We start from the raw sequence: 144,179 nt of genomic DNA, 5'->3' as shown, positions 1-144,179 counted from the left end.
GTCAATTACCCATATCCACTTTTAAATGTCCAAAGCATTAGTCCTGATTTACTGCTTTTATGGGACACAGCTGAAGTTTAACTGATACAATTTTAAGTCTTTCTGCAAAGACTGACCTCTTTTAATGACTCTCATTAATATTGCTTCATTTCCTATATGTTAACACCTTTTTTTATTTCAAAACTGATACATTCTTTTAAACTGCTTCTTAAAAGATTAATCATTATTGACAGTAACACCAGGATGTTTTTCCCAGTCTTTTTGGTCAGTCACATAGAAACTGAAAATTATTAAGGTGTGTGTAGGTGTAAGGAGTGAAATGTGACCTCCTGATCAGTATACAAAGATGTTAACCCAGCTGAATGTTGTCACTGTAAGGTGCCTTCTTTGTTAAATACCATACAAACTAGCACATGTCCAATGTTGCTGTGACAGCCTCCTCTGTTAAATGCCACCTTGCCTTGTACCTGTGCCCTTTTCTGGGCCTGCGTTGCCTCTGCTGCTCCCAGCACCCCAATGGCACTGATGACAGCACCCAGTGTGTGATGAGTCAACTCCCATGGGGGTAGCACCCAGGGGAAGTGGGATTAACATCTAAACACCCCTAGAATCAGTGAGCCATGGCTCAAACCAGACTCCAGACTACACTGAGGACAAGGGAGAACACTGAGTCACTTACTGATGTTCCAGGCCTTATCAACATAACCAAAGCAACTCTCACTATCCATGACTACCCCAGGTTTCCAACGAGCCAGTGTCTTCCCAGGGACTCTCATGAGGATGTGAGCCCCAGCTCTGCCCTGTGGCAGAACTGAACATCTCCTCCTTCTCCTCTGTGCTGTCCATCAGGAGCAGCAGTGGTGTGCACAACCCCTGGGCCCCCCCTACCTAGAGCTGACCTCAATAAAGGCATTAAAAAGTAATCCCAGTCTCCTTGCCTGTTCTTTCCATAGGGGATCCCACAGGATATAGGTTCTACATGAGAGCACAAGGACTGCAGTATCTAATGTAACAGCACCACAGGGCCACACAGTGCTCTAGAATACATGTATCAATGTGATGTCTAAATTAATCTGCCCTTTATGGCAAACTCCTATTGACATTGAAGATTTCTGAATACACAGAGTAGATAGAATATAATGTGAAAATAAAGTGGCAGCATCAACTGAAGTTCCTTGTTCTCCTGAGTTTGTCAAGGCTTTGTTACTTGGCAGCTTTTCATACAATATTTATTATGGCTGCAATTTTTCCCCATTAACATGTTTTAATCTGGGAAAAATGTCACATTTTTCTATATTAAATATACGAAGTCTGACATTTTTTGTGAGCTCATCTTTAGTAGATTTCTTTTTGTTCTAACCTCGGAGGATTGGAGAAAAGATGCTTCTCCTATCTTCTTACTTCTTTTTCCTTTGAAGTTTATACATTCCCTGTATTTTGGGTTTGTGTGGTATACAGATTCTCACAATAGAGTGGAAGTCACAGACAGTGTTCAGGCCTTAAGCTATTATCGCTCAAACTACAAGTGGATAGAAAACCTCTTTGCTAATATCAAAGACAGACCAAGTCATATATCAAAGAAATGGGTCAGAGCTGACTCCTCGGGCAGCCCAGATTCTCTCTGGTGGATCAGCATTTCAAATTAGCAGGTGCACATGTGCACAGTGTACAACAAACTGAATAATCTACTACTTGACAGCTCAAAAACATTAGCATTCAGTCAGATGGTACTTTATCACTTACCCCACCATAGATGATCATTTCAAGCAGCACAGGAAAAAAATCTAAACATGCCATAAGAATTCTTTTAGAAGTCACCAAATGGCACTTTCTCTGAGCTAGTATTTTTTTTATTTTTTTTTAAATAGTCAGCTCATACAAGCTGAAATTTGTATCTGCTCATCCAGAGTTTATGCCATGCATCAGAAGTGAAAGCATAATTTTCATCCTTCTACATGAACTGAATTGTTGTTATTCAGTTTACCAGATGTGAGAGTTGTCATCTCTGTCCATGTCTGTGTATCTAAATTTGTGTTTCAGCAGTCTGGCTTACAGGTCTGAAGCCATGCTGTGCAGCTAAAAGGAAAAGGTATTTCTTTCCCTCCTACAAGGAACACCCCAATATTATGATCCAATTTTCCTCTCAAATTTTGTCACTATTATTTTTTAATTAGAGGTGTAATGCATCTAATATATTTCATAGCCTTGATCTCCTTACCTAATCTGTTTTCCTAAAGTTCAGAAATACCAGTTTGCCCTTTAAATCTCTGTGGAGATCATTCCTGAGATAATTTTTTCTCTGTGCAGGCATAACACCTTTACCCAAATCACAAAGTGTCTTTTAAAGGTAACATTTATGTTCACAAATATTCCATATAAGAATCTTGTTCTGAATAAACAGATAATATTGCAAAATAAATGTGGCAAGATCTGATTTCACAGTCTTTAGACTTTGAAAGCTTTTTAACCTACATTTAATGGCTCGAGGAATTGATAAGACAGCACTATTTTACCATTAATAGATCAGATTCAACAGGATATTTTCTGTTTTCAGCATCTTTTCCTCTTCAAATGCTGTTTAATCACACTGTAAACTCATTCACTGAGCTGCTTATACATGGTATTTAGAAAGCAAATTCAACTGAATACACATTTTTGATTTTGATATAACTCTCCCAAGGCTTACCTGGAGAGGGGAAGCAGAGCAAAGCTTTGCCTGTCCTATGGACAGCAGGAGACAGCCCTGACAGAGCAGAGTGCCTCAGGGGAGAATGCCTGAGGACTTCCAAACACACATCCATAATCCAGCTCCAGATCCTGGTTCTGTTACCAGCCAAGTCATTTCCATGGAGCACAGCTCTCCCTGTTAGTGCCCATGGCCTTTTGCACAGCACTGTGTCAGCAGCTGCATGCAAAACTGAGAGACATCATTAAAAATACATGGGAGTCTCTCTGCTGATGGCACGCTGAGAACGAGTCAACAACTCTGGTAGTGGGAGCTCTGTCTCACCTTCAGCTGCCTAAACCACACTGAACAGGGACACTGTGGTCACTCTCACCACTTGGGCATCTCCACTTCCCCCATATTTTCTATCCTGATGAAGTTCAGTGTCAGCCTCCAGCTGGCAGAATAACCAATATTCACCACTGAGTGTTTCTGCCACAGCACCACAGGACAAACAAGAAGAGGTTCAGTGCCATGCCAACACCAGTTCCTGCTAAGAGAACATACTTCAAAATCAAATGCTGATTTTGAGCATTGTGTATCTTGAAGGATGAGGATAGGTGGAAATTACCATTACTGGGAGGTTTATATCTGGAGAATTTAACTAGCTACCTTTGAATCTCTGCTAAAGAAATTTTAAATGAAGCAATGTTAAATTTGTAATTACATGAAATCTCAGTTATCCACATTCTGGCACATCTAAAGCTCTTGGACCATTCCCTGTTGCCTTTCAGAAAAATGTGCCAATGGTGCTACCTAGAATTGTAGTAGCTGATATTTAGACATGTACCTGAGATCTCCTCCCCCATCCAGGGGCTACCATTTTACAAAGATCTACATGACAAAAATAAAGTATGAAAATTAAAGTATAAAATGAAGCTATAGAGCAGCATAGAGTCTAAAATTAAATCCTACTCTGCACAAGGAATTTGTTTGTTTTCTGCACCAGCCCAAATCAAACCTATTGGACAAGTACTGGAGTCAGCAGTTGTGGAAACTGCAGTGCCACTTGACACACAGTTTTCATTTAATACATTATAAATGTTATAAATATTTTACCTTGTAGGCAACACAAGGCAGCAAAAATTTTACCAACTGACTGCTAAAGAATTTTGCTCCAATTCATGAAGAAAAAAGAATGTTGATTTTTTTAAGAAATGCCACTGGTTTTGTTGTCCTGCTGTGACAGTTACCCTGGCTCCTATTCCAGCAGCCCCTTCTGCCAAAGTGGAGGGCACTACACAGCTTTTTGTAAATCTTCTTAGGTCAAGCACGTACAGGAGCTGTGCAGATCCTTGTGCAAGCAAAGAAGGAGCAGGATTTTGTTGATCAGGAAGGAACTGGAGGAATCTTTCCTCTTTCAGACCACCTTTCTTTGACCTTAGCTACTCCTCTCAGCAATGTTTTAGCCCCAGAAGTACCTGAGTCAACTTCAGATGACTTTCTTACAGTGCTAGGGTCTCCTTCATTCTATTTACAATTTTTCTCACACTTTCTACATCATCAGCTCCATTTAAAGAGCACCAGTGGAAGTCATTTCCCCAGTTGGGCTGTTACTGCTCTTATGGATTGGAGAAGTGAAGGCCACTTTACATCAATACTGGTGGGCTCCACCCTGGTCCCAAAGCATTCAAACAGCTCTCCTAGGGGCTCACAAGCTGTCAGTCAGATAAAATCTAATCCAAATTTCACTTCCCAGTTGCACCAATACAGACAGAAAAGCCCTTACATGAAGCACCAACACGTTTCTTTTTACAACTGCCAAATTCTTAGGAGTAGGTCTGTGCCATGCAGTGGGCAGAGAACTTCCCTGGGTTTTAAAGGAAACTTCCCAGAGTCCCACTGTGTGCTGAGAAGGTTTGATCTATGTCTTCCCTCTCCACAGCCTGTATTATTCTATTATATAAAGGATTCAGATAGAACAGGGCTGCCTTCAAGGCCACCTGTACACAGAATGGCTCCAGCAACTTGTTCTGGAGTTGGAAACAGAGATTAGCCTAATTTAACACATGCAGATCTAGCTCTTGATAATTCACAAATGGGAAGTTCCCAAACTTCAGAATCTCATGAAAGAATGAAGAGCTAAAATATATATATATATATATGTTTGTTGTTTTTTAGGGCACGATTTGTAAACATTTGCAACATGCAGTACTTGTGAATGGCTCCAAACAGGACCCAAAAGAGTGTGCAGAGTGTGTATCTTGCACAGGACCTGGCATGCAGGAACTCTGTGCCTGTGAAGAGCACAGACAGGGCCATGCATGAACCTGCAACAGGAGAACAGGTGATCCACAGTGCCCAAGGCATGGGGAAAAGACAACTGCAAGGAAACAGCCTTTACTGCTCTGCAAACATCGAGTTCTCTTTATTTGTACAGACCTGCTCTGTGTCAGTAATTGCTGAATTCTTCTTTGGCAGGAGAGGAGGCAGAAGATCAGGACATGAGCTCACCCTGTGCCTCACTAACTCCATCCTGGAGAAGGGCACACGACAGAACACGCTGAGTTCATGTGACAATAGCCAGTCTTTATTCATGGACACCCCCTTTAAATAGAGGGGGTTCAAAATTCTGCCCTTGAGAACCCGAGTGGTGTCAGGACCACCCAGCTCCCTGGCTGGTGTCTGCATTCAGGATGGAATGGGATTGCCAGGGATGCCCTGCTTGAGTTCAAATCCAACCTACTGTTGTGGTCTGCAAACACAGGATCACTTCCAGAGAAGCTGCAGTTACTGGGAACCAGCAAGGGACAGGAATGAGACTGGCTTTTGTTCATGAAACCATTTATTCAGCACGGGAACAAACTCAGATCCAGAGCCAGAGAGCTCTGAACAGAGGCAGGGTGAGGGGCTTTGAGGGACAGAACCAGGGAGGAGTTCAAGGTCAGGGAGTTCACTGGGAGCACAGCAAGGGAGAAACCCCAGGGGCTCAAATCCAACCAGAACTCCCTGGGCTGCCCCTCACAAGGGTCTGGGGTGGGGAAACTCTTCCAGGGCTCTCAGGGCCCATCCCTCAAAGCAGGAGGTCAAAATTCACACTGGCTGGGCATTTCAGCCCTGCCTCCACTTTAACAATGCTTATCTGAAATAAATCTTCACCTCCCTGGGACACCTCACAACAACCCCACCACTGCCTCTCATTGTTGACTTCTGCTCCTTAACCAGCCAGGCCAGCTGAATGTTATAGCCAAATTTATCTGTGCAGCTTCACACCTGTGGCTGTCACAGCAAACTACAAAATCTTGGGATTCAGTGCAAGCATTGGATTGGAACAGTGCAAAAATAAGGATTTATGGCTAAAAGACAAGGCCTCCTGTACTCTAGGAGACTCCTCACCATCCAGGATAAGCAGAAATCCCAACCCTCCTGGAATGCACTGAGGAGTAGATACAGCCACACCATCACATGCCTCACACATACAACTTTAAATAAATGCACAAACAGATGAAATCTGACTGTAACAACCTACATATATTCAGATACCACATAAATATCAGCTGTTATTTTCTTATAAATGCAACTGCCAACATGTAATAAATAAAAGAACAAACCAACACTCCACCCTGCCAGGCAAGAGGGAGCCAAGACAAGAACTCATCACTACAGTTTTATCCTGCTGCCACTGATGAGCTTCACTCAAAATTTGCCAGGCATAAGTTTCAGGTTTAAAGTAACAGTGACTGTGAGCTAGAATTAAAAGCAAAGCCAAGAACCTTTCATTCCTGCAATGTAACTGCACTGAGTTTGAAATACTCAAATGAGCAGAGTTTAGGTTTTTTGTTTGTTTTTTTAATAGATTTTTCATTTACAGTCTAAAAATGAAAGAAGTTTGTTTGGGTTTTTTTTTTAAGCTTTGTCTACATCTGTTTCTCAGCTTTTCTGCTCTCATGGTTACATATACATAACAAAATATTCTTCTTGTGTGTGAGAATATTTGTTTTCCTTGACAAGAAAAACCATACAATCATCCATATCACCATTTCTTACAGTCAAGTACCTAGCTGAAAACTCAGATCCTGCCTCCAAAACATAGCTGCAATTGGGAACAACCCCTAGAAAGAAGTTGCAGATGTCAAGCTAGCTTGGCTGCTGCTTGGAGGATTGCTAGAAGATGGAGTTATCCTGTGATTCACCCTTCTGCTGAACAGAGAGAAGCCTTGATCAGAGGGAAGTCTGTAAAAAACTTCTTGAGTTGTTCACTTTGGTTTTTTAAAAAAACAGAGTTGTTAAGCTATTAGTGGCTGATCACTCCAAGGAAGTGTGTAGTTGTTTTGATTGATGATTGAATTTTAAATATTTATGATGGATGAAGTGTGTGTCTGGAAATGTTTGGGGATACTGCTGTTTGTTGTATGCTTCTCACCAGGACTTTACTGAAAATGAGATAATATCACTGGGTTTAGTTCCAGGATAAAATATTGTAAGAAATTGTACAGACAGAAATACTATATGTGTGTGAAATCTAAGTAGTTAAAAGCTAATTCAAGACTATTTTCAGAATATTTTTAAATTAGCTTTTTTTTCCCTTAAAGAACATTTTCTGATAACTTGCTATTTGATGTACTCTTGAATCACAACTCCTCAAATGCTTTTAGCATTCAATGGGAATTTCCATCACCTGTGTTCCACCTGAACTGTTTAAAGCAAAGAAAACCAAAGAGCTGTGTAGCACCAGTAACCAGTCTGGTGCCTGAAGAGAAATGATGGCCACGTTGGCCCAGATCAAATTGCTAAAGCTGGTTGTTGCCTACTCTGATCCCACAGCTTTGGTAGAGGGCAGAGCTTGGGGTTTTGGTGTTTTCAGTCCTTCCTCAGCAAGGAGAACAGGGGAGAGGAAGCTTTCAAGCAGAGCAGCTCCACATTCTTCTTCTCTGTTTCCTTTTCCCCCATGGCAGGATGTAAAAAGTCTACTCACGTCTCCTTTTGAGCTGCCATAATAAAGAACATCCACTCAAATTCTTTTATCTTCCATGCAGCATTTTGGAGCATTCCATACTGCCCCAATGTGAGGATTTTTTAAGAATAATTGGCAGATTTAAGGAGGTGGCCAGGGAGGATCCACCAGCTGATAGATTTGGGTATGTGCAGAGGTCATAGCTTCCCCAGGGACTGTTCTGGAAAATGAGATAAACCCGGGTGCTCTGATGCAGCTCAGAGCTCAGCTCGTGCCTCCTGCTGGCAGAGAGGCACAGCACGACTCTGGTGCCAAACCACCAGAGAATTCATAAAAACAAACAAATCCCAAACCTGAAATCACACTGTAGCCACAGTTCTTACAAGTTTGATTAGACTGATGAATAGCTGAAAGTAAAAAATAGCAAAATCTGGCTATGTATGAGATAAAATTAATAAAGAATATAAAACACCTACACCTTGTATTGTTATTGTAATTCTTTTGGAAAAATGCTTGGAATGATTAAGAACTTCACAGAAAATTCTATATATTATCTACACACATGTGCCTCTAGTAGAATATGAGGACTTTTTTTAATAAAAAAATATAGGAGCCCAGGTTTTTCACAATCATTTGTGTTTTGATAAATTCTTACAGAGTCATCTGAAGAACTGAAGCTTTCTGCAGCAATGTTTTCACATAAAATGAGCACATTTTGATTCAGTCTCTTAAGACAGATCTCTAGCTGTATTGGTGAGAAAGTGTATTACAGATTATAGTAACATGTATTATTGATCCATTGAAAAAATTCTGTGAGTGGAATTTCAATTCTCAGATGGTTCTTTAGATCTTTTTTATTTCAGACATCTTCACCAGGGCTGAAATTGTTTATCATAAGCTTCAGCCCAAGGCAAAATTCTAGACCTGAGCTAGGATCCATTAAAATCCATGTTGGAAAGGCAGGTCTGGACACTCCACAGAACAATGTGCCACTGCAGCCAGAGTATTTCCCTGTGCCCAGTGACAACTGAAAAAATCCTTCAGATATTCATCATTTCCTGATGCTTACCTATTGGAAAGTCTCAATAATTACATCCTGTACTTGGTAATATTCAGAAATTATTTTCTGCTACTGTAGGAAATATTTAGGATGAAAATATTCTGCCATTGGCACCTTTCTGTGTGGTATTAATACTAAGAATGTATTTATATTTAGGTTTCATCCATGAGAAAAAGATTCTTGTATAATTCAGTACTACACTTAGAGACGAAAGAACCTCTAGGCCACAATATGTAGTTAATATTCAGAATTAAGTCAGTTTATTATGCATCAATTGGTAGGTCAAACTCTGCTTTGTGTGCTGTAATTTATAATACAGCTTTATGCCCAAAGCAATATGGAAGCCCTGAAGCAACACAGTGAATTATTACAACTGAATCTGAATACTACCTCCAAAAATGTACACAATTTCTTCTATTTCTGTTGCAGGCAGGCTATAAACATGGTGTCAGATAGCTCTGTGCTGCAAGGACATCCCCATAAAGCAGCAGCTCCATGAGCAGTGTCAGGATTTGGCAGTTCAGTTCCTGCAGTCTCAGTCAGGGCCAGTCCAACTGCTTCAGCTGATTGAGCTAATTCAGCAGAAGTGATACCAGGAGCTCCTAAACTGAGGACCTTTGGAATTCTCTGAGAACTTCATCTATCAGCTTTTGGTCTCCTCATGGGATAGCAAATGGCACATAACAAGTCTGCCCAAGCTCAGAGTTTCTATTTCATGACCTGATGACACAAAGCAACATGTGCTGTGGAAATGCTCAGGAGCTGGAGCAGCCCTGCTCCTGTGTGCTCACACATCAGGCAAGGGGACACTGCTCCTGCCTGCTCCAAGGGGACACACAGCCAGGGACAAAGCTGGGCTGCCCTTGCAGTGCCACCACAACGGTGGCTTGGCTTCTCAATGGTTATACCAGCCTGGAAACAGCAAAGAAAACTGGAAATGGACATTTGTGCCCAGTCAAATCAGTTACCACCTCTTCAAATGCTCGAGAAATGTGAGCTGCTTCCCTCACCTCTACCCACACAGCACTCTAGAGACAGGGTAGCTTTGCAAAACACACGGTGCCTTTGCCATCCCTGAAAAACAGACAGGCTTTTGTTCCTAAGATTTTAAAATATAGCTGAGCTTACAGCCTGGATCATTAGGCCAAAGGTGCATTGGAAGCATCACTCTGAAGGCAATTTCTATTCATGATGTTTTTATCTTGCCACCTCTCCTCCCATCACTGAGCTCTACACACAGCAGGTGCATTAGCACTAAGTTTGCCAGCTCAGGCTTGGTAGTCAATTTGTGCAGTCCTTCCAATACTTTTTGTGCTATTTCTAACTTTTAATGCTCTAGTACTTCAATTACTTTTTCAATACTCCAGTAATATCTAACCCTGTGAAGAAAAAAAACTTGAAAATAACCAAACTCTGTAATCAAACCCCATCAACATTGGCTAATTAATTCTGAGCATTTTGATGTTGCTTCTCACCACTGCATAGCATCTCTCTCTGAACTCACAAAGAGCCTTATTTATACATTCCTTGGAGCAGTTCTTCACTGCTGTATCCCTGTGACTGCATTAGAATGGATTTATACATCCTCCTGACTTACACCTCTTTGAGACATCACAACTAGTCCCAGGGGGTTTATGCCTCACCTAAATTAGTTCCCAATGTGAAAGAATCTGCAAATAAACTAATTAGAGATTAATTGGCTAATACATATAGATAAGTTAATTAGAGATTAATTAGTGTTTATATAGTATGGTCCTTAGAAGATGTAAATTGCTCTCAAAGTACTAAGTATCACATGTCAGTTTTTATGGCTGTCTCACAGCTCTTAGCTTTGTATCTACCAGCTCACACCTCTCCACACAACTCCTTCTGTATAGTTTGTCATTATGAATTTTATCTTCTCATCTTAAAAAAGAATTAACTGGAGAAAAGAAAAATAATCAAATCAAATCATGGTGCACTATTGAAACTCACACACCTCCAGAGAAGAAAAAGAAATGTCCCCTTCTGTTGTGCAGGAGGGATAAAGTAAACCTGGCAGCTTGTGCTGAGCTCTAATTGCATGGCTTCACAAACCCCTGGAGCAAACCAGGTCTCTCCAGAGTTTGGAGCCAGGTGTTCTTCATGAACCCTTCTCCTTTAACCCATCAAACTTCCTGAGATAAGGGCAGGAGCAAGAATGCACCAATATAATCTAAGAACATGAACAGCCTTCCTATTCTGCCTGCCTAGAATTTCCCAGCTGGTTTCAATTGCTACAAATTTTATTTTCCTGGATCAAACTCCATCCAAGAGTTGCTGTAATTTCTCAAACACTGTATTCTGTGGACTTTGGGAAACTTCTGTTGTTATATACTTCTATTGATGAAATGTATTGTGAATTATCTTTTATCAAGGCTTTCCATCTCAAGCCTTTATGCTCCTAGATAATGTTGCCAGTTCCAAGCTGGTTACTAGGATGAATTTTGAGGAATGGAGGGGCCATAACTGAGCTCAAGTCAGCCCTTGAGAGAGCAAAGGTTGAACTGCAAGCTTTCCATGCTATGGTTTCCAGGTCCTGTATGCTCATCTGGCTCTAAACCTGGGGCTGGTTTTACATAGATCAGCACAGGCTGAACACAAAGCTGGTGAATTTTAGCCAATTGATGCAAAACTCCAAACACCATGAGCATTTAGGATAACTGTTCAATTTTAGAGATCACTTTGCTGATGTGCACACAGGTAGAGCTTCAGTGACAGAGCCAAGCTACAGGTTTCAGGTGAGTGAAACTGAGCAGACTCCACACACACAAACCTATAGAAATACAATTTCCTATTGATCAAAGCTAATACCTGTAGACCACAAAAGACAGACTCATAACTAATCTGTTGAGAAAAAGGAAAAAAACCTTTTTGTAAATCTGTGTCCTAAGGAGAAAAATTTTACAATCTTGGCTCTCATAGATATTAATAGAGACAGTAATGCAAAGTTAACAACTCTTCAAAGTGAGCAGAATTATTGCAGGACTCAACATCAGCCAGGAAAGGCTTTCCTTGCACAAGAGCCCACATAGCACCAGCTAAATGAGATGTACATGAAATTCCCTGTTGTTTTCAGCTACATGCGCATATCGCACACACCAGCAAAGTAATCAGAAAGAACCTTTCATATAACTCACCTAAATTGAGCTCCTCAGTCAGGCTCCTGAACCTTCTTCTGGCTATAAACAGAGTTCCTGCCACAGCATGCTGCTTGTAATCACCTCTGGGAATGATGAATTGGACCAATAATTCCTTTCAGGTGCTTCAACAGCACCTGAAAGGAATCTTCAACAGATTTAAATAGAATCTTATACTGCTGGCAGAAAATGGGACTTGTTATGATACTGCCCACAAGACAGTCTGAGTAACTACCACAAGGATGCATTTTTTTCCTTCAGTTTTGACTGCACAAGCCAAACACTATCATTAGCAGGCAAATCCACTAACTGTGAAGAAACTGGTCAATGCAATACACAAAGTTCTCAAATTATCTTTGCCTTTGGTCTTTATGAGAAGAGTTCTGTGTTACCATTCTGGGACAGATGACAGACATTTGAAAACAGAACCTTCATAATAAAAGCATTTAAAGGCCTAGGCTAGAAAAATCCATATTCATCTAACAAGCCAGCACAATAAAACTAGTTAGCTAAACAAGTTTGTTGAATATTCAAATATGAAGTAAGAAAAACAGAAGAATCAAGAATTGTCCTGCATTGTTTTGGATATCAAGGATTAAAAACCCACACATGGTCTAAATAATGGAGGACTTCAAAACCAGAAAGTAACCACAAATGAACAGCAGGACAGGAACACCACCTCTAACACCCCTTACATACACAGTGGGTAACAGCATTTACCAGCTGTTTACAACTAAGCCTCAATTGTTCTCTATTGATATGCAGAATGTATCAGAGTTTTCAATTAGCTTAAATTCCAACTTTTTTTTTTTTAAAAAACAAACTTATAAGCATCTAATTTGCTTAATCATGAAACAGTTATGGTACGAAATTGGATGTGGAGTTGAAAATTCATTCCATTTACAAATGACTAGCTATGTAATTTGCCAGCTTTACACTTTCTCTGCTGTAGTGTTTCTCCCACATTTAACGAGGAGTTGACATAAATTCCAGGGCATTTGCATGTTTTTAACTACCTACAAAGCCCCAAATCTTGTCATTCACCCATAAGTCTTTTCTTTCTTTTCCACCCCCTGTGCCACTGTCCCTACACTTTGCTGACAGAGGATATTGGCCTGACTATGGAACACCATCAGCTCCAGACACAGGCAACAACAAATCACACATTGCACAGTTTCTGTAACTGGGGTTGCTCTCCAGCCCCAAAACCAACCCAACTGTGAGGTCAGGAACATTTGAGTTTGCCTATAAGCATGAAACCATGTTTGTGAGCCAGGATCACCTGCTAGAACAGTGAGAGTGATGGAAGGTGGCACGTGCAGAACTGGCAGGATGAGAATTTACCAGAGCAGGGACTGCTGGGGTTCACCACTCCTGAGTGCAATCAGGGCAGGCCTAACTTGGGCAGAAAGGGACAGATTTTCAGAAACACAGCAAAAGACTCACTGCCTGGGCACTGAGATTGAACCATTTTGCAAAGAGCAGCAATAACTTAAAGGCAGCAGCTGAATACAGAGATTTCAGAGTGCACACTTTAAAGGTCCTGATTTCCTCCTAGATTGCCTCTCCACCCTTCCCCCTTTCTCCTTCCACACAGAAAGCCCTGCAGATACATAAAATAAAGAGTCTGTGCTATTTCTAGTCGAGATTAGCAAAATCCGGGTTTGTATTTTTGTCTTTAAATAATAATTTTAAAAATCATTATTACCTATTACCCTTACATGGATGGTCTTTCTCAACACAAAGCCATGCTTGTAAATCACTGTCCTGTTTATAGGTGCAACTCTGGCAGCTGAAACAAAACCAAAACAACAACAACAAAGAACAAACAAACAAACAAACACCCAAAAAACACAGAAAAAAATAAACTGGAAAAAACCACCAAATATAATTTTTTTTTATGGAAGAATGCATTTCCCTGGCAAGGCCATGGCTGGTACATGTCCATTACTGTTACCTTGGCACATGGGAAAATTATTCCTGGATCACATTTCTGATTTGCCTTTTAAGTTCATTTAATTGTGAAATTCTTGAAATCGTGTTCCCCATCTGGACTGTTCCAGGCTTTTCCAGGACATTTGTAAAAGCTTTCATTTCCCCTCAGTGAGTACAGCCATCTTTTCCAAGTGTAGCCTTTTCCCTGCAAGCAGGCACCACTTGCTGAGCTTTCATACACAGAGATTGTAACATGCAGTAGAAAATGTGCAGAGCTAGTGCAGGATGAGTAAAAGCTCTTAAGTGTATGTTGCTCATTAATTAGTCAACACAGTCTCCAGCTGCCTCTCTCATTCAAGGCTGTTTTTCTTTGCTTTTCCTTTTTTCCCACCCCCACTCCCACTCCTGGGAAAACCAGTTCCATGTATGCAGCTTGCTTAAAAGAGATTTCTGCTGTGTCTCTGATATCACCTATGTCTAGTGCTCCATATAAAACCAGAGAGCACATGCTGACTCCTTTGACTTGGAATCATTTGGTTTGTTGTTGTTGTTTTGGTTGGTTTTGGTTTGTTGGTGTATTTTTTTGACTGTTAAATTTACTGGTATTGCACAGGGATGTATTTTATTATGGACAGAACGTGCCCATGAGTGGAAAACAGAATCAAGGCACTCTATAAAATAAAATCACGTTATCCACCCAGAAACACGAGGAATTGTTATTTGTTTTACAAGAGAGTTCAAAGGCATTAATGCTAATGATCAGCTTTAGCAGTTCTCAACACTAAGCAAAAAATATTAATAGCCTTTGACTCCCAAAACTCACTATATGTGCTACTGAATAAATAAAGTGTACAAATGTGGAAAGTGAGTTTTTCCAGGGCCAGGAAAATAATTGCACTGCAACCCAGAAAAGGAACTTGCATCCCCTGGAATCCACTCTAGGGCTGTAACCTGTCATCAGAGAACTGAAACAATTGCTAACATTTCTCCAATGCAAGCAAGAACTAAAATATTGCCATTTCTCTGAGCATACAGGCTCATGTATTGGCACCATACATCTAGGTGTATAAACATACACTGCACAGTGAAATTTCTCCTCATCTTAAATAAAAGCTGAGGTTATTTTAAAGGTAGCTGAAGGCTGAAACTTTCATTGTTTTTTTCCATTTATTTTGTTTCTCAGTTTAAAGAACATACCAGACAGAAAATAATTTCAATGTTCACACAGAAAATTTTGCTGGAATGTTAACACATGAGGGAAGTTTAATTGCTCTGCTTTTCAACCTAGTTCTGATAAAGGACCAGCCAGCCTCTAAGTGTCCCATTCAGAAATGCTTTTGGATTGTTTATGTCTTTTTTCACCAAATTTCTATGAAGGACAATCTTGAGCCATCTGGTGCCTATTTAATTTTTAACCACCTCTCACTTGGAATATTTCTTTCTTTATACTTATTTTGTCTTAACAAATTGGCCATAAGCTAAACTGCACCATCTGTGACTTCCAGTAAATACAACTGTTGCTAATGAAATTACCCAGCTTCATCATTTTGATTTAAATGCATTGCCTGCTTTTTCTATGACCTTTCATTGCTTGCCATCAAATCACAGCTTTCACACATTTAGATACACACTCATGTAGGTCAGGCTTCAGGAATAAATCTTATCTGAGAATCTCAAGAAGCCTGGCCAAGCTTGCTCAGCAGGTTGGCATGAGCTACCACAGCCAGGGCCATGCTAAGAAATCATTATGGCATTTGTGACCATGCAGCTCAGGGGCTGAACTCGGTGTGTTCCATGCTCCAGGGCAGATCCCCTGCCATGGGACCAATTGGTCACTGCTTCTCCTTCTCTTGCCTCCCATTTGTTTGACTGACTGAATTAATGATTCTGGATGCACTAGCCCAGTCTTTTGGCTAGCCTGTCTCTTACTCAATCACAGGACAAAACTGACCAGATTGAACTGGAGGAAGAGACTGGGACTATTACCTTAAAGAAAAATAGAAGGAAACTAAGGGAATCGATGGAAGAGTAGAGGTGGAGGAGGGCTATATCACCACACAAATTATTTATATAGCATTTTATGTATAAAAGTAACCTGGTGGGATTAATTTGAACCAACAGATTCCATTCCCTTACTCTCACATTAAACTGATGGTGCCAGGCTTTTAAAAACTGCACCACAAATTACAACAGAAGGAAAAGATACAGGTGAAATTTCTCTGGTCAGAAAGTGATTTACACAAGTAGGGATTCAACAAGCAAGACACAGATGATTCAATGGCTGTTTACATGGCTCCTGCAATAGTTTTTATTCATATATTTGATTCCAAGAAAACCTCAGTCCTTCAGAGAGATGTAGTCCCAGTGAGCTGGAAAAAGGAGAAGAATCTGGAACAAGAATGTACTTCAGAGGTCCCCAAGGTGCTCTGCTAAGGCTTTGGTTCACTACAGATGCCCAAGTACCACCCTGGAATTGCTGTCCCCATGAGACATCACTATGGTCAGACTTTCCAGCCCCACATCCAGAGGTACAGACAGAATTATGGTACCTGCTACTGCAAACACCTGTGGCTCAAATGTAGGAGCAGATCTGAGTACATCACACACTCTGTACCCCTCCCCAGTCTTCTCCTGAGAAAACCAGTAACACCTGTCATACAGAGGATGTCCCACCGTTCTACAGCGTGGCAAGGCCATCAAGAGGTGAAACATGAATGCTGGAAGAGTTAAGGAATGAGCAGCCAGGTTCCTGGGTCACATGAATTATCAGCTCACTGCTTATTTGCACCTGTTTGTGAACCCTCTGCCACAGGTGAGGAACTCATAACCCTGCTGCAATTTGCATTCTAAAACAAACCCTTATTTCCAGTTACTGTGGCAGAGAGCAAAGTAAATCAATGTAATACCTAAAAACCACGACAACAATATATGAAACTGAAGAGCTCAGACTAACTTCTCTTAAATAAGAGAGAGGAAAAGCCAACAGAAACTTTCAAAGCTCAAAATATAGTTCATATTTAATAATTTCTCAACAGTCTAACAACTAGTCAGCATTAGAAACATAAAGGCATAAAGACAAGCTCCTCTGTACACTTATGCTCCCCACAGCAGATGCTCAGGGTTATAATAGGCCAATGCAGGCACTGCAAGCAGCTTTAGCTATGGAAACCCATTTTACCAAACCATCCACTGCATCCTTTCTGAATGGACACATCTTCACTGGACTCCACTCAGTGCCTGCTCAGCACCTCCCTCCACTGGAGTCAATAAAGCAGCAGGGCCACAACCCACTCCTGATCCAACTCCTGGCAGGTCACATCATCTTGCAAGTGCTATCATAGCTGGGGTGGGCTGGAGGACCAAGGAGTTAGGAGTGGAGTTATGTTTATCCACAGAGGTATGTTTATATCCAGATGGAAAAGGCAGGCAGAATAAGAGCAGATGGCAATTGCACTGGCATTTATTGTAAGATTTCAAAAGTAAGTACATTTTGTTAGAAAAAGGGGTTTTGTAAGTATGCTAGATACTTTCTTCCTGTTAAGGAAGACAAACTACCTTTGCAAATACACTTACTAGTTTTATTTACACTTCCAAGAAGCCTGGTAGTATCAGCCAGTCTTTGCTGTTCGTATTTCCTATTTTCAGCACAAAATGCATTGTTCTATTGCTCCCAAAACAGCTGTCAGTACAAACTACAAGTGAACACACTTTATTTGCTTACTCCACTAGCACAGTCCTAGTAGCTGCTCATAAAAAATTAGAAAGCTTAATAATTCATTAACCAAAAAGCACTTTTTGCTGTAGATATGACACAGGACTTTAAGGAGACCAGCAAAAGAAAGGCATTCATACTTTATGCCTGGAATTAGATATTTAATATTGGGGTTGGACTGGATGATCTCCAGAAGTCCTTTCCAACCCCATCAATTCTGTTTTTCTGTGATATTGGCACTGCTATAATTTTCATGATGTCTGGCAACATCAAAGTTTCTGTAGCATCAAGCTGATACACAAAAGCAAGTCTGTTAAAGGAAGCAGGAAAAGAACAAAAAGAATATCTGTAAAAGAACAGCATTGTTCAGTGCTGAAGACTTCCAGAAGCTGGAAATACTTTTGTGTACATCCCACAGAAACTGTTAAAATCTCCCAAATACAAGATGTTATGGCTACCAGCTGATAAGTTGGCTTCCTGTATATTTAAAGTAAGAACTGAGCTGAAAAAAAAAAAAGAAAAATAGGAAAGTATAGACTCAAGCCAAAACCTCATATCATCATATAAATCAAACACACTCAGCAACCCCTTTCTGCATGGAGGTGCAATATTCAAGAGGTAATCACAAAAAGCCAAGCCAGGGTTATAAACCAGAACTTCATAAAGGGAAATGGTACATCTCCCATGGGAAGAAATAGAGCAACAGGAATATACTGCTGGAACTGACTTGTAATGAACAGACACTGAGACATCTGAAACCCTGAACAGTTTGGGTTACACAAGTTCTAATCTGTATCAGCATGTCAACAACTGATAACAGAAAATCATGATAGAATTCTATCTTTTTTGTTTGATGGGGCTGGGTTTACTGGAAGAGATAAGGTTCTACAAACCCCTTCCCACAGTCAAGGCAGGCACAGCTAAAGCTGCCTGATTCCAATTACCCCTCAGTCTGGATGTCTCTCAACACACCCCTCTTACAGGGCTGGAACATGATGACATTTAAACCCTCACAGCTCACGGCTATTACAGCTACATGGATTTCTTTGGAACTGTAAATTTATTTTTTTTTAATATTAGAATAAAAATAATAATCTTGTTTAGTAACTCACAAGAGATTCAAAGCTGTCTTGTCCTGCAGCCATGAGTGATATGTATCCAGCTGAACAACAAAACACTGTGTAATCAATTGTGTTTTATCTGCACATTTGAATATCAAACTGTTTATCATCGTGCCCAAAGGAAAAAAAAAACCCTCCAAAAAGTACCTCAAGTAATTAGAATGATCCAAGAAGAATCAGACACTCAAATATCCCAAAAGCAATTATCAACAGCTATTTTCATAGCAGAAGTTATTTTATGGGAGTTATTATGCAACTGTTATCACAGTTTATCAGCCTCTGATGTTCTGTGTGCCTTTGTATTTCCAGACAAGGAAAGAAGACAGGCTAACTGGAGAGAAGTGCATCTAGAAGAACAATATATAGTAGGAAATGTTTTGTGTGTTTTGTAACACCCATTTCTCCCTTGTCAACAGTATCAGCACAAGTCCATCAGGATAACAGGGTGACAGGGTTATCCAGCACAGCTTCTCAGAGCAGAATTAACTCCTTCCACAGATGCAGCCAAGATAGAGCTACAAACGTGTTTTATTGCAAGCAGGAGAAGGTAAGGCTGCACCTTGATTGAATTCAGGTCCAGCAAATTTTGGTATAATATTTCCAAGTGAAAAACTAGTTTAAGAAGGAAGCTGAGGGGAGGATTAGGCTATGTCTTGTTATTTGAGGTATTCTTTGGAAAAAAATTGTAGGCAGTTTATGTATGGTCTCTCATGGAAGAGTTTCTCCAGGACACAAGTTTATCTCTGAATTTAACAACATACACAAGACCAAATACTGGTTAGGAATGGCCAAGATGACAATTTTTAAACTTTTTGCATTTCATCCCCTGCCCTTTGCTATAACCTCCATGCTATGATTGTAACATTGTAACTGGCAGAATACATAATTACACCTAAAAACAGACCTGTTCAAGGCAACACAGATGCCAGGGTTAAGTTTCAAAAGTAACTTTGCTAGTACTTTTTCCCCTTTAACTTGTAAATTTCACTCCTGTGAGATTTAAAAGTTCTAAATTATGGAACTGGAAGTCTTCCTAAATACATTTTTACCAGTTAATGAAAGTTTGAAATGGTACAAGAGTACCAGAGCTGGCATTTTAAAGGGCAAGCACTCTGACCTTAAATTCAGAAGCAGAACTTTTCCCTCAAAAACCTGAGAATACACATTATTCCATTAACATCAACTATTTTTAATAGTTCACAACACTAATTTTAAAAGTTTGATGGTTTGTTTTATTATTCTTTCCCTAATTCCAATTTATATTCAATTGCATTTTACATTTTGTATTACTTCTAATATTTAAGTTTTCCTTCTTAATTCTTACCTCAACCTTATACCTCATGCTCTCTATTGATACAGTACAGATGCAATACAAGAGAGGTTTAAATTCACACTTTTAAACCACTGAGACAAATCCATTTGGATTCAAACATTAACTTGGGATTTTCCTATCAACTCAGTCCTCTGTTTTCTGCACCTTGAAAAGTCAAAGTTGGCTCAGTGTTTGTCAGGACAGACATGTAAAACACAGTGGTATCATTATATGTGAAGTCTAGATAGATCATGATTCTTTTAACACAAATTAGCAAAATTCTAGGGAGAACAATTTCACGAAAGCCCAGGTAAGAGGCATCTGATGAGCTCTGTTTCTGCAGACCTCAGTCAGTTCAGCAGTGTCTCAAGAGGACATTCCATGTGTAACCTTAATCAGGAGTTTCTCTTTTTCCTAGCTGCTGTCCAATAACAATGCAGTTTATTAAATAAAGCTGTAGGACGTGATTCTGCTGACAAAAAGGGCAGACTTTCTTCCTCTGGGAGTCACCAATACCTGATTGGCATTTTAGCCCAGCAGGTGAGCAGGAAATCCCTTTTTGTTAGTTCTGCCCATAAGGCTGACCTTAGGAAGAATGAATCCTGAACTGATTTTATTTAGGATAATCAATTTTTTCACACTGTGAAACCACTCCAGTTCTTTTGCTGCATGAAAAACCCATCACATGCTCTTCACCAAGTATATGGATCTATCCCTTCTCTTTGTAAAGGGTTATGAGTGAGATTTCACAATAAATTTTCCTTTCAAACAGGGGATTCCAGTCAGGAAGGGTTGCTCCACAGCTCATGGTATTCTGAGGAGGAGCAATACTTCTGACAACACAGAGTCAGGATCTAATAGAGCCAACTTTAGTTGTTATCCATGCTCTGGGACCTTCCCATCCATACACTTCCCCATCTGCTTTCAGAAGAAACACACTGATAAATACACATTTGACTCTTAGAAATACCAAAGGAGTTATATCAAATTATGCCAAATAAACAGCCCTAGTATCTGCTGAAGTGTTTGACTTCAGAAATATTAAGGAGCTGTGTTCAGGAATATCCTTCATGCTAAGGAATTCTCAAGTTTTGTCCCTGTAGTGGCTTAAGGACAGTTACCTCAAAACCTAAGATAACCAGGCTAAATTAGTGTTTTAGGAGGGATATCAGGCCCCCAGGATTTGCTCTTCTAATATTGTTACTTCCTAAGAAAAGCAAAAGCAGTTTTTGACCTGTGGTCCTAAAAAGAAAATTAATTATGGTCTGGATGAAACTTAATGTGAAAATTAATTGATAATGCTTGCTGATTAAGAGAAATTCTCTAAATATAGTTCTTATTCCCACTTTTAATGGTTTCTGTAACATTGCCATAGCTACTTCTACAAGTAAGAACTGTATTATCTGTCATCACCTCAAGGCAATAAGTTCAGGCAGTGTATTAAAACCTAACATGGCTTTTTCAGCCTTCTTTGTCCTTCCTGGGAAAAAAATAATCTGTGTTTATGTTAAAAAATATTTCTAATTGCAAATTGCTTCATGTGTGCTTATTAAAGATCTCTGTTGAATTGAATTTCAACAGGCACTTGAATTTCAACAGCTAAGCCTGGAAAAACAACTTTGTACATGCAGTGGAACATTAAAAGTTTAGTTCTGTTTTCCTAACATAGTTATTTTTAAAAGTTATAGGTGTTTTTAAGTATTTAATTTTAATATCTCTTCATCATTTATGGCTCTTTCACTTATGATTTCACAGTATAATAGTACAGAGAAAATTAACTTTGTCTTCTTAGAAAGAGTAGCAGAGCTCAAATAACATGTAAGATGTTCTCTCCTGTTCACAGGTCTGAATGCCTTTCACATTTAAATAATCTGTGAGGGTTTACAGGGTATTGCAGATAGAAGATGAGTACATTACTATACAGAAAATTAAATCCAGGTCATTACAAGAAACAACCTTTAATTTCTATCAATATAAACTCTTATTTGTATCTTCAGAAAGCTGAAAGGAATACACCATGCCCACAACTGTATTACTAAAATGGGTCTGTTGTCTTTGTGAATCATCTTTGACTTTTCAATTTACCATGTTTATCAAAAATAAGCAAATTTGATTCTGCTAACTTTCATATCTATATGTAATTAATCACCTTCTTCGCTATACATCTTACAGAGATTCTGAAGAACAGACACTGAATGATTTCTAGATCTTCTATTTAGAACCTAAAGGCAAATTCATCTGTTCTTCCCCAATTTTCTCTGCAAGAAGTGGGGTTTTCCTCCAGAGGAATGAATAAAACTGCATTTATGTAACAAATTTGCACAAACCCCCTCGGTTCTACAGTACTCCTGGTAAATATTTCTGCATTCAAAGAGCAGCAGACCTACAGGTAGAACATACCTACAAACTACAGCTAGATTTTAGATTAAGGTGGCTGGTCTACACACTTCTTCAGGAGCAACTTCTCCTTTTTTAAAGCTACTATCTCTTAGATCTTCAAACTGCCATGCAATATTCCTGTTTAGGGAATACATATTTTTACTCTCAACAGAGAATTAGCTCTAGTAAAACACTGTTTCTACTTTAAAAATAAAACCCACAGAGCATAATCAGCAGTGTGTCTGGTGATGCTTTTTCAGAGCATCACTTACTCATTATTTTGTGTAGAATGTGTGCAGGAAGACAGTTTGATGTTTAAGTGGGACTTGACTCAGCTTTCAGAAAAATAATCTTACAAGTACTTCATCAAGTCTTTTTAGGGATTAGTTTGTTTCAAATATATCCTTATTTGCATTTCAAGTTACCTAAAAGAAGCTGCTATCAGCGTTTCAAAGTGGATAAAGCCAGACACTTGGTTGTGAATCAAGACATTTGATTGAGGGGAAGAAATATCCATGTAAAAAAAGAAAGACACAGAGTCACAACAACAACAGAGATTTGTTATGCTACAAGTTACTCTGTTACACCATGGCATGAGTCTTCTTACCTTCCCAAGGAGGTGATAGCAGGGAAATTTCCATGGGACTGAAACCTATAAAAACTAGATCAAGAGAGGCTGGGATCCACTGTGCAACTTCAGCAAGTTTTCTTTGCCTGTGTGCATTCTGCAAGTCCTTAAATTTGTGATGGGAGCAGGGAACTAAATGATAACTCAGGGAATAAAATTATAGCGTCCAGGAAATACACTGGAGTGAAAAAGGAAGACAGCTGGTGCCTGCAGCATCCCCTTGCCCTCTGTTCCTTTCTGAGAGAATCTGGAAAGCTTGAGGAGAAAAAGATCATACACAAAAGAACAAACTTCCTGTCATATTTCCTACTCTGGTTGTTGCTGCTGGCTCTGTCCCCAGGAATCTGTGATGTTGTGCAAATTCCACAAGGCAGAAACTCTGTGGTTTCTGTTTATTTTTCATTTTGTGGGGGTTTGTCTTGAGTAATGCGACCCACAGAATCTGAGCACTACAAGAGTTGTCCCTGCAGTAAAAAACAACAAAAGATGGGTAACTGAGGTTCTGAAAATGTCATCATCCAATGAAGTACTTTTGTCTGCCCCAGCTGTCTATTCCTAAACTGAAAGGAATGCCTCCACCTTGTCTAAAAGTGGTACTCCAAAAATAAATTCTTAACTGTGAATGATGAATTTCCTCATGGAAATCATTATTTCCATATTCAGTGCAGTGTGAATACTGCATAGTAAATAGGACATGAGCCTATGCAATAAGGATGAAATGAAACACTGAAAAACTGCTCATTTGTTGAGTTCTGAGTATCCTGCATAGTAAATGAAATGAGGTCCTGCAGAAAAGCTATATAATTACAGAATTAAAAATCACTTTGTAAGTACCTTTTCTCATAAGAAGGTCAGCCAGAGGTTGTCTGAGAACATCTTAATTTTGACATATTCTAATTTGAACATTTGCCCTCACAAAATTAGAGGCAAAATTAATTTCACAGGTTTATATGAAGTGTTTTGTACAGCTAAAAACTTGCAAGTTTCAGAATGGCCCATTGCACTGGTTAGAACTCATGGCCTGATGCCACTCAATAACTGGGCTGAGTCCACTAAAACAGAGAAAGTGGACTAAATTCACACCCACTGTGCACTCCCAGGGTGAGTATCTAAGGAGTGAAGACTCTATCTATTCAGCACTGCTGAAAAAAAAAGTTTAGTTTCAAAAGAATTTATCTAGAAAAAGGGAAATGGATCTGGCAAGGGTTTGACATTGCTGAAGGCATGCACAGGTGGATGAAACTGCAGGCCAGGTCAAAGGAAAGAAGAGATTTATGTTGTGTGCAAAGAAAAGGGCAGAAGAAAAATAGCTGCTTGGGCTGGGCTGCACTGAAGTGAATGAAACAGCTGTTCATACAGGGAAGGAATGGTCAGGTAAGACAGGTTGGAAATAATAATCATAGGGCCATCTGCTGCCCTGGGACTTTGCACCCTCAAGGTATGAAACAAATTTTGTCTTCTAGGAGCTCAAGCAGTGTGGCTGTTACAAGCCTGTCAAGTAAACAATGCCTGAACAGGGCATTAAAGTTATCTGAGTTTCCTGCAAAAGTTGCTAAACTAGTTTAACTTCAAGTCAAAGCTAAACTGTGTCCTTTTAACCAGGTCTTCTGTTTTAACCAAATGCTCTGTGAATACAGAAGAAATAAGCTCCATAAAGTGACACTACCATTTCCTGCTTGGATGGAAGAATTAACAGCCATTTATTTTGTAACTTTTTAAGAAATATATGTTCTTATATTGATGGTAACTTCTCATTTTTACCAGGATTTTTTTCAATGATTTCAACAAAGAACTTTAGATAGCTGGAATCCCTGGTGCAGGTATTCTCTTGACCTTTTATCACTTGGTTTCAGACTTTAGAAAATAGTAGAAAAGCTGTTTTGAGATAAAAATGTCTTCTGAATTAATTATTGCTTTCATCCAAATCATACAGTTTGTTACTGTCTTGGGAAGAAAAAGAATGCATCATTCCCTCTCCAGAAGTTTGTGTAGCTCTGTAAGCTGTTTCTGAGATCACTGCTCATGACCATTTGACTGGTAAACCTGTACTGCACTGCAGGAAAAACACAGGGGAGGCTTCAGAGCTGCAGTGAGACCTTGGATGGATTACAACCTGGCCAACTGGTCTTCTGCAACAAAGCTGTCCCAGGCTGGAAGCAACACAAGTCACCTCTCTTGCCTAAATAGTGTATGGAAGCATCAGGAGGCTAAAAACCAGCTGGCATCCCCAGCACCCACAACTCCCAGTTTCACCTTTTCTCATTCTTTAGCCAGCTGGAGAGCTGAAAAGCACACAGCATCACAGAGTCATTTAGAGTCATGGAATGATAGTATTGTTTAGACTGGAAAAGCCCCCTAAGATCATGGAGTTCAGTCTTAACTCATTGCTGCTGAGCCCCCCACAGTGCCAGGTCCCAAAGCACCACATCTACCTATATGTCCTTTAAGTAGCTCCAAGGATGGTGACTCCAGCCCTTCCCTGGGCAGTCAATTCTAACACTCAACAATCCCTTTCCTGAACAAAGTGTTCAGAACATCCAATCTAAACTTCCTCTGGTGCAACTTGAGGTCGCTTCCTCTCATTCTGTCATTTGTTCCCCCCAGCCTCTTTTCTCCAGGCTAAACACCCCCAGCTCCTTATCAGACCTGTGCTCTGGACCCTTCCTAGCTCTGCTGCCCTTCTCTGGATTCACTCCAGCACCTCAGTGTCCACAGCTGGACACAGCACTCAAGGTGTGGCCTCAGCAGTGCCCAGCACAGAGGGATGGTCACTGCATGGATCCTGCTGGACACACCATGGCTGGTCCAGGCCAGGTGCCTTTGGCCTCCTTGGCCACCTGGGCACACCTGGGCTTATGTTTGCATGCTATTCCTATCATTACTAAAATGAGCCTGGTTCTGTATTCCTCAAAAAGAGCTGGAAGGATATTTTACCATGGTACACAACTGCTTGTAGTAGCTCAGGCACCAAATATATTTGCATTGGCTCAAAGGAAAGCACATTTGTCAGCCTGAAGAACAAACTGCAACAGGCACACCCCTTCTCCAGCTGCCCTGCAAAGGAGCCTCTGTGTGCCACTGTTACCCTAGAGAATTTTTATTTAAATTATCAAGGAAGAATTTTTATTTAAAATATCATAAAATAAGTATTTAACTGCACTTTTATACATATGTTATATATAAAATGGGAAAAAAAATTCCTACTAGGGACCTTACCTGAAAGCAGTGATATTTCAGAACTTCTGAAAAATTACCTTCTTGGTTAATTCTCATTTATTTCTTTTTATACCTGTTGATAGAGCATGAAGTCCTTACTGAACTGGATTTCTTTGCCCAAGGAAGTAGGCTCACACACATCAAAAAAGTGCCAGACAACATCACAAATTTATCTTGCACATCAGTAACACAGAGACTCTGCATTTTGCATTTTTCTCTCCTGTATGGGGAGAGGGGACAGGAAGAAGCCTCATGAAACCTCAAATCTGCACAAAGCAGCTTTCCCTTGTGTTCCATGTCCCTGTTTCTTTCTGGGAAAAGGAACATTTTCTAAAGCTACAAGGAGCACAAATGGAAGGACATGACTGTTCCTTCCCCTGATCTCTCCAGAGCCAAGTCTGCTTCCTTCATGCACATTCAGAGAAACAGAATCGACTTTAGGCTCCAAACCAGCCTCAGAAGATTACCTTGTGGAATGAGCACTAAGGCACCAGGAAAACTTTTTTTCAGCCTTCCTTGATGTTTTTTCTTAATTCCTATTAGCAGCAACAGTACATGCAGTATGTAGACAAGCTGCTAAAACACTGTGTGTTCTAGCACACTAAGATGTGTGCTAAACTAAGGTTTCATCTCAGTGTTTCTTCATTTATTCACAGTTAGAGGATAGTTACCAGCTCTGTGCTCAGGAATCTACTTGGTGTCACATTTTTAACACCACCAACATCTTGTAATCTTTAGGTTATCCTCATAACTAATCTCCAGCAAGCTTTGCATCACCTAATTTACAGGGTATTGGCTGTGAAACTAGTCAATCCCTTCTGTAAGTCAATAACTTCTGGGAAGGGATGGTTGCTCCTTGTTCTTGTTTCTAATTGTCTCTAGTCATCAGGACAAATTAATTCCCTTTCCTTGTGGGGTAATGACCAACACTGGGTGGAATAAGATGGGGTGACTGAAATGGCAGCTCTTCCACGGGTTCCTGTGTCAGCTACAGTAAAAAAATCAAGATTCATTTAGTAAAATAGCACTTAGCAAAATCTTCCTGCTGGACATGGAGAACAGCTTGTGTCACTTTGCCTGCTTTGCCACCAGCATCTACACCCCAGGCACCATCAGGACAGCTGAAAACAGCCCTTGTCAGCTTAACAGATACTTAGTATCTGACATATTACTATAAAATAGCTATCAATAAAATAGCTTTTAAACAGAGAGAGTAGGAGACTGCATCATATCTTCAGCAGCCTTTTTTGGTGTGCATGTTTGGAAGCAGAAAAAGAGAAGAGGACTGCAGAGCAGAGGGCTGATGACAGCAACTGTAGAGCCAACAGAGTTGGATTTGCTGCTGAATGTGAATAAAAGCTTCAGACTTGCTATTTCAGTAGAAAGCCAAGTATGAATTATGGCTCAGATACAACCACACTACAAGTCAGCAAGGCTGGAAGTCACTGGGATCATACACCTTCACTACCTGTATCAACTCTGCATAAACACAAAGAGCTGCTCAAGCAGATGGGATATGAGCTATAGAATAGATTACCACAGATACAAATTATACTATTTCCAAGATATTCACCAGATTGTCTTACCAGCCTAATTTATTTATCAAATATGTCTTTTGTTTTAATCAGAAATCAGACCTGCCCCTTGCCAGTTCCCACATCAAACCACTCCTATAAATCATCTTTGGCAAGTTTTCTAGAACAAAGGGTGTGCTGGACAGGCAGTTGGGTGTGCTATGGCCACAGCTGATTCATCTTCATCCTACTGTCCCCTCATGTTCCCCCAGCCCTGAAGCAGTGACATTATCTTTCAGCTTATCTTACAGAACAGTTAGGAGACAGCTTTGGTGCTCTTCAGCTTTGCCTTACAGTGGCTCTGAACGTACTGGAATTGTCAACACTACTAAATATGATATTTATGGCACACTTCAAACTTGTGCAAAAAAACCCAAAACAATTCATGGCAAGTTCTGCCTATCTTATTATTTACATTAATGCATATTCATCTCAACTTGTACAGGAATGCATCAATTTACAGGGGCAAAATTTGTATCTCTTCGCCACAAAAGGTATAGCCTATTGCAAATTTTCACACTGCAAAATGCAGTATTTTTTTTTTTTTTGTGGGTAGAATCATCATGTTTTAGCTACCCTGGTGTGTCTGTATCTACTAAAAAGCTTTTTTTTTTGCTGGCTGGATCCTTAATTTCCAGACATTTTTTAGCTCTGTTCTCCAGTTTCTTGCTTTAATTAATTTTGGGGTTCTTGCACTCTGTTTCCACCAGGAGAAAACAGGAAGGTAATCTGGTATTTCTCTGATACATGGCATCACTTACAAAGGTAACATATAGCTCCTGTATTCCTAATCATGGCTGATTAGGAAAAGAACTCATCACATACTAGAGAGAACTTTTGTTCACAAAGCAAACCATTTTAACTTGTCTTGCTTAGGATATGCTTCCAGACAGCACCTTCATATTCATGTTGGCCCCAGGAGGGATTCCACCTGGCTGCTTCCTGCTGCCCCCAGGCTGACCATTTGGTTGTGCCAGTACCACCGGCTGCAAGGCCAGACTGTGCCTTGGACAAGAAAACTGAACCAGGCTGAGAAGGATTTTTTTTAACACTTACTTTGTTCACAAGCTTAGCTGCATAAACAGTGGTGAGGCCACAGCAGGATTGTGGGCAAACATTCAGCTCCAGCAGCAGCAGGATGATCACTCAGTGAAAGCAGTGACTGGCACGTGGGGAATTGCCAGGTGTCTGCTGTCAACTCCAACTGCAGTGCAATGTTCTCACTGGTGGTTAGGATATCATAAAAATTGCTACTGGACACCTGTAACACCAAGAATGAGGCCATGTCCAAGGTGGACAGCTGGAAGGAGAGAAGAGGCAAAAACTAAGAGTAGAAAGCAGAACTGTGCAGCAAAAGCAGCTGTAAGGACTAATGAAAGGTAACTCCTTATAATCAAATAAGGTACAAGGGACCTGTTGACCCTGACTCATACTGAATATAACATAATACTAGTACAGCTGTTGTGAATTCTGAGATTCAGGTTCAGCAAGGCCTCAATGATGCAATCAGATCCCAACTCAAACATCATGCCTCACTTAGGTTCTTGCTCTTTACGATGAAAACAACGCTGGAAGTGCAGCGTCAGATCTCAGATTTGGATCAGTTTATGGTAGCTCAAATGTTGGGGGATGGTATGATGGAAAAAAAAAAGGAAGTTTACATTTAGTTCAACAACCTTCAAGGGCTCCAGCAGGACTGGGAGGTATTCAAGCTTAGTCAGCCATTTGAGCATATGGCTACACATCCCTTCATAATTAATGAGATAATTCTGAAAGCTTCATTGAAGCTATAGCACTCCTTTTTACTCCAATCAAAACCAAATAACATTTTTCACATCCAGCTGTAAACATACTGGGTGGGAGCCCAACATGTCACAAATGTGGAACCTGGAATTTCAATGTCTCCTCTACAGTAGTTTGGAGTTACTCAAAATCAATAAAAATTCTGACCATGCTTTTCTCAGATGCAATACAGCAGAAAATTCAAAGGTTCTTTCTGTAACAGATTAAGCATCAGCTAATGCTGAAACCTGTTGTGAAATTTGAGCAGTGTATTTGCTTTATTGTGACAGTGCCACAGCTCTGATATGCTTGGTGTGCATGTAGGACTTACTGTCCTCATAGAAAGATATTGCCCCCTTTTTTTTTTAACCTGTCAGTGTATCTTGATCACCAGAAACAGAGCAATTATTCACAACAAATGTGGTTTTGAATGACTCCATTTTGATTAATGAAATCTCTAAACCATGCACTGTCCCTGTTATACAAAATTCAGCTGCCATCGCTGTAACAAACGTTCTCTTGAAATAAGGAAATTCTCTCTAGGTTTTCAAAAGTTCATATTCCTACAAACCCAATCACTGTGTGCTCCTGTTTTCACAGATTTGATAGAAAATTAACCAAGATCAAATTGCCACAGTCTGCTAATTGAACTTCATTAAATAAACATGAACATTCAACAAAAACAAAGCAAACAAACCAGGGATTAATTCCTTAATCCCTTTAATGGCACCTTATTGCTAGTTTCTCTCCTGAGGCTAATGCAGGATCCAGCCTGGAAGATATTTTCTACAAACATTTTGCTCCATGTAGAACCATGTCTCCCTAAGACAGCTTCCACTCTTGCTGCCTATGTGCAATGGGAATGTGGACCTTGACAAAAATAACTACTCAGCAGTTGTTTCTCTACAGCACTTAAATTTCAAATAAATATGACCAGAAGAAAAGACAGCTTGGTTCTTTCTCAACATTTCTGGATCTCCTTAAATGAGCCACTGCCAAGAATTGTGATCTAACATTAACACAGATAGAGTACAAGGTTCTTGTGTGGGGGAATTTAATACCAAACCATGGAAAATATGTTTTTAAGGTAATTTTATCATTAGGTTTCATTAACAGCATCACCCCCTCTAGAGGCTTGTTTTGAGCAACGAAGTTTTTGCAAGGTAGTTACAATTTGCTTATCACAATTTCTTTCTTAGAACTGCCAGTGCTAACACTTCCTACTGAAAAGGAACATCACTGAAAAGCACTTTTCTAGGTGGTCAGGAGGAAAAATGCATATTGTGTACAAAACTAGTTTCAGCCCAGAACAGAACTGAACCCCAGACTGATTGTTCAGACTTTCCTGCAGGAATATTCTGTTTGGATAAACAATGGCAGCTGTCAGGTGCCATCGATCATTTACATTATGTTTAGAGCAAATCTTAAATCTTTGTCTCTTTGGAAAGAAAGACAATTGAGATAGATAAGGAACTATCACAAGCAGAAAGTTCTGTAATTGAGGGTTTTTCATGAAAACTTTTGAACTTAAGCAGTGGCCAGGCAAGCCATGGAGCTTTTACACATCATGATGGCTCACTAATGGACCCATACCTGTAAAAGCTCTACACAGGAGAATTTCTGTGAGCTTCACTGAGAACTAGAAATAGGTCTGGGAAAAAACTAATTATCATAATATGAGCATAAACAGAGCAGGAGCCAGTTTTCTTACAGCATATATGAAATAAATGCCTTAGAAAGTGAATTTCAGCATGTTGAGTCAGAAGGTATAATAGAAGTATAATAAATGGTGCTCACTGGTTTAGCACTGACAATAGTAAAGATAGAAACAAGTAAAATACATGTAGCTAATTTTTGGGTTTTAAAAGTTTTAGGCTTTTTTTTAAGCTTTGTGAAAAATCTTTGGAGGGATTTGCTTATTATCACAAAGCTATGATTCTAACTAACTCAGTGTAGACTTCCAAATGCACAAAATAAAGAGCTCTGATTTTAAATATAACCTAAAAATATTCACTGCTTCTATTTACTATGCTTCTAAAGTTCTTAGGAAAATTCTCAGATAAGCATTATATCTTTTCTAAAAAGGAACAGCTAGTCATCTCCATTTCCTCTGCAGATCAGAACCCTGTTTTAATTCTCAGACTGTTACAGAAATATCTCACAAAGAAGAAAACAAAGTTGAAGCAGTTTGCTGTCCCTACAGATGGCCAATTCAAATGCTCAAACACCCACACAGGAGAAATATAGCTCCAGCCTCTCTGGAATATTTGTATCTTGAGGAGAATTCAGCATTGCCTCACGTTCTCCATTCCACAGTAGCATGTAAAGACTGATATACTCAGCAGACAATTTTTTTCTGAAGGCTTAATAGGGAAATGTAAGAGGAGAAGGTTGAATCTAAAACCCAGCTTAGATTCACAACTTCAAAAAAAATCTAATTTCCTGTTTGAGTAATTCCTTTTTTGCTTTTTCCTTCAGCAACCATTATGACAAAATCACTAAGTTTTGAATGTTTCATGATACAATCAAAGAAAGAAAAGTTTCATCAGCATATGATTACCTGGGATGTGGGAGGCTGGTGTTCTGATCCACTTCATCGAGCGAAGAGGGAGAGATGTCTCTTGTTTTGATTTTACTTTTTAACTGAACCCAAGCAACTCTTCTTCAAATCAATGTGTCAACATATTTACCCTTTTAATTAATCTGCTTTCCCTCCCATTAACAAAATAATAGCACAAAATTTCATTTATGAAAACTGAACAAGAACACTCTTTCCTGAATTTTTTGCATACATTATTTGGAAGGCTAACAAGCCAGTGTGCTTAATTTTTGTGCCATCCCTGAGAGACTTGGCTCAAGACATTCAATCAACTTTGCAAAAAAAATCTTAAGTTTTAAACTTTTACTTTTACTAGAATTGAAAAAACACATTTCAAAAAACAACTATTCCAATTTTTGTGTGCTGCTGTAGTAGGGAACTAGATCTGATCAAGCAGTGGTAGAAGGTCTGGATAGCAAAGAATCAATGTAAAACCTATTTCTTAAAAAAAGTAATTCAAGTTTGACAGAATCCAGCTGCTAAGATTTCAGGGAATGTTTTTATTAAAATATTGTGCAGCAATTATTATTTTATTTTAAAGTGCCCCACAGGAACTCTAATTGTTATAGAAGAAAGGGGCAAGGTGTATGAAGAGATAGATATATTTGGCATGTTTTAGTTTACAAGCATCAGTGAAAATGAACGTGTGTAAAGGGATTAATATTTTCTGATGTTTATAAAACATCAAAGGACTGACAAACATCTATCATCCCTTGTTACTGACATACATGCTATGTCAATGCACAGAATCACTTCGAGAGAGATTTAACTGGAGTTAACAGTATTTACATTAATTACATTTGATTACTTGACAATTTTAAATATCAAATATCAGTCAGTTACAAAAGCATTGCAATCCCACTTGCCAGATGGGAAGCCAGAGTATTTAAGTGTGAGGCTTTAAAAAGCACATAAAAACTCTGCTGGAGACACCCTCAAAGTCAATGTTAGCAACTGTACACCAACCCCAAAGTAGCACTGTCATCCCCAGCTCTGCCTTTCTCAGTGAAAAGCAAGTGCCTAAGCCAACCACCTGGGAAAGGAAACTTGAAATTATTGTGATCAGTGGCTGCAGCACTGCCTATCAAGTGGCTGAGATACCTTCCATATGTCTTCTTGCTGAAGTCTGCTACTCTCACGGAGCTCCAAGCTCAGAATGGTTTTTATGCTCCATAGCACACTACTCTTGTCACAACTTCTTTGGAGGTCTCAGCTACCTCATTCTGTATGTCACTTAGCTTCTATAAGCTGACAGGACTGTAAAAGACATAAAACTCTCTTAATTTCATATTCTAACATCACCACTATATTCTAATACAGACCATATGAATTAGTACTCATTAGCACATAGCAGCTTCATCTTTCACATGAATCTTTCAGTATTTACAAGTTTCAGAACAGAGATACAGAAGACATTTTCCTTATGATTCATCCACTCTTACAACATTCACTGTAACTTCACAGAAGAAATGTAAGACTATGCTTCCCCCTCTCCATTTCAGTCCAGAGTGAATGCTAAAAATGGGGTTTGTAATTGTCTTAATTAAAAGAGGTTTTTCCCAACCCTTATCACCTGTAACAGAATAGGCCTGGTGGAATAGCTCAACAATATATTATGCAGGCAATCACTTATGCTATGATCTCCACCTGGATGCTTAAAGAGAAGCATATTTTCTCAAGAAAAGCTGGTAATAAAAGCATTCACCTGTGTTGCAAGGACAATGCTGTTCTTCTGTCCTCTATTGCTTTGTATCTCACGAACTGAATCTATTTCAGGTTCCACTGAAAACGCACACTAAGTCTCTTAACTGAACTGCCAGAAATTCAGGTGGCCCCAGTTCAGATACACGCTGTGCTCTCACACCATTTTCTATGTATATTTATAAATGTGAAATGTGAAGACGTCTTTCTTCCCAAACTCCTTGGAAAGCCAGTGGATGGCTGTCCTGCTCCCAAGTGTGTAGGTACACTCACACCTTTGACAGACCTCATCCTGCATAGCTTTTGTATCGATTTATCTTCTCTAGGTACACTGGTGACTGGATCTAAACCATTTACTGCCCACTGGCATCTGTTTGACTAATGTCATTGCAAGGACTTGGAGGTTTAACTGCCTACTTGTTGCTCATCTGGCAGAGGCCTTTGAAAATGCCACACACTTGTGTATCTGCTGGTGGATTAATCAATAGCCTGCCTGCCAACCACACAGAAAAGCTTTTACACTAAAACATTCCCCACTAAAGAAATCTGTACCCATGGAAATCTGCACCAATTCAGATTATTTATTACCCTGTGTACAAATAAGAAATAACATGTGAATGATCATTGTAGTATGGTTTTTCAACACTTGTAAAACTCCAGATTTGGATCTACAGCTTGAAAAGCTTCTGACAGGCTCTGATTTTCTGCTCTATGCTCTGCATTGACCACATCAAGCAGGTGACTTTAGGTGTGGTATCCAGGCAGGAGGAGGGTGGGCAGGAAAGATGTAAGTCAACAGCAGTGAAATACAAAGGTTCATTCCCCCACCTTGTGGGTAACTACTGGAACAACAACTCAGAGCAGCATCCCCTCATTTGCAACCCTGACATCTGTATCATTCCACACAGATTTCTGCTGGGCTACACTGAGTGTCCAACTTTAAAACACCTTTGCCATTAACTCAAAGTTGATTTAAGCAATATGCTGTTTTATTTTTAAAATTCCACCTCAACTTAGAGAATATTTACTCTGGATGTTCATCAGCATCAGTTGATGCTGAATTGTTAAGCTGAATTACTTATCCCCTCATTCAACTTCACAATTTATCCCCTTCAAAACTATTTATTCTCTTACCACTAAACTGCTCCCTATTCTGTGCCTACAAAAAACCCAAACTATCTTCCAGGCCCTTTAAATTTTAAGAAAATGGTTAAATGTGATGGTGAGAGCTATGAAGTTCTTTTGGTGCATATACTTTATCACTGGGAACACAAAACTTCATCTGCAGGATAATTTTCTTTGGTGTTGGTGGGAGAGGGGGGGATTTTAGGTTTCCTGTTGTGACAGAATCCCAGATCAGCAGCATCTCCTGAGACTGCAGAGCCCAGGCACAATCAACCAGAGAGAGTTGGACAGGACCACGTGGACTCAGGCTGCAAACAACTGCAACAAAACTCCACAATCTGAGGGGTTTTAAGAATGGCATGATGCTATTTGTTTTTTTAGAATTCCATATAAGTACTTGTAAGTGGTTGGCTTATTGTAATTCTGTAGAGAATGACTGGCAGTAGTCAATAAATATAGGGTCACTTTGAGAGGAAAAAGTCTAAATAAAATCCAATAAAATTCTCATTGAAAAAGAGCCTAAAATCTCCTTGAACAGTTAACAGCAAAATGGACAAAGCTCATGTAAGAAATTAGTAAAGATGCAGATTGCATTTTCAAAATACAACATTTCAGCATATGAATATTTATTCATCTCTAGATTGGGCAGAAACTCAAGATAAATTATCCAAGTCAAATTAAAAAGCTCACAGTTAAGTGGAATTGATAGCACAATCCTGTGAAGCACATATAGCCATTATCTACTCAAAAGTTCTCACGTCATTCTCTCTTTTTTTTTAAGAACTAAGTGGCTCTAAAAATGTAAGCACAAGCATATTAATGTGTTTTTCAATGAAACAGCTTGACTGTATTATCATTTTGCTGCTACTGTCTTTTTTAAATGGTTGCTAGGTCATAGATCTGCATGGAGGAAAGCTGTACTGTTCTTTACCTAGGGGACAGCTGAGCATGCCAGCACATGGAGGGCATGGCACAAAGGACAGAGCAACTTTCAGAAGGGTTTCAGGAGGCTACAGCTGGAGCAACAGACTGAGAAAGTCACAAAGATTAAACATTCATCTACACTGTGTGGAAAAAAAACGCTTTTGAAGAGCTGGAGAAGCCTATGACGAGCCAGAATGCAAAGGGATAACTGAAGCAAAGCAAGGACCCAGGCCTGACCTAAATGCTTGGACTTCTAATTAACACCAATTTTACTGCCTTAATATTCAGTAAAAAATGGTCTTTCAGACAGCAAAAAGCTTCTGTGTGCTCACTGAAAGGAAAAGGCTAGGGAGATGTCAACAGCTTGACAACCTGGTGTGCTCAGTAATACTGAAAAACTCAACAGCTTTGCAGAAGCATGAAATCTTTAGGGTATGGAAAAACATACTTAAAAATAGCAAAATAAAACACAGAACAAACAACAACAAAATGAAAAAACCCAAAAAAACCCCTAAACAACAAAAAAACCCTGAAACACACAAAAAATCTTTTAAAAAGCTTTTCACTTGCATCACAGCACTTGCCTGAAATTCATCACTTCAAGATTGTATGGAAACATATTGTTACCCTCTAACCCCAACAGATCATCCAAACAGGATTTAATTCTGCAGTTGTTCTTATGCTGGGCACATATAGGGACTAGACAAGACACTCTCCTTGATCCCTTGTGTTGCACTAGGATGTTACACTAAGTGGTTTTTCCGTGTTGCTCAACCCATGGGTCTGTGGTTTGTTGATTCCTTCCCCTGCTTTCCCCCAGTTTAAAAATCCCCATCATTTCCCCCTTGGTCTCTTTTTTCCCCTGGAGTTCATTCCATGAATAAACTGGGACAGGAAGAGAGAGCCTCCTGTGTCTTTTATCTTTGTCCTTGCTGAATCCTCTCCCCCTGCCCCGGTGCACTGGAGCTAGCTGGGCCATTTCCCAGGGCTGGGAGCAGAGGATTAGGGCAGTCCCTTAACCTCCTCATGCAGAACTTCAAGAAAATGCAGCAGCTTAAGGAAAAGAACTGGCAGGGAACAGGTAAAGAAAGTTCCCAAAGTCAGAGAGCAAAGCTCAGGTAGAGTCAACAGCATTTGCAGCAGCAGAGGATGCAGCTATGCCAAAGGGCACTTTAAAAACAGAGACAGGAGGAGACACGGTAAAGTGGAATGGAATACTAGAAACAATTGGAAACGTATTCATCCCAAATATTCATCTTCATTTAAGCAAGAAATGGAATTCCTCTCTCATGTCCTCTTGTTCCAAGTGGTAAGGAAGGTCATTCATCACTCCAGCTGGAGGTCATCTACCAGTTCAAATTCAGCTAGCAACCCAAACAGCAAAGATGTGCATTTCAAAATAAAAACTACTGCTTCTTCAGACTATTTGAAATAGGAAGTTTCTTCGTTGAACCTAATCACATATAAAGTGAGAAAATTAAATATCTACTCTTTACAATTCAAGCTAGAAAGTTTACCAAACACATGAGGAAGTATATAAGGGAATCAAGCAGAAGACTGGAGTCAGAAAGGCGTCTTCAGAACAGTTTTAACTCCAATACACCTAAAAACAGGCACATGAATATGCACCAAGTAGACTAATGTAACAACTATTTTCAAGTGTGAATTAAGAGGCAGTACACATACAACTGTCCCTAAATGTCAGAAAACAAGATGCAAAAACTGCTCTTTTGCAGTACCTTGGTGCTCCAATTGTTTTCACACAGTGTCAGTGATGTGAGGCAAACCAAAGCACATTATGCACTTGAGAAGCAACAAAACTTTAAATCATTGTACAAATACTTGCATATAAAAATTTATTGCCTTTTTTTAAAACATAAACTTGATATACATACAATCTGGACAGCTAATTTATTTATTGTTTGAGCAGAGCTTTCTAGAAAACAGGCGATGGCACAGAATTAAAGGCTGTACCACATTTTTTCCCATGTAGCAAAGTGGATTAATAGCCATGTGCATACAACAACAATAAAATATGTGTGTAATGCTCTCTACAAGTTCTGTGTTTGGCAGCTTGTTTTCAAATGTCTTAAGCTTTCCAGCTTTGGTGACCTCATAGGTACATGTTAAGAGTGCATTTATACAATACATCAGACCTTAAGTGTAGAGTTTAAAAATCAAGGCCTGGTGCACTGTATGGATCTGTAGAAAAATATTGTCATTTTAGTTCACCAAGTTTGTATCCACAGCTATTCTAACACAAACTAGAAGTAAGAAATAGAAATTATTCTTTCCAAGAAAAGGAAATTGGAAAGGTCAAATTTTCATGGGTTTTCACAAGGACACTGATTTTCTTACCTGATAGCCAAAGACTGACAGCAGAAACTCTCAGCTCACTGATCACTGAACTCAAATCTGTTTGCTCATATAGTTCTTGACTCAGCCACCTATGGATGTGCCTCATGTTAAGAAAGGAACTTGTCTCAATGAACTTCAAGGGATTATTCATACCAGACATACACTTTGTGTTTAAATGTTGTGTTCAACTGAATGCTAACAGCCTTCAGGAAGAGAAACTGCAAACAAACAACTGCAACAAACATTGCATCAGAAGTGAGTTTTAACTTACTAAAATGTCATTCTTCCAGTGGAGTAACTATACACTGAAATATGGATACCTAATTTCTTAGATTTATGTTTTAGACAAACAATTCTAAACCCAGTGTGCTGTTCCTCCCAGAAAATTCTTTAGGCACCAGTGACACAACCAAAACCATAAACAGGCACATGACAGGTGAATAACATTTTCCATTTTTAAAGTGCAAATTTTCATTTACAATGTGACAACATTCCAAAGTAAACATTTTCAGACAATAGCCTATTTCTTTCATATACACTCATATTTACATTGCTTCAATGCAGTATTTTTTAATACTAAACTCTCAGAGATGAAATCATACTAGCTAAATTGTGTACAGTAATGGAGAATGTTGAATGTTGTCTAAAATAGTTTTTAATTTGTTCCAATCATAAACAAAAATACTTCATCTGAAACAATACCAGAACCACAACTACTACCACCAGTCTGTAAACTAGAACCTTAGAGTGCAAATAAGATAACTTCATTTTAGAATTCCTGACATTAAAAAAGGCAGAAAATAAAATTTCAGAGTGGGGAAACATTTTATCAAAAATTGTAATTTTTAAACTGAAATGCACATGTTAGAAATCTATTGTTTCCAAAAGATGCATAACTTCTAATACTAAAATGTAAATGGCTGTTAACTTTGAAAGAAGACTTCAGATATTTTATCTTTACATTTTTCCCAATGTTTCCATGTTGCTTCTAATCAATTTTAGGGAGAATTGCATACCAAACATCAAACCCAACAAATCCCATCATTATCAAGACAGCATTTAAGGTTTCCTCAACTGCAAGGATGCTCTCTTTACCAGCTTCTCTTGTTTTCGTGTTGTCTGGGCTTCCTGAATGGCACAACAAACCCTCTGTAAACAACAGTGAAAGCACAAAACAATTAAAGCAGGTAGCACTTTCCTTCCATAAGATGTTAATAAAACATAATTAATACAACAAACATGTAAACCCACACACACAGGCTGGTCTAAGTCAGATTCTTAGCTCCTGATTCACATGCACAATATTCAACTGATGAAACAGAAATCCACAAAAAGTAAATGGGTAGGGAGTGTTGCACTTGAGAGCAGAAAAATCAGATTTTAATGTATAGATACCAGCATGAACATTAACAAAGGAAAGTGCAGTTAGGAAATAATACCAAAAAAGGTAATTAAATGCAAGGAAGCATCCTCCTAGTGTGACCTATGTGTTTTGTGTAATGCTCCAGCTTTAGCCATGCCATTAAAATACAAACTAAAAGAATTTAAATTACTTAATTCCAAGAGTGATTTGGACAACATGTTGTAAGAGAAAGCTGAAGGAACTGTTTTAGGCAAGACACAGTAAAGAACTAAGATAGACTCTTCCAGTATATAAAGTGCCTCAAAATTATAGCAATTCTTTCCTCCCCAACCTAACCTATTCTTTTAGGAGGATCAATCAATTTAATAGCAGCAATTTGGCCCTGATTCTGATTCCATCTGCTGACTTGCCATTTACTGGAGCTACAATTTCAAGCATGCTTCCAAGACACTGTGGATCTAATTGATTTCACATTTGGTATCAGGGAGAACACCTCCTCTCTCATCACCTTATACAACACTACAGTAATACACATGGTTTCCTAGGAAAATTTTTCTATTCTTTAAGTGCCCTGGAATTTATCCAAATTGATAGATCACCTCAGGTAAATTACCTACAAGATCCAACAATCCACAGGAGCAAGGCTCACAAAATACTCCAGCCTCTCCAGTACCAACAGGAACAAACATTTGGAGATAAATGATAGAAAAACTACGTGTGGGGAGGGAGGAGTCCAAGTAAACCTTTTGATACAAGGTCCACTTGTACTGGCTTAGGTGATCTTGAAATAATGAGGAGGTATGTGGAATCCTACAGACCATGGGGAATTTAATACAACCTACTACTTTAGATATTGGAATTCTTTTCCTTTAATGAGCTTTAACATACAAACCCTAAGACTATGTAGCTTCAATGTTAAATTATTATTGTATAAACTCTCTTTAATGCTTTGGACTATCTGGTCTCATCATTCTCTTGGTAAAACAAATTTTTCAATGCAAAACTATGGTAAATGGTCCTCAGGCCCATTCTCTATTCTCTAACAAGTCTCTGGACATTACCATCTTTTTTACATACTGAATTTCAACAACTGCTAACAATATTATAAGAAAAGAAGATCAAAATAAAAAAATATATATACCCTTGCTGTAGCTTCATCCTGAAGCTGAACTGTCTTTACACATTCATGACCTGTACTGTCCTTTCTTTGGAATATCTTCTGATCCTGCTGCAGAGGGGAACAAAAATGTAATTCAGATGACTCACAAAACAAGAACGCAGAATCTCAGACTTAAATGGTTTGAATGTCAACTTCAGGTTAGATTTCAACATGCTCTCTGTCCAACCCAGCTATCATAATTTCAAGAAACTTTCAGTAAATCACGTCACATAGTCCCTAAGTTAGCAGTTAGGACCATAAATAAGTTAAAAGCGTGTCTGGACCTCTAGTGGGTATTAATAGAAGAAAATTGACATGCTTTTCTTACCAAAACAGTAATTTTTAAAATATTTGCTTCATAGGAGGGATAACGCGTGAATTCTTCAAATAAGTAATCCCACTCTGTTGTTAAATGGCCTAAGATTTCCACTTCTTTCACATATATCACTCTCCTGTAAAAAAAAAAGTTCTTATTCAATTCTCCCTGGGACTAGAACTTTGCTAGAAAAACTAAACAAAATGAAAACATTTGTTTAAGAAGGCATTTTTAATGCAGATTTAAAGTATCCACTCGGTCACAGTGGACCCATATTTCCTTAATACATTCTGAGACAATCACTCAGTCTTTAGAAGTCATAGGTGATCTAAGACATCACACACCATGAGCAGGCCAAGAACTGGGATTAGGAGAAAAGTGCACATTTGTCTAAGGCTGCAAACAACTGAATTGCCCAATTATCATTCATGGCCTTTGTCAGTGCCTTGAAATCTTGTCCATCTGCAGCCTGAATTCTGAGGAGTGCTGGTCATTATTAAAAAAACACACTGGGAAGCCTCCATGGTGTTGTTATGGATGAGCCTCTCTCACACATTCAGGCAAGGTGCAAACTGGTGACCTGTGGAATGTGGAGATCATAATCCTTTTCATTATCCAAACATATTTGGAAAGTTTTGAGTCCTCAGACTCAGGACTGCCAACATCTTGAATTCTGAAACTTGTCAGACGAGTTAAATAATAATTTTCTATTAATGCTAATACAAAGACTTAAGACTTTTTTTAGAATATTCTTTAATTAACAATATTGTAAACATGTATTATCAAACTGTTAGACTGCAAACACTTATAACAAGCTAATTTTAAAAAGCAAAAACAAAGAGGAAAAAAAAATCAATTTCCCTCCACTGTGATGAAAAGGTCACTGGTCTCAGAGTAAACTGCCTTCCCAAATTAGTATCCAGCACTGACATCACAACTAAATTACATTTTCCATTAAGGAATCAAAATAAAATATTTAAAAAATCAAAAAAGAAAACAGAGAAGGAGAATAGATAGGCAGAGAACAGCAATCAGTTTAGACTTAGCCAGATGTTTAATCCCAGCTGAAATCATGTCAAGCCCTTAGAAAGCATTTAAAATTTAATACCTGTTGGTAATGATAAGGTTTGCTCTTCTGCCTCTTGGAATTGCACAGTGGTAACAATACACCTCTTTTTCCAGCTTTCTGATGTGTAACTTCTGAAACAGAAGCAGAATATAATTCTGGGAATGTATAAAAACAAACAAACAAAAAAACCCAAAACAAAACAAAAAATCCCAAAACAAAAAATCCAAACAAAAAAACCCCAACAGAACACCAAAAACCACAAATCAAATTGGTGTCTTGAATTCAAAAGCCTTCTGAAAAGTTTCCTCATTGTTAGTTCTTTAAAGGCAGGTTCTCACAGTGCTCTGAGTCCTGAAGCTGAGTTACTGAGAAATCTAATCTGTTCCACTCAAAGGTAGAACACTGACACTGCTGTATCAGACTGTTTCTTCAGCTTTGATTTCCTTTCTGTGCTAGTAATTGTTTAATAGTGTTCATTCTGCTACACTCCATGCTGCAGGCTTCATTCAAGAGTGAAAAGCCTGCAAAGGTCATGTATCTTTACAAGGTACATGACTCAGATCTTCAGAAAGAAATTATCAATTTACAGATTCTCAATGCACCTCAAGATCAGGCATCTGAAGCACTGAGTACATATGACTAATCAATACCCAAAATACGGAGGTGTATGGAAGTGCAGATTAAATTACTCATCCCATTTTGATTAGACAACTACAACTCAAGTGACAACCTAAAATACAGAAGTTTTGAAATAAAGTACTGAAGTGCTCCTAGGATTTTTTTGGCAATTATGAATTGATTTTTTTTTCAGATTTCACATTCTGTACGTACTCTTTGACTAAGCATGTCACCAGGATTACAACATTCCATCAACAACACAGAGCAGCACAGAAGACAGGCTCACAGTCAGCCCCACGTCAAGCTCCCAGTAACACTGGATTAAAGGCAGCAAGACACAGAGTGATACCTGAATGTATTTGTGGGAAAGGAATACACATCAAAAGATCATGCAGAAAAAGATAAAAGTATGGAATTAATGATATGCTACCAATGGGAACCCAGCCTCAAAGTGGGTGTGAGAATAAACCTGTGACAACTACTGGTTTTCCTAATATGCAGTAAGTCTTTAAAAACAATATTTATAAAAAATGTTTAATTAGCAAAAATTAGCAAGACAATTATATAAGTATAAAGTCAATGCATATTAGCTTTGAACCCTCCAGGTCAATACAAGCACCTTTTTTATGATACAATCTGTTTTAAGGGAAAATGGGCAGTTCCTGTGTAGAAACATGGGGAAACATAAGGAAGAGTGCCTGGATGCAGAATGAATGCACTTCAAATCAACCTTTCACAAATGGGTGCCCCAAAACTGGTTTGATATTATTCAGAGAAAAGTAAGATGACTTTCAGTTCATTTTACAGCTGTTATGGTGGAATTTAGCCTCAATAACAGCAAATTCCTTAAGTTCTCATTCCTCAAGTTTCTGACAAACTAGTAATAACCTAAAGACGAAGGACTAAAAAGTCACTATGTCTTTTAGTTATTTCTTGTAAATAGCAGTTTCTTTTTTATTTCCTTAGATGGACCCATAAAACCCATGAGATGACAATAGTGGTTCCACTTGACTCCAAAGCTACCTGTGATTAACAGGTTTAACTCTGCAGTTTAAGTAACCAAAATTGAAAGATCAGCTTACATAAGAATCAATTAAAAGAAGGTTTGACTCTTTTTTTATATTTGCATTTTATTTTCATATATTCAAAAGTTCAACAAATATCTTAAAGCATCATCATACATCACAACTGGCTCCAAAAAATCCTTTAATCTCAAAAGTGGATGAATATTCAAGAGCTGAAATCAACAGCATCGTGTTTTCCTGGACTTGCTCTCCAGTGATGTTACATTTTGAAATACATTTTAATCTAGTATTTTTCAGCAACCAAAACCATAGGGTCAACCAACATCTTCTAAAAAAAATATCCCTTTCTGACTATCTTAAAAATTTCTGAAACTGTACAATGTACATGAAAGGAAACAAAGATGCCAGATAGACTGCTCATTTCAAAGTCTCTTCAAAACATTAGAAGAAACACAGCAGCATATGACTAAAATGAAAACATGAACTCACATTTTATACCTGAACCTTAGCTTCTTCGAAAACAAGTAAAAAATTGAAGGAATAGAAAACCCATCACCATGTGAAGACTGTTATTCAAAGGCTGCAATCCATATTCTGAATCCTTTTGTTGAATATGAAGAACTTAGACATGCCAAATATTTAAATAGATTTATTCATAAGCATGTTTCTCTATTCAAACTCTAAGCTTCAGAGAGAAAGCCTGTTTCTCATAACTTCAGAAACAATCCCAGTAGTGTTTTTAGATGTTACATGCAATATGTTACCAAAGCAAGAGTTCCCACTGAGGCCTGTGCCTAAAAGACAGAGTATTTCTCAGAGATATTCTCAATACACCTGATAGATGCCAGCACAATGGTGGTTGCATTAGTTAAAAAAGGGGGTTGCACTCGATGTAAATTATCCCATGATCTGCACACACAGATGTAAAATTTTGACATCTTTATAAAAGCTGTTATTTTTATGAGCATACTAGAGCACTTTGAAGAAGTTAACTCGTTCTTATTTTACACGGAAATGAAAGAACCAATGCAAATTCACACAGCAGAACATTGAGTCAAGCAGAAATAGAATCTGCAGTTTCCAGTATAGTCTATGCTCTGCCACACAACACTGTCTCACCACCCTGACTCTGTTCATAAGGTGATCTGCATTCTATATAAAGCTCCATGCTTTAACTGGGATGTGGAAAAGAGTGATGCCACTGGCATTGAATAAGTAATGAGTGCCATCATGGCAGCCCTGAGGAGCTGGATAAGCAGCAGCCCCTCACTGGGCACAGCCCGGCGAGCACAGGGCAAAGCGCCCCCACACCAAAGGCTCCCACCACCTGCTCCAGCAAACCTCAACTCCAACACCCCTCAGACCATGATTAAAACACTTGAGAAATGATTCCTTGGGAAACAATCCTCCTAGAGCTGCCCTGTTTGTCCTTGGAGTGCTCCAGCTCCACTGTGCATTGATGTTTTGTTAAACACATGTTGTACTACTCAGCCTCACTCCCAGCGCTGAGGTACAGCCTGCACCATGGCAGAGCTGGCTGCCCACGTTTTGCATTGACTGAGCACATCCCTACACAGCCCACATACATTAGATCCAGCATTTCTGGGACAAGGAGCTGCATAAACAAGTTTACACAACTGAACTGATCTACTCCACCTGGCTATGGACCTCAGTTTGCAACAAAACCCCCACTTTCCAGTGGAAAAAGTACCTTTTCTTTTAAAACCTACATGTTTGCTCCTCTAAGACAAGCTCTAATGCCCACATTTCACACAAAAGTAATTAGATAAAACATTTTTCCATCCAATCACCAGATGCTATTGAGGCATCTGTTCCATAAGGTAACCTTACAAGGTTTCCAGTCTGTGAGCCTGTATTTATTTTAAAGGGACATATGCATTAAACGTAGTTAAAGTAGATGAGAAGGTGTGGGTTCTGATTAAACTACTTGTAACATAGGATCAAAAGTGGATCCAGAAAGAAACAGCACTTGTACCTATTGTGATTAAATTTGTAAATGCACGTAGAACTGACTTTCTGACTCATCTTTTTCATTAAATATCCAATTTCATGTAAAGACATTGTCCTGTTTTGCTTTACTTTGCTTGCTAACTTTCATTCGAAGACAAAGCCTTCCCAACACTGACCTCTAGCACAAAAATCAAGAACACTTAAACTCTCCTGTATCCCATTAAGTGATTTGTTGAAAGAAACAAACCACATTTAGTGAACTGTGGAAAGAATTCATTCCTGTTTTGTATCCAGTTCCCATCTACACCTTTTAAGAAGAATACAAATACTAGACGTGGAGGAACTGCATAATATCAAATTTTCTCTGTTGATTGTGCTAACTTTTCCTTTTTGCTAGATGTAAAAAACATAATAAAAAAAAAAACCAAACAAAAAAAACTCAAGAAGAAAAATTTGGCCTGCTTAGAATATCACAACTTAATTTAATTTAATCCTCTTAAAAAAACCACTATTTTTTAAAAAATAATTTTAAATTGACCATTACATTCTAAAAGGCATTACCAGCAAAGGTGTTTTTGTTAAGCATTTTTTCCCATATGATAGGCAAAAAATTTGCTCTGACAACAGCTTGTTAAGCATTGCTTGCTAATTTCTAAGATGCTGTATTAGTAATGAAATTTATGGCATTGCTTTGTATAGAAATACATATATTCTTATTTATACGTGTGTATGTGTATGTGCAAACTCCTGTTAACAGCTGAAAGTTTATACTTAATTTATGTTTAAGAGCAAAACCCCTGGAATTCTGTGAATAAAAACCAGAGTCAACTAAGCCAGCTGTGTTTTTTAACTGAGCAAAGTTCATAAAGAACCAGCAGTAGGAACTTGAAGGCATAGTGGGTCAGCAGATGTGGAGCTGACAGGCCCATGGCATAGTACAGAAAACACAAGTACAGGTTTTCTCAGCATTTCTATGAAATCCATACTTCTAGGTCATGAAATTACAAGTATTTTCCCAGAAGTAAATTCCATTCACTCTCAGTATTTCAAATTTTGCTCAAGATGTTGCTCTGCCCCTCAGCCCCAACTCTAGGAGAGCACCAATAAATAAATAAATTCAAGACCTAACCTACTGTGAATCTTTTTTCCAAGTGCCTTCCTTTGCTGCCATTCATAAGGAGCTAAGCATCCTCAGAGAAATAATTATACAGACAAAAACCCCTCCCTGTCTCTCCCATCTGACTCAATCATTTAATCTTACTGAAGATGGTTATTCAAGTTTGTTTTCTGAGCCTGGACAACATGAAAGACTGATTTATTTAACTGCTACACAGAAAAGATAGAGAAGAAGGGGAGAGGACATAGTAAATGCAATCATGCCCTTTATCTAAATATTGAAGGCAGATGAAAAACCATGACAGAAACAGGCAAGAAATATGGAAAATGTTTACTCCATTATTCCAGTTCTTGCTGCATGCCAGGAGAGAAGGAGAAAGAAAAGAAATGTTAGAAATAGAACAGGGAATAAGAATTAAAAGACCATATAAAAGCAAGTAGTAAACATCCAAGATTTGGTGTTAAAATGTTAATGTAGGCATTTCTTTTACTCTAACTTTTTAGCAACAGAATAAGCATTTAAAGGTAAGTATTAAGAACACAAAGTCTGAAATACAAATTAAACCAGATTCTGACTATCAACAACTTGAAAACTCATGTTGTTCATCTTCCATATATTAGGTATATCCACATGAGAAAACAGGCTAAATGTCCACACAGTGCCTATAGCTATGACAATTTGCTATATGAACAACATAAGGAAAAACCAAACAGCAGTATTTTGAAAATTCATGCAGTTTTTTGAACTGCTGATACAACCAAACAATTCAAGGTTTATTGCTTAGTTGCTTAGTCTATAAAAATTTGGAATTATCAAAATGGAGTTTTTTTCATATATTTAAATCTTAATCCTAGTAATTCTTAATCCTACTACATTCTTCCAGAGCATGAGAAGTGACTACAGAACATAAAACAGAGAAGACCATAAACCAGCAACGTGGCAGGTTCCATTTTGCATTCAGCTTACTCCAAGCTCTGGCCCTTCCCTGCTATCCAGGCTTGCTTTATGAAATAGGCTGGGGCCAACTTTTACTTCAGATAATGACTGCTACAGATTCATTGTAACTTAATCCTTCATGGAACCCTGCAGGTTAGAGAATTTCAACAGTGTTTACAATGCAAAACATACCTCAAATAAATCATATCCCTCAGCTTCCACCCTGTTGTAGGGCCGGATGATGCCATCCTCACGGATGAGGCGTGGGGGACGGAGATTTGACACTTCTTCAGTTGATTCTGCCACCCTGCCATACACAGCACAACATTATTCTGCTAAACTTAATACAATCCTGAGTTTCACCAATACATCTTTAAGAAGTCACCCTTTCTCTTGCCACACATCCCACTTACACATCCTGGGTACCCTGCAGATATAAAGACACACTGCCAATAACAAATCAAAAGTAGCACTAGCCAATTAAACAGCTACAGAATAAGCTGGAGAAGTTTATTCCCAAATGCAGATAATTTACTAAGGGTTCTAAAGTTTATTAACACACTACCCAAACATCCCATTAGAACACAAGGAGTCCCTGATGTGCACTGCTAACCAAATTTCAGACTGGGAAGTTTTACTCTGAAAATTTCAGTGGTCTATTTTTCACAGTAAATTTAACTGACATTTCTCCTCAGGGGAAGGAGCAAAAAGAAAAAATGTATTAGTTACTGTCCACCTGAACTACAACATGTTCTCCAAAGCAGCAATTTCCTCATCATCATAAAACACATTTGTTACAGGCTACTGAACATTTCTCAACTTGACATATCATTCTGCTTTTTGTATTTAACAAACAATTGTGTGGCACTACTGGAACACTTTACCACCTGGTATCCAACACAGAGGGAGTAGCTCAAGACTTCCTCTTTCACCATACCTTTGAATTCCCTGGAAGGTGCTGCTTGCCATATCCACAATGCCTCCTGTCGGGCGGGCTACCACTCCTACAAGCCCCTTCCCAATTCCTTTAAAGAATCCAGCTGCTCCTTCTTTTTTAGCCCCTTTAAAAAAAACAGAAACAGAAAAATAAATGTTTTCATGACCTGCTTAACCAGATAATTAAAGTATTACTGCTAGAGGGGAACTGTTTTCTCTTGGAAACAGGCCACAGCCATTGATTGCACAGAGTCCTGTTGTACAAAGAGCTGCCTGTGGAAAGTCACTCACTGCATCCTGATCTCTCAGACACATCACTGGTCACTTAATACCTCACCAGACTCTGAAGGGCCCAGAACTGAGATGTTATCAAGATTCTTGGTCTCACACTTTCAGTCTGGACTATAGGCCAATAGATTAATTTTTTATAGGTTGTTAGTAACAACAAAATATTCTGAAGATGCTAAGATGTAAAAGTATGATAGAAGTTAACTATTCCTGTCTCCAAATTACATTGTTCTGGTGATATACAACTATGGAAGAACCAAAGGAGTGTTCAGAAAGCAGGTGTGGTCACCCACCCAAGAGACAAGGACTACATATCAAAGCACCACACAAAAGCTATAAAATACCACACAGTTACAATTGACTCCCAACACTCAAATCACTGCCACTTGAAGGTTAATAACAATTTTAACCTGGATATTTTTTATCAACTATCATTTTCATGAAGTAACAGGAACAAATACTGATTTCAGGCATAAAACAAAATTTGCTTTTTAAGAGTTCTCTGACCTTTGGAGTTCCAAAAAACTTTTTCAGCTGTCCAGCTGAAAGGTGATTTTTACTTTATTATTTTTACTATCTTTATTCTGGCTTCAGACAATAAATTGGGTACTACAGTAGGCCTAACAAAATACATCACAATGACAACCCCTCCTTAACTCATACAAAGGTTTAAAAGGTGGCAAAGCCAATAACAGGTATAATTATATAACAGGTATATATTTGAGGAAATCATCATGTAAATTCACATTTGAATAAGAAATATAAAAATCTTGTTATATCTTAGCATCACCATACTTGGATGGATATTTCTTAATACTACAAAATAAATTGCAAAGTATTGAGAAACCACTTAAGGACTTTGTGCTTACCTTCTACTGGTTTAGTGATGATGCCTGTCACACCTCCAACAACACCCTAAAACAAAGATAATTAAGTTCCCAATGAGAAACTGGAACACTGTCAGTCCAACTGGGCAACCTGTTGTCTCATATCCTGATTTTAATACTTAATAATGTGAAGTTCAGTATCAAAAACACTGTTTGTCTGGGGGGGTTGGCTTTGTTTATTCTCTTTTTATTTTTAAGAAAACTATAACAGAGGGAAAGACTTGAATGACAGCATTGACTGCAAGGTCAAGTAAGGGCCCAGTTACCTTAATTACCGAACACATTTGTTGAATATGAGTAAGTATTTATTTATTTGTACAATTCACAGGATATATTGTTATTTCCCATTTGAGATCCTAACTTCAATTCCTCAGGTTGACCAGAAACATGACCTCAAACAGTACAGCTGATGAACTGCACTGAGTCTCCTATAAACCCACTGTCTGTTTGTCTCTTCTGCTTAGTTAATTAACCAACAAAAAAGATATCAAACTTTCTTGCAGGTGACTTTTAAGCAGGTTGGCACACCAAACACCCATCTCCAAATCCATACCCGTAACAGGCCTTTTCCTCCTTTGGCCAGGCTCTCCCCAAAGTCTTTTGGCTGCCGACCCATTTCCTCTCTCCTTTTCTGCTGAAATTCTTCATCCAGAGTAATGGCAGCCAAGCCTTTGCCAACAGTACCAGTGATCCTGGACACCATCCCTGCTGCACCACCTGAGGGAACAGGGCAGAGAGGGAAAGTTACTGTGCTTTCACAGTTTAAGAGCAGACAACACACACAGGGAGCCAACAAGTTCAGAGCAATTTCCCTTCATTTTCAGTTTAGATATGATAAATTCACACAGAGCCCCACCTTGTCCATGAGAAGACTCCAGAATCTGATCTGATATCCATACATACAGCAACAGGGAATACTTACAGCACTTCACTACATCTTACACAGCGTAATGGATGAAATAGTGCTTTCTCTAATTACTATCAAGACACAGCTAACTAAAAATCTAAGGTAATTTTAACAGAACACTTCTCAGGCTTCACCAGATATTTTAGCACCATTAAAATTATGCTTCTGATTTATCCAGAGCATGTTACTAATTTAGTTATATAGGCAATGTTTCTCACATTGGCTGCTCAGTCTACAAACAGATATTTAGATGGTCTCAGTAAATTATGTGTGAACGACCTATATCACAAATACTGGCAACAGTACGACAACCTTAAATGCTCACTAGAAAAATAATGTGGGATTTAACCAAAAAAGAACATTATGACACATACCCACTGTGTGCCCAAGAAGACTTCTAACACCAATTACAAAGCCTTCAGCAAATTCTTCAGGTCCTTGAACAGCACCCTAAAAATTAAATTTATTAGGAATAGCAGAAAACTGCACAATGATGTATCTGTTTCAAGAAAAACTAGCGATTCCTTTACATTGATGAAAGTAAGGCCATCTGAATAGGCTATTTCTTTGAAATTCAGATTAAAAAATACTGCTGCCTGCCTGTGCAGGGAGTAGAGTACAGTGACAACAAACTGTAACCCTAGCAGAACATTCAGACTTTATAATTATAAAGACACGGTTAAAGAATCAGGATCTCATACCTGAAATGGCTCATAGAAGAAAGCTTCAACTCCCTCAGACAAACCTCTGATCAACCCAAATGGATTTCCAAGAACATCTAATCCAAGTACAAGAACATACATCTGTTTCAGGAACTAAATGATGAGGGAAGAAAAAAGGCAAAAAACAAAAGCAGTGTTATGAGGTGTTGTCACACACGTCAGAACCTAAGCCTGGTTCATTTTCTAATTTACTGCCCAAGCACGGTGTTAGAGTGCCCAATTAAGTATTTGGTGAAGAAAATGAAAATCTTCTTGAAAACACATTCTCAAAATTTTACACAAAGGCTTGACTACATAAGCTTACTTGTTCACTATAATGTCTAATAACTCTCGTCCTCAGTTGATCTGTCTTGTAGAACTGGTATTTAATTTCAAAGAAAGCAAGTCTGAAAGACAAGTGATCATATATTAGTTAAAGATACCCTTCCTCATTCAAATACATCTCTGCTTTCCTTTAGAGAATCCTGAAGACTATTGCCTTAAAAAGGATTCCAAATCCCATCTTCCCTCCATTCCTCCCTTTCTCCTAAGGCTTATAACTATAAGACTCCTAAGACTTATAACCAAACTTATACTAGAGTCAGACAGCAAGGTTTACCATGGATCCAATTATTAAGTGTATAGCAGCTTTAATCGAAGTATTAAACAAAAAACCCAAACAAACCCCAGCCAATTTTACTTGCTTACTTGAAAATAAGATCATCTACATCTGTTAGAGTAGCTCCAATACTTTTCAACAGCAAATTCAGAGAATGGATGGCTATCATTTCTTCCCCCTTGTCTGATGCTTCTCCACCAGAAGCCAGAGACAAACTCAAATGCAACTGTCAAGGCAGAATTAGTAAAACAAGACAAATCAAGACCAAGGAAATGCCAAACCAAAGCAGACAGGTTGTGGGGTGCACATGAAAACAAACCAGTGATGAAAGTTGAGGAAAGCTATCATTTCATCTACTGATGATTTTTCTTCCCTTCTCCAAAAAAATCTAACTGCTTCAAGAGAGAAATTAAGATAATCCCATGAAAGTGTATTTTAATACAATTTATGATACATTACTTTATACAATATTTTATCTGGCTTTCAGCATTATTATACCTGTTGATTCTTCCCACTTAGTTATGCTTAAAGGTCTGTTTGTACTCATGGGCAACAGAGGAAGTTTTCCAGCAAAGTATTAAATTCTAGAGAATGTAAAATCCCCTCTAGAGATGTATTTACTGTAATGAATTAATTGGATGTTTTATTAACCAATAATCTCTCTATAACATACCTTAATTGGAGAAATATGGAAATGTTCAAAGAAGCTGAGCATTGACAGGTCTGTTAGGGAAGAGTCCATTAGCTCGGTGTTAAGTGCATCCACATCTTGCTGAATTAGTTTAGACTGGTTTCAATATTTAAAAAAAAAACAACAAAGTTAATCACATCCATATATGTAATACAATTAATCATATTATATCTAAAGGTAGTTATATATATAAATGAACAGTAGAAAAAATAATCAAAGTTAAATACAGTTAATTAATTAATTAAAGATGAGTGTACTAATGAATCCAGGGATAGAAAAAAAAAACCCAAACAGCCCATAACGAACACAAAATTTCTGGGTGATTCTTCCATTTTATATTATATTGATATTCACTTAAATTGCTTAATCACTTATTGTCTCATTCCAGCAGAAGTCAGTTTCTCTCATACATTACCCTTTGTCTTTCAGCTTCTGGATCTGTAGATGGAGTGAAAAGTTCACTAAGTGCTCCTAAAAATCCTTGATCAATTTTCAGTGCCATTTCCTGGATAAGAACCATGAAGTACCTAAAATGGGAAAAAAAAGTGTATGCTTCTATAAATTTAACTAATATATTACATGCTTAGCCTACACAAGTGAAGTCCCGTTATGCAATGTCACATATTAGAATTTAGTTTATTAACTGTTAATTTATAGTCAGAAGTGGTTACTGGCCAGCACTGCACAGCAAACAGACATAACTCTAACACTGCAGTGCAAGAAAGAAATAATTCTGATTCCTAAAGAATTTGCATAACAGTCCCTTCACATGGTCAGTCTTTATCTTCTAAAAGTAAGTTCCTTTTTAAACAATGTTTTGTTTTTTTTCCTGGAGACATTTAAAAACTCTGAAAAATCTGAAGTCAAGAGCTGTTTGGATAGGAGAACAAACTTTAGAACAAAGTTCCCTTCTAAAATACATTACATCTCTGAAATCAAATTACAATACACTGTTACACTCACTTGAACTGCAGGACTTGGCTGTATTCATTGAATCTAGTGATGATGCTGATATCAATGAAGGGTTTTGGTTCTAAAGAGAAAAAAACACTTAAAAATAAATTGCCAAGCCCCTACTTTTAAGGCTGAATAAATCTGATATTACTATAGACTTTCTCTTACCTGAATCCAAAGCAATCGACTTGGGAGGGGCCACAGGGTGAAATACAACAGGAAACGTTGATCCTGGTAATTGATTATCAACCTAAAAAAACATTGCATAATTACAGGAATATTTTAGTGACATGATAATCAAACACAGTTCATATTTCAGAAGGCTTGAGTAACTTGTTTATAAATTGTGTTGAAGAGAAAAAGGATTACTCTGGTATCATTGTGGAATGTTACTCATTGAGTTAGAAAAGGTCAGATGGGTGCAAGTGCTGCACAAGGGATGCTTACAGAGGTTCACATCCACAAGACTCAAGGTCTGCAGCTGATGGCACACATTGACTGCATAGTGAAAACCACCTTCAGGCACAAGTAAAAACAAAATGAAAGGTAAAAGGAAAGGGCAAACTTCCCCAGCAGCTGGTCAGAAAAAGCACCAGGGTTCTCAGTGAAGGGCAGCAAATGGAGATGAAGATGGCAATGATGATGACTCAACATTATTTCCCTCTAGCACTGAACACTTCTCACTAGTACCTGCTAAAGTGCTCCACTGGCAAATTTAGCAACACTATTATTACTGACTGGACTATGCTGATCTGCTGCAAGTGTTGTACATTAATTCAGTGTTAATATTAAAGTAGATACATTATTGCATACTATTTTAGCATATTTAAATGTCTGTTCTCTACTTTCCATAAGACAAACAGTTTTTGTACTAAAGGTCTCTAAACCCCTAGATATGCTCTGTAGAATAATGTTACACTTCTGTGTAAAAACTACAGTAAACAAATTTTGAAAAAGGTTGAGGTCTGCTTTAAAACACCAAAACAGCTCTTTAGAAATTAACTCTCCATCATAGCACCCTCCTTTACATTAGCACACAGTTTTGTGGGATTCTTTCCATACTACTTGCAAAATCCTAGGATGACAGTTCAGCAAGACTTTTCCATCCCAGCATCCCTGATACTCTGCCACAGTGAGCAAAGCACCACATGCATAAGATTTGGAGATACTTCTTCACATAAAAGAATAAAATCAAAGCCTCTTTAGTTTCAAAACCAGAGGAAGGAGTGGTACCTGCAGCCAATACAACTGAGCCCGTAAACTTCTTTGGTGAGGTGACTGTTTGAATTCAACCTGAATTCCTGACAGGAAGTTACGGCGGATGCTGCATCTGACAGGGAGACGCATTTCCATTGGAGACTTACTGAAATTCACCTGCAAATGTAAGAGAGCATAGCCAAGATACAGTTTAATTTGGGAAACTATAAAATGGTACATTACTAGTTAACAGACTGGCAAATAAACCCTGTGTTTTTCTTTATTATCAGATCACAAGGCTACTGAATTTCTCCATCTAATTAACTGCATGGAAAGTAGTGAAAACCACCAGTCAGTCTGACAAGGACATTACACTGCAGCTTTAGTTGTCCCCACAGGAAGCTCTGTGTCATCTAAGTAGCTATTTCTTCATGAGTTATATATTACACTGACATAATTAAAGATATTTATATGCAGCTGACTACTTTCCCAACTGACATTTTTCCCCTGTTCCTGAAACTTTTAAGTTAGGAGAAGCAGAAGCATAAACCTCTCCTTTATTGCGAGTGAAATGCAATCACCTACAGATAAAAGATTTGATACAATGTACTATAAATGCACAACTGCAATGGTCAAAACTCGAGTATTCAAAGAGCTGAGGCTATAGACCTGTTTTTCAAATGAAAGGATGATACAGGAAACAAGCCTGACTATGGTACTATGGTACTATAAAATGGTTGTATTGGACTTAGCCATTTGAATACACTCGTTATGCATGGAATACAGCTATGTATAATTAATGTCTGAACAAGCTCAGGTAAGTGGATTAATTTCGAGTCCTTGAACACTGCAGACTTCTTTACCATATCAAGTAATGGAAACTGCACCTTATTAAGAAGCTAAAATCAAAATTTCTGCTAAGAATTCAGGGTATATACCACAAATACAGGTTCACAACTAACATGTAGACACCAGCAATCTTTTCCACCACACAAAAGAAAAATCGTTTGAAATTCTTACTTCATAATACAAGCCTGGATAACACCTCAGTATTGCCTCAGTATCACCACAAGACAAAAACATTCTAATGTGTAAAATGTGCAACTATTTAAATAAATATCTTGCCTCTTGTTCCTGTTTCTCTTCACACAGCATCTATCCCAACTTAGCAAACCAGAAATCTGCTTTAACTGTTGCACTTGTTCTGCAAGCATTTAAACACTGAAACTCAATCCATACCTCAGTATTGCTGTCCAGTTTATGCCAGCCAGGACCTTGGAAAGCACTCTTGGAGAGATATTTTTGATATGCTTGTTCCAATAGGTTTATTTGCTTTTGATTAAATGGTTTCCACTTTTGCCTTGGTTTCTGTTCCCAAACAACATCAGAACTGCAAAACAAATAACAAAGTTATTACCAGTATAATTATTTCAGAGTACTTCTACTTTTCTTATGCATGCAAACCCTGTAATGTATATTTTTCTAATTTCTCAGTCTCAAAAAACCCTATTATGACTTTTTTAACATAAGCTAAAAAAAGGAGGCAGTTAAATCCTATTGGTTCTATTTCCACAATAGGAGGAACTGCAAAACTTAATTTTAATTAAAAATGTTTCACTTAATTTAACTTGAAACATATCCCCTTTAATTCTATTGCTAAAATTATAATATGCTGGCAAATTTTGATTATTCAAAGGAATATTTACACTTCCATGTGCAGTACCTAGTAATTCCTATGTAAGAGATTTCCTTTTTATTTTCATTGTTAACTAGAGAAAGTCCAAGACTATGGATTGACAGGTTTATTTCTTGATCAGGTTGCTCCAGCTCCTCTGCCTGCCGTGCTTTAGAAATCAATGCCACATCATCTGTGAAAAGCAGCACTCGCTGGCGTCCATCCAGGAAAGACACCCAGTGAATTTGAGTATTTGCATTGTAAGGGAACTGGCCACAGTCATCCTGTATTAGGGGGGAAAAAAAGCATATTACATGAGTAAATCCCTGATGTTGCTCTATGTTTATAAGCAAGTTTACAGACAAACACAAACCAGAACTCAGTATTTTTCCTGTTTGTTCAGCTCACTGCATTGTCCTGACTTGGTTGCACCTTGTACCCTAACACTGGAAAGAAGTTTTGAGATTGGGATATTTTTTTCCCCTTTTGTAAACTAAACATTCCAGCAGTATTTGTGGCTTAGAATAATATTGGAAATCATTAGGAAACAAAGGCCTTCAAAGCAAAGCAAAATGCTTGGAACCTTAGTAATGGCAGAAGAAGGCTATAAATCATATAGCATGAAACAGTAAAACCACACAATTACCAGACAACTGGAATAGTCCTAAATTGGTTCAGCTTTTACTTCTCCTCTTATGAAACTTACCTTAAGTAGGTCATGTTCACCAAAACTTTGAGAGTAACCCCAAGTAAATTTTCTCGGTTTGGTTGGATCTGTCCAGGCAAAGAGGCATACTTGCTTTGGTTTCAACTCCATTTCCTCTTGTAATCCACTGCAGGTTAAAAGAAAAGGTGAAAATACCATTCACTGGTTAAAAGCACTGATGGAAGTGGTGCAAACCCCAGCTCTAAACACTCCACCCCTCCAGCAGCAAGGCATGAAGAGACCAAGCTATTCACCCCATACAAATCCAGCTGTAGGCTCATCAGCTTTGGTGATACCCATGTGATATTTTGGTGATGTTTAACCAGGATATTCCCTGGTTAAACAAGCAATGGTGAATTGTTTCTTTCACATACCTCTGTTTATATCTGAGAGAGTCCCATGGGGTGTGGTTAACAATCAGAGCTGGGGCAGCTCCCTCGTGGTAATCCGTGAAACTTATCACAGTAGAATGCTCTGAGACATTCACATCTACCAGCAAGCCCCCATTCTGAAGGGAAAGTCACACAAAGCCCAGTATTTGTTCATTAATTCAAGTAGAACATTAGTAATTAAGTAATAGATTAATTCAAGTTAGAACTATGATAATATTTTGATTTATACCCAAAGACTTTACTGAACACGGTACCTTTATAAACACATTCCCTAATGCTAGGTTAGGGTGAGCTCTGAAATTATAACATTCTTCATTTGAGTCAAATTAATTTAACCATGAACTGTGTGTCTCCAACATGTAATAGCTTATCAAGAAATCCTAAAATAGACTGTATTTTTGTTACCTATTTAAACAAACTGAAGGCACCCAAGACATACCCTCTGCAAAAAGCCCAGATGTCAGAGGTGCAGTAAACCATTGTAACTTAATAGCAATAGAGCTGTTCAGTTTCCTGAAAGCTTGTCACAAGTAAATCAACTTGACTAAACAGCTATGAAAACATCAGCAACACAGCAAACTTGATTCATAACTTTTTTTTACACAACGGAACTGAATGCAGTGCAGTGTACCCATAACTTAAGACACAAGGTTTTGATATTGATGATTTCATTGAGTCAAGCTACCACAGGGCTAAAATGGGAGAATTAACAGCAGGCTGCACAAAGTAAGTCTCACCAATTCTTCCAGTTTCAGCAGAGTACCATTATCCTGGGCTTTAAAAAGGAATGGTTTGGATGAGCTTTCAAAGCCAACTACTCTTACACAAAGTTCACCAGAAGAGTTTTCAGGCCAAAATGGAAGACACTGTAAGACAAGAAATACACGTGACTTCAACATTTCATATATGTCCAATATGGTAACCAGCAGTAAATCAAACAGATTTGAGTGACTAAGACTATTTCACATGCCTTAGAGTTCCTACCCAAGTATCTCCTGATGAACATATCTACATCTACACTAAGTTATCTAAACTGAAGGACCTGATTAATGTACCGGCTTACGCAACCTGTACTGTTCAGGTTCTGTTGGGATGTGAAATATCCATGTCATGCCATCAGAAAAGACAGCTTCCATGAGAGAACTGCTCTTCCCTGAAGTGACACCTAAACACCAGTTGTTTGCCTACAATGACATCAAAAGAAAAAAACATGAAACATTACCTCTGAAGCTGAGATGTAATTCCATTTATTAGTTGGAAGAGAACCATTAGGACCAATTTCTCCAACTTCAAGTTCCAGAGAAGATTTGTTTGCTATTGTGTAGAATGGTGTGAAGGTAACTATCCTAGTAAGGTTGAAACTGCTCATTCTGATGCTAACTCCGACCTGTTGAACAAGGAGATTTTAAGCAAATCATCAACATCAAGCAAAGAAGGAAAGTCAGAATGGAAAAAATAGGAAAACAAACATCAGTGTAATTATGTTCTGTCCACCTGAAGTCAAAACACCAAACATGCAGTAAAACCAGCAGATTACACAACACAACTAACCCAAGAGTAAAGTGACAGGCTTAGCATTTTGCAGCTGTAGCTTTTGTGGGGAAAATCCACCAGAAATCCCTCTAGAGGAAAGCATGACAACTTAAAATGACCATTATCATCAGAAAACAGTTAAAGAGTACATGAAAACAAACTCCGCACATCTCTTTACTCTGCTTAATTGTGGAAATGTAGTCTTGAACAAGGAGTGCAGATCTGAACACTTGCAACCAGTTGTGAACAATTATCTCCACTATGCATGTTCACCATTGTGTTTTCAAACAGCCAAGCACTACACATTTGCAGAAAAGAAGTCAAGCCAAAAGAACCTAAAGAGAGCTTCACAAACACTGAAACAGGTCTTACCAGATAGTCCATGTAATTAGATGAACACCTGACACATCCATAGCTTCCTACAGTATCGAGGGAAAAGCTATTGGACCAAGTGCTAGTTGAAATACAGAGCTGGATCTACACACAAAAAACAACAACATGCAAAATAATTCAGTAAACTCATTTTCATTCTGTAGTTAATGCATTATGGAATGCCATTTTATATCACATATAGCAATGCAAAGACAACATTTCAGTGCTTTTAACACCTTTCATAAATTAGAACAATCTAAGAATGTAGTACCACTATTCACATTCTGATTTATTAATCTGTGATCAAGTTCTGGGAAAGATGTTGCAGTAAAAGGTATCAAAGGAGAGTAGTCCTCATTGACTCATGCTCATGACAGCACACATAGTGGGGAAAAAAAGCCCACAACTTTGTGATGCTTCAAAAAAACTTGAAGAGATGGAAAGAAATAATCAAATGAGCACTGTTTTTCAACCATTTCTTCAACTATCATTAGGTAAAAAAAGTTATTTAAAAGGAATGAAGGGCCACTTCCAAAAAACCTTCTACTGCAGTACTCTTCACTTGACCATGTAAACACCTTAACAAAATCAAAACAAAAGGAATGTGTTTAACACAAAACAGAATATTTATAGTGTGCATTTTAAATGTCCAAGTACTAAAGAAAGCAGCAGTCAAATTAGTCTTTAGACTTAAAAACTACATAAAAATATTCCTTATATAAAACGTGTGTATGTTTTCCCCCTCACAGCACGGCCTAAAGACTGCTATCTAAAGTAAGCATACCTTGTTCTTACTAAAGATATTTTTCTTTTTGAATGAAAACAAAACAATATCTCTGTAGTCTGCTGGATGCTTCACGTGAGTGTCTTCAGCTCTGTACTGGAGAACACGAGAAGTCTTGTTGATGATCCAGTAGGGACTGAACACGGACAAGACCATGTGGCTCCCGATCCGCCTGGAATGGATGTAAACATCCACAGACATCTCTGAGACAGAATGAGATGTGAAACGCACAGGAAAAAATTCAGGCATCCCATCACAGATTTTAAGATGGCCGTGCCAGTCTTTGCCTTGATATTTTAGCAACACAAGCTCCATTATCTCTCCATTGATTCTTGAATTAAAAACATCTGCAGCGCTCCCTTCAGTTAATTCACGGGCTTCTGCGGTTCCCTGTAGCAAAATCAGACAAGGCAAATCAAGTTCTCAACACATAAATTTTAGGTGTTCAAGAACCAGCATTTTATTCTCTTGTAGGATATACATTTCAGACACCTCAGTAATCCATGTCCTAATCTGCAATCACTTTCACTTGAGATTGAGCCTGGGAATAATTTGAGATCAACAGCACCTACAGAGCAGTAAAGACTGCTTAATTCTGGATTTCAGGAAGGCAAACTAGTTCTAACATATCCCCTGTTTCCACTCCCTCCCTTTCTCCTCCATGGTTTCCAAAGGATTTTGGCAATGAGTTCTTACTCATACTTTTACAATAGTGGGTGTAATACTGTACTGGACTATGCTGAGATATACAGTCAGGATTTTTCACACTAAAGACACAAATCTGCCACTTCTGCCATACTATTTGGTAGCACAACTTTGCTCAGGCAGTAGCATCCAACAACAATAGATTTCCTAATTTTTACTAATAAATGTTTTTACTGATAAACCTATATTTTACTGTATGGAATAGTGGCCAGGCTTGATTAGCCCAGGGATATGAAGACAACAAGCACAAACCCCTGTATAGGTACAGTGATTTCAGAAATAGATATGAATTACTGGTTGCTAGCTCTTCAGGCAAGGCAACAGAACTCTGTTCTACATTCTGTTACTCCAAGTACTGAAGTAAAATGGAGGTGAAGAAAAGTAGGAATAGTGCCACTGGGATGTTGGATAGAAGTGAAAGAAAGATCTAAATGAATGCCATAGCCAGTTATGCAAGTAGGACAAAACAGAATAAACAAGGATGGTGGTTCTAAATGCTCACACCTGTTGCATTTACTAAAATCACTCAGCCTTAATGAAGAAATACTAGATAGTGAAAATACTGAACAGACAGGAAAATGTTCTTCAAAGAATCCTTCAAAGATTCTTCCAATTTGTGCAAGCAAGATCTCACAATGGTCATCAGTGTCAGAATGGAGAGAATTTGCATTTTCTACATAGAAAAAAAAAGCTCTAGAAATTAGAGATGTTTTCTCTTATACCTCATCTTGTGAAGCTAAAGAGAGCTTGCAAAATACAAACAGAATCACAGAAGAATGTAAAAGATAAAGACTAATCCAGTACAGGATTGCTGTTAAAGGAGCAGACAGAGCTGGCAAGGTACACACAAATTTAAAACAATCCCCAAAACGTCCAGAATCAATTATCTGCCTCATTTATTTACAACAGAAAGTACAAAACCCAACATTCGGCATCCTCCACACTACACTTACCTTTACTTCTAAGTAAACACATTCTTACTTAAAACCAAGTAAAGGATTTACAACTAAAACAATAAAGTAACTTACCTCAAGTAAATACCTCAAGGAGTATGGTAGAAGATTCCTCACAGTCAGTGTAGGGTAAAGGTGGATAATGTAGGCAGGATCCAACTCCTCTACAGAACTTGAAATAAAATTTAGTTCATCAGGTACAGCTGTTGAGCTGATTATTAGAGGCAAGAAACTGGTCTCAGTGGCTGGGCACTGTAACAAGCACTTGACTTCATTGCTCCTGTGTAGCTCTTCCCTCCAGGCAATGTAAGTTGTAGACTCCTTGAACTGACCCTCAAATATTCCTGTTGGTCTGACATACAGATGGCATCTGCAGGAAAACAGCAGGAATTGTACACAAAGGCTCTGCACTGACACCTAACTTCATCCATTTTAAAGTCATGGCTAACATTCTGAAGTGCTTTTGCAGCACACTCATTACCTAACAAAGACAGCACTTTGGAATTTTAGTCCAATCAGGAAGACTTCCACGTGCAAATTAAAGTTTCAAAACAGCCATGTTTGTGCACTGGTGTCACAGAGACTGGCCCTAAAGCAGGGGAAATGTACCTGTATGACTGCAGAGGAACATGAAACTCCTCTTCTGGCTTGGATATGCCAATTGGCTTCAGCGACCTGGAGCCTTTAGTCAGTGTATAGATCACAAATGGAATTGAGAAATGATTCTTAATCTAGAATCAAAATGAGTAATTTTTCATTACATTTATATGGCACAAATTTCTGAAGGAAAAAGTATCAGTAACAACAAGGAAAACCAACATTAGTAGATTTAACCAAATTCCTCTAGAAAACAGAATTGAGCTGTCTTAATACACAAGTATATGAGAAAACTCTATTTAAGTCCCATGAATTGAAAAACACTCTTAAAATGTCACATAGCATAAAAAGTATCCCAAATGCTGAGGATATTAGAAAGCCAAACAGAAAAGGGAAAACCAAAGGAAAATTCATGTAACAAAATACTTAGTAACTGGTTTTTAAGTAACATTTTTAAAAAGTTTGATCTCAAAAAAGTGCATTAAGGAAGGCAAAGAAGGTGACTCATTTCAGAGCAGTGCTTTCAAGGGTTTGGTTTCTGTGGCTGGGTTTTTACCTGCAGAGGGGAGCGCACAGTAATGACCTTATTTCCTTCTGTAGCATCAATCTGCACAACAATGGAGTGTGAGTGATCAGCAGCCTCCCTGACTTTGTACAGGCGCCTGCCTGGCTTGGCCACAGGAATGCTGAGCACCTCTTTATATCCCTGAAGTTCTGATCCATAAAAACAGACAAAAGTATTTATCAGCAACACAAATCACATTACTATTTCTTATTTGAACAGTACTTAAGCTTCTCAAAACTCAGCAACAACCAGGACCAAAGCATCCTCTGGCAAAAGCACTTTAAATGGTACTTGGGTACCCCTGAAGGAAAGTTTTAGGGTCCAAATACTCCTCAACACCACAACTTTAGATTATAATTTATAAACAGCATGGGAAATACTGCAAACAATTATCAAAGGTGTTGATTGGCTAAGTTAATGAACACAGAACAAGCTTTCTATGTTGGATGTGATGGAAAGGGAAAACTCAAAGATGATTACATATTAGTAGCTACTGTAACTTGTTTTCTTAGGAATATTTCCTGGCAAAGCTAAAAACACAGAATCATATCTGGTCTCAATAGCTGGGTAACTACAGAAAGCTAAATAAAAGTAGTGATAGGAGAAATAGAAATCCTGTTTAACAGGAGCTGGAACACACAGGCCTGTGTCACAGGGGCTTCTAAGATGGTCTATCAATGACTACTCCACTAGAATGTCTTCCAGTTCTCCCAAGGGGTAGGAAAAAAAAATTGCTCTCTTCACTTTCTGGAGCAGAGGAATTTCCCATCTTTTTAAGAAGCCCAGTACCTGTTTGGTGGTGTTTTTTTTATTGGCATCAATATTCAAAGGTAATTCCAATGCAATGCACCTGATCTGAATTTCTATCACATTGAATTTAACTCCCTAATATAATCCTATGCACAGCCTGTCATAACAAATGATGCTCCTTAGCATAATACCTAAATTTAAAGAGAAGACAGAGCTTTCCTGTCGGTACAATGCAGACAACCTTCCTCGCTGGGGTGCTTCAAAAACAGAGTATTCCAGTTCCATGCTCTGACCAGTTTCTATTTCATTCATGGTTTCTTTTGCAACTGAATCCACTATCCGAAAATTGGAGCTAGGAAGAACTTTCAGAGAAACACCCAGGGCATTTTTCACTACGAAAGGTGCTGTCTCTTTAAAGGAATAGTCAAAGGTGGATGCAGTTGCTTCTGAAAATGCCTGTAAATAACAACATATACAATATGTCATACATAAAAATAGCCACAATAACATATCTATAAGAGCTATAAAAGACAGTTCCCAGCAACTACCTTTTTAAAGAGGGGAGAAATTATATACAGCAAGACCTATGTTTTGTATAGTAATATTTCAGGCAAGTACAGGTTACTTCCAGAAAACTTAATTTTATTCTGTGATTTGCAGCAAATGTTGATGCTACAATAAGCATTCTTTCTCCTCACAGAGAATTTTTCCAAATTTTAGGTTGTAAGAGAAACATAAGATCTGGGACATAGAAGTCACAAAGAGATGGAACATGTACAAGCTCCACATTCAATCACAACTTGTACTTACAAACTTTTGTTTGGTTACACAGAAGCCACAGTAACTGACTGCTGATACTTACAGTGTAAGCAAGTACTTAGAGAACTGTGGTTTATTTAGATTTAAAAAATAAATGGGCATAAGTCACATTCTGTAAAGATAGCTTGATTTAGTGACCAAAATTTCTTCATCTCATAAAAAAAAGGCAGGAAAAGCAGCCTCAACCATTCATAAGCACAAAAAATAGAAGAAAAGAAAATTAGGGGTAAAAAGTATTTTTAACACATGTGACATACTACTCCTGCAGTTTAAAGGCCAATCCTAAAATGTACACCTTCCTTAGTATTCAGTTAAGCAGAAAATATGGAAAGGAAGTAAGTCTGTTTTAATATTTCAGAATGAGTATTGTAGGAAAGAGCTGTGTTTATTAGAGCATTTCATGTTCATTTAACCTGCACAAATGACACTTCCTTAAGTCCTGCACAGACACGTTTGTTGTTCTAACACAGAAGTTATTTCTTTCAAAAGATAACATCACCTTTTTGCTGAGTCTAAAGGAGTCATCCATGCAAAACTCCTCAGCCCTTCAAGGTAACATTTGTCAGAGCTACAGAACAGCCATTGGCTGACAGCCAATATAGTTCTTAAAACAAAGAAAATTCAGAATTTCCTATGTAAGTACACAGCATCTTCTGCCTGTTGGGATTACCTTGGCTAGGTTACTGAAAACAGCAAGACAACATTTGGATATTGTTATATTCATGGTATCCATCGAAGAGATATTAATTACAGTTTGTGGCTCAGGAATAACAATGAAATCATCTCCAGGCAGCAGACTTCTCTCCTGGACAGGGTTAGTCCTCATCTAAAAGAAAAATTTCATTAGACAATTCCTAACCTATAACTTTCTCCTATATTAAAACAGGAAAAAACTACTTGACTTACACTTGACAATTTTGCAAGCAAAGTAATATCTACTTTGCCTTGCAAATCTCAGATGCTTTAAACAAAATTTTATACCAACACAGAAGGCAAGTTAGTTTCTCTTCTCTGTATGGGTTACATGCTTCATTTTGTCCATGCACTGAAAATGCACATTATTCCAAAAATCTTAAGATTTCTAAAGAATTCTTTTTTTCTCATGTAAAATGAGGTAATAGCTCCTTCAAGCAACAGCATTTAAAGGTCAATGCCTCATAAAACCCTTAAGAAATTAAAAAATAGCTGCCTATTCAAACCATTTCACATGGTGTCAAGTGTCTTTACATACCTCCAGCTTTAAATTCCATTGCTTCTTTCCTCCTTCAACTCGTTCAATAAATGGCTCCCACACTGCATAGGTTTCATTGTAATAGTGAACCTAAATAAATAATCAAAATTAAATAAGGTATCTAAATACAAAGAAATTATTATGAAAAACATGAATAAGAAAACAATAAATCCTCATTTCATGCTTTGGAGGTCTAGTATTAACTTTTAATCATTTTAAAATCTAATATACAGAAGTGTAATATATCATACATTTTTCACAAATTACCATTTTTGGTAGAGTTCACCATTTTTGAGGAGTTCATTCCCTGGCTTGCTTTGAGAGCAAACAAGCATCCTGGCAACACAGTATCTTTTTAACACTTTCAATTAACATAATCAAGTCGCTTATCTTCTCTCATGTGGTTTGAGAGAATGACTTTGAGACCAGGAACTTCAATGCCACAAGTACTTTATTGTACTATGAAATAACATTTAGTTTGAGCCAACTATCATCTGGATCTGGTCCACTGGAATGATTCCTCTAACTCATAGCCAACACCAAGTTTTTAATTTGCTTCCATCATTGCAAATCTGAACAGAGGCTGTGGATTCAATAGCTCTGGATGTTCCCTTTCAGCTATTTTGCTCATCCCTTGTGGAACCACAGTGGCACACAGGCATCCAAACTCCACCATGATATGCACACCTGGCAATGGAAGAAGGCTACTTGTATATTCAAGAAAAGAATGAAGAATGAGGTAATTTGGTTAAATGACAAGGGGCAGTAAATGCATTGCATAGAGCAGCTGCATATCTGGCTGTATGAAATTTTAACATGCTGTCTCAATAAGAGACTTTTACCATCTTTTACCATGGTGTCTCATTTTGCAAGAAGAGTGTAACTTCTACCTTACCAATAAATAAAGTGCTGGAGAAATAAACCAAAGGGGGCAGTAAGAGTTAAATGGGAATATTCAAGTAAGCCAAGCTCATAGTTCACACAGCAGAACCTGAATATGCAAAAACAATACTTAAACAGAGGACTAGATTATTTCACATAGCAACTGCCATTAAAATCTATTGAAATCCAACTTTCTGTACAAAGCACATTATGCTTACTTGCCTGACTAAAGAACTCCTGAGAGTATTACAATTTAAACATTATTAATTCAGCACAGATTAAGTGTATTATAAAGTTACTTGAACTCAGGAAATCTGCAGAAGTGTTTTAAGCTGCTAACAGTTTGACCCCACATACCTCCAATGACATATCAGCAGTGACCTCCATCAGTGAGGACCAGTTTTTTAGAACACCTGAAAATGTAGATTCCACTAACAATAAAGGGACAGTTCGATGTCCCAGACCACATTCCAAGGTCATCTGAACAGATTTCACTACGATGTCAAACTTCTCTTGCTTCAGAATTTGTTCACGGTCCATAAAAGTTTCTGTTGCTTCTGTGGCTATGTCAACACCAAGAAACCAAGCATTGCATTCATCTACAGGCTTCACTTGCCACAAATTCTCAGAAACTTCTGGTGCTCCTCTAGAATCATCCTCAGCTGTTTTGGGTTTTAGGGCAGCCATAATGGTCATGACAGTATTCAAAATTATTGGTGATATCTCAAACAAAGAAAAAAATCTTCTATTAAAATACAAGATGTATGATAAATGGAAATAGCAAACATGAAAAGTCTTTTAAGAGAGGTAACTTAATTTCCAAAGAAAAGAAACCATTCAGGGACCTCCTCTTGTTTTTCCTTTCCTGCAAAATATCCCAAAAATAGTGGTGGCAGCAGCAGGGGAAGAGTTAATTCATAAGGAAGTGGTAGAAGGAATCCTAGAATCTGAAGCATTTAAATTATTCCTTTTTGGTTAAGGGACTATCAAAATAACAAACACAAAATTACTTTTTCTAACACAGAGCAGTGCTAAAATGCATATTTCTGGAACTAAGCTAATGGGCAAATAAAAAATGTAAATAACAATATGCAAACAAAATAAAATAAAATTTTAAAAAATAACAATAATAAAAAAATATTTTTAAAAAACCCCACACAACAACAAAAGCCAAGCTACAGCTTGAGAAGCATGGCTGTTTTTCCAAAGACAGTTTTAATAATCTTACCTTAATAGTTAGTTCCTCTATTGTTACTGCCACAGTGTGTAACCCTGAAGTGTGCATCATATTTTCCATGACCAAGGAGCACGGCCGCAACACCTGAGTGAAAAACAATTTGATTCATAAGGTGGCTCCTTAAATCTAACCTTTTCATAATGTCTTGTGGTTTTCTCACTCCACAGGCCAAAGGGGCACTGATCCCAGGAAGCAACAAAATGCTACAGAGCAAAACCATTCCATACATATATCATATTCCATACAGATATTCCATACAGAGCAACAATCTTGCATCCCAATTTGCACAAGCACCATTTTGTACTGGAAGGTTAAAAGCCAGTGAAATATAAGATGCTGACACAATGCTTAAAAAACAGACAAAACAAAAACCCAATACACAGACTGTGATAACATAGTAAAAAAATCCCTGAATCTTTAAAAAACCTAAATGCATAAGGGAAGATAAGTACATGTGAGATGAACCACCCAGGCCACCTTTGTGGCTCAGTGCTCCCTTGGCAGGAATACCATATGAAGCTCCAGACAAAAGGGTGCTCAGGACTTTACTGCAACAATTAAAACCAACAAGCAGTGGAAAACACTGCCAAAGATTTTGGGTTTCAGCACCCCTCAAACAGTTTCTTCACTAAGAAACTTTTAATGTAATTTACAAATGCACAGCACATGTTTTAGACAGAGCTCTAAGAGCTCAAGTCCTGCACCTACTGATAAAAGATTCACTTTTAAATGGCACAGGCCCTTCCTCTCTTCTGAATAATCAATGATATGAAAACTGAGAGTTTGGAGTGCTATAGCTATGCCAGCTAAGGGACATGCCTGCCACCAGGTAATTCTAATTACTTTTTTCATCATGAAACACTGATTCCCTTACCGTAGTAACGTTCTTGCCCTGTTTTTCTTTGAGAAAGGCACAGGCCAACACTTTGAAGGCCTTCACTTGAGCAGTCATCCTTTGTGCAAGCTTGTCTGATGTCAGAAAAAAGTCACATTGGAAGGAAACTTTTAAGGCAGGGGCATCAGCATTGGTCAAATTAGCAACAAATACAACTTCTGGATCCATAATCACAGCTTTTACTGTCATGTTTGGCCGTACAGATATTTCTGTGAAAATAAGTTCAAAAACACACCTTGAATATGAAAACCAGAAAGAGGAAAGCTATCTACTGTAGCAGTGGCCAATCTACACATTTTGAAGAATAAACTAATTTCTTTAGTCTGATACCAAAACAGCGTCTTCAAAATTTTGCATGAGTTATTTTCAGAATGAAATCTGCAAAGGAGGGAAATGGAGGTGGGTGTAAATTGGTTTTACAGACCTGTTGCTGCCTTGGATTTTCCAGAAGTAACTTGCTTTAACTGGAACTGTGCAGATCCTTCAGCTGAAGATACTGGCATTGACTTAATGAAAAAATGTGCTACTGCCAACAAAAATTCCATACTGGCACATATGTACAGCTTGTCGAGGACAGCAACAACTTGAGTTCCATTTTTATCCTGCTTATATCTTATATCTATCATGGAACTCTCATTTGTGTCATCTTTCTTGTCTATCATTCTGGAAAAGAAGTGTAATAAGAAACATCTCAAACATCATAACACACAGATCTAGGAAAACAAAGATGCATAAGTACTGCCATTTTTTCTCCCCATGCCATTTATAAAGAATTACTGCATAAGCAAGCAGTGTTCCTTCCAGAAATAAGACGGTAAAGGCTTTTCTAGCAGAAGAGTAATTTCAATTTAAAACTAGTGTGCTACACTCTTGAAAGTATGCATGCAGCACATAACAATTACACTGAAGTTTCAGAGCACACAACCCCTCAGCTGAGGCTGGGTGCCCTCTATTCAGCTGTTCTACAGTTTAGTGTAATACACCAGCTGCCAAGATTTCTTTTTTCTTTGGATAACAACATCAACGTACTGAGAAATCAACATAGAAGAGTAGAAATGTCTTTAACATTAATAAAATTAAACTTTTCATTGCTTAAGCACAGAGTATTACAGGCCACAACTGAAAGCACTACTGAGTTTTATCAATTCCATGTGAAGCAAAGTATAGAACAAGGAAAAAGCCTTCCTCATAAGCTGGAGTTTTTAATTTTTGATGCATTCAAACCTACCTTGCAGTCACATTCTGAATTCCTTCTCTGAGATCATCCAAGGTACATGCTTTGAGTTTAACACTGATATCCATGGAGCCATCTGAGAACATCTCCCCTGCCGATGCCATGAGATGCAGCCGGAGCTCACCAAGGCGCAATTTGTCACTATGCACCAAGAGCACAGATTCCTACAGAAGGACAAAGTGCAGGGTTACTTACCACAGAACAAAACAAGGAGACATTTCCACTGCTACTAGCCATGTGTATCATCATCCATGAATTGAAGGATCTGATTAGCCTGTCCCTGCCATCAGTGCTCCACTCATACAAAGGAGTTCAAGAATCTTACTGAGAAAACAAAAAACCTGCTGGGCTCCAGTGAAGTTGTTTCTGCACCACACTGCCAGCAGTTCCTCAGAATGCATCACTGAAGGGTAATCCATTTGAACTCTAGATCCTTACCAGAGGATCCCTCCACTCTCATCACACTAGCACAAGAGCACCTCAGCAATAAGTAGGAATTATATGACAGTGACATTAAAATAAAATCCCATTACAGTGTCTTTCTTCCCTGTGATGCTCATTGCACAAGAACATCTTAAAAATTATACACCAATAACATTCACTATACACAAAGACATATAAAGCAGGCACCTTCACATCTACACAAAGCAGATTTAATAGTCCTAAAAACAATACACCATTCCACATCTTTCTCTTCTGTTTTCAGCACAGATGAAAACAGGATGCCCTTGATTGCTCACACTCGGGAATATGCAAGAGGAAATTATTGGCCATATACAACTTGGATCTACTAATCAACTCTAGAGGTATCAGACATACAACTAGCACTGTCTGAGCTAACAATTCCCTTCTCAAAGATTCATTTTTATTTTGGGTAACTGGAATCAAAGTTTGAATGACCAAATCAAATACTGGGTGGTTTTGGTGGTTTAGTAATATTTTTAGTGTGACTTTCACACTACACCTTCTTAAGGACATTGTCTGCCCAAGAAAGCTCAAAGCTCCATTAGGAAAGCATTACAAAGTCAATGCAGCTGATATAACTTCATTTTTCTGACCTGAGTTCTGTCCACCTGAGAAGCCTTTGCTGCCCACCCCACCTGTGTGGTTTATAAAAGCTTTGGCACAAACCTGAGTTGTGTCACTGTTGTAGAGAGTTACAGAAAGGGACTCAAAATTGAAGTCAAATTTAAGCAATGTATAACATTCCAAAGAAGACTGAACTGCAGAAACACTTTTTTGTCCAGAATCAACAAGGGCACCTGTCAGTGAAAAGGAAACATTTTTACATTTCTTTGAACACTGGGCTTGCTTTTGGTTTTGGGGTTTTTTGTTGTCGGTTGCCTTTTTCCTTTTGGTTGGTTGGTTTCACGTTTGGGGTTTCCAAAAGTAAGATCAGAAAATCACAAAAGGAAGGAAAGCTTTAAATCCAGAGGAGTACTCAAAATAATTCACACTTTTAATTTTGTTCTATCCAATGCATACTAAAATTATCTAGCACAGAGTGGTTTAGAACCTTAAAAGAAGCTGCCATTGGTTTACTGAAGTTCTTTGCTCACTTTAAAGAAGAGCAACACAAAGTACCAAGTCTTCTCAAGGAGTCTGCACTACTCCTTCCAGTTTCTGTTCACAGCAGAGTAATTCAACTATTGGTTAAACAGAATTTTCTTTTACATTGATAATGTTAAGTTTTGGCAAAATGTTAACAGTATTTCATCCAGAGACATGTACTGCTTACATTGACACACTATTTGAATACTAATATCTTCCTCAATTGTTATAATTGTGCATTAACATTCTGAGATAGATTATTTGGCTGTTTTCTTTTTTAAGCACATGCAGTTAGAAGAGTGATTGATATAAACTGAAGAATACTATCATATGAGAAATGAATCACAAAAAAAACCCCACAAAAACTCCTGACCATCAGGAGCTCACACTCCATGTAAGTGCATACTTTTATAATTTTTCATGTGTACAATATATTTGTAACAGCTAAAACAATTTGTTCTGCTTCAAAAAAATATGGTATTTGAATTTGCAAACAGCCCTCTGCCTACACATATTCAGCATTTGAATTGAACATACCCTCAGAGCCACCAGATTCATGTGGAGCTTTCCCTTTTTTAGATATCTGAGTATCCTCAATATTCTCTTGCAGAGTATTTGGCTGGGAAGAAGCCCCTCCAAGGTTTTCAAGTAAAATTTTCATTATAACAGTTAGATCATCTTCACTGAGTGCAATCTGTAAAGTGATAAAACCACAAGCTCATTTCTGGTGACAGCATTTCTTCCAACACAGTATGCAGGCATTGAGGAGAAACAATGAGCTGCTTCCAGCAGAAACAAAGTGGATAATCAAAATTATCCTGTCCTAAACAATGCAAAGGATTTTCCCATTTTTCCTATATCATTTGTTACTTGTAATAAACAGGAGTTACAACAAGAAATAACAGACCATATGACAAACACTTTCTAAACTTGTAAGGGAACTTTGCCTATTAAAAATATGGGTAATTGATAAACATAAGCATTTCTCAACAATTCAGTAATTCAAAAACATGAGCAGAAAACATTAAAGCCAAGATTTGCATTGTATATAATAAGGCAACTGTGATTCAGTAGGCCTTCAAACACTTAATGAATACGTACCCAATCATAATATTACAAAATCATAAAATAGCAAGCAGTACTAAGTGACAAGATTAGCCTATAGTACACAGTGTAAGAATATTTTTCCTACATTTGGTTAATTCTGCTGGTACTCCTTCAAATCCCTTATTTCTCTGTGCTTCACCAGTGTGACATTTGGCACAGCACAGCTATAGGAAAGAACAAGTAAAAGGGCTCAGGAGCAAGGAAAAGATGCCCCAGTTAGATTTACCACCTACCCCATGCAGCTACACCAAAACTATTCATTACAGAGTATCAAAATTCTAACAAATTTATAAACTGGACAGTCAAACTGGAAGTCTTTCAACATACTGTAAAGGGCACAAACTGAAATGAGCTTCCAAGCTCCTTAACTAAGGTGAGGATTATTCTGAGAATCCCTGTAACTTTCGATATTGCTCTTATTAGTCATGATATTACCTGCATTGGTTTCAGGTCTCCTTTGATACCAATTGTTGGGCTTTTATGATACCATGCTGCTGCTAAATTTCTCTGGACCAGTAAAGTCAAACTCACAGGACACAGAATTTCAGAATCTGGCTGTGAATCTGCAGATATAATGCACCTAAAAAAAGACAGAGGAAGTAACAGAGGAAATATGTTGACTACTTGCAGAATACGAAATAATACCACATTAATCTAGCAAAATTACAGGAATAATTATTTTAAGAATAAGCTCATATGCATTACACCCATGCATGCACTCCAGATGAACTCAAGTTACTGTGCTATCATTCCCTTCTTTCCAAGATATTGTAGACCTATGTCTCTATCTAAAAGCATTCCTAAACTCAGCTTGGCAAGGTTTTTTGCATTGTTTTAGTACATTCTCATTGCCTACCATGTTTACTAAGAGAAAAATGCTGCATACAGAACATGGGCACACTTTTCTTTACAAAGACACTTCAACTTAGGAAAAAGCTCCACATTTACCTTGATAATTTCAAGTGAGTCAGTTGCACATCCATGTTGTCAATGACTGGAGGAAGAGAAGATTCATCTGAAGACACCAGCTTGAATTCATTCTGAACTCTGATTAAGCCAAGATCAGCTATCAAAGCATTACATGAAGCTGAAGATTCAGGGATAATTATGACTGGAGCTTTCAAGTTGACATCCATTAGAAGGCGGAAGCTCTTTTTAGCAAAGTCCTTCATGCTGGAAGCAGCCATTTCTGCAGCCTGGACAGTGACTGCAGTCAGGGCTTCTTGTGCTGCTTGGAAATTGTTTAGGAAGTTCTATTCAAAGGTAGTGAAAAAAAGTAAGAGTTCTATGAAGACAAATATGCTTCTCAAAAAAAGGCAAGCCCCACCCAGGCAAAATGTATATTTAAGAAAAATGAACACCTGTGGTATAAACATGAAATTCCTAATTCAACCACACTCGTTTCAAAAGAGAAAAAGGTTAAAATCATGAATAAGCTTACACATTGTTTAACTGATTCATTTTTAAGATATTTTTAAAGCTATCAGCAACATTCATTACTTCTTTTGTCATCATTCTCCTTGGTAATGTTCTGTAAAGCAGTGCAAATTAAGTGGTAACTCTTCAGCAAAATACTTCTGTGTGCTTGCACATCAGCTCACCACCACGTACAGGTCAAAAAGAACTGATTGCATTTTGTCTCATTAAAAAAAACTTTAAATGTAAAGAAAAAATCTTTTTAAACTAATGTCTTACCAAGAGAGACATAAAGAACTTATGTAGGTAAATTATTTGGATGCAGCCCACTTTCAGAGACATTTTACCATCCACCCTTGACATATCAGTGTAGGCTTCCCCTGCAGTGGCATCTGGATAAAGTGACATGTGAAATCGAAACACTTCATCTCCCATTATGCAGACAGCCTAGAAGAATAAGTACACATGGTTAAAACTACAGGTATTTCTGAAACAAAAAAATATTTCCCCAAAAGATCAATGGCAACTTATCAGCAGTACTTCAACACATGGCAGGCACAAAAGGAAAGAGCATCACCTGTTTTATAGTATATCCCTCTTCTCACTTGCTTATCTATGGCCCATTTAATATTTAACCCCTGCTATTAAGAATTAAACATACCAGTGTAAGCATAATTAAAAATAATTAAATAGCAAATGGAAGAATGTTTTGCTTCTCTGAGGTGAGGGAAATTAACCAATATATTTTGCTTATTATTATATCCTACATTGCATTCTATAACACAGCAAATTATACTACACTGCTCTCACTAAATCACTTGAAGAACTGGGTATCTTCAGCTGTTTACAATCTGCTCAACATATCACCTTTTTATGGATTGTTTTTGGATCAACATTTGTAATTACAATGTCTTCAAGTCTGGAGAACACTTTAATCTTTTTAGGCTTCTTAGCCACAGATGCATCCATTCCTGAATGAAACAAAAGAAAGAAGGTAATAAATGCACTTCAACAAATTTCAAAGTAAACATTTCTGCTAAAAAACAAACAAACAAACCCCTTGAATTATTTACTACTGAATATATGGAATAATAACAGCTTATCATCTTCTGCTATGTAACAGTGAAAGCTTGAGAGAGAAGTCAGGGCCTTACTGCACATGACAAAGTTGCAAACATAATTTGATAATAGGACTAGAGTACAATTCCCCAACACTATCTAGATCTACTTATTAAAAAATGCAAGTTTGTATTACCTAAAACATAGTGCCTTCACTTCTTTTAATTTTACTACACTTAGAAATTGTCCTTGTTTTCTGCGTCAAACCTTTTTTTTTTCCTTGCAAATCATTTCATACAATCAAAATATATTGAAACACATGTTTGTTAGACACATCTGCAGTGCACACACTGGCCTTTTAGAAGAGAATGGAGGGAAACAGCTTATTTCTGGCTACAGCCAGCTTCATGTAATATTTAAATAAGAAACACCTTACCTTGTATTCTAATGTCTGCAATTCTACAGGTCTGATCACACACTGTAATACTGAATGCATTCAGCTTTGCAGTGAGTTTTAATTCACAGACATCATCGTGGGCTGCATCACCAGACACTGGATAGGAAACACAAGACATATACAAGGAATTCAAATTTAAAACAAAAATTAATTATTAGTTTTGTACATATATTAACTATTCAAAAGCAACCTGCAGTCACTCCCTGAAAGACATGATAATCCTTAATCAAAATGTGAAAGAAGTAATTTAATAACAGTTCCCTTCAGGCACACAAACTGCCACCAACCAACACAGGCAAAAAGCTATCAAGATGATGTATTTTCTCCTCATTAACACCTGGTTTTCATGCATCAGTTGCTGAATGCAGTATACACTACATTATTTGAAATACTGTCTCACATGAGAAATGCCCCTCTCTGTGACAAGTAGCAAAGCCAATTTAGGCATATTAACTGCAGCAACAATGCACAAACACAAAATGTAACAGCCACTGGACTCAATCCCAATAGTTTTAGGATTAGAAAACCTTGAATTTCACAAACAACACTACAAGCACATGGGATCAACAACACAGGACCTGGAAGAATATTCAGGAGCTTCCATGCAAAAACTCTTACTGTTTCAAAGTTACAAAGGCCAATAACTAAACTAAACACACCACCCCTGCCATTCAGAACTTCTTTTTGCTTCCCCAGAGGAGTATTTATTTTCAGTAGAGTAAGCACTCTTTAGAGCCCTCAGATTGAAAAACTACATTGTTGTGACACTAAATCTTTGGAAAGGTTGCACACTGCAACATCAACTTTCATTACAAAAATCAGACCACCACCCAGGGAAAAGTTATATTGAGTAAGGAGATTTTGTAAAATTAAGCAATAGGAAAAATGTCTGCTGGGTTTTTTTAATAAGATGGTTTTCTCCCCATTTACTGTTTTTCCACCAAATAGACTGCAATGCTGTCATCTGAAATAATATCCTTTGAAACTGAAGGTGAGCTGCTGTTAAGCAACAGAAGTACAGCCTTTCTAATATGACACTACCTGGTCTAAAAGTACTTCCTTTTTCCTGTTCTTTCATTTGAGGCTTGTGGTCTGATGATTTATCAGTACTGGGAAGACCACCTGATGGAACTCTGAAGGTGAGGAAACTCATGATGGAAAGCAAAGCCTCTGTGTGAAGTACTATATCCAAACATGAAAAGATGACCTAAAATGAAGGCAAGGAGACAAATAATGTTATTTAGTAGCAGTTTATACCCTTACAACTCAGAGCTGCTGTCATAGAATCAAGGAAAAAAGCCTCTTGCTCAATTTCACAAGTATTTGAGTCTTCTGTCTCCATCCCCTTCAACTTCACACTACACAAGCTCCAGAACAGATGAGGAAACTAGAGAAGAGATCTTAAAACAGCTACAGAGGAACTGTGCTAATCTAAAAATTGATGCCTCATGTGGTTATGCCTTTTCAGGGCACTCTCTTTAGTTCTGCTGCATTTCATTTCATTCAGTCCTTTGGTTAACAACTTCAGAACCACTTATAAAGATATTTTAGTAGATATGGTACAACAACAACAAAAAACCCCGCTAAGATTCAAAATTTGCAATCAGAACAGAAATTCCTGCCAGTATTACTTAGTGAAACCCAGCATCAGTCACTTATTCCACAAAAGACCATCAAGAAGCAGCTTGACCCACCACTACCATTTTAAAGGAAACATGTTAAAAACAGAATGACATGCTTATTTCAGAAGTCACTGAAGCTGTCACCCTTTCTCCTTTTAAAAAAAAGAAAAAGAAAAAAGAAAAATATTCTAACAATCAAAAAGGAAAATAAACAACGTTCTAAACAATCAAAAGGCTCCAGTTTCAGGGTGGTACCTCACCCTTTTTCCATTGCAAGAAAACAAAACTGAAAACCTTTTCAGTGTCTGCTTGTGGAGGGGCCATCGGGGTGATCACTCACGTGGTCTGCATCACCCAACAGCCCATCCAATAGATGATTTTCAGTTTGGTCACAGTCTCCTACCTGCCCTTCAGTCAGATTGTTCCTCTGAGGTCTCAGGTAAGGACAAATGCACTTTGCAGGTACCCAGTGTACCCCAGTATCTGTGGATATCCATGCATACCCACACCCCGAAGCAATAAGGTCATAGGGACCCCCCCACTGCTTGGTGACCAATTCCTCACTCAAACCTTCCCTCGAGGCTGAGGTGTCTCATCCGAAGCCTGCAATGAAAGGTGATGGCTCAACATGACCAGGCTATTGGAGTTCTGCTTTTATTGGAGTTTTGATTGTTAGAATACTGTTCGTTTTTCTTTTTTTTAAAAGGAGAAAAGGTGAGATGTCATCCTGAAAATTAAACCTTCTGATAATGTTTCCATAGTTTTAGTTACTTACCCATGAAAGTCCAGTAAACATAAGTTGTTTATCACATTCCTTCTGAGAAATGTTTTTTGATGGACATTTTGAATGACCACCAGGGAAGGTGGTAACTTAATTATCCAATCCCTGGTCATTGTCAAGAATCTATAAATGCTGGAGTCAGAAAATAAAGTGATGGGGTTTTGTTCTAACACTGAAGGTAGTAGTGTGAATCATTTTGTGTCCTTTAGCGACACTGAAGCCATGGGAAATTAGTCATGAATAGCTGTTTTAAGGAGAAGTAATAGGACTAATTACAATCAAAACCCTTGAGAATGGTACTTGGACATTTCAGCTCACATCTCAATTTCACTGTTACTGTTACAAGCTCAGAAGCACAAGGCAGTAGTTTCTCTCTCTGGTAAGTGTATCACTCCAGAAACAAAGCACATGCTAAAGGTCTCAGTTAAAATTCATAAGGACATTTTTCTAACTAGTAAAAAATGTACAGTTTTTAGTTTAAAAAAAAATAGAAAAAATATTTCTGAAAAAAAAATCCTTTTTTTCTACCTGGATTTGTCTTTGAAATAGTTAAATATAAAGTAGTAGGTTTTAATGAGTCAGGGCTTTGGTTTTTTTGGGTTGGTTTTGTTCCCTTTTTCAATGAGAAGAAAAAAGGGAGCAACTAACACAGCTGCTATGATTTGAAAAGCTTAAAAAACAAATTAATGCATCCAGTACTTACATTGATGTTTTGTTTGTTGCTTTGGTAAGTAGTAACAAAGTCTGGTCCATCAGGATCAGCCTAAAGAGAAAAAAAAAAAAAAAAAGAAAATTGACACAGTCAGGCTCTACTGAATTAGCCAATAATTATTAATAATTATGAATAATTTTATTAACAGAATTGTTTGAATTTATCCCACACACAAGTATTATTCCAATTGCAAAAGAAAATAAAGGAAAAGGAAAGTGATGAAGGCTGAACAAACAAATTCTTCAAATAAGGCACAAGGCAAGACAACCAGAATGGGTACTCACAATGCTCTGCTCAGACATTTCATAGCACATATTTTGTGAAAATTCAACTGGCTAGTTACAAAACTTTCTCTCATCTAGAGATTCTCTCAATTTATTTAAACTGGATCAATTTATGCTTAGTACTTTGCCAGTACAAATTAATTTATTTTTCACTATGTAAATTATGCCATTCCAGATAAGAGTATTGAGGAGCCCCCTGGTTCTACAACCTATCAGATTCCCAAGTATTCATGCAATTTTGAAGGCCTTTTTTAAGCTGCCAGCATATCACTCTTCAAATGTGAGTGTTATCATCTGTAGACTCACTTTTCACTTACACAGGCAAAGACCATTGCATTTGTTAAGTTTCACAAAGGTACTCATTTGTGCTGCACACACAGAATACAAACAAATATTTGTCCTGCCAGTGATTTCAGTAAGAGCATTGACTTATGAAGCAAGCACTATATGGAAGCAGTGGAGAATTGAATGAAAATACCTGAAAAACAGGTATTTGGGAGAAGGCCTGAGTAAGTTTTAGATACAAATCTACAGGCTAAGTATGGAAGCCTTACTTTATTCCCCATGTAATTTTACTGAAAATGTATTGAAACCTTAATATATTCCATTTTCAAAAGATGTTCATCTGTCTCACTTGAGGAATTAAGAATGCAAAGAGGATCTCCTTTTGAGTCTGCAAACAAAGAAATAAAAATGTGAAGTGTTTCCACTCACAAGCTTTATGCCACCTATGCAATGTCTCCACACTAATTCTCTGTTACATACTAATCAGATACTATTCTTGCTGAAAGACTGAAAGTAAACAGCTATTTTCACTGAGATGCTGCACATGAAGCATTATCTTGAAATGCTGTATTCACTTTATTTTAAACAAGTGAAAATTAACTTATCTTGCTCTTGAAACGAGATTCAAAATTGAAAGCTCTTTGCATTCCTACCTTTGTGTTTTCACACTGAAAACCTCACTTTTCTGCTTTGGATAAATGGCTATTTCAGTTATCACTTCACTGTTAGTTTGAATTGTTACCTGACCCACCAAGGAAGCACTTCCATTTCCAGTGCTGTCATAACTGCTCATAAAGCACAGAATCAGAAGCTCATCAGAACACACTGAACAGCTGGAATGCTTCTCAGGAGCACCACTCCTGCTCAAAGGACACAACCCACTCAAATACATTAACTCTAACACTAGCAATAACAGTAAAATTTGGTATCAGGTAAAAGAGATTAATTCTATCTAAATTACCCTTCCCTTCCCCCATCCCTCATTATTAGTTTAGGACATGTTATTCTCTGGCTACAAATCCAATTGCACACACTCTACTGACTGTATCAGTTCTCTATAAGACTTACCATTTATTTCAGTGCATCTCATTGTAATTTTTTTCAGATATGCTGCTGCAGCCAATTCATGATTTCTAATTTTGGTTTTGGTTCCAAGCTGTAGCACAGTTAGAATATGTAACGGATATCTCTCCTTCTGAACCTGCTTCATCAAGGTTATTACAACCTTGAATATGGAAAGGGAAATAAGTTCAATATTTCAGTGAAGCAGTTCAGACACAGCAGGCAGTTATAAGCAGACATTATGTCCTCAGCTAGATGTGAAATATAATATTAATCTAGACATTTTGCATTTTTATAAACAGACAATATAAGACCAATTTTCTAAAAATTTCACCTGGCCCCTGCTCTGTTCCTCTTGTTTGTTTTCTTTTTGTTGCCAAATAAAACTGTTAAAATGGACTTGATAGCCCACTAGTTCTAAGAAACAGATGAGCACTGGGTTCAGATAAAATAAGTTGTACAGATGGATACATACCTCTTTGATTTCAAAGTTAAGTAGCATATTGATTACATCTTCATTTAACATTGTTTTTCTCTTTTCAGACAGCATTCCTTCTGGAACACTCTTATCCTGTGTCAAAGCCAATCTCTCCTGCTCTTTCATTTTACCTGGAACATTCAATTTATTACTTAACTTTTGAAATTGCCACCATGTGTTTAGCTCAAACATCCAGTTCTTTTAGATGGACTACATTCACCTAAAATAAGCCAGCAACATTATCACAAACAGAGCCTTTAACTTCAGAGCATGAAAAGGAAATAAAAACACATTCTGGCAACAAGATAAGTCCAACATCTAAATACCTTGCTAGTTCCTTGAAAACTTAGCTAATACAATTACCCAAATTTATCTTATAATGTTTCCAGTTTTTTGAAGTATCAAAGTATGAACACTATCCTTGCAAAATTGAAAAGAAGAGTTTATCATTTACACTCAGCTTATCACCATACTCTCAGATCTAAACTTGCTTTCCAGATAATAAATGCTTTTCCTTACTCCTGAAAGCAAACACACTTAGTATTCATGACAAATTCCATCTCTGACCTTCCTTTTGCAGTACTGATTTTGCATCCATTTGAGTTGTTTCTGCTTCACCCAGGTTCTCCATCAACACGTTGAGAAAGACATTCAAATCCTCTTGAGTTAACACAACCTAAAATGTTGCAGATCACAATTCTCAGGAAAAACACATTGTTCCTTTAACTTATCATCTGCTAACAAAGCACAGCAATGTTTCCTGGCAAGGAGAGTGCTAATTTACATCTATTTTGTCAGCAGAATCATCCCTTCAATAAGAAAATTAAATTCTTTCAACCACTTATTGTAAAAGCCTGAGGAGATTAAAGGTTTTGACCCCTGGTGCTGTACCAATGTACATTGAAGCTTTTAATGTATCTATGTTTTTAATATATTCCTGTCAATTACATGTCCCTTCATGATGCTTTAATTTCAGTTTCACCCAAGATGTCCCTGGTACTTTCTTTCACAGTACATAAAATGCCACAAAAAACAAGTATCCCACTCAAGGGTGATGGGAAGATAGGAAGTTGAAGTTCTTAAAGCAAATATTTGCATTAATTTAAACTCCTCTCAAAAAGATTCCATTTTTAAAGAAAAAAAAAAAACCCAAACACTTTTTAAAGAATTCTTTCTCAGAGAACTGGTCACAAAACCATTTATGTGATTCTTTCAAGCAACTACATTCATCTAGGTGGGGTTAAATCCTGTTAAATGCTGAAATCCACTCCACAACTACTAAAAATCTGCAGTCTGTTGCCCCTTTGTGTCCAGAAATAACATTAAGGGCTGCTCTCACAGTAAGTACTACCACCACCTTCTCACAAGACTTACATTCATTGTATCCAGAAACCCTGTGACCTCCAACACTGGTAACTTGTGAAACCAAGCTGCAGCAAGATTTCGTTTCACAGACAGGCTTAAATTAATAGGGTGAAGTATCTGAATATCTGGATGTGACAAATCTGTCTCCAAAGTGATCCTTGAAACACAGAAAGGAAAAAAAAAGAAAACGGCAAGTTGGAAGTCACGTGTTATTTTCAAAAATCTTAAAATCTCAAATGTAGCACCAAACACTTTCCTAAGCAGCACAGTTTCTGATATTATTACTGATCTAACTGCTCTAAGAAAACAGGCTAGCATTTTAATACCAAATATTTGTCACTAGCACTAACCATGGTTTCTAGGCAAGAACACTAATGTTCTACAGAGTATTAGTCACCGTACCTTGAGAGTTTCAGTTTTGTCAGCTGCACATCCATTTTGTCAATGACTGGAGGGAGTGAACTGCCTTCTGAGGACACCAAGACAAACTGGTTCTGAACCTTAATCAAGCCAAGATCTATTACTATTGCATTGGGGGAAATGGAGGACTGGGGGATAACTATAACTGGTGCTTTCAAGTGAATGTCCATTCCAAGCCGAAAACTCCTTTGGGCCAGGTCTTTCACACTGGTAGCAGCCTTTTCTGCAGCTTGGACTGTGGCAGCACTCAGGGTCTCCTTGGCTGTCTGGAAGTTGTTCAAGAAAGTCTAGAAAAGCAGTTGAAGATAAAAGAGAAATGTCTGTAAACAGTTTTTACTCTAGGTTACTTTCTCATTTTACATCATCATCCACCAATTATGCTGCCTACTCTATAGAATTTTCCATAGGAAAAGACAACTGAGTACCTTCTGTCATGACCTCTAATAGAGGGTCAAAGAAGTACTAACCACTGCAATCCACTTATTTTAAATTCATCTTTATTTTTCCTTCTTTCCTTAGCTACAAGACTCCTTAGCTCATTAGCTTTTAAGGACACAATTTTGAAAGCCCCTTTTGCCCTCCTTGAATACTATTGAATTCTTGTTAAAGAACCTATTGAATGAGAGAAAATCCACTGGTGCTTTATTGAAAAAGCTATAATTAGGGTACTCAAGCACACTGATATTTACACTGGTTAATTTGCAGGCATCATGACACCTAACTTGAAGACTTGCTTCTAGTGTTAGCTCTGATATGTTTGTAATAAACTCAGAATTTTGCTAGGGTAGAAAGGACAGCAAACATAAAACCCCCAAACTACCTCAATAGCACCAAGCTTTTCTCTACTTCCAAAGCTGAGGGTGGGAAGTGACCCAATGGAAATTTAAACCAGTTACTTACCGAAGTTTTTAACAGTACACAGGAAAAATGAAACCCATCCCTTCTCTTTCAGAAACTGAAGCCTACCACTTGTACTGAGAGCACAGCCCAGAGGACTAATCTGAGAATCCTGCTAAAAAATACAAAGGGAAATAAGACTTACCAGGAGAGAGATGAGAAATTTGTGAACGTACACCAGCTGGATGCAGCCCACTTTCAAACATATGGTACCATCCACTTTTGACATGTCAGTGTAGGCTTCTCCTTCAGTAGCATGAGGATTTAATGTTAGATTGAAACTGAAGACTTCATCTCCCACTATAGACACAGCCTAGAAAGAGAGAAACAGCAGCCACCAGCCATCAGCAGCTTCTACAAAGGTGCTTAACACAAAGAACTAAAAATACAATCAGCCTATCAGATTACAAATTAGATTACCAGTTTTTCTAATCCTTTCAGACATCCATTCTAGGAATATGAAAATTATTCTTTATGACGTATCTTATTTGAAAACATGTATTCACAACAAATCAAATACTTTTAGAAGAGTGGAATGTGTATTACATTTCACTTTTATATACATCAAACTAGAAACAAAGAAGCAAGAAACAAATAAAAGTTAAAATCTTGTAGTTGAGTACTTTTTTATGAAGGGTCCTTGAATCAACATCTGTGACAACAATGTCCTTAAGTCGAGCAAAGAATACAGTGTGACTTGGCTGAAGGCAAAGAGATGAGTCAAGACCTGCAAAGTACAAAAATAGAAACAGGGTCTTGCACAGCAGAAGTAACTTTTGTTTTATTACTATAACAGTTATTTTCAGGGTGGGGACACCAGCAGAGGAAGTGAGGAGAAGTTACTAAACTTTAAAGTTAACTTTAAAAGTTACTTAAGCTTTAAGAACAACTGTACTACAGCTTTAATCAAAACAAAATAGAAATACTTCTAATATGGATACTATCTCAACAACAATCATCTCTGGAAATAACTGAGCTACTATTCATAGAAAAATACTCAAACAGTAATCCACTTCTTAATACATAATCTTGTGTGAATACATTGTATGATTTAGAGATGGGCAGAAGAAAACGACTTTATGAACTGCAGTACTACTCTTGCATATCACATATTAAATATTTATAAGAGTGTTGCAACTATGAGGATGGCAGTTAAAGTCAGTCAGAAGTGAAATTCCCCAAAGAGTTATTGACAGCCCTTACAAGGGATAAAACTGATCAAGAAAACAAAACCAAAACAAAGAACCCAAACTAACCCTTAGGGTTAAAAACTAAAGAAAACATTTTGAAGGTTTTGGTTTTTTTTTTATCCTACATAATTATTTATCTTAATAATTTTATGGTATACCATAAAAATATCCAACACTTAGTACAACTTGAAAAGCCACCCATAATCAAACTCCTTCAAAGGATGAACCTAATCATCTGAGTAATAACATAGCACATATTTCTAGCTGGAGGCCAAAACATTCTGACAGACTTGAAGGCTGACTTTGAAAACAGGACTACAAGCCATTTTTGTACAGACAACAATAAATAAACAAATATATAAAAACAGATGCTGCATATTTACACCTTATTTTTTTAGTCCAGTTATTAACAATTGCTTTGAAACTAAAGTACCAGAGCAGTTACTGCTAATAAAGAATATAATACCTTGGATCTTGATCTCTGCAATGTTCTTTTTTTCATCACAAATATTTAAACAGAAGGCATCCAGCTTGGCAAAAAGCTTGAAGTCAAACACATCCGTTTCCTTGGAAGGTTTAGACACTAGAAATAAGAGAAGGTGGGATTTTTATCTTTATTTCTATCAGCTAATTGTCTTTCTCTAGATTTGCTTTGCCAGCATGCAACACATCCTTCTAGAACTATCATTTGGATAATCACATCTACCTTTCTTCAATATAGAGTCATCTTCTTGCTTTTCTTCTTTGGATGGTATCTCTCTGCTTCTTTCACTGCCTGATGGACTAACAGCTGTTAAAAAACTGACAGCAGACATAAGGGCCTCTGTATGCAACAGGAGGTTCAATGATGAAAAAGTTACCTGTAGAAAACATGAGACTCCATTAGGTCAGACAGTAACTTAGAAGTGTAAGAGTCAGACTGAGGTGCAAAAGCACCCAGTGCAACAGAACCATTCCTTAGAAATAGAAAAGCTGCATGTGTGGCCAGCAGCAGATCTTAAAGGAAAAAGCTTTCTGTAAAGGGGATAAGCTTAGAAAATAAGGAAATTTAGCAACAACCCAGCTCTTAGAGCTGTAACTGCTAACCTATAACCTCCTCAGTACAAAAACAGTGATACAAAATTAATTTTGTCAAACACAGCCTTGGGCTTGAATGTTCCTGCAATAACAGTACTACCAGCATGGGTAAATGGCAGGTGGCTGATATGTAGATATTCAGAATATGGGTATTTCTCAATAAATCCACTAAGGAGTCCAGAAGGTAAGCAAGTGCCTGCTGTGTGGTTTAATAAAAGTTGTCCACTTGAATGGACTTGAAACTGCAAACAGAGTCCAAATGCAATTCTTCCAGGCACAGAAATCCCATTGAAGAGCTGCAAGGCAACAGCAACTCCAGATGATGTAAAGAAAATTGAGTTCTCTTAACATTAGCACTATCCCATGTATGAAGGTAACTCAGCAGCACTGGAGTATTAGAACTCTCACTTCCTGCTGCAGCTTCAGGAACTGCATTTTGGCAAAAAGATTTCAGTAATTAAACCTCCCAGATGAAATCTATAGATGCTCTAAAACTATTAAGTAACAAGTGAAACATCTCAGTCTTCACACTAAAATAAGGCAGGCAAAATAAAGCCATAAAGGGTATAAAGAGGAGAAAGGACCTATCACAGAAAACACCACTCTTTATATTTTATTTCAATAATGCCTCAAGTGACTCTTTTTTCCTGAGACTAAAATCTCACCCAAAAATATATCATTAGTGAAAAAAAAAAACCACCACACTCAGACATGGATTTAGACTTCTTATAAAAGACAGCCAACAGAGTGCTGAATATGTGGCACTCACAAATACAGATTATTTGACATGAAAGGGAAAGACTTTGTGACTCCACTATAGTTCCCCATACTGGGGCCCTGAATGTCATGATCCCTGACACATGAGAGGGTGCATTCTTCCAGTACTTTGAACTTCATCCACATGAGCTAGATAGACACACTTTTTCAGCAGTTTGACAGACAAACATTCTGCTTTCAAGTGGTATAACATTTTTCAAGTGATATAAAATTTTTCAAGGAAGTTTTAACTCCTGAAATCTCCTGCTGGAAGGCAGGAAAACAGGAAAGGAAAGCAACTTTTATTAATTCCTCTGTTCTGAGCAAGCAACCCAAAAGAAAATAAGCAATAAAATCTGCAAACACTCACTTGAATCATCTGTTCAGTGTTGTTAAAAATTGTTTGAAACTGTGGCCCATTTCTGTCAGCCTGAAAAGAATGATTTGCATGAAGGTTAATATTAATTCCAACCAGTCACTGTCCTCTTCAGAAGATACAAAGTAATCCAACTAGGTCTGACTAGTAGGTTTAGGACTATATGTTAAGAATATGTAGAAATTATTTAAAAATAATTTTAAAAAGCTTGGGGTATACCTTGATATATTCCACCTTCAGAAGGTCTAAGCCAGGCTTGTCTGAGGAACTAATTAGATGAATGGGTGCTTTTTTACCTGTAAAATACCACATGAGATAAAAAAGAATTAGGATCATTTCTGTTCCTTCAGAGAACCAAACAATTTGTGCCTTGAAGGTAGGGATTAATTTTCACTACCATCTGCTAAAATACATTGCACCACCAAATACAAGTCACTGGTTTCTCTTTGCTAAGTGCAAAATGGCAAATCCCTTCTCCATCCAAAGATTGAGCTCTAAACCATTTATTTATCTATTCCATAAGCATTATGGTGAGAGTCCAGACCTTACCAACTGTGTCAGTGGCACAAGCACTGGCAACGGACAGCTGCACATTAACTGGGAAACTGGAAAATTTGCATTTCAGTGAGCAAATGGAGGAGAGCTCAAACCAATTGCTACACACACACAAGTCCACTTCTCTGACATTGCTTATTACCTCCAATTCCATAGTAATCCAAGCTTATTTTCTTCAAGTAAGATACAGCTGCTAAATTATAGGTTTTGACAGTAGCTTCTGTCCCAAGATGCATTACATCAAATACAAGTACTGTTTCCTCAGTTGTCTTTTGTCTGGTGAGTTCTACTAAAACCTGGATGAACAAGAAATACAGTTATGCCATCGTTTCACATGCAGTATTCTCACCATTCAAACCAACAACAAAAAATGTGCAAGATCAATGCCCTCCCTGCTTTGTTGGAAGCATTCATTTAATTACAAATTTAAGAATATAAAACAGAAAGAAGTGACTGTTTAATGGTGAAAGATACAAATACAAAAAAATATTTGGGGATTTTCTCTTTACAAGAGACCTGAGTGAGTACTGACTTTGTTTCTCCAGTGCAAAATTTCCACTCCCTACCCCCTAATTATGAGTTGGTACTAATTTTTTCTACTGAAAATACTCAAATAAGGCTTTTTTTTTTTTTAAATACATCTGTGTGCATGCGCCACATTTTATTTATATCCATCACATACAGAGAAGAAATATGTCATGCAAAGAAATATGTATGTGTATACATGAAGGGTTTTTTGTTTGGTGATTATGCTTCTGCATCCACTAATCTGGAGAGCAGTGGTAAATGAATTTTTTTTTTTAAAGTATTCTTTAGGTAGAGGAAAATAGAATTACAGACATACCTCTTTAATTTCAAACTTCAGCTGAAGATTTGTCAGTTCCTCCTCAGCAGGCTCCTCTTTTCTTACTTCTTCTCCTTTAATTACTGAGCTGTCAGTTGGTTCAGAGCTTTCATCAAAATCAAAATATTCTTCTTCGGTGTCTACAGAAGCAAAATGGTGTCCTCAGAAAAAATTTTTCCAGAAACAGGGCTAAATAGTCTACCTTCTCTTTCCCATTCCAATTGCATTTTTAACAGTATGATCACTTTAAATCTAACCTGACAAAATATACTTTAGATCTATACTTCACCCACTGGATGAGAAGTAAACAAAATTAAAGCCCTATTAAGGAGAGCACTAGAATCTAAAGGCATCATTAGAAATTCAAGAACACATAAGAAGAAACAAGTGTCCAGGTTCCAGTATAGAAAATTTTTCTCTAGAACAGCTATGAAAATAAATTTTGAAATCCAGTGTCAATACAGCAATTTCTAAGTAATGTGTTATTCTAGTTCTGCCGTTTCAGAAAAAAGAAGAGCTTTGCTAATGCAAAACAGTCAGAACAACCAAACACAGTTGGTATTTACAATTCACTCATTTGAAGAGGTTGCTTTTGCATAATATTAGTTTTTTTAGAAAGCGAGTTTGCTTTTTAGAAAAAGCAAGTTTATTAGTCTGAGGTAACATCAGCATCTTCAATCTCCTTTGGCACTTGAGAGTTGGTATGACCCATCATGCTCATCTCTGTTGTCCTTACATGTTTTAACACCAATAACAGCATGAAAATATTAGCTATTCCCTAAGCTATGGCCTGCTACCTTTACAAAGACACATCTGTAGCTTCTTACCTGACACTATTTCTGCTAACAACTGGGGTGTATTAAGTAACCCTTTACCAACAACAGGAATTGTGGGAATAGCTGGTACCTGGAAGGAATATTAAGAGGAAAAACAAACAACACAGTATTTTAAAGTTTATATAACTTGGCAATATTTTTTACTGATGATAATTGTTCCACAATGCCTCCCCCACATTCTTTGGCAAGGTCAGCTCAGCCAATACTTGTATTGAAACCAGCAGGACAATGACAAAGGTTCCACCACTTGTTTGAGGAAGTCCAGAACATTCTGATGGTAAGTCAGTGAAGATACCAGTGATGTTTTTTTGCTTGTTTGGGTTTTTTTAAGTTTTCTTAGTTGTAGTCAGCTTACCTTTGTGCTTGGAACTGATATAGATGATTTCTGAGGCAGTGGAATGCTATCAATCAGATCAAAGATAGCCTTGATTTTCTGGTCAGAGAGCCTGACATGCACCAAAGGAAGTCCTCCTGACACTTTAAACCTTTTTAAAAAAAAACAATTGATTAAACCCCTATACAGAAAGGTACCAATTCCTCATTTAAATTTTACCAATATGGATAAAGATTACACCACAGTAAACCCAGGAAGTCTGCATTAAAACAGGGCTTGGATTTAAGCAGTATTTAGTAACCAGCAAAGGGTTCAGGAACCACTACACAAAAAAAGATTTTGCCCACAGTAGTAACCTATTTTGGTTTCTTAGTTAATACCTTCAAATTACAAAGTGCAACTGAACCTTTAGGGAAAACACAGCCTTCTTTTCTCTAAGTACAAAGTAATTTAAACTAGTCTTTTCAACATCAATATATTACTTTGCCATCCTGGAATCTCTTTCCACCATTGATTTTGCCAGCTGTACATGAATATCCATAGGCTGCAAAATGTGCAAAGTTGATGGATGTTGAAAACGAGCCTTCTTCCAGTCTTCACCTGAAAATGTCCAGTAAATTTAGATGAAAAAACCCATTGTTTTAATTAAGGCATCATTAAAGTAATCAAATGGCACCACCAGGAGGGTAAAAAAACCCACTCACCAATGAAAGAAATGTAAAACAACTTTGGTCAAGTATTTTAAGAGCTTTTAATCCCATTTGTGAACACTACTGGCTTAGCAGCACTAAACCCAATTCTACACTAAAAGATGTATCTACATTGGCCCCTAAAAAACAAATGGGCAGACAGATAAAAGATAGAACGGCAATCTAGCATTCTGTTGATTACATGAACTTAAGTTGAAGTGAAGAACTAAGGCAAACTAAAGGTGTGCCTTTCCTAAGCAGGATGGAAAATATAATAATGCTATTCATTTACATTCATTGCTACCATCAAAGTGATGCACAAGTCCAAACAAAAAGTGAGCAGCTGTTTGAAGAGAAACTAACCAATTTTTTCAAAGTTTGGCAGCCAATGTGTATTATAACCTATCTTTTCATTAACTAATGATTTTAGTTTGTCTTTTTTCCTTAAAAAAAACATATTTATTTATTACAGGTAGGTAGCCTTTGACAATCTTTTGCATAAACAGCAGCTATGTTGTTTTGTTACCTGTTCTTCCAAAAAGAAGTTGCACATTTTTAATTTTCACATCAAATTTGTCATAAGCTTTGTCCATAATCTCCTCTAAAGATGAAAAGTTAGAAGCTTCACTACTGTCTTGATTTATGCTGTTCAGCTAAACACATAAACAAAATAAAGTTAAATCTTTAAAACAGACATGTGCTATTCATTCTAGTGAAGACAAAAAGATGATTCATTCAATTAATAATGACATTTGGACTCTTACAGAGAAAATACATTAAATCATTTACAGTTCACTTATTCTTGCTAAGCAGATATTTTTGTTATTACTTCTATCCACTTAATTCAAGCTATGCAAGAATTTTTTTCACTAGTCTATAATTTTACTTAGGGAATACAACTAAAATAAGTATTGAATCAGTCATTACACCAGGTTAAATGATTTCAATCTTTTCATTTCATAAAAATAAGGCAATTAATTTTCAAACTTCAAGAGAAAAATTATATTCTCTTTTATTAATAAAAGGCTATCATTTTACAAAAAAGGAAACAAAAATTAATGTATTCTGCTGAAGAAATGAAAGATACTAAATGATAAGGTATTACAATCATGATTATAACATTAACATGTTTTCTGGGGAGGATTAACTAGTACAAGTATGTCAAAGATACCCTAACAATTCTGATCAAACACTGCTGACCCATATCTATTTTGTTACAAATATTTTAAGTCAAAAATAAATTGACACAGATGATCACCCTGCCTTCTGAAAGCAAGATGGTTCCAGACAACAGCTATGTTAAAAGAGAATATTTGCTTCCCCTGAGCTTATAAGAGATGTCATTTATATACCTGAAATGTACCGAAGTCCAAAATCAGCAAATCTGAATTTTCATGGTAGAAACCAGTCTGTGGAACCACCAGGTAGGAAGGTTTCAGATTAATCTTCAAGTCAAGGACTTTCCGCATCTCAATAATATGAACTAATCCTTAAACAAGAAAGAAAGAGAATGGAAATGTAAATATATTCTCAAGTAAAAATTGTGACAGTCAGCATACAAGATGTAATCTGAAAGATAAAGCCTCTTAAATCAAGACTTTTATAGCATTCTACTGATTTCTTACTAAACTCAGCACTCCTTCCCACAAAACATCCACTAAATCTCCAAGCAACCAAGTGAGAAGTAGTTAACTATCCCAGCTGAAATGAGGGCACCAACTCAAGGGAAAATCCCAATCCTACTATTTGATCATCAATCAAAACTTAAGCCAAGTGCTGGGTAATCATATGGAAACATTTTTAGGGTTCACCTTCACTGAGATTTGTTCCTATCTCACCTGTAGCAGTTCTTTCCTTGATTTCTTCCAGTTTCATTAATGTGGCTGTTGTTAATCTTTCAAGATCCATTCCCTTACTTGTCTGAAAGAATTCTACCATTGCATTTATTGTTGCCTTAAAAAAAACACAAAACAAAACAAAAAAAAACAAACAAAGATTAGCACTATATTACCATTATACATATAAGTCCCTCAACAAAAACTCAAAATCTGGACAGAGCCAAGAGAGTAAGAGCAGAGAAAGAGGACTCAGATACTTGAGAATTTTGGTTACTACTCACAGCATCATATTTTATTTCCACAGGCTGTGACTCAATAATAAGTCTCTGGTCAGCTGTGCTGTCCTCTGGGTTAATATCAAACTCAATCTTAAGCAGAGAAGATCTGCTATCCCCTATGGAAGCCACAAGAGATGGTACAATGTTTTCTTGTCTCAGGCCTGTAACATACCAGTTTTCAAGCTTTGCTTCAACCCTAAAGAAGATGAATAGTTAAAAATACTTAATTTGGCAAGGGTTAGAATCAGTTGCAAGAGAAAAGAAAGGCAGAATATTTATGCTACATAAATAAAAAGTATAGGAACATTTACTGTTTTGTATGGATTTAAAAAGCAGACACAGACTTCTTTTGGTGCAAATGGAAATTCTGTACTGAGAGCTGCAGTGTTAAGTGGAGTCTATACGAAAACACCTTTGAAGAAAGCCATCGAACACTACTAAACCACTCCAACTTCACTCATTCTAAGAAGTACCTATAACATAAAAGACTGATTTTCTGGTCCTATGCCTCCACCATTCAAATCCCTGACTTTGGGAGGCAACATATTAGGCCATATTCACTGTCATAGGCCTACCTCTATTGAGATAACTAAACTGGATTTTTTTCAGACACATAACACTTATAAGAATATCTGTTCTACTGCTTCAGTCTTGCAAACTAAATTATATGGCATGCATTTATGTAAAATAACGTCAAAGCTCTTTTTGTTTCTGTGCAGCATTCAAGCTGCACCTTGAAAATTCCCCAGAATTGTTTTTAGCAAGAACATTTCAAGAGTCAGTGGCTGAGCTGGTGATCTTATGTATGAAGCCTAAACTGAAGGAATTGCAAATCAAAGCAAGAAGTGCACAAATTCATTTTCCAGACACTGGAAATCTTATTAACTGACTGCATAATCCAGTAATTTTTGTTCAATATTACTGGTGTTCCCTCTCCTAAGACACAGAAGGTCTCAGTGTCTTATGCTCTGGCTGATTTCCCACCTGCAGCACAAACACACAATTTTTCATTCTGTAAGCAGTATACAACATATTCACTAGCTGGGCTGAAGTGTTTTGGCCTCACCACTTCATATGGTTTAGCTATCACTTTCCAAAAGTCATATTCAGCACTTTGACACTTATACTCAAGAAAGAGGTTGCCATTGTTTATGAAAACTAGCAGACTGTATTCCCTTCTTCCTTCTATTCCATGTTATCCACCAAATTATATTATTTACAACAGAGTACAGATACAGAACCCACACAAATTTACAAGGCAACATACAACAAGCACTACCCAAGAAAAGTTAAGAAGCTGGAGAGTGGGGTGAGGAGGGGCAGAGATGTTTCTACAAAAAGAAAATGCCAATCCAATTACTTAATGGCTTGTGCTCCTGGGCGCTGTGATATTTTGGTACTCAGATCAATTATCTGTACTTTTAAAGTTTCTGCCACATTCTTGTCTTCTTTAATTGTAAGAGAAGTGCTTAACAGCTTCAATGTCACAACATGGGCAACATACTAGTGAGAAGAACAGAGGAAACTGAAATTAGTAATCTCAATAAGAATAATTTTTCACAACTCCTCATTTTAACAAACTGAAATATGTCTAAGTTCTTCCAGTCAACTAAGATTAGACACTCATATCTATGCAGAATGCAAGGTACAGAGTCTTTATTCAATGTTTACCAGTCATTTACCATAAAATAGTGTAATTCAACAAATGCAGAGCAAATACATTCACACTCTTTTCAGCATTAAGAAAATTTTTTTAAACCCTGAAGCAAGGATAGCTAAACTACATTCAGTAGAAGACTCACTAGATCAAACAAATTCATTATAATCCCATTAAAAATAATTACATTTTAGAAGGCATAGCTTGTATGCCTTTGTTGTTCTTACTGCAAAATGTCAAGTCTTGGCCTTGCCAAGAGATGGTTCTGACTTCCCATTACATGTACCATTTTACTGGCAACTTCAGAAGAATCAAATAATATTTCCTTTCTAAATTTGAAGCCTTCATCTTTCCTCAGGGTAATGAGAGAGCTGAAGGCATTTTTACACCTAATTTGTTGTGTAGTTTGTTTTTTTAAACCATCCCATAGGTTGCTTACCTGCTTTGGTAATGAAAGGTGATGGGAGCTGTCACTATATCCAATAGCAGTAAAAAGTTTGGCTTTTTCTTCTGGTGTCATTAGTTCATCAATAGCTAAAAACCAAAAGCCCACACAATTTGCACCTTAATAAATAACAATTACCACTTTTCCTCACATTTGCCTCCTACTACTTAAGCTGTGCTGATACATTCAATTGATTCTTCCTATTGCACTAAATTCCAGATTGGAAAATCACAGTCTTCAAATATGATGGTACATATGTAGTAAAGAAATCAATATATTTTTTTTATTACAAAAGTATCAATAGCTCCTCATGATGAAAACAGATTTCAGGAACTTTAGGAGATCAAACCTCTAACCCAGGCAGCAAATCACAAATCCCAATTGTTGCCAATTATCACTATAGCTATAAGTGCCATATTCTTCTCCTCACAAAGGTTCTGAAAAGCTCATGGCCGATTTAGAAGGCCTTATTTGCCAGCTCAATGTGCAGTAAGAGGTGCCATAAAATGATCAATACTGCATTGCACTGCTTATGCCATACCCTCTCCTGCATAGTAGGAAACAAAAATACCATCACTTTCTCTTTCACGTATAAGAAGACATAAAATCCCTCTGGACATTAGTGCACTTACTCTCAGGTACAAGTGATTCTTCATCTTCTTTAACCCTAGATTCTCTTTTACTCCAGAAACCACCAAACCATCCTCCACTTTTCTTTTCTGCTTCAGTGCTTTTCTTCTTCAGTAATTTTTGTCCTGATCTTATTGTCTACAAACCAGAAATTAAAACAAATTGGACAAAACACATAATTTATAGTATTACTATTTTTCTGTAAATAATCCGTGTATGTATGCATGTTGAATGTGCATTTAACTAAGGGACAGCAACACCACATCACAAGGAATTTAGAGCTCTTGGACTCACTAGACAAAGGCAAAAAGAGGACCAAGGTGAGGGACATGTCCCTGTATCTGTGCATGCACAGACACAAGCATGCCTTACTTTGGACATTTTTTTCCTACGTATTCCACCAGCATTTAGACTACAAAAAGGTAAGAACCATACAAAAAGACAGTATTTAAGAGAGTACAAAAAGCAAAACCTAGCATTTAAGATGCTAGATGCTGTACCATTTAAAACTTTTCAACATTTTTTTTAACTGTTTTCCAATTCAATTCCAAATCAAATTACTCTTGTCCTGGAAGGATAGGAAACTTTTCTTCCAACCCACTTATCCTATCATGTACATCAGCACAATTTTTTAAAAAATACTATCATGACAAGACCATCCTTTTTGAAGTGCTACAATATTACTTGAACAAAAATAACTCCTTACCTCAACTTGTGCTTGTTGTCTTGCTAAAACTGTATTGAAGACGTCAAGTTTTCTTTCTAGGTCCTACAAAAATGTACAATCAAATTACTTGGCACAAAAACACATTTAGGAAAGGCTCTCCACTATAAATTTTCTATGAGCTGCTTCATATGTACACTCCAATTGATTTCTAGCTCTGCTCATTTCTATCAGAGGTTTATCCCACCCCCAGCTACAAAGTTCACTAGAAGATAAAATTGATGTTAGGCAGTCTAGTTTTTTTTCTTAACTAGATTACTCTTGCACTTCATTAAATGTATCCATACTCATTAATCCTCAACCAAAGATAGACTGGTTTACATGGCACTTTACTAGTATTTTATTTTGTTTTCCACAACAGGTTACACAAAACTTCAGACTAAAAAGGTATTTTCACAGACCTCTTGTGCTCTTGTAAAACCATCAACCTTGATTACTACTAATTATATCTAAAGAATTATTTCATAGAGGGACCAAAATATAATTCCTCCAAAGAGAAAAGACTCATACCTGAATTTGCCTCTGTGTTTCTTCTGACAGTTTACTTTGTGTTAGCTTGTTCTTGTACACATTTTTGTAAGTTTTCAGATGCTGCCTGTGCTGTTTTATGTTACTCCAGGACCACATTCGACTATGTCTTCTGATGTGAACTTCAAGAACACTGTTACCTGCATATTTCCACCTACAATAATTCCACACTCGTGAACAACTTCCCATTTAATTTGTGCATTATAACTTACAGCTTGCAAAGGTAGTTTATTAGTATGCAATCACTTTGTTCACCACTTGTGATTTGAGTAACTTGGCTTGTAAAAATTTTAATGTTTTCAACATCACTTTTGAAAAATGGACAAAGGGCTTACATTTAATGCCTAAAGAACTACAAACCTTCATTATTGACTTCTGCATGATTGCAAATTTGGGCTGTTACAGCATTAAGTGCACTCTGACTATCAGTACCAGTTAGTACTTTGAAAAAAGCCAAAAGCAAGCATATCAGTTGAAATCTTTGAAAACTACAGTTGATATACATGTTTCCCTGTTATGACATTTGCCTAGTTTTTTCTTTAGCCATTCTAAAATTACATTTTAAACTCTGGTGAGAGTATTGGCATTTTGTTCAAATTTTGGGGACTTCAGCTTAGCAAGTGAGATTTTCATCAACTAGATCTTTTGTCTCTTGAATCTAAAGGCTAAGCAAAGCTTTGTGAAAGCTGTATCAGCATGTGATCTACTGTTAAAACTACTTTTAACCATGAAGGAAAATGAAGAGACTGAAGAAGACTCCAGCATCTCCCAAAGAATATATGAATGTACACAGCTTACCATTCCCTGGCATTTTTATGGAGAGGTACATTTGGCCTAAATCTTCTGTACGGTGCATTGCGAACCATGTAATCTATGGACTCCAGCAGGTCTATCATACTGAGGTACTAAACACAGGAAAATGAGTTTCTTAGCAGAGGTTCAGGTTTTGTTTGCAGACAGTGCTCAAACTGCATGTAAACCATGGCCTTCAGTATTCCTCAAACTACACAGAAATTTAAGTCCATGCATTTTCATTAGTACCTGAAAGTGGACCAACTGCATTCTTCTCAACCCATTCTCTCAAAAGACACTGCTTTGAACCCCAGCTCCCCTCTAAGAGCAACAACTTGCAGTTTTACCAGCCTGCTCAGCACAAACTCTCAGGCTTTCTCAAACCAACCATATTCATTTGTCGATGCAATTTTCCTCATTTTGGAGCTGCCTTTACATTACTGAACCTTATTGGTACAGTTCTGAACTCAATATATATATGTACACTTAGACATCAGCGAGAGCTAAAAAGCTCTTTAGCCAACTAACTACAAGTTATCTCTGAATAAACGAGAACACAAAATTGCTGGCCATCTAAATTAGTTCCTTGATACTTCAGCAGGCTTTGTTGCCAAAGCAAGCACACTCCATTCATTCCCAGCCCTGCTTGTACTTTGGCATCCCTGCAGTTAAAACACTAGGTTATAATTTAATAAGATAAGGGTTACTCATTATTGCATTCTCTAGGTGAAACAAATGCTACTGGAAGAGCTGAATACAGACCAGATGGTTCCCAGGGGGTCCACAGTGTTAGAGTACAAAAATCACCAGGAAGTGATTGCTACAGAGGGGAAAAGATCCTATACTTTTCCCACAGGTACTGCTAAACAGCTAAGAAATTCTACAGGTATATAAAGCACACAAATCCCTAAGGAGACTGTTTTCCAGTGAAAAAACACTAAAGTTCATCACAAACTGAAATGGGTGGTAAATACCAAACCTACTTGCCTGTGGCTTAGTGAATTCAATGACAATTCTCTGTACTTCTACATTACAATCAATCTTAGGAGTTTTCAGTTCTACTTCTGCATATGGGTTGATATAGAGTCTTGCAGAGGCTGACACTGGCCTGAAAACTTGAAGAAAAAAAAAACTGAGATGGATTTTTTTACCTAAATATAACAAGTAATAGATCAACCACATCAATAGATAATGTGCATGCTCAATCCCTACAGAATCAGGATGCAATTCTTACCAACAATTAAGACAGCCCTGCAACAGTCAAGAAGCATACAAGCCCTGATATATTCTTTTATATTATGGTTTTTCTAAAATGAAGACAGTATGGCCATGCCTGCAGGATCAGGTCAGGCTGTTGTACACTAACATGCTCAGAAGAGTTAAGACTCACTCACTCCTCGCTTACTTACTGTACTGGTAGTCTTCAGGCTGGTTACCATCACAAGGAATTCCTCTTTTCAGCTGATCCTGTAAAGGGATACAATACTGTCTAACAATTGCTAAAGAGCATTACTTGTTTAGAGTTTTCAAAAGTTTGAGTTGACCAACTTAAGTTTTTGTTTATTTTGCAGACTTCTGCAGCTGTCAATTCAAGCTGTGTATCAATTTGTGTTTTCATTTCAGACTGAGATTCAGATAAAAAAAAAGAAGAAAACGTCCACAGACAGGCAATGCCAAATGCACTTGGATGCTCTTAATAACTGGATGGTTTTAAGCACTTCACAGTTTTGATCCAATCTTTGATGTTAGAACCAAGCTCATTGGGTTAAGTACATATTTTGTTAAGGGCAAAATAAAACAAAAATGAAGGTATCCATAAAAGATGAGCACAAAAGAAAAAGGGACACACAGAACACCTTTATAAACATTATGGATCAAAAATTTATCATGTCTAAACCCCACAGGGGTTGATAACAAATGAGGTTCAAAAAATATGATTGACAATAGTGCAATGGATTAACATATGCCCCTGAATACAGTGACCATAAATATGAGGAGTGGGAGAGAAACCAGTGTGGTGTAGTTTTAAATACTACAAGAGCCAGAGAATATAGTAATTAATGAATTTTCTTCTACATTACCAGTATTTGTTCACGGGAGCCATGATAATACATTTTGCTGTGTATGTTCCAATAAGCACTGAGGCTGTCCAGGCACAGAAGCTGCACAGGAAAGAAAACATGCAACAAACTGCATACTCTGTATCTAACCCACTCTATGAATTTAGCTTTCCATTTGTGAAAAAACGTATGGAAGCAGACTAGACAGCAAATGACCCATTAGCATTGAGATGTATTTAATCTGACAATACTATTTGAAACTGCAATTGAATTGCAAGTTCTTAAAGCACACATTCATGCACATCTGGTAAACATGACCCTGGCTTACAGGGGTGAAGGTTCACAAAACTGGTACTTGGCCTAATAAAGAAGCCAGGACTATTAAACCCTTCTTATATGGTTCCTATAATTCCTTAGATTTCTATGTACTCCTTTCTGCACAGGCTCGGAGGGTAGCTCAGGAGATGGGCAGGGAGAACAGAGAGACTTCTTAGCTCCCAGAATCCCAATTGCACTGGGATTCTGGGAGCTAGGAATACAAATTAGGTTAGGAAATGGCAATTTGACAACCTCTTTGAAATCAGTTTTCACACAGGCTTGCTGTATAATGCCTTGAATGAGGGGATCAGCATTCACATTTAAGAGAAATTATTTAAAGTATGGAGTTTAAGGTTATGCCTTGAATAAAAAAAAAGTTATTTGTGCTCTACTTGTACTTAAAAATAAATTAAAAATAAAGAAAAACAGGAGAATTCAAAAAGCAAACTATCTTTCCAACTTTATTTAGAGCCCCATGTTTACTAGTCTCCAGGGTCAGTTGCTTTCTTCACTTGTGTAAGAAAAAAACCCAAAACACATTACCTTGTATATTATTTTTGCAGCTTCATTCAAAATAGAAGGTGTCCAGTTCTCGTTTGTTGTCTAAAAGTTCAAAGTGATAAAAGCAATTTTGTGCATCTGAGCTAACACATTTGTGGGTTTAGCCTATGCTACCAAGCACCAAATGCATCCAGCTTCTCTGCATACACACACACATCAAGATAACATACAAAAATCTGTCAGTTCACTTTCATACTTCCATATTCAATTCCTCATCTCACCCATAAAATGCTTAACAGCTAAGGCAAAGAGAGATTAGCTGAAATTTTCTCTCCCCATTTCTCAAAAGGTCTGGCAAAATACCAAATTCTTGATCACCATGATGCAATGTTTGCCCTCATTTTTTGAGCCTGGACATAACCTGACCAGTATCAAAGGTCACTCAGATCATTAAACAAATCACCAAGTGTCAGAAAGTGTGATGTTCCTCAATCCTCTTCCCTTCTGCCTGCTCATACTGCCAGTACAATTTACATGAATTAAAAGATTGTTTTCACTTCCAGCTGTATGCACACTCTATCTTACTGTATTCATTTTCCTTTCAGCTACTCCAAAGGCAAGCAAACTGAACACATAAGAACATGCATTCACACACACATTACCAGTAAACTAAGCTCGCCCAACGTCATTCCCAAGGAAATCGGACACTTGGGGTCTGTGATCTACAAAAATAGAAAAATAACAGGTATTTATTTCTCTTACTGCAGAGAGATGTAAAGATGACTGAAATCCTGAACTGAGCAATTTCCTTTGCTTAGTTAATCTAACTGAAACATTACTGGAACACACTATGATAGGCCAAAATGAATATGGCTGTGGTGTAAAGAGTTAGGAATTCAATTCAAAATGAAAATTTTCTTTTGGATTCTAACATCATCATGCAGGAAAAAAAATAAAAATTAGAGTACTACATCTCAGTCAGCTATATCACTTTATGATATGTACTTCTATGACCTCTTTAACTTTAGTGTCTCTGAAAACAGTCCCAAAGAAAGAGAAATAGTATTTGAGAAATACCCTTTTAACCAGTGCTTTTCTTTTAAATTCAATTATCTCACAACAAACTGCTTAATTGTTTTCCTCAAGGAAGGTAAAACTAGAAATACCAGTTTGGTACATATACAAACATTCTTGTTTTCTACAGTTTGTCTTCAGGGCCATTTGTAAACCCATGAGCTTCAGCCATTCTGGACTTTCCCCAGGACACTGAAAAATTCTGTGTACTGACTTTGTATTTTATCATATAAAGCATGCAGCAATATGTGAGAACAGACACTGCCTACATTTAAGTAAGCAAGGCAGCACTGGACAACGGGAAAGAGAACATCTGTTTCACATATCCATATTTCTGGTATTCAGTCACATCTGGGACAAGTTACTTGAAGAGGTGCAGAAGAAACCACAGCAACTTTTTCAAGGTGGCAAATACAGTTTCTCTATGGACAAGAGAACCAGAACTACATTGAAGTCCAGTTTAAAATGAAGACAATATGTCTCAGTTACTTACATCATCTTCATATTTAACATGAATGCCTGTGATTTTGACTTGCACATTTTTTATAACTTGAGTTGCAAGCTTTTCTAAGAAAGTATCCTTCTTCTCCTCCTTTGGTTTGTCTAGAACAAGAACATTTAAAAAGTCAGTATTTAGTATAATAATTGCATCTTGCATTTCATTACACCAAAAACTACAGCAATGTAAATTTAATACGTCCTCTAAATTAACATTTCAGTTTTCACTTATTTAGATTACATATTTGTATTTTTTTCCTTTTCTGCACATCCATATTCTGAAGATGTGATATTAGCTGCCTGTGCACAACTTAACCACAAGAAAATACACATCAAAATTTCAGTCAACACAGTTTAGCTCACAGCAAGTTCTGGATTAATATAGTCCTCCCTACTCCTTCCAAGGTATAAGGTTCTCTCTTAAAAGTCCCTCAGTGAGGGGTTTCAAGAAACAAATGAGTAAGGCAGAGAAATTTAGCACACAACAATACATACAAAGGCAAGCCATAATATTTACAATCCCTCATTATTTCACTATATGACTCTACTATCTATATGACTCACTATATTTCACATTATTTCACGATATGATGACTCTACTATCTCAGGCTGCGTTTCAGAATTTTACCTAAAGTATGGCTGGATGAGTGAGCTGCTGCCCTTACAGGCTACAGTGTTGTGTTCAGTACCTTCCCAAAACACAGTTACTCCAGCAAATGCTATTGATCAGCCTATCAAGCTTCTACATTTTTGTTGGAGATGCTAAATATGGCTCAAGTTGAAGAAATAGTCATGGCTATAGAGAAAAAATAAGGACTATAGGTTTTGACTTAGCTTACTTTAACTGTTTCTAACTTTTTCCACATACAATGCACGGTGAGCAACACAGGTATCTAACATTGTACATATTGCTAAAAGAATGAGAAATTTTCTCTAAAAGCTTTCAGAGGTTCAGGAAAACTGCTTAAAAAGGAAGTCTTCACTACTGAACATGATATAACAGTTTTAGTCGGGAGAGCATTTGATTTCAATTGAAACAAGTTAGTCAGACACTCAGATATAGAAACACCGTATCACTTTTGTATGCAACGCACATTTCCTCCTATTAACTGATTTAAAAAACAAAACCAAAAAAACTTAAGTCCCTATCAAAAGTTCATGCCCTTAAAGTGCAAGGAACCATTAACATTTTTTGCAGCCAGATGCAGCTACTAGCAGTAATTTGTGTGATACCTTGCAAAGTTTATCTTGGGTCCCCACAAGGTTTTCCCTCCAACTGTAAGAATGTGCACAGCTGCAGCTTCCCAAGACCAAATATATAACAATAGAACTGCATGGGACATGGAAATCCGTTCTTAGACATGTGCTAATGCTGAAAACCTGCATGGTTTGGTGTTTACAGACAATGATTATCCTCTTGGGGAACAACATCAATTTCATTCCTGTTTAAGTAAGTCATAACACTAAATCAGTTATTTAGAACAGAGAGCTAAAAGGTGATGAAAAAGGCTGTTTACTGCTATAGCATCAGTTTGAGGTTTTCTTTACCCGTTACTGGAATTGACAAAAATCAAACAGATGTAACTCGCACATGCAGTTTTTTCCAACAGTCACAGTGAAGTGCCACTAGTTTACAGTTCTGCTGTAAATGCTACATATAGCTCAAGCTGAAGAACAGGCATAACTATCCAAGTAAAGAGAAACAAGGACTCCAGCAGTTTCACTGAATCCAGAGAACTGATAAACAGCAAAAAGAGCTCTCTCCAATTTATACTCTCTCTTTCAAACAGGAGGAAAAAGGTTTCATTGGATGGACAGCCAAGGCTATGAAAGACTAATCCAAACAGAAAGCAAAAAGAAGCCTTAAAGTTAAAAGCAGTAACTGTTACCCACCTTTTGAGTGATCACGACCTCTAAAGGGTCTCTTAAAATGCTTTTTGTACTTTTTACGCTTACGTCCTTTTGCAATGCAAGCAATTTTTTGGAAAAAGGATAAAATTCACGTTAGTAAAGCAGAAATGTAGGAAAGCATAAGAAAATATGGAAGAAGGTTTAGCTTGTCTTAAAGCATAATGGCTTAGAAGGTCTCGCTAAAAGCTTTTCAAGATTTAAAGCAAACAATCAGATACATCTCATAGCATAAGATATAAATCCAGAAGAGGCTTCTAGCATACAAGGACATAAGTTTCAAGGTAAAATATAGATGTATGTGGAAACCCAAAGAGCACTTTTCAGTAGGATTCTCATGATAATCAACATTATGGTATGAAAGTACTCTGAAAGAACAAATCAAAAAAACAAAAAGACAGACAAAATTGATGATTCTAAAAGCTTCACATGAAATTAAATTCCATTATTTACACACCTATTACAACCCACACAATCACAACCATTTCATTAATTAAATGATGCTTGTACTTTTCCACTTTTCTGAAGAAAACCAGTTTGGTGAGTTCTATAGTTTCTTTCCCCCCTCTGGCCACCCAAGCAAATACAACTCAGCAATAGTGCTGCCTTTGCTTATCTTTATGGGGTTGGAGCATGAGAAGGGTGTATCCCACTAAAGCAAGAAGGAAGCAAGAATAACAGTGTGCCTAACCAAACTGTGGGGAACAGCTTGGTAACACTTGCAGGCCTGTTCAAACAAAGGAGGGAAGAAGCCTGCCAAGATTTCAACCTGTCTTGCAGGTAAGGTGATAGGGTGGTCACTATATAAATAAGAAAAAGGAAAAAGTAGACAAATAGAAACATTTTATTTTGGATAGCTCTTTTTAACAGTACAAGTAATCCTTTATCTAGGTTACTTTATAAGGACAGCTTCCTTTACTTGTTATTGAATTTGTAGGTCTTAGGCTTTCACTCCCATGTATGACAAAACTGAAGAAACAGGACATTCCTCTTCTTCACCCACATCCACTACTATGGAGAAACTAAACACATGTTTTTAAGCTCACTTTAAACCCGTGCTCAGATAACAGCTCGGGCAAGCAACTTTGCCCAAGTGTACATTTCTGAAAATCTGGTTTTAGAAGTTAAAAATACACATCCAACATAACAATAGTTCCTCTGAATTTCAAGGGAAGCTATTTCCTTGTCTAACTTGAGAGCAATGTAAATAAAGAGAGGTGGGGGAAAGCATGCTAATGCCTTCAATCTGCTATGGTTCATTTTGTCTGTCCATGGTTTCAAGACAGCATGAACTTCCATTATTTTAAGCCCAGACACATTAAACTCTCCAAAGAGCTAAAGATGTTGTAAAATTATAGTAGAACATTGTCAGCATTTTATAACATTCTTGAGCTCAACATGACTGATGGAAATCTAGGTGGTCTCCTAATCTTCTGAAACAGCCATTCAATTAAAAAGGGACTAAAACATTGCAAGATTCCACTTGAATCCACATTCATTAAAATCTTATTTCTAGAACCACCAATATGTGGATGTTCACCAAACAAGCATTGTTTTTTCACTTCTACATTTAGTCACTTTGGAGAGGGAGATTTTTAAAAATGTAAAGTGCCTGCTCATCATGCATGTATAAAATATAACTAACCATGCATACCCACCAGGCTTGGTATCCTTGTAAACGAGACTCTCCAAACCATACAAGGAATCTTGTGAATGTGTGCCTTGGTCCACATGGCAGCAAATAATCAAAAAAATGCATTTGGTTTAACAGAAGAAAATCAACTCATGACCTAATACTAAGTTCACCAAATTTGTACGACACAGCAGTATTTCCATTACAGTATCTGACAGATGAAGTCACTTCAGAATATCTAGTTTCAGCGGTTACCTACATAGGAAATTCATGCCATTTATACTTTTTCTTGTAACCAACAAAAGACCTGCAGCCTCTGATCTCTATACAGGAGGTTTGATAGCGACAGACTGTACAGCTTAGAGAGAAGAAAATAGTTTCATCAGCTTGTGTCAGCAGTTTTCACTTCCTCCTCACACTACCTTACCAACACAGTGCTATGACCATTTTGCTCAATATTTGAATAGCACATAAAAAGAAAATATCTCCAGACCTATTTATACTCTTAAAAACAAGGACTGAATCAAGATTCTAAACTTGTTAATATAAATCAAGTATTAATCAGAAAAGAAAACACAGCTGAGAATTCATGAATCCTGACAACTTTCAATTCAATGTATTTCTCAGATTTTCAGCAGCTATTGTGTGCTCTTAAAAGCCTAGAGAGAGAGATGAATTTCTTAGAATTTTATGGTTTGGTAGGGTACCACAGGCTCCAAGAATTCTAGATCTAGAAAAAGCAAAGGATCTGCTCATACAGGACTTACACAAGTCCTCTAGAGTACAGCACCACAAACACAAATGGCTACCACTGAAATATGAACACAGGATAACAGAACTTCTCAAATGAGAGTAAAAAATAATCCAATTTAAATGTTCCTCTTATTTTTCCTTCTCAAGGCTTAAAGTTTAAAACTGCAAAACACAACTAAATTTAATTCTTGTTCTTTATATAATCAGTTGAGCTAATAAGGTATCATTTTTCTTGACTTTGTTTTTCTAAAGCATTACAAACACTGGATGTACTAATTTTTTTATTGTAAAATAAAACTGCCAGAGATGCACAGACTCACTCTTAACTACATGAAGCTCCAGAATTGGAATTCCTCAATCAGTACCCATTAGGTTAAGTTCATCTTATTATACTATCCTTTCATCCTATTGCTACTGGTGCAAAGAGCATTGGTTGAAACACTGCTGCTGTACATGATTCAAGTGCTGCATAACTGAGCTTAAACAAACATTCCTTCACCCTAGTATCAAGTAATGGCTGCAAAATTAATCACTGAAGTTGTCTTTGCCCTCATATATTTCCTGGTATATTAAAGACAAGAAATAAAGCAAAGCTCCTTTCTTTATTGCAGCCAGATTGTCAGATTGCTGTTTGAAGGAAACTGCACATGTACCTCAAACTAGCAGAGCAGGAAAAAGGCCACAGACACTCCTGTAACTGGAGAATTAAATGAGCAAAAAGATTACAACCAAACTATCTTCTTTCCAAGTGTTGAAAGCATCATCTCTTTCTCAGTAACTTTTCCATGATTTGAAGCATTACAAGTATAGCAGAAATGCATCTTAAGAACCATTACACAAGCCAAAAAATAGGTCTCAATTCAGACAAAAACTTCAGTGATAACTTTTCCCTCCAACACATATAGTTACCTATTATTAATTCTGAGCTTGGTTTCAGTCCAAACAAGCCTAACTGATACCATAATTTTATTAAAGATATTGTTTACTACAATACAAGCAAACAGGAAAAAAAAAAAAATCACCACCACCACAAAACAAGTTAACAGGACTTAAGTGAGAGCTTAATACTTTTTATGACTTGGAGCAAAAGTTTAAGGTTCCTATGTTCATGCTCAATTGTTTTGTTGTGTCATGAATTATTTCCTGCTCACAAGAGTCTCATTTCCCAAACCAGTCCAAGCTCAGTACATCATAAAAGCACAGCAGAAACTGAAATAAAAACATTATCATTGCAGTAAAATTTTACAAGCCTTACCATTCCCCTTAAAGTTCCTTTCAGCAAAGAACAACCTGCAACATACACCTCTAAAACACACAAACATTTATTACCGAGGTGCTAAAGCAAGATAACATTACCCTCACAAAATGTACTGTCTATTGTTCTGTATGGTCCTGTTCCCCTAGAGTACAAAGGAATAAAAATACATACCAGATGAATAAATTCCCATTTCCCATGGAAGCTGACTGGATAAATGAATGGTAAACAAACAAATAACATTTCTTTCAAGTTTTAGAGTAAAAAAAGCTTTCCAAAGCATTGCAGTAGGATTAGCTAGACACTTGAAAAAACAAAATTTATTAAGTCAATTAGAAACCAGGACTTTTCTTTCACTGCACAGCCTAAGTCCTCAAATTCCAATGGAGATTTGTGTGATTAACTCAGTACCTTTTTCTGCTGCTTTTCGCAAGGCTTCCTCAATTCTTGCCAGTTCTTTTTGTTTATTATCCTGCAAATATTTTTCTTCCTTCTCTGCATCATATTTAACACCTGTAAGCCAAGTTGGGAGAGCATTAATCCTAAATCTCAAGTTATATAAATTCATTATCAAGCAATGTATACCACTTACAACATCATGCTGCAAAACACCTTGTTTGAGAGAAAGGCTATTCTTTTTTCATTGCTGAACATTGCAGCCAGCCTCCAAAACTGTTGTTTTTACACAATTATGCATTATTTCACAGGAGAATTTTTCCATGGAAATTCAGACTCCTAAGAGTGGTGCAATACAAGACAGATTTTTAAGTTCTTCTATGTATATATTTCATGTTCTAGGAACTTGCAAGTTTCCTTATCATATCAGAGGTTTTGATTTCAGAGGAAACTAATAAAGTTTTTTGACCCTCTTCCCTCCCCCTACTACTACTGGAATTATTACCTTTGACTGTTATCAATTAGAAGCAGATAAACAGCTAAAGAACAAAACCATCCCACAAAGCTGGATTCAGCAAAAGCACGTTTTAGAGGAAACCTGGCTGTTGAACTGAACTTGGAATGAATATAACCAAGGACCTCCATAAAAGCAACAGGTGCTGTTTTCTCACACCCTTCTTCTACTAACTTGCCAGCATTTGTCTAGAAATTTCCCTGAGGGAGCAGAATGTAAAAATGCTGGCTTACATGAACTACTTGCTATTATAGACTCATTTACATGGTACCCTTAGATATTTTTCTCTTCCATTATTTAACTGTTGCAGAGAAGTTTACATACTTGCTCCAGGAACTATCAGAAGATACAAGCCTTCTAGAGTTGCAACAACTGCCTCCCCATAGAGATTCTTCCAAGGAATCTTCAGAGTAAGTTTATCTAAACAAAGCAGATACATCAAAATAAACATCTCCACTGTGCTTAGTCCAAAGAACACCTCTGGCATTAAAGAGCACTAGTGCTATATACTGATGTCCAAAACACCTTAGAAGGTTAGGAGAAACCATATGAGCATGACCATTTTATAAAGCCCTTGAAGTGATAAAATACATGCAGAAGAAACATAAGCTGTAGTTTTAACCAAAAAGTTGCAGTCTGAGTCAGAATACTTCAAATCAAAACCTGAGATCGTGACTGGAGTTCAATTCACCAGGACAAATATGATTTTCCCAGGAAGTAGAAGAAAAAATACAACGCAGATATATCTCCTACAAATGTTTCATGTGAAAAAGCAATGCTGACTACCAGGGAAAGGAATTTATAAAGAAAAATACCTAAGAGTTCCTAAATCTTTGGCATACTTGTCAGACAGTCCAAATCAGTCCTTTAAAGAGAAACACATACTCCATCTAAACCAAACAGCTCCCCTGATCATTCATGTCTCCAGGAAGAACCTCTCAGATGTATAACTTTACTGTAAACTTACACAAACAGGGTTTGCCAGATAACATTGATGGCATCAATAATATCTATGCTGGTTCCAACAGTGATTATAATGACACTTAAGAAAGCTTGATAAAAGAAATTCAGTGGCAAGATTGACCTTACAGCTTATATTAAAATTTCCATTGCAATAGTCATATTGGAACTAAAACTTACCTATCTGACCAACTTTTACTCTAAAAGGTACATCCAGTTCACTCTGTAAATGACAAAAATAAAATATTAAACAGAAGTAGTAAAAATCAAATAAATAAATTTAAATTACATTTTCAAAGTACTGTATTAACATACAGAAATTAAAAGCTACTTCTTTTAAGGTAGTGGAAAACCTTAGAAGGAAAACAAGACAGCAGCAGACAGGCAAACTAGAGGAAATAAGAAAAAGAATTGGACCATATCATATTCCTTTGACCCCTTCTTTTTCAAGGAAGTGGAGGCTACTTCTCTAAAAGTGGTATTCACTACTGACCTTCCTTTAATAACTTTTGCATGGAAATCTAACACATTGCTATTGTTAGGCTGTCAGAACCATCCCTTATTTTATGTTCTTGACTTGGTCTTGGCTCACTCTCAGCTCTGGTCAGCCACATACATGACTTTGCATTTTTCTGTGTCAGAACTGCTGGAATCTGAATCAATCCCCATAAGAAGGAAAGGTGTGTACAAAGTAACACTTCCTTCCCTTTTTATCTATCAGATATGAAGATATTTGTAGCAATAGATTTGAAGTACAACAAAGCTGTCAGGAATGGATGAAATGGACAAGTAAAATATGAAACTTCAGAATAACAAAGAGAAGCCAGTGATCAGGTTGTATAAAGACCCAATGTGTTTTCAATGCACAGAAGAGTAACAGTTCTCTTTAGTGAGAACTAAATTTTGGAGCAAGATTCTCTCAGCAGTACAGATGTTCATTAGCCAAATTAAAGAACATGAAAATTAGCCAAGTCATTTGCTTTTCCAGACAAGAATATGGGAACTTAATGCAAGTTACTTCTTGTTTTTCAACCACAACTCTTCTTTCTCTGTCCCAGTAAAACGAACAAAATTAGAAGCTGTTAAACAAGAACTTACTTCCAACAACTAGTAAAAAAGAACACAGTGTATCCTTTTGTGAGACTACAGTGAGTAATATTTTATCCTAAGTTTCAGTGTTTAGAATCATAAAACCAATTTGAAGTTATTAGGATACTTACTAATGCATTCTCCTTTATCTGTAAATTTTCAAGTGCCACATTACCTGTTTAGAAGAAAGAGATAAATATGGAAAAAATTACTTCAAGTATTACTTATGTTAGAAAAAGGAACACAACCACAACCCTCCCAGGTGCTTATGAATAAAATCTGAAAACTTTATTCCAGTTACAGAATAGCACAATAAACGTGTAATGTGTAAGAGCCACTAAACATGAGTTATAGACAAAATTTCAGTTGGACGAGATGATAAAAACATCACCAACTTAAGATGTCTACATGTTTCCACTCTATTAAATACACCCACAATAAAAGGAAGTCTTTCTTATTATTGACTTAGTGCGAATGACAACTACAAGTTCTATAAACGTAGGGTAGACTTGGGAAATGGTATCTTTTCATGATTTCACATAAAAGAAAAATCATGCATCACAGAGCCACAGAAACACATACCTATTTTCACAAACACATTAACTTTTCCTGATGCAGACAACATAGTAGGATTTCTAAATGAAACACTGGCACAGAATTATACCCGAGGAAAGCCCACATAATATACCGTAGTGCTTTAATGCCAGATTCCTTAGAGCTATATTCCATTTGAAGTATAGGCATTAATATCGTATAAATATTAAAATTTAAAAATAAAAAAATATAAATGTTAAAATTGACAAGAGCAAAAATAAGGTGATGACCTAGCTACGGAAGGCACCTAAACCAGCCATCTTCCCTGGGCATTACTTCAGCTGGTTTTCTGCACGACTACAGGGTAGTGAACGGAAATGTTTTTATACATTCACCGAGAACAGCTACTCCACGTACCTGCACTATCCCGACTGCTTAACGCGTATTATTTACACCGATAATGGAAATACACGGCTCCCCAAGCACCCCATCAGCTGCACCGCCACCCGGGGCTCTGCGCCATGAGCCCGCCCACAGGTCCAAAGCACCATCGTGCTTCCACCCAGGACCCGAGAGAAGGAATAGGAGGAAAAACAGAGTGTTTATCGATGTCGGCGGTTTCCTCCCTCGAAGCGCTCAGAGGCCAGCGCCGTGCGCCCATGCCGCCGTCCCACAGCCGGACGCGAGGGAGGGGCAGCCAGAGACCTGGGGCACACCAGGACCCACGGTCCTGCAGGGGAGAGGGGACGGGGCAGCCACACACCGACCGTCCGTCCGTCCGTCCGTCACGGAGGGCCGCGGCCCCGGAACTCGCCCGCTGCTCACAGGGGCCGCAAAACACCGCCCTCCCTCTGAGGGATCGGCGGTTCCCCGGCCCGCGAACCCCTCACAGGGTAACCGCAGCCAGCGAGACCCGCTCCCGGTCCCCGGAGACTCCGGCGGACACAGAACGACAGAGGGAAGGGGCTCCTTACCCCCCCATATGCCCAGCTTGAGCTGAGACTTGTTCAGGTTCTCCACATAGTCGCCCAGGAAGCGGTTCAGCAGATCCGCCACCACTGACTCCAGCACCATGGCGTAGGCGGCCCCTCAGCCGCGGCCGCCGGCTGTGAGGGGAGCGGAGTGCAGGGGAGGGGGCGGCGAGCGCGGCGTGACCCAGCGCGGGCGCGCCCCCGGCAGTCAGCTGACGGGGCGGGGCGCAGCCCAGCGCCTACCGGGGTGCGGAGATGGGGAGCGCGGCGGGGCTCGGGATGGGAGCGCCGGGCATGGAGGGACCCCGGGCTAAAGCGGGGAATGCCGAGCCCGCCGCCGGCGCCCGGAGCCGCGGGGCCGAAGAAGCGCGCGGGGAGGTGGGGTGGATGCGGCGGCACCTGGCGCCCCCGTGCGGCGCGGGACCGGCACCGCAGCGCGGCCTCGGCTCCCCCGGCGCTTCGCAGGGCGAAGAGACCGCGTGAGGGAGGAGCAGCTGCGGGCACCGTCTTGTTACTGGCACCGCCACCCGGCTGCTCGTCCGCAGGCACCGTCCCGTCACCGGCATGGCGCCTCAGCTCCTCAGCAGCCCCGGAGAGCCGTGCGGGCTGGGCTGGAGGCTGGCGGGGGTGCGCGGAAGGTGCCCGGCCCGGCGGCCCTCAGTCGCACCTCAGGCGGCTCCCGCCGAGAGGCGCTCGGTACCGCCCGGTCTGTGTGGGGCGTGGCGCCGCCCTTGGGGCACTGCCCGGCTGATGCCGTCCCAGGGCGAAAACTCTCTCAGGTCCAGAGAATCATGTCCACATATGGACACAGGTATCTATCTGAATTCCACTGCTAGATCAGAAACCACTCATTTTCAATCCTTTCTTTATTTTAATCTCAGTTTAAAAAGACTTCAAAATACCTAACTGGTTTTGATCCAGCTCTAGACACCTCTAACTAGTAGTCTCCAGCACATCTTGTAGCCTGCCTGTCCATGCTGCACTTACTCAACTTACCTACATAATACCAGATTCTGTCCTGGGTAGATACCCAGGTGTTTTGTCCCAACATGAACCATTTCTCCTGCAGACAGACTGTGTCATTTCAATTTTTATTTTCTCTCCTCTAAAATGGATAAGATAAACCAGGATAAGATCTACACAGAGTTAAAATTAGTAAAACAGTCAGTCCGCAGTTGAAAAACCAAGGACTGCCAAACATGGAAGATATCTCCTGATCCTCTGGAAGAAGTTGAAGTCAGCATGGAGATGCACAGCCTCCAAGCAAAATTCAGCTTGAAAGCTGGCAAACTCTCTGGTGAGACTGTTCTCCTATGAGGATCAATGCAGCTGAGCACACCATTTTTGGGATACATGAGATTTTTGTGTACAAAGTATAGAGCTGGTCAGTATAAGTGCCTTTGGTGAGCTGAATTTTGCTGGCATCCTACTTCTGAAACTTGTCACCAGCACGAAAGGGGTCCATCCCCAGTCTCTCTCAGAGTTTGAAACAATCCTTCCACTGTTCTAAACTCCATAGGAACACTCTGTGTCTACTTCTGCCATTAAAATGGTCAAATCTGAAGTGGACACTACTTCTCTTGAGAAAAAAAAAATATATTTGAAGTCAGTGGAATAATAATGATTTCCATGACACAACAGTTTGGACAGTAATCACATCGAATTTTATTGACTTTGAGAATACACAATTTTGAGAACAGTCACTTTCAATTATAACAGTCTCCAAGGCAGAGATATCAAGAAGTAAATAAAAATGTTCTTTGACACATGAACATTTAAGGTATAGTAACTGAAGTGTCCTGTCACCCACACCCTTGAACTCTAGCTGGCATTTGTCAACATCGGGATCGGCTGAGAGAATCACCATCGCCTGATTTCCCATTTCATTTTAACAAGGCAATCTGCAGGAACAGATGTATTTCTTGCCTAATGCCCTCAGTGAGCTGCTTTTACCACTGAGGTAAAAGTTATGCAGGAAGGAAAACACTGAGCAGATGGGTGTGTTTACAAGGGAGTTAAACTGTGTGTACAAGCACCACTGTTTCTGGGAATCGGTGTAGTCAGGAAAGGATAAAAGCATCTCATAATTAATAAAGGCATCAGTCAGTTCAATCATATAGGAGTTTTTCAGGCTGTGATTGGAAAAAAAGGTTTTTTCCAATTTTTTCCATAATTAATGCTAGTAAAATATATAGAAATACATCTTTTCACTTAGAAAATATTTTGTATAACAATAGCTTTTAGAGAATATGTAAGAATCACTAAGAATATGTAGCCATAGAATTTAGACTGGGATTTGAATAGTTCAAACTCCAAAATACAATCCATTTACATGCCATAAAGATGAGAAATGGCAACTTAGGTATATTTACAGCAGTTTAGGTTTGTACTTTTTTTAATGAAAGAAAATGTGCTCAGATTACACAGAAACCCCAAAACTTCAGTAGATGCAGAAGAATAATCTTGAAAAATACAATTTGCACATAAATCATGTTCTCAGATGAACTAAAAAATAAAAAAAAAGGGAAGAATTATTTCTCAGGTGAACTAAAAATAAAAATAATAATTTTTCCAGTTGCCTAACCTAAAATAGATAGTTTGATTCTTTCTGAGATTTTCCTTTGTAGCATAGAGGGATGAATACCAGCTCTGAAGAGGACATAAGTTTAAAGATTTCCCTCTTGGAGAGGACTGGGTTCCACAGGTTGCGCCCAGAGTGCACAATTAACTTGACTGTTGGTCAGCACAGAAAATCAGACAGTACTGGTTTGCAGAGACAGTCCATAACTAGCTGAAAGCAAACCTCAGCTCATAATCCTGTTGATTAAATTGAAATCAAAACAGAGTGGTCTGAAATTTGGCCATATTGATCCACTGTTGTTAGTCCTGAGGCTGGTCCAGAGATGAACCTTTATGAAAAACCCTTAGCAAGCTTTATGCTCATATAGGTAAAGGCAACAAATAATGAGAGAGGGTAAGCAATAGCTCTGCAACTGCAATGAGACTTACAGGAGAAAGGGTTGGAGTAGAAAATAGCAAAAGGCCTACTTAGATCTCTGTAGTTCCTTAACCATGGCAAAAGAGCCTTTATTGCCACTTAGAGGCAATACCTTGCAGAGCTATGGGCTCTTAGCTCTGTGCCCACACAGAGTTGGGGGTGTGTGAGTGTGCCAGATTTCCCAGACCAACCAGCCTGCTCAGCACACAGCCACAGATACTAGAGCTCCTCTGTTACCCTCCTCCTTTCGTTTCAGCTGTCTGTAACCTGAGCCTGTGTCTTAAAGTACAGCAGCATAATCCTCACTCGGACTTTGGAGAAAACCACCAAATGGTGACCAAGAGCTGTGAGACTGTGTGTCAGCTGAGAAAGAGAACTTTGCAGGCAGAGGCAAGATTGATGAGATGGAGAATTTCACTTCCTAGAAAGGCATAAAGACCTAAATCAAAAACAGGGATTCAAGGATGGCAACTCAGCAGCTCTGAGGGTGAGCCAGTACCAGGGAACAAGACAACACTGTTTTCCCCTTCTGCTGTCAGGCCTCTGCCAGCTCTCCTTAGCCTGGGAATTTGTCAGTCTCAACTATGTGCATAAGGCAATAAATAATTGCTTTGTAGCTTAAAGGTGTGTGTATCCTGCTTGCACCACCTCTTTCTACACGCTCAGTTGCCAAAGGCAAATGATAAAGAAGAAAGGACAACTCCACTGTGCCACAGCTGGCAGCATGGCCAGGATACCTCACAAGCTGTCTCCCTGAATGATGGTTCATACTCTGCATACAAGCAAGGACAAAACCTGCTGGTGCTTTGATACATGCAGACAGACTGCCACTAGATGGAAAAAGCAAAATCTGTACACTTGCAGCAAGTGTTTTTTGCGGTGGTGTGGAAATCACAAAACAAACGTGTGATCATCATTCACACCTAATTCTATCTCAGTATCAAGCTTTATGGCCTACAAGTTTATCAAAAAAGACCAAGAAAGACCTGCATTCCTTATAGCTGGCAGCACAGAACATGGCAGCACGGACCAGGAATCCTACTGATGCTCAGCAGTCACAAAGTTAAAATGACAGCTGCTGTTTTGAAGTATGATACAACTTTTCAAAGGGGACTACAATAATCTCTCTATCTGTAAAGATCTTTATTTACCCGTGTGACTGTGGAAAGTTTGTTGCATTTATCTAAAAGTCAAAGGGAAGTAGAGATTAATGTCGGGCAGAATCTGAATGTCTGCCTAAATCAACACAAACTAACTACTTTATAATCTCTCAGTAAATTAGTTTTTATGGGACTGGAGGAAATGCCAATAAGCTTAAAAACAAGAAGCTAAAAATCAGGCACCAGCAAAATGATATAATTTATTTAATACAGTAAGGAGGCAAATTCAAGAAACATGGTGGCCATAAGGTGGCCATTTTTCCTTCAATTTGTTCCATAATTTGGATTTGAGAAATTTTTCAATGAATGCATGTAACCTGCAGGCTTTCATTGCTAACCAACAGCATTCTTCAGATTTCCTCTGACTCAAATTGACTACCCGGGCTGCCTTCCCCCATCATCCCCTGCTCTTTGACCAACAATTTCCCACTCCCAATATCCTTCAAGAATAACTTGGGAAACTTCTGCTTAAGCAAAGATTCATCTGCTTCCTGTGATGGCAGCAATCATGTTAATGTTATACTGTTGAGATAGGTTGTTTCAAAACAACTTTCAGAAAACTCACATTAAAAAACAAATTCTATTAGTCTGGGATATTTTATCCTCAAACCCAAGAAACTGGTTCTGCTGCTTGAGAAACTGCTGCTATTGTTGATTTTCTTACCTTGACCAGTGCCACTACAATCCCTCCCAAATCTCCATTGCTTTACCTCTTCTGCTAGTTTGACTCTCCTCCCTCTTTTGTCTTCTCAGAGCCCCAGTTCTTTGAGCTGTTTTCCTGCAGAGTCCGTGGCCAGCTGGGCTGGTGCCCCCAGCCACCACTGTCTTCCCAGAGTCATTACCCACTCCTGCAGAGGGCTGCCATATCCTACCAGCTACCTGAGGTGACCCCTCCCTCATCTTGGTCTTCACTCCTCCTTCTTATATATCCATCATGTTCTAGCACAGGATCAATGTAAGCACAAAAAAATAGAAGCTCTGTGCTGGGCCCAGAGCGGCTTTGATGGGCAAAGTCTGACTCTGTTTGCATACGTGGGCCAAACAGGCTTAATTACTCTTTAGAGTTCATGTACACACAGCTTGATCAGAAACAAGAAAAATTAAATCGTTTTCTGACTGAAATACAGTCTGAGGTTAACATCCAGGTTAGAAAACATGAGAACAAAAACTTGTGATTTGACAAAGTTATCAATGACTGAAATCCAGCTCAAATGACAAGAAATATCATGCAACCTAAATAACCAGTTTTATGAGCTGTATTCAGCTTCCTAATGTTTCTGGAACCTGTTCATTACCTGTACTTCTCTGGAGCCATTTTTCAAGAAAAGTTATAAAAAAAAAATCTGTTTTCATAGGTTATTTTTACACAGCTGTTTAGAGCATGATACGTTCACCTGGAGAAAGGATGTTAAATCAGCTTCACAAATATTTAATCAAGCTACAGCGCAACTTTGCTCCTCTCTTTCTGTAAAGACAAATAGCTGTGCCTTGTGGTTGCTGTAGTTACATCTTACTGGAGAAGCATCCAGGCTGTTCTCCCTTTGGGTTCAAGACTTCCTTTCTAGAACTGTGGGTCAGCTAAAATACTAACTATAGCTTTTTAGAGAGAAAATTTCCTCTTGTCAGGATATTTCACTGCCTTTGTGACACAGTGTATATGGGTTTTCAGGGGTTTAAGGTGAAGTGTTTGGGTTAGATTTTTGGAGAGTTTGGGGGATTTTGGAGTTGTTTTGATGGGGGGGAGGGTTGGTTGTGGTGTGAGCTTTTGGAGGGTTGGTTTGGTTTTTACAGAATATTATCTGAGAGTGCTAAAATAATAACTCTGTAAAGTTCATTACTATTATATATTCACAGAAATGAAAGGTCAGAACTTATGTAATGAGATATATAGCTATTCTTCTTCTTCATGAGGTGTAAATTTTGTTAAAGCTAATTAAAAAATCAGAAGATATTTAAGCACTGCATGCTGTTCCTCAGAGAGCTTTCATGTTGTTCCTCAGAGAGTCTTTCCCAAAAATATAGGGTTTTTTTTTTTTTTTAATTCTAGCAATGAATTCCACTCAAAGAATGGTGATGATTTGTGGTTTAGGTTGCATGCATTGATGTTCAGACTTGATTAGATTGTTGAATATGGCTGCCTGGGTATCTGCATGAGTTGATTACAAATGAGTTCTCTGCTCCAGCAGATGGTGGAGTTCCAGCATGGAACTGCTGTTTCACTGCTGGGCAGTGCCAGCCCTGCAACACTGAACATGTGCCAGACTTGGAAATAGAAGGGACCTTGTTCTGCTTCAACCTCAGCCTTGTCCAGCATCATGCAGTGGCACTTGGAGGTCTTTCAAGAATGTGTGTCACAGGGCCTGCTAGAGCAGATAGGAAAAACAGCATAACTACTGCACTGCCCTGTGCTGTATGAAAGCTGCTCCCATGCATGTTTACAAAGTTGCTACTGAATAATGAAAGGACATTTGAAAATATCTCTTTCTAAAAACATGTATGGAATGTATGTTTTCCCACTACTAAATGTAAGTGAACAATGCAGTAGAAGGAATAGTAAAGATGGAATTTGCTTTAGGAGAGTACCAAGGAAGGAGGGGAAGGCAAGCAGTATCTAACAGGCATGATATGCTTGTTAAACTGTTCCTGTTACTCTAATTCACTAAACCTAGCTACACCCATTCTTCTATGTCATTTTAGAAGCCACAGTCAACTCCTAAAGGGATTGCTAGGGGCTGGGTACCCTCTTTGCTGAATTGCAGCCATACAAATCCAGCTACAGGGCCAACACATTACCTGCTGCAGACAGGTGTTTGGAAATGACTGAGATAGGTAAGTAAATTATTGATGCATTAATACAGGGAAAAGTGATAAAAATAGTGTAGAATCCCTCAGGCTGCAAAATACACCAGATGATAGAATAGACTTGTAAAATTATTGGTGACAAAAGACAGTGAGTAGGGAACAATTGTTCAGTGATTCTTCCAATGGAAGACCTGCAGATTATCAAATAAAGATAGTAGCTAGTCCAAAATAAGCCAAGACACTTTTTCACACAGTACACAGCTAAAGTATGAAGCAGTTTTCTGCAGGAATGAATGTTTATATAAATTCCAAAGACTCTGCAAAAAATTCTTAGAGGAGAAACCTGTCTGGCACTTTTAAACACAGCATATCAGGAAGCCCCAAAGCAACCTCAGCTCTGTAGTCTGGGCTGTGTCACCTGAGCTGCAATATCCTGCCTCAACACAACACTGCACAGCAAGAGCTTTGGGTTTCACCAGGTTTGTGGCCATTCCTGTCTTTTGTCATTTGCCTGCTGGACCATAAACCTGCCAGCAGCATTTGTGGGCAGAGCACCACCGTGGACTCAGGTTCCTTGGATGGGGAGTTCACTTGAGTGTGGTTTGAGCCCACCATATCAGTAGAGACAGAGAGACAAGCTTCTTCCTCCTGCTGTGTTTATTTCTAGCAATTTGCTCAAACATGGACTTTCACCATTGAAATGTAACAGCATGAATATGCAAATAATTAATCCCTGTCAAAAAGTAATTTAGGAAGACACCAGGTACCTTAATCTCTTCTCTTCAGTTGCATTGTGACTTATCACAGTTGACATTTCAGTAGGCTGTAGTAGCAAATCCAAATTTGAACATTTGTGGGGAGAGGATGCATTATAGCAGCTTTGATGTCAATAGAATGTCAGTCTCTGTCTGCTTCGTTCAGATTGAACTTAATTGCAGGAACTGCATTAATAGTCAACATAAGTCATCTGTTTAAATGTGTGTTTTGAAAAGAATTGCCATGTACAATAAACATGCTCAACTGTAATGACTCACATATCTATTCATGTGAAATGAGGATTTGGCAATTTCCCTGACAAAAACATTCAATTACAGGTTACAAGTATTTTTAAATCAAGTTAATTTGTTTTCATGGCAGGTCCAGTGATCTGCCTGTTTTGAGGCAGTCTGGGAAGTATGCTCACTGCAGAGATGATGAACCAAACTGGCCAACCTTGCCTCAAGAACCTGTTTGGTAAATCAAAGCTGCACCCAGAAACATCAGCAGCTCACGGCACTAAGTGGTCTTCACGACATTTGTCCAGGTGCACTTGGAGGCTGGGTACTTTGTCCCAGGTGTGAAGCAACTGTTAATTCCAAAACAAACCAAGCCTGGTGGTACTGGCAGCCTGTCTGAGTGCTATCTGTTCCCACTGGGCTCATGAAAGGGATAAGATTCACCTTGATTGTACATTATAGTGAGCCTTAATCATGCATGGGGGTAACTGTTACCCTCTCCTTTGCAGGCCAAAGCTGCTTCAAGCAGCCCACACACACCTGAGCAATTATGTGGGAAAAGTCAGAAATAGGCAATCTCCCATTTTATCTGTCAGACTGACTAGGAAAAACAGACTTTCAGTCCTTTGTTCTTTCTTAAAAGTAACAGCTAATACGCACTTACAGGAGTGAAACAACCTGCCATTAGCTATTGTTTGTGGTGTCATTGCTAAGTAAGCTGTGTTAAATTAATCATTGCAAGGCACTGGTGCCTGGATTTATTCAGCAGCAGCATAAATTATGAATCTGCTTTCATACACGCTGAGCAGGGACATAGAGTCTGCCTGTGTGCTTCCCTCTCACCTGCACAGAATAGAATCTTGTTACATTATTAGTAACACTTACTGATGCCTGTATAGAGAGACTCGGGAACTGGAAGGGATGGGGGAATAGGAGGGAGGGAAAACCCCATATGGCCAAGGCACATCATGAATTAGCAAATCCAAAATCTTTCCTCATCTGGACAGTTAGTTTGACATTACCATGGCCTTCCTTTTTTGTTTTGTTTTCACCACTAGAACCATTTTAAAGCAGTGGAAAATAAAAATTGGTCTCTTATTTCTTAAACTATTCTATTGCACAAACTGCTTGTTCCAATGAGGCTCAATGCTTCATTAAATTAGGAGGTCAATTATTGTGTTTTTATGATGTACTTTACTATCACCAGTTTCCTCATTAAATGTATTCTGCTTCGTATACCTGAGCAAGCCGTGCTCTGTCAATGGATTTTGTTAATGTTTATATTTCAGTGACGTTGAATTGGACATGATATAGAAGAAACCTGTGGAACTAGAGTTCTGTGTGGTGTAATGGATTGCCCCTTTCCCCTTCATCATAGCAACGTAATGAAGACACAGAACTTTGTCTTGTCCTCCCACTAAAAAGAAGCAACTCTAAGGTTTTTCAGATTACCTTCCTTCACCCTGTGCTCCTTCAGATGTTTCCTGACTTTGCACTGAAGAGGTTGAGAAAGGTAAGTAGAAAAATTATTTAGATTTAACAGAACAGACGTAAAGTGGAAAATATTGTTCAGTTCTTTCCTGTCTAGAACATGCAATGCTTGACAAGGTCAGGTTCTCACTGTACCACTCAGGATAACTAACTTTGCAGCATTCAAATATTTACAGCCAGAAAGAGAAAAGTAGCAGGAGAAGGAATAACAAAACCAGAAGACAGAGCTGTCTGTCAGGTGGTTAGCTAAACAAAAAGGGCTGTGAATTCTATTCACTCCTATTTGTTTGGACCCTTCCTCTCATCCAACTGACTGTGCTCAGTTCCCAGTACCTTGCCTCCATTGCCACCTATTACCAGAAACCTGGGCTGTAGCTATTTCTGTTTCTGACAGGAACAAAGAACTACTGGAGGTTCTTCTCCTCTGAAAAGGATACCCTAAAAGCAAAGATGCAGCAGCACAAAACATGACTTGCTCTATCAGTCCTAATGGAGGCACAAAATACTCAAAGAATGTAGATCCTTTCCTCACTCTGCAGGCAGCATAACACTGTGCACAGCCCAGGCTAAGATGTGCCTTGGGGCATCACTCCTGTGTTTTACATCAATCACCTCAGTGCAAAGAAGGTTAGGTCACAGGCCCTCCACAACATTAAACTTCATTTTACCTCTGCTACAAGGACAGATTGTTCAGCATCAGCCTTTGCTTCTACAGCACTATTGATAATATTAGAGTACATTTCAGTGACAGTCACCAGCATTAAGTCTGAACTGAAATGCCTTTCATTTAAATATGCAGATTAAACTTACATGCATTTTTTTGTTCAGGGCACACAGTACTCGAAAACAAATAGCATCTAATTATTCTATTCATTTTGTGAACATAAGGCTACTCTTTGTTTTAATCCTGCTGCAAAAAGCTATCAACAGGTATGACTCATTACCTTTCCTACCCTGGCCAAACATGGCTCACAATTCAGGCACCCATGCAAGCTGGAGCTGCAGCCTAGAGGCAGGACAGCTACCCAGCTGCCAACAGCTGGAAAAGGTGTGGTGAGCATGGGATGGCCCAGTGAGCACACAGCTTGTGGCATGACCTCCCCAGCAGTCCTGCAAGAAAGGTCCTCACACTGAGCAATACCATTGCACAGATTTCTCCAGGACAACTTCCCCTGCTTGGCAGCCCACAGACAGGATTTCCACAGATTTATATGTTTATCTAATTGTTCTTTCATCAGTTCCCTAAGGAAACTAAGAGTTACCCACAGCAATTACTACCTAGACAAAAAAAATAGAAGTATTTTTGCCCATTAGCCCCCATCATATGCTCAATCTTTCACCACAGTCACTATGGCTGACTGAAAAGCCAAGCCCTGGGAGCAGAAGTACCATCCTCCCCAAAAAGGAAAAAAAATCTCAGATGAAGCACTTAGAAGCAGCATAGGTGCTGTGCTCAGCAGTGCCTCTCCAAAGGCAGTCTGAGAAATGGGAGCAGCTTAGAAAAAAATGATGCAATAAGCAGAATTTGATAATGCAGACACTATGGTGCCTAATCCCCAATCTACAGATCTGTCCTGTTAGGCTTTTTATGTCACATATATTTGCTTCCCTTGGCATTATTTCTGAATTTCACCTGAAAAAGAGCTCAGTTGCAGTAATTGCATTCTACCATACCACACCTCAGTATATTGCAGCTCAAATTGTATTTGAGATAACCTGAATGGATTTCTGGAAAGAAGAACATAAGCCTTGCTTTGCAGTAACATTTTTCCAGAACTGAAGAGGCTTGCTCAAAACAACTGCCTTTGGAAAGGACAGCAAATTATTACTTCCAGTGCAGCTGAAACAAACAATATTTGCTTAGTTGAACATGAGCCCAGGATCTTGGTACAAAGACCTTCTTTTCATCAAACAATTGTCTTGGGTTTTTTTTTAAATATAAATTGAGATGTGATCTTCCACCCAGTGAGCACCACTGAACATAGCTGATCAACTACCCAAAACAGGAGTTTCGATTGAAAGAGTCACTTATTCTCCCATATGTTCATGGTATTTTAGAAGTTGTGAAAACTTCTGAAGATAGTATTTCTTAACTCTGAGTTTGCTAATTTTGCTAGGAGGTTGATTTTCTTCTTGCAGCTGACTCTAATACAAGCATTGAGGCATCATGAGTTTTTCCAGGCTGAAGTATCCAGTTGCCTTTTTGTTTGCTTATGCAGGTGTTTTACGTAATTGCCCAGTAAGGCTGACGCTTACGGAAAGCAGCTGCAGCACAGGCAGCCTTGTAGGTGTTCACCACTTACAGCTTAGCTGACCTCTAAGAGCACAGGAAAACAAGTCCTATGCCCTCTAACAGTCAGGAAAATTGAAGTGTTCAAATTGGATTATGGCTTTGCAGTTAATAACACCTGATGAGCCAAAACCTCAAAATGAATCAAATACTCTAAAATACAAAGCAACACACTAAAATGGGGGGGAGCCCACCAAAATTGTTTTCCATCCAGTGTTACAGTCATGTCTAGTCTAGTCTAATGTACCTGAACGGGTACTTAATTCAAAGTTCTTACACTGAAGAAGAAAATTATCAAGAAAAAAACTCAAGCTAAATTATTTACCAGAGAAACGTAGGCCAAGTCCCTCTGTCCTTCCCAGGCTTAAACTCTGCCTTTGAATTGGGTCTGCAAGTCTTCTACTGCATTGCTTTGTCCCCCTCTAACTTGCAGGCCTATCTTCAAACATCTCTGATGAGGCTTTCTCAGAAATACATGATTTTTAAAGAGTCTTAAAGACAGATGAGTTTCCTTTCAACCAGCCAAAGAGGTGGCCTTCACCTGTTTAAATACTTGACCAGATGAGCCCAGCTGGAAACCTATCTTCCTGTGACAGGAAGGGAAGACTTTCTTAAGGACTTAACTCCTCTCCTGCCTGATAAAAATGAGTCTTCAGAAGCACATTTATTTTATAGCAGTAACTGCAGAAGAGAAGGCTCAGGGAAGACCTCATTGATAAGTATGAATATCTGCTGGGAGGGAATGGAGAGGCTGAACCCAGGTTTTACTCAGCAGTGTCCAGTGACAGGACAAGAGGCCATGAGAACAGACTGAAATACAGGAAATTTCACTTATGCAGAATAAAATACTTTCTCTGCTGATAAGGTGGTAAAACACTGGACTACATTTCCCAAGCAGATTTTGGAGTCTCCATTCCTGGAGACACTATAAATCAAATATAGGACATGGTTCTGGGCAACCTGGTGGAGCTGAGCGTGCTTCCAGCAGGAGTCAGGTGATATAAACACCCAAAAGCCTCTTCCCCACCTTGGACCATCCCATCATTCTGTGTCCCTGCAGGACAGCACTGGCATGGCACAGGTCACAGGGCACAGTGTGACTGTACATGATCCTCTGAGGCCTCTGTATTATCTCAGACAATCTCTCCATGTGAGTATACCTGTGAAGAGCATAAACCCCCTAAACCCCAGGAACTAAGAATGTGATGGTGGATGAGTGACAAGCCTGAAGAGGGAGCCTCTGCCTTTCTTCAGGAGACGACATGCAATAACTAATTAAATTGACTTATTTTTTTGCAACATTACTGATTCTTCCTTTTAGTCATGCTTTTTAATTTCACTTCTCCCCATTTCCTTTAAATTTTTCCTTACGGTCAATCTGCCTGGAATCAAGGATGAAAGTGACAGTGTAACACCTCCATCTGAGCAGTGTCTCAGTACATTTAATCCCTTCCCTTAGCACAAAGGGATTACCATTCCATTTTATTTCAGCCGGCTTCTGGGAATACACCCAGCTGCTCACCTGTGTGAGCTGTCCTTTGTACAAGGATTCTGTTTTTAGAAGCATCTCGCAGGATTAGCAGTAGGCATTTCTGAGCACTTGTGGTCACAGTTAACATCCTTTGGGCTTTTTCTGCTATCCTTCTTGGAGTATTTCCATCTGAAACTGAATCAAATTATTCATTGGCCAAGGAATACCACAGTCTCCCTGTGAGCAGTCCCAAGATTTGCAGACAACTAGACTCTTGCCAGAATAGGCCAGAGGGAGATTCTGCTAAAATCTTTGTGAAATAGCTTTTAAGATGTGTATTTGGGCACTAGCAAGGCCCTATCTCTACAGCCTCAAAAGGAACACAAAAGTAAACCTTTGTTTTCTCTGCCCCTTGCCTACATGGATTGCTCCTCCATTAAGAATTATCTATCTTCACATAATGAAGCCTGCAACTTAATCAAGGGAGGCAGCAACAGGCCTGGACTTTCAAGACGCTTTTGCCTCCTCCCACTAATTTATCCATTTTACCCAGCCCAAAGTAAACCTCATTTAAAAGAATAAAAAAAAAAAGGAAGATGGTCTCAAGCATGCAGAAGTTCTGTACCTTTGTATTTCCCCTGATCCTGAAGCACTTGCTTCAGCCACTCACCACCTGGTGACAGGACAGATTGATTGCAGTAATTGTATGACAATGACTTGAGCAGGGTATGCATCAAGTCATTAGCTGAAGCAGGAATTCAACGCTGAGATCCCAAACTGTCCTTTGCCCCTGCTGCACTGATACCTTATCTGCTCCAGCTTCAGAAAGGATTCAATAGCTGAATTGCTGAGGGCTGTAGCTCTCAGGTACATTCCTGATCAGAATGCAATCACCTGGCAACTCGATTCTGTAGGCTGTGAAACCGACCATGGAAAAGTTGATGCTGACCGAGCTGCAACCTCAGCCAGGCTGTTCAAGTGTTTATACTCTAGGTCTGTGTAGAGACCCCTGCCTCCAGTGACTTTTAGCTGTTCCTCAGAAGCTGATCTTGTTATCCTCAACAACAACTTACACTGGCTTTGGGAATCCACATCCACCTGTTGTAAAAGACCTCATTCTCCCTCCGAATACAGGGCTCATTAAAACATTAGTTTGTGCAAATATGAGTGCTGTCAAAATGGCCCATTGAACTGATGCTGTACCAAGGAGCTGCAATAGACTTCAGGGTGTACTGTGTGCACAGATTGTTACCCACTTAGGGACTAGGAAGAATGAAAAACACTTCCACCTGATGTTTATGGCCTGAAAGCCATAAACAAGAACAGCCTTGACCTGGAAACAGTCTAATCCTTTATCCTAAAGGCAAACTAGCCCTTCTCCCCTCTGCTGTCCTACTCTACAGGCAGAGGTCTGCTCCACAGCCACCTTTTAACACCTAATATCTCAGAGTTTGAAGTGTTTAGCAGCAACACAAGGCACAAGAGCATGACAGTAACACCAAGCAAGGCAGTGCTTTTAAGTATTCTTAAAAAAAAAACACCCCAACAACGTAAAAGTCAGCCTAAAACTTTATTTAGTAGAAAACTTTCAGAAGATAATTTTTTTGAATATTTGAAGCACTACACTGACAGCATACTCATTAAAGACAATTCCCGTTCTCCTAAGGTATAATCCCGTTTCATACTGCACCCTTTATTTGTGGCTTTCATCCTGACAGAGAGGCTGTACAGCTCTTCTTCTGCAATGCTGTCAAAAAAGAAGTCCTCATTGAAGATGGGATTTCTGCTTCTCTTTATAACTGTGCTTCTCTGCTTCTGTGTTTTCCTTGGCACCAGGGAGAAGGAGATACAGCAGTTTATGTTTTTAGGCTCTACAGAGTCATCATATAAACCCTCTGCACTGATGAGGCGGATCCGCAGCCTTTCGTTCTCTGAGCAGTATTCAGCTGACAGCCTCAACACGCCTCCCTTGTCCATGACGACGATGCTCTCTCCCACCAGTCTCTCCCGACTGCAGGTCAGGTCCACTGGAAACATGGGAGAACAGGAGGTGCTAAAGCTCCGCATGCCAAGCAGCCCCTCGGAGGCCCTCCTGATGGCACTGGGGCTGTTATCAGTGGAGCTGCTCTCCTCTGTAGACAGAGAATTGTTCCTGGGCATACTGTATTTGCTCTTGTCTTTCTGTGCTTTGCTGAGTAATCCCTCCTGACTTTGTGCTTTGATCAGGGAGCAGAGTCTGGGAGGTGACCTGCTGAGAAGTGGAGAACTAAAAGGAGAGGAATCACTGGAAGAGGCAGTGTCACTGTCACAGGCGCCTTGCCTGTGCAGAGAGAGATGCTTGGGAGGCAGTCTCACAGAAGCAAAGCTGACAGCAATGGGATTAGACATACTTGCTTTGCCACTGAAGGTGTTAGCTCTGGATCGAGACAGCCTCAGGCTGGGCAGAGCACCGTGTGGATCACCATGGAAGATGGACTCCTTTCTCCTGGTGTGGGGACTCTCCAGCAAAGTGCAGAAGCCATAGGAAGTGGGGGCTCTGGGAAAGTGGGGCAAGGACAGCGCTGCTTGGGACTGTGGGTCTGCATTGGTGCTTTCTTCCTCCAGGGCTGCGATCTCCTCTTCAACACTTTCCACCTGAATGAGATGTGGGAATGAGCTGGGGCTATAATCAGAGGTAAGAGCTGCATCCACCAAACTGTGATCCTGGTGGAAGCCACTGCCCTTAATGGAGCCAGAGCTGGCCAGCCTGGGGGGAATGCAGAATTCAGGGATTCTGTCAGGAGTGATCACATTTGGAAAAGCAGCAGCCCTTAGTCGGGCTTTTTCTGGTAGGGTTTGGCCTTGTGGCAGTCCCAGGAAAGAAGAGCTGGGGAGGTTTCCATTTTCATGTGACACTCTGATCTTCTCCAAGAACCACATCACTGTAGCTAGGCAGGAAGTCCTCAAAGGGGAAAAGTTTGAAGGAGAAATCCACCTGCAGACACACACATAGAGAAAAAAGTACGTGAACATCCTTCTTGGGCACACTTGCCAAGCAAGGCACGCAGGGTGCCATTCAAGGCAGGACTAGCATAAGCCCCTTCAATCCCCATGTTCAAAACAGCCCCTGCCCAGAACTCTACCTTCAGCGAAGTCAAACGGTGCAAGAATGGAACTAAACCACTAAAGAACAGAAAACAGCATCGAGTTTCCCCACTAGGGGAAAACGAACCTCTCTCATAATCCCTACCGTGTTTTTCCCTTAGCAGAGGACGTACCTTGACAAGTGCAAGCCTTGCTGTTTCCAGAGCCCCCAGGCGCTGTTCCCCTGTGTCCCAGGGTGTAGCAGCTGTGCTGGCTGTCGGCAGCAGGACGGCACAGCCCGCCCGAGCCGGCCCTTTTGTAGCCGTGGCGGCGCCTCCCCGCGCAGGAAGGGAAGGGAAGGGGAGGGGAGGGGCGGGGGCTGCCGCCGCACCTCCGCCTCTCCTGCCGACTACAGCAGGCTCTGGTCCTGCAGGACGCTCTGCTGGGCACCGGGGCCATCCCCGGAGCAGCGGCGAGGGACTTGCAGAAGGGGCCTCTCAGGGGAAAGCGCTTTCTGAGCGTTTCCTTTCGCCCCCACAGAGCAGCAGATGCTCCCGGCGCTCGGCGTTCGCCTGCGAGCGCGGGGGAACTGCCCGCGCCCGGCCCTTTTTCCTTCCCCTCCTTCCAGTTTCTTTTTTATTCATATCTGCTTACAGAGGCGTCCCGAGGTGTTTCGAGATAACTAACAAACCCAGGACAAAAGCAACATGATCTTGGGGATTCTCTTCTTCGGGAGATCCTGGCAGCTTTCCAGCGTTAGAGCAGTATGAAGTGGGGATTGCGGTTTTCCAGCTCATTGCTAAAGAACTTCGCTTTATGTGTGTCCGCCCTCTGCTACTCGCAAAGAACACGAGACGACGGAACCCTGACACAGTGTTCTTATCACTGCTACTGAGCAACAACAGAAACAGGAATGCAGATACAGCGAGAAGAAAGACAAGGCACAAAATGCTCTTGCAAGTCCCCTTGAAAAGCAGCATGTCAAAAACCCAGGCACCCGTGACGCTTAGCAGACCCTGCACAAAGCCAGGTGGGATCCGTGAGCTTCCTCACCAACGCAGCAGAGCCTGAACGGACCTCTGCAGGCTCTTTAATTATTCTGCAAGCTGCAAATACGAATCTTTAATGCAAAGCCAGGAAGGCCTGCCAAACTGGTTAGCTAAATACTCATTTGAAGCTTGTAACACAGGGATAGTAGACAAATAATACTCTTCTTCCCTTTTCCTCTCAAGAGTTAAAGTGCATGTTTACTGAGTGCTTGAAATAGAAGAGATGTGCTCAGAGAAAACAAATCCCGTGGGCAGCAGGGGCAGGGAACATTTTGAACCTGCTGAGAGATTTGGGTAAGTTGGGTACATCCGTGTTCTGGGTGTAAGCCCTGCCTCGCTCCTGTTTGTTTCATACCAGTCAAGCTTCATTTCCATAATAATCTCCTAGTGATTAAAATCTGAGAAAATTCTTTCTGCCGTGCTTTGTAAAAAGCTTCAGGACACCCCAAATATCCCAGTGACATTTCAATTGTAGGAGCTCGTGTAGTTTACTTTGAAGAACTGACTTGATGTGGGTATGCTTCAAATAATCTCCAATCTAATTTAGGGACTTCTGGAGAGGGTTAGTGCTTCCTGCAGCCAATGAGAATTTACAGCAGTGTAATAAGAGGAGTTACTGGAGATGCTGGGATGCTCTCTTTTGGGAAGCAGTATATGCACCTTATGGCTGTTACCCATTCAGACCAGGCAATAATACCATGTATCATGCATTACATGCCATGTAGTTTCCAAAGAGCAAGTGTGCTTGTTCCAGTATATGCACCTCTGCTTTTAATACCAAAGAAAAATTAAACTCTAAACATGGAGAAAATTAAGGAAACAGCACTTTTAGTGGAAATCTTATTGCTCACAGTAACAGATCACAGAAGTTGCTCATATACAACAATCATTGTAGCTAGCATCAGGCAGTGATGAAATAAAATAGCTGCCCTGTTGTAGGTACATGATTTCTCTTCAGTATCTTTACTCTTCCTCTACCACCAGGGAAAAGAGTTAGGGCTTTTCCAGAGTCTCTTGATCAGCCTCTTGATCACAGTAAGTGTAAAGAGGAAGCAGGTGCCTTACACTGGATCCTCCCCTTCCTATGAAAGCATGCACTTTATAGACATTTAAATTGCTGATGTGCTGGGAGTTCAGCAGCACTTAAGCACTTGTACCTGTCCCGTGGAAATAGGCACTCGAATGTATATATGTAGCTTCCTGTGTTCAGAACAGATTCTCTGTCCTTGATTAGCTTCAGAGCATAATTAAAACATGCTGCTAACAAGGCTTCCTGTTGCTATAAAAAATGTGCCTACAATAATCTACTTTTAATCCGGATATAATTTGTGGCAAGTCTTTATCACAACCCCTGTATCAACAACAGGTGAAACCCTGGGACCTGGGCAGGGGCTGTAAAATAATGCACTCTCCTACCGACACAGGAGGAAGTCGGGAGTTTTCCTTTGTGTGTTACTGGTTTTATTTATCTCCTGCCGTTCCGGACGCCTGAGGAAAGGTCCGTCCACACCTTGTCCCCCTCGGGCTGCGGGATACAGCCCCTGCGGGAGGCCGGGGAGGTCCGGGGTAATGCATCAGAATCCAAAACATGTTGGAGCTGACTGGTTCAAGGGCCCGGAATTGCAAGGAGAAACCTTTCAGTAGCTGACAGCCCTTGGAGGATGTGCGCCAGGGGAGGGGAAAACACTCCCTCAAAATGACACAGTCAAAATGACTGGAAAGACAAAAAAACTCCTAAACTTATGGTTCTGCTGTGAAAGGGGGAGATATGAATGGCAGTCCTGGATGAGACACCACATAACAGCTCACCATTCTTAAATCAACAGCAGTGGCTGTGCATTATATTACCTAAAATTGATTTATTAAAATATGGATATGATCTAGTAGCAATATCCAACAATGATGGACAGAGACTCTCTAATTGTTTTAATTAGAAAGTGATACCCAGTGAATCTCTAGTTGTTTATAGAAGCTTTCATCTACACTTTGACTTCAGATTTGACTGGGAAATATTCCTGCTTAGCAGAAGTTAAGACCAGAAGCTACTCCAGTTGGCTCTATCTAGTCATTGCAAATTAAATATTACAAAAGAAAACTCACCAATAACTGAAGAATAATTTTTTTTCCTCTGAAGAGTAAAATTTAGTTGAACATTTCTTCTACCTGAAGGTGGCATAGCATACTGGTGGAATTTGCCACAATATCTTGAAGGGTAGGCCATGTAGTCATGAAAGTTATACCTTTAAGTAGAATACATTTCAGAGCAGTTTCTCTAACCAGCAGCATCTCATTAAGAAACAGATGATGCTTTCGGTACACTGAAGTTCAACCTTCAAAGCAAAATTCAAAGGTAGACTTCACCCTTAGCCTGTCCTTAGCATTTCTGTGTGCAAAAGGACAGTTCTTTTTCTAAAATTTCCACGTTTCTGGATTGTGGCTTTCTGTCCCCTAGCTTGTGTTTCTGCAGGAGTATTTTCAGTAATGAGATTATGTTCCCCTTTTGCTTTCCATTTACAAAACGGGGCCTGCTATGGCCCTGACCTGCAAAGCTTCATACAGATAATTTATGATTGCCTCCCGTATCTCAAAGCTCTTAATGCCCAGATAATATTTGGAGAACAACAATCCCTTGGACTGTAAGTGGTGGGGGGAATGAATCCATTAATTAATCTGAAAGTGGTAAAAGGAATCTGATTCTAGGAATCAATGTAAAGAGCCCTGCAAACTTCAGGCAGCTTTGGGAAAAGGCTCAGGTTTTTGTGGAGGTGCTGGTTTTGGTCTTTGGGAGCAGAAAGAGTGAAAACAGAAAGTGACAGTTTTGTTGCCATGAAGAAATAGATTGTCTGAAATTTCATTTAAATGAAAATTAGAAGAAAAGTCACAGGATACTATAATTATATCCTGGGATAAAACAGCAGCTCTGGGGCATGTTGTGGATCACACCCCAGAACTCCCACGTTAAACATCTGCTATTAATGGTTTACAGCCAGAGATGTGTAGCAAATTAGATTAAAAGTGCTTGGAGAACAACACTGTGTCACAGCAGCAAGCAAAAACAGTGGCAGAAATGCAAGGATTTTCCTTGACAAAATTCCTTCAAACTCAGGAATCCATAGGCATGAGAAAAACTGTTTAACTACTGCTACCAAACACAGAGCTTAAACATATGGCCAGATTTTACTGTAGAAAGAAAAATAATTTGCAGTTACTGCTGTCACACATACTCCCATTAGAAAAGCAGAAATAGGCTCATGTGGCTATAACAGATTCTCTGGTACTTGGTAAAAATTGTTTCATGGTGAGGAGCTTTGCTTAAGTGGGGAGGACAAAATTAAACCCTTTATTGTTTGGCTTCCTCACCTTTCATTCCCTGAGGCAAGCCTGAACTTCGAATCCTGCCTCTGCCTCCCTGTCTCATCCCCCAGGGCCAGCAGGAGCAGGCAATGTGGAACACATGGCACTTGTGTTCTGGTAACCTCCTCCACCCCAAGTGCATAAAACAGGCTGAAATCTTGTAGTGCATATTTCACTTGAGGCTTCACACACAGAAAAGCAGAGCCCAATACTTCAGTCATTAAGACACTTGTGGGGTTTTTTGCTACCCAAGCGTGTAAAGTAGAAGATACTTTCCTCTGTTTCCTGGCACTTACAGGTATCTTTCACCATTATTTTGTCTCAATTAAAACAACAAATACATTGAAAGCTCTGGAAAATGCTTCTTCTAGTACCAGTCTTACAAGGAGCTGCATAGACAGGTCATTGAGAAGAAAGGAGGGACATGAGGGTAGGAAACCTTTTCCAGGCCATATTTGTGGGAAGGACAGCTCTTCCTTCATGATGGGCAGCACCATCCTCAGAGCTGAGTGTGCAACCAGCCAGGTGATTCAGCAGGTTCAGTATTTTCCTCCTATATTAATAAATTATAAACTTCCTGGGCAGCAGTCTTTTTCTATCCCTGACATTAATTTATTATGCAGATGATCAGCTGAGGGCGGGGACCAGTTCCTCTTGTGTCTCTGGGGCAAAACACACCTGAAAGCTGCTGTTTCATAGAGAAAAATCCCATCTCTGGCCTCCAGACAGAAATTGCTCTTCTGCTCTCTACCACAACAGTGTCTGCCTCATCATCACTCTCAGACAGTAGGGCCAGGATCAAAAACCATCAGCTTGTCCCTGCTGCTTTTAATTAATCAGAACTCTTCAGCAAACTGCAGGCCAGCAAATGGCCCAGGCACTAATAAACCCAGTACTCTGGCTTTGATTATTCCTTGTACTGAGCTCCATGGCAGCAGCACCCTCACTCTGTGCTGTTTGCTCTTAATTGCCATTTACTGTGATCAGTGAAAATTGGGAAGAACAACTGATCTTATCTAATTAAAATATTTTACTTGGAAATTTACTGCTCAGCAGCTTTCCTAAAGCAATGAAGATTGTGATTCATTGAATGGCAAATGATTTTGATGGGAAAGACCTTTAAGATCATTAAGTCCAGAGGCAGTTAATGTGTCAATAAGGCCAGAGGAGCTTCAGCCTCCCAGATATTTAGCCCACGTTGTCCATTCAAAGATCAGCTCTTTCAGGCAGACTAAGAGTCATCAGCAGCCCAACTTCACCTGTCAACAATTTGTTCTCCTCTAAGAATATAATTCAGATCTCTTCTGCTTGTGGTTAGATCTAAGTCAAAGCCCCTTAGAAGTTGTGAGGAACCTTAATGATCTTGGGCTTGATTAAGTTTTCTAAAGGAAGCTTGCAAAATAAGCTATAGGCTTGTAGATTTTTCCTCACAATTTTGAAGTATTGTCCTGGCAACAGGGAGCTGCTGTGACACATTGATAGAACCCTTCCAGGATGGTTTCAGAGGCACATGATCTTATTGGTACCATGCAAGAGTACATTTCACCCACTGAAAGGAATGCAAGACAAAGGAAAAAAAGAACTCTTGGGCTTGTGCTATTATACTGAATGCTTTAATTTAAAATATTTTTTCAAACTGCCTTCAGTGTGCTGCCCAGTGAAATTCTGGAAAAGCATTTCCAAAATAGGTTTAAGTTAGTAGCACATGTCCTCCAGGCAAAGAAATCCTTAATGGTTTATCTGTATCTTACTGAGTTACAGTAAGATACAAGATCTTTCTTTTAAAAGAAAGAATTAACTGAGGGTTACTATCAGTGGATGGCTGACAATGAGATGGGAGATTGATGTGACCACAGAAAATGCAAACAAATTATACCTTGTGGGGGACGTCAGTGAAAAACAGCATTAAAATAAATCACCATCAGACCTCTGGAGAGAAAGCAGCTGGGAATGGGCTCATACTCCCTCCTCTCAGTCATGCTGGCTTCACCTCTGAGTGATCCTGCTGACTTCAGACTTTCACTGCACAACCGAGAAGAGACTCGTGTGCCAAATATATGCCATGCTCCCTCTGACCCAGCTCAGCAAAGAGTTACCCACATTAGTGTTTCTATTCATCCTGAACATTATTTTCACTGGGGCACTTGAGATCCACACCACAAAAAACCAATGCATTAAGAAAGCTCCTTTATGAGGAAATGGAAAGGGCTGTTCTGATCCTTCAAAGCGTGGTGTGGGCAGATGGACACAGAGCACGTCAAAGGAGAAACAGAAACAGACACACAACTGTTCCACGTGAGCCTCGGAACCATGAGCTGCATCTCACCTGCCAAAGTCCTTCAGGTTACTTCTGCTGAGCCATGAACCAGACATGCCATCATTTCCCACTATTTCTGGCATCTACAGCCAATTTCTCCAGACAGTGATGAGTCAAGAGGACAACATTTCAAAAGCAAAAGGATATCACAACTCACTGCTCTTAGTTACATTCATTTCTCTCCTCTATAAAGATACTAATTTCCTCAGCCAAAACTATTTTTCTTGCTTTTCCATTGTCTTTGCTCCCCTTCTCTGCCCAAATTATGATCTCACTCCTCACTATTTGGTAGATGGCTTGCAGATTGTTAGATTGCAATTAGATGTACATGCATGGTGCCACCTGCTACATGATTTTTATTTCTTTTTGGCTCTGAAACAGCTGTTGGTTTCCATTCTTGCAAATTTAGAGTAAAAGAGAAGAGGGATTTTTTTTTTTCCCAGATGCTTTAATTTTCTGCAGGATAGCAGGGCATGTAACAAACTCAGAAGAAAATTTAAGATCATAGGGAATCAATGTTTTACATAAGTTTTGTCAGTGAAACAGTAGACATGTAATGAGTTTACTTAGCATCCTCAAAATTATTCAGGCCCATGACAACATCTGTTTGTCTCTAGGTGTTTTTTCAAACCTTCTTCTGATTTAACAATACTCACAAAGTAAATTTACAATATTTATCACAATATTCACAAACCAAGGAACTGGAAAATTTATAAACCAATAAATATAACAAGAAATTATAAAGCAATCAATGCATAAAAAATCTGGCAAAAAGGTAAGTGAGATGGTAAGAGCTTACTGATCTGTTTTGAATACTTCATTTGAAAGTGAGGGAAATAGATACACACTGCATCATCTACATGATTTTTCAACTCACTGACTCAAAATCAATCTTTGACTTCAATAATGGGGCATAACTTTCTCAAAAGCATTGGTGTGTGAGCTTAATTGTAACATCTTTTGACAGGTCAGCTGTAGAAATGCAGATAAAAATCACAGTCTCTACTACTTGATGATGTGAAAAGTCCAGTTCTGAGTTATCACAGGGGAAGTGTACCTGCTATTGCAGAAGCACAGAGCTGGCCATGCTCCCTGAAACAGCAGCTGCTTCCTCTTGGGGAAACACTCCCCAGTACACAGGTCTGTTTGAGGTGTTGAACAGGGCTCTAGCAGCACAATAAACTTTGTATCCCAGTATTAAAGTCACCACAAAAACTTGAGAGCTGTTCACCTTGACATGATTTTAACTGGTGAGTATAAACAAAATGCATCTTATCTCATGGATTTTGTTTGGTATTATTTTCCCTCAAACATTCTACATGAAAAACCCCAAAATGTGTGATTAGCACAGCTCCCCTCTTGGAAGGGCTGTATGTCAGTGTTGGGCAGGAGGATACTATTCCCTCATTGAATTGCTTAGCAGAAGCAGTGCCTAAGCACACAAGAAACATCTGCAAAACCTGTCCAAGAGCCAAAAATGATTCTGAGTTGTGAGATTGGTAGACCCTGTTGCCCTGTGGCCAAGTTTTATGAAGCAGCATAAATTTCCTTGCAAAACTATAAAGTGGTAACTGACTCTTTACACAGACAAAAATGCATAGAAAATCTAATGTTATGCTCTCCCTTTTCTTCCCCCTTTCCTTGTCTAATATATTTGCTGTTTCAAACTGTAACCAGTTTATAGCTGTTTTCCCAGCACTCACTGCTGTTGCACGCCTCCAGTCTCACACAACTGGGAAGCATCTTGTGATGGGCTGGACTGTACCTGTACTAAAATTCTGGAGCTGGCCCCTGCAGTGGGACAAGCTAGCTGGCACAGGGGGGAGGTTTGAACACCTGGTGGGCTCCAAGCTGATTGGGATTTCTGCTGTCCTTCAGTAAGACATAAGCAAAGCAGCTCAATGAAAAGTGCTTATGGTTGTTTTCAGGTAAAGGTAAAGCACAAAGGGCCTAAGTGTGCAGTGACAGAGTTGAAAACATGCTCAGTGATGGGAATAAACACTCAGTAGGGTCTCTTGAAAGGAGATTTTAAATAGCATCTGAATTACCTGACTTGCACTTACAGCTCAGGTGCTTTTACAGTCTGCACTGCTTAAGTCTATCTACACAGCCAATTCCATGCCCTCCTGAATTCAGCCCCTTGGCTATTCAATTCTCACTAAAATACAGAGCAAAACATCTACTGATTTCAGGCACACACCATTTCCCCAGACACATCTGGTCAAACAGCCAGCTCTCTCCAACCCCTTCCCCAGCTTTTAGTCAGGACACATCTCACCCCACCTCCTCCATCTGAGTATTGCAATGTGAACATCAGTACTTACTGAAAACATCCCTCACAAGCTACTGTCAACTCCAACCACTGATCAGGGTGTGCAGAAAGGCACCAAATCTTCAGCCCCTAGGCCTCGTCCTCCTTGCTATCTGAGCAGCAGAGCCTTTGAGGCTTAAGGAATTAGCTGTATGTCTGCATGGATGGGGCTCTGGTAACTGCAGATTCCAAGGCACCAGCCCTGTCAAAGCCTTTTCTCTGTCCCTAAAATGACAAGTGTTACAGGGGTAGTCTCTTCCTTAAATTCAAGTAAAAAAGCTAGTTACTAACATGGAACATCACAGACCTGAGCTGAAATTAAACTTTGGGGTGAAATTAAAGGTTGTTTTATTGATCATGACTAAACAATTTATGTTGATCACTTCAGTTTCCTTTAATTTTTGATGCAATACAACCAGATGCAATCTTGAAATTCAATTTCCCCACTAACATTAGTCCCTCACCTACTCAGAAGAACCTTCATTTTCTTCAAGCACTTAGTCACTATGGCATTTTCACTTCACCCTCTTTTCCCCTTTTTCAGTAGAAGAAGCATTTTTTCCCCATTGGGGTTTTGAAATCTGACTTATTGCTTTCTCAGATTAGTGAAAAGGGAGTCCCAGTGAAGGCTGATGGATCTGGGGTGTGTGGGATGGGGAATGAAGCAATAAGCAATGAAGATAGCTGTACTGAGGACACAATACCTATCTTACAAACCAGAATGCAATAGTGAGCCCAGCCACCAGCAGGCTGCATCCTGGATTGACCCCTTGTTACATGTCACTGTTAATTTTCTGATACCCCTTGAAACACTCACTTAAGACCTGTGCATGTGGCCCCCTGTCTGAGGCTGGCATTATCTCAGTACCTGGTAATTATTTTCCCTGTACCCTGCAGTGCCTCAACACAAAAGCACTAAGGTAAATGCAAGACCCTAGTTGCTCTTATTAGCTCATAACACACTGCAAGCCCAGCTTTGGAGACCTTTCAGCTGAGCAAGAGGAAAACCATACCAAAGTGAAACAAGGGTGAATATCAAGTGAGATGATTTTATATTGTAAATCTTAACATAAAAAGGCTGCTCCTACTTACAGCTAACAGGTTCTATTACTTGAAGAGACCAAGTTCTAAAAGAAAGCTGTATCAGCTTTCTTCTGTAGCTACTCACAAAGTGGTAAAGCAAGTACCAGCCTCTATTTTCTGGGGAGTTTTCTTGGCCAATCCCATATGAGGCCAGTATCTGTCTCAGAGAAAGGACATATAACCATTGCAAGCATATTCAAGAGATGCTGCCAAAACATGTCCAGTTCCCAGGGTGTGAGTGACATCCCTTTTACTCTCTCCTAGGCAAAGGCACAGCTCTCCCTTGTGCTGTGTGTTTGGGGCATGCACATCTCTTGTTACCACCTTCCCCTCCTTCTCCCTGTTCAACTGCTGTGTCTGAGTAACAGAAGTGCACAAAACTACATTAATTTAGCAAGACTGTGGAAGATAAGAGCATCACAACATTTAAAAAATGGATTCCAGGTTCCTAAATCTGTACATGAAGTGCAGTTATGAATCTTTTCTCATCTGTTCCTCCTGGCTGCAGTCAGCAGTGATGAAAAAGCTCTGTTTAGGCAGGCAAGAAGCAGGAAAATCTCTCACATTTTTCCCAAGTAATTACTTAAGTCTCTTGTCAAACAAGAGAGTTATGAAATTTTTTTTTTCCTTTCTTCCTACCCCCAAACATGCATGATACACAAGAAGTTCCAGTCCTGTTTGTTAAGGAAAGCTTGAGATATCTACAAAGCTTGCATGCCAGCCTCCGAGGGCAAAGGCTGGCACTGACAGGGGAAAGCACAGCTACAGAGCCTGTTCTCTTGCTGCAGGAGAGACTTCCTCCTTCCTAGGTGGTTAAATCATTCCAATTCTATGAGCATAAAGGAATACTAAGTAAAATTCATCAAGAACTGCTAGAGTAGATTTTTATTAGGACACAATTGAATTAAACATTTAAAGAATATAAAACATTTCTGTGCAAGCTGTGTTTCTAATTTGTGTCAATTCTCTAATTGTTGGCACTGTTACATATTATTGAAGGAATGCCAAAATCATTCCTAAGGCAGGATGCTTACACACAGTAGTAGTGTCTGTACTGCAATTGCCTATAAGGTTATCCTGGCAACCTCAGGAGCAGCGAAAGGAAAAAGCCCAGCTCACTGGGCTCATGTGTCATGAGAGTTACAGCTCCCAGTCCTCTAAAAAACACCTGATAAAAGAGGACAATTCATCCTGTGATGTAGCTGTTGCTTCAGCACAATGCCAGCCATTTTTAAGATTCCCTAAATGCTTGCATGAGATAGAGCTGATGTCTGGCAGGCCAGGGTTCAGATCCTACCTCATCTTACAGCCTTAACTCAGCAGCACCATAAGTGCCTATTGGCCACAAAACAGGGCTCTGCCTCATCCCTTCACTATGTTCTCCCTGCCAGCACAGCAATAGCACCAGTGCTCACCAGCAAGCTGTGGGAATGCCTGATCCTGCCCTACAGATTCCAGCAGGATTTGTGCCATCAGCTTCAAGAGGTGCAGAATCAACCAGTTCAAAACCAGCTTTTTCACAGATAGGACACAGACTGGCAGGACTTGAGCTGTTTCAAAATTGCAGCGGGGTTCTATTGGCCCTTTTAGGTGATGGGCTCCTTTAGAAAACTGATCCTTGCTCATTGGACTGTTTTTCCTCCAAGAAGATGGATGCCAGTATAGACCTAACCAGTTTTTCATTTTCACTGTTGCCACAGTCACAACTCTGACTGCTGCTATTGCTGAGACATTCAATCCTGAGGCTGGCTGCTGAATCAGGGCCTAGAAAAACAATCTGACACACACAGCTTTGTCAGAGTGGCAGAAAGAGGCAATCCAAAGAAATCCTGACAAGTACAAAAGGGATCTATAGGTGCCAATAGTTACTGAAGCTCTGTGAAAAATACATTTAACAAAATAGGAGGTTTTTGAGTATTGTAACATGTAGATCAATTGACATTTAATTGCATGGATGAATTATTCCCAGATACTGAGTGCTGTACATTGTGACACTTCAATATCATTCCGCAAAGCACAGTAGTGAGAGAAAACTCATTTTTTGCCCCTAGTATGGCAGCATTCCCACCAAATCCATCAGGTTTTGTTTCACAGAGGTGGCTGCACCTAATACAGTGTAAATAAGCCTCTGTTATATTTATTTAGATATTTGGGAGAATCTACAATCTAGACTCCTACATGGAAATCCAGTTTAGTGGCCACAAAAGACACTTCTGGGCAAGGGAAGAGTATTCCACCTCAGAAGTATCAGAAAATAAAAATGGTTGTGCTGGAAGTGTGCCACTGGAGAAAGTTACTCATTGCACTGAACAACAATTGCAGACATTACAATTTCTTCTGGAGAGAATTGTGGAAAAGTAAAAGTAACACTTATGAATGACTGATTACTCATAGACCAATTCTCTATCCCATAGACTTATCCTCTATCCCTCACCTCCTCCACCAATTCAGAACAGGCTGCTTCTAGGTCCCTTCACCAAGGCTCACAAAAGCCCAAGAGCACTCTCTGCAACTCTGACATCTGGAGCACTTTCCTGCCTTTCTCCATCTAGCCACTTCTGCCTGCACACCTTGTAAGAGCCCACAACTTGCTGCTTTGCTGGAACAGATGAGTTTCTCCTCAGTTGTTCTGTTAATCTTTCATACTTCATTTCACTTTGGGTCTAAGTATTTTGTCTGTCTGTAAATATCCATGGGTGTTTGCCACTATTCATCAATAGTTTCCCTTGACAGTTATTTTTAAAGCAGTATCTGTTGGACTTGTGAAGTGTCTAATGGGTAATTGAATGCATTCTATTTGGAAGACACAGTGAATGAAAGCCAACCACCAGAGCTGGTTCAAGGCTTCTTATCAGCATCAGCAAACTATGCTGTGCTGCCCTGAGGATGAAGTGCATATATTACATGCAGAGCTGGCTTTTTCTGCCCCAGAAAAGTGAACAGGATCCATCCAAAAGAGGCTCACATGACCCATTTTTCCTGAAGAGGCTGCTGTTTCATACATTCTCACCCCCTTTCCAGGCAGCAGTAGCTGCCAGGCTGGTTTTCAGGGCTTTGCCAGAGCCCATTCTGCCATGCCTATTGCTGCCTCCTTAGCCTGTGTCTGGATCTGGCTCTGCCAAGTACTGAGAGATTAGCCTCATTCAAAAATAAAGAAACATCCCCAAATCAACTCTCAGTTCTACTTATGCATATACTTTCACCTCACTTGAAATTATTTATCTATCAATGACCTGGCCTGCAAAGCTGAAACAAAATTATGTTCAGTATTGTGTCAGTTCCCACCTTGTCTTTGGTTTAACTCTTACTGAAATCTGCTGCATTATGTTAAAAGGAAAAAAAAACCCCACACCTCTGCCCAAATTGCCAAGGTCACTAGTAATTGCCTCTCTTTGGTAAATGAGGTAGGTATGTATATGCATACACATGTTCACAGACACCTACTGCATTCAAAAGGCAAATAACTTGTTTTGTGCTTTATTTGAACAATTATGGATGCTGAATGTGAGAAAGCAGGCAGGGAGCACAATGTCTGGGAAACCAAGTCACATAACTTTCTCAGACTGGCCAGAGAAGTGTGGTGGGAAAACATAAGGAGGAATCAAAACTGTCCTTGGAGATGGAAGACACCTTTTGCAGGTGTTGTTTGTCGCCTTGTTGTTTTCTTGCAAGAAAAGGTCAAGGGGTGGTGTACCCCACTGACCAATGACAGTGATGTGTTGGTTTAATGACCAATGAGAGTTTTACCTTTTCAGACCTTCCCAGACCTGTCAATAAAAGAAGATCTGGAATAATAAAACTTGCTGTCTTGTGCAACCCAGAAGAGTCAGTATCACGCCTCGCCGTTCCTAATATAGTGTGACAAATGACCAAATTTTTTGAAAGGACTTAAAAAAAATTACAAACTCTAAAGCCAGCTATGCACAATGCAGGGTGCAGAATGGCATGCAAAGCCTAAAAATGACACCAAGTTCCCATTAGTATGCATGCCCCAGTGAAGCCTTAGTTCATGCTTCATAATTAAAAAAGATGTGCTACACTTAAGAAATCCCTCATCACACTTCATGAGCACAAGGCTAGAGTCATATAAGAGAACTTGTACTGCTGTCTTGCTTTAGGAGACATTTTTTCTTAGCAATTGACCACAAAATGTGTAATTGTGCATGTTCATATGCAATACATTCCAACAAGTAATGCATCAGGGATTTATCCACAGAAAAGTTGGATAGTTGCAGATCTTTCATTCCCTCTTCCTGCAAGATAAGGAGGAGGAGCATATAGCACAACGAAGACTAACCCATTCCAGAAGGAATGCAGATCTGCACTGAAACAGTGAATTTTGCTCATGAGGTCATAAATACAATCCAAGAAGAGTAAATAATTTTGTAGAATTCATTACATCTGTGGGAAGAAATCCATGGGTCCATTTTCCAGAGCGGGGACAAGCTGGCTCAGGTCCAGCCTTGCAAAGCATTCAGCTGTGGAAAGGAAAGGGTGGCTTGGCAGGAATAGTAAAGCTAGTCAGGGAGTAAGGGAAAACTGCCAAATACACAAGCCCTGATTACAATTAGTAGATTTAAAGACTCTTCTGTTATGAGATCTCTAAAATGAAAAAGAAGAGGTTGGGGAATGTTTAGCCCTGCTGTAGTGGCATAGCTGGGTACATTAGCTGCTCCAGGGCACCCCACTTCATTTGCATTACAAGCAGCAGAAAAGCAATGGACATGGCCCCTTGCAGGGAATAATGTCCCAGGAAGGGGGTTGAGGGCAGCACAGGGACTTCCTAGAGAAATACAAGGGACCTGTGCTTGAAGCTGAGTGTGGGAGAAGGAGCAATGCCAGCCATTCTTGACTTCCTAGCACTCAGCAGGACAACTGAACACAAATGAAGCCAACCCTGAAATCTGAAATGTCCCCCAAAACCAGAAAGTCCAAGGGTGTCACACAGCTGAGCACAAAATCTAGAGCCAGAGCTGTTGCATTTATGTTCCCCTCAGGCCTGCCAGAAGTTGTACAGTTCTCAGCACTTAGTAACTGCTGTTATAATTTTAAAAAGGCTGTTCAATCATTATTGACTTAATACATCGATTATTAATGAAGTCACAGAAAAGGCAGCTTACTTTTGAAACAGTCTCAGGTAAGGATTCATAAAACACAAAAAGGATGCATTGATCTATTTTTATAGAAATATAAATTACATGGATTATTATATTAATTATGTGCTGTCCATGATTTCATATGAAGAGTATTAATTTTTCATTTTACTAAGGGAAAGTCTAATTTTCTATTCCCATGGCTAAAAAGCTGATTATATATGAATTTGATGATCACAATAAGAAATTATTAATGACTTGGTTGAGATTGTTATTCTTATAAACCTGCTGCATGAACAAAACCATGTGCTCTGATTAGAGCAGGAAGCAGAAATAGCAGCACTAGCACAAATGTCTATAAAATGCCTCTGCAAACAAGAATGCCAAAAGATCTAGACATCACTTCAGTTAAATACAGGCTGTCCTGATGTGCACAGAGAATATACACAGAGGTAGATGTTGCTTGCTCAGCACTGCCAGACAAGAACTCCACTTGCACACTTACCCTTAAGACACACTACACAGAATTATGAATTATATATAATTATTGTCTCCCACTTAATGGCTGAAGTGGCTCTTTTCTTCCCACACAGACCTTGTAAAAGCTGATCTACTTCATCAGGTTTTTGTAATGTTGCATTCTTCACCCATTTGGAGAGTATTGGATAAACTGACCTACAACTTTATTGTAGAAGACAGATTCTCAAAAATCCTCTGCCCTCTCAGTGGTATCTCCTTTTATCCTACAAGTTACTGACTGCTTAGGTCTATGCAGCCACTTTGTTTATGGAGCAAAATTCTACCCACTTAGTGCAATCCTTTTCAGAGCTCAAGATTACTGAAAGCATTGTCACCAGCTATGAGGAAGAAGTTTCCTTATCTTTTGCACCCACCTCCCCTTTTCCC

General features: G+C 38.8%; 2 protein-coding genes across 4 annotated transcripts; both read right to left on the bottom strand.

Annotated features, from left to right (window-relative positions):
• Positions 1-37,681: 37,681 nt before the first annotated feature.
• Positions 37,682-112,000, bottom strand: VPS13C (vacuolar protein sorting 13 homolog C). Of its 3 annotated transcripts, XM_015639079.3 has the most exons (85): positions 111,800-111,994; positions 110,423-110,466; positions 109,383-109,425; positions 108,567-108,662; positions 107,744-107,845; positions 105,350-105,412; positions 103,677-103,742; positions 101,779-101,888; positions 100,874-100,933; positions 100,254-100,313; positions 99,414-99,494; positions 98,742-98,799; positions 98,320-98,447; positions 97,339-97,445; positions 96,523-96,694; positions 95,995-96,057; positions 95,291-95,426; positions 94,653-94,747; positions 93,917-94,059; positions 92,560-92,752; positions 92,279-92,393; positions 91,793-91,929; positions 90,967-91,093; positions 90,234-90,351; positions 89,773-89,902; positions 89,409-89,487; positions 88,582-88,721; positions 87,880-88,033; positions 87,402-87,478; positions 87,177-87,236; positions 85,680-85,833; positions 85,440-85,556; positions 84,407-84,510; positions 83,929-84,096; positions 82,869-83,173; positions 82,476-82,623; positions 81,669-81,777; positions 81,099-81,232; positions 80,630-80,786; positions 79,870-79,949; positions 78,984-79,043; positions 76,919-77,084; positions 75,857-75,973; positions 75,229-75,332; positions 74,641-74,808; positions 73,894-74,198; positions 73,381-73,525; positions 72,376-72,532; positions 71,419-71,549; positions 70,282-70,451; positions 69,478-69,716; positions 69,033-69,262; positions 68,150-68,242; positions 67,279-67,644; positions 66,040-66,129; positions 65,479-65,634; positions 64,181-64,445; positions 63,231-63,388; positions 62,687-62,808; positions 62,153-62,447; positions 60,420-60,809; positions 59,636-59,740; positions 58,953-59,117; positions 58,468-58,596; positions 57,713-57,846; positions 57,339-57,465; positions 56,681-56,916; positions 56,197-56,347; positions 54,994-55,134; positions 53,929-54,010; positions 53,770-53,839; positions 53,222-53,333; positions 52,789-52,902; positions 52,205-52,341; positions 51,822-51,903; positions 51,497-51,610; positions 51,170-51,245; positions 50,442-50,605; positions 49,871-49,916; positions 48,715-48,838; positions 47,970-48,084; positions 42,150-42,241; positions 41,054-41,177; positions 40,708-40,794; positions 37,682-39,352 (listed from the first exon to the last, which is right to left on the bottom strand). In XM_015639079.3, exons 1-85 carry the CDS (start codon positions 111,897-111,899, stop codon positions 39,263-39,265), a joined length of 11,277 nt encoding a protein of 3,758 aa, XP_015494565.1. In that variant the 5' UTR covers positions 111,900-111,994; the 3' UTR covers positions 37,682-39,262. The 3 variants fall into 3 exon arrangements, 2 of the variants coding, with proteins under 2 accessions (XP_015494565.1, XP_015494567.1); XM_015639081.2 differs by lacking the exons at positions 103,677-103,742; positions 105,350-105,412 and having other exon boundaries at positions 111,800-111,899; XR_004498862.1 differs by lacking the exons at positions 37,682-39,352; positions 40,708-40,794; positions 41,054-41,177 and adding an exon at positions 42,942-47,194 and having other exon boundaries at positions 42,153-42,241; positions 111,800-112,000.
• Positions 112,001-126,554: 14,554 nt separating this feature from the next.
• On the bottom strand, positions 126,555-128,374 carry LOC107209081 (C2 calcium-dependent domain-containing protein 4C-like). The gene is made up of 2 exons (XM_015638365.3): positions 128,261-128,374; positions 126,555-127,977 (listed from the first exon to the last, which is right to left on the bottom strand). Exon 2 carries the CDS (start codon positions 127,920-127,922, stop codon positions 126,624-126,626), a length of 1,299 nt encoding a protein of 432 aa, XP_015493851.1. The 5' UTR covers positions 127,923-127,977; positions 128,261-128,374; the 3' UTR covers positions 126,555-126,623.
• Between the last annotated feature and the right edge of the window lie 15,805 nt (positions 128,375-144,179).

Source organism: Parus major, chromosome 10 (assembly GCF_001522545.3).
Source record: "Parus major isolate Abel chromosome 10, Parus_major1.1, whole genome shotgun sequence".
Lineage (NCBI taxonomy): Eukaryota > Metazoa > Chordata > Aves > Passeriformes > Paridae > Parus > Parus major.
Note: the sequence above shows the minus strand (reverse complement) of the source record. Positions and strands in the feature narration are given on the sequence as shown.

Coding starts and splice junctions, on each gene's coding strand:
- VPS13C (XM_015639079.3), bottom strand. CDS start 111,899: ATGGTGCTGGAGTCAGTGGTGGCGGATCTGCTGAACCGCTTCCTGGGC. Junction 87,479..87,879: donor GGATTACTATGGAATTGGAG/GTAATAAGCAAT, acceptor GGTATTTTACAG/GTAAAAAAGCACCCATTCAT. Junction 84,097..84,406: donor CAAGGACCCTTCATAAAAAA/GTACTCAACTAC, acceptor CTCTCTTTCTAG/GCTGTGTCTATAGTGGGAGA.
- LOC107209081 (XM_015638365.3), bottom strand. CDS start 127,922: ATGTGGTTCTTGGAGAAGATCAGAGTGTCACATGAAAATGGAAACCTC.